This window comes from Typha angustifolia, chromosome 2 (genome assembly GCF_048772165.1).
Source record: "Typha angustifolia cultivar Huaian chromosome 2, ASM4877216v1, whole genome shotgun sequence".
Classification (NCBI taxonomy): Eukaryota; Viridiplantae; Streptophyta; class Magnoliopsida; order Poales; family Typhaceae; genus Typha; species Typha angustifolia.
Genome location: NC_133240.1, coordinates 1,149,119 through 1,283,597, shown reverse-complemented (window position 1 = coordinate 1,283,597; position 134,479 = coordinate 1,149,119). Strand labels below are relative to the sequence as shown.

Below are 134,479 nucleotides of genomic sequence, written 5' to 3'. Positions count from 1 at the left end.
ATTATAAATGCAAAATGATTTTAATACTCCTAAATGAGTTTTTTAGATTAAAGTAAAAATAAATGAAAAATTAAAATTTAAAGTCAAATGAAATGTATTTTAGAAATTATTTTTTTCAGAAGAAAAAAATATTCTCTATTCCATGTAATGATAAAATTAAGTCAAGGATTTTTTTAGTAAAATGCAAGGAGTCAAATAATAAATATTTATATATTAAAATATTTTTTATTTAAAGAGCAAACTCGTGCTTACATTACATTATCCGGGCTAGGATTGATCAAACTTAATAAAATCCAGCAAAGATTAAACAATGGCATTTACAATCTCTCTAATTCTCCAAGGGCCTATATGGAAGTTATTTGATGTTAAATTTTAGTATTGGCAAATATATATAAAATATTCGAGGTATTTATATATATATATATATATATATATATATATATATATATATATATATATATATATATGAGTATATCTATAAGTTTTGATATAAAATATTTAAAATTTAAAAAATTTAAGTTCACGCGTTCGAAATGTGTTTCAAGGCGTTCGAATGCACCGTTTGCACATATAGATAAGTATTTTTGGCCGTTCGAACGCACTCTGCATCATTTGAAAGTGTTCGCACATATAGAGGAGTGTTTTTGATCGTTCGAATGCATTCGAAAACCGTTCAGATTCTCTATCCCTCTACCTTTCATGTTAGTTTCCCAAGTCCTTCCATCCCTACTTAATGTGGCATCTATTAGTCAGATCATTTATAATTTTTCTGTCTAATGGCAGGCGGAGTATCACTCACCTTGATATATTGATTTTTGGCAATGCCTCTAGGAGTTTTTCTATTGACTAATCGGATGATAATTGTGATAAGTATGTGGTTAATTTTACTCCCTCGTTGCCTCCACCTATTCAGGTTAGGATCTATAGGAAGCTTAGGTTGTCGGAAGGTAGCTTCAATTCCCTTTTATTTACCTTTGACACAAAAAATTTCTTTAATTGTATTAAAGTTGATGCCTAGGAAGAGCTGATTAACAGAGTGGAACAAAAGCCAGGCTTCCACAAAGTTGAGTGTTATTCCAACTTTTTGGCTTTCCTTTTCTTGGATTCTTGATTCTGTCCTTGATCACTCTCTAGCCTAGCCATAAGCTTCTATGGGAGAAGAGTGCTTCCAAGCTAGGCTTACACTTGAATAATTAGGAGACTCTCCTTACATGTAAATCTGAGGGGCCCCTAGCTATTAGGGGCTTAAGAAGAATGAGCAAGTTTACTCATATGGGTAAGAATGTATTTAATAGTGAGGACATAACATAGGTGCACATAATGAAATCAAAATATGGTAACCTTGATCCTTGGGTTGCCAAGGCTGGGCCTCACTCTTCATGGGCATGAAGGGTTATTTGAGATATGGCTAGGGCATCAACTCTGTTATTAGCTAAGGGGACTCCATATGAATCATGGAGGATTCCTAGTTTGAGACTACTTCTTTGTGTTGCTAACTTATTCTTTGTTATTCTCAGATGTTGAGCAAATTTTTCTATGATTTTCAAATTTGATTATAGAAGTATGTTGTAACATTAATACTCTCTTGAGCTCATTTCACCATCAACTTGTTTCTTAGATATTGTAGGTGGCAATTTGGGCTAATAGGTTGGGGGTGACTTGTGGTGGGGGCCTGACTTTGATAAGCAGGCCAAAGCTAAAGATTTATGATTTCCTTCATGAGAGTCTACCAAGCCTTTTCTTAGGGGCCTCTTTGGCAGCTGATCAAGGCCCAATTCAGCTCAGCTTGATTACTAGATTTTCTTAGCTCAAGCTCGATTCGAGCTAGAAATGCTTAGCTTAGCTCGGCTCTTCTCCAGCTTAATGAGGCTCGAACTTGACTCAAAAGCTGAATGGGTGAGAGAATCTTGCTCCGGAGTCAAACATCATGAGGATGAGGGAGAAGGGGAAAAAATCACACAGAATGGATGAAGCATGCAACTGAGCCAAACTTCTTGAGGATCTTGCTTTGGCATCTCATTGTAGATCTAATTCACTCCTCCGTCCACACAAACCCATAGTCGTGCTTTGACAAAGAATGAGAAGAAAGAGGTGGGTCGGCGCTGAAATCCTATAAGGATGAGGATGATGCCATCAGAATTCGAGAAAAGGCTAACGGGAGAATTGGGTATAAGGTAGCTTTCATGTGTTATGAAGTCCGTAGACAAGATGAGAGATGATTTGATTGAAGACGAGAATGAAAAGGCTAAAAAAAACCTTTCTAACAATGAAAGAATATATATAAATCTACAATATTGAGCATAATTGAGCGGAGCTCAAGCGAGCTAGCTCCAGCTCGGCTCGATAATATATTACAGATAAAAATATAAACTCGGCTATAGGCTCATTTAGAGCTTGAGTTGAGCTCAAACTGGGCTCTTAACGAGCGCACAGGCTTTTTAATAGACCTACCCTAGAGTCAGATCTTTCTATAGAAATTATTCCATGGCAAGTTCCATACTAACTCTTATTTTTGTCTCTATAAAGTGTGTTTTGATCCTACCAGACCCATATATAGGTTAGAGTATGTTCAATGGGGTTATATGATATGCCAAAAAGTGTGCATTACAGTTAACGAGTTGTTAGGATTTTATTTGCAGAATGTTCTACACATATCCAAATAATATCAAAACTAGTTAGATAAGGTCGCCAACCTCGAGATTTATAACTTTGATATTCATGACTTCTCCATTCGGAATCTATCTGTAGTGAAACGAAGGGTTAATCTGAGAATATAAGGAAGACTAGTTTTGTTGGTTTATTAGGATTTTAACTTAGTTGTTGATTTGTTTGGATTTGTTTGGATTTGTTAGAGTTGTTTAATTTAGTTGATGAATTCTTAAGGTGAGCCTCTATATATATGTGGATAAAACCTTAATTGGAGTACGAGGATGATGATCTTGCTATTGGAATTAATTTTAGCTTTATATCCTTCTCTCCCTTGACTCTAGCTTTATATCTTTGGTCGACCTCTTTTAACTTCTGTCCCTCCTCTTCCACAACAACTTCTCCCTCTTCACACTAAGAACTAACCCTAGCATTCATTTAGCTATTAGATAACTATCAAAAGCTAAGATCTAAGTTTCAGAACCGTTACAGATCGAATTAGAGGTTCATAGCAGAATAATAATTCCTAAATACATTGTACATAATAGGGAAATTTGTATATAGCACCCTACTTTATAACGTAATTATAATTTACACCTTATATTTTCACTATTTATAAATCGAGTCGATTTAGCGAATATGTGCAAAAAATATATCCTGGGTTAGATTTGAACTAACACCATAAGCATATTCCGTTAAATAGAGATATAAAATGACTACATTGCCCTTATTTCTAAAATGACTTAAGTGCCCTTAATATGATTTGGTTGAGGGTATTTTTATAAAATTTTCAGTATAATTAACTTAACTCAGAGATTTGATTAAATTTAACTAACTGATCTAACGACAGGATATTTTTCGTACATATCCAATAAATCACGGGGCTCGACCTACAACAAATTTTGCTAAATAATATCATACTTCCATAATCGAGCTCATAGATGTTTGCCATATAATTTAATACAAACTGAGTCTATTAGAATAGGATTTAGTGAACATAACATGGATAGGTCGGGCCTCAAGCATTCTCATTTGCCCCCCAAACATTCCATATGGTAGAGTATAGATATAAATAAAAATAAAATGTTTAAATTTCATATCTACCAAAGCTGACAGAAAGTTTGTTCAATATGTAAAATTTTCCTTCTTCATAAATATATTTATAGTAGTTACTATCACCCCTTTTTCAAATTTACCTTCCTGCTCCTCATTCTTTCATATTTACAAATAATAACCAACTTCATTTATGAATAAAAAAGAAATTAGTTGAAGGTATTGGGCTCCAACAAATAAATGCTGATAGTAACTGCTATAAATATGTCTGACTATTCCTCAAACTTATACACTATATAAAAACAAGAGATGGGCTCCATTTATTCCTCTACTTTCTCATATAGAAGGCAGTAGATCAGCAGTACACTTGCCCAAAGAACCTTACAGCAAAGAATAATTACAACAGTGTGCACCAATTCTGTCATTCTGTTGCACTGAAAGATGAAACAAGTGTGTGATTGAAAGATAAAAGGATAGAGAAGAATATGTGCATGAATTCATGATTAGATTGCAAGATCACCATGCAGCACAAATCAAACAAAAAGTGATCCTGCCCGCATGATGAACAAACAAGATCAAATAGGCGGCGAAAAGAATCATGCTGAACCTATCAATCCCTGCAAATTCCAAACCATGCATATCATGTAAGATACCTTCATATTTCCTGAACTGTCCTTGTGTCACCGTTTACAACTTGCGACTCCATAGATGACATCTTGATCTTCATTTCAGCCACCACGAGCTTCGTCAATAGAAGCCCTGCCATGAGTGCCGCAGCCATCAGCATGGTGAACACTCCACTCCAGCTCTTAGCTGAGATGTATCCAGTCAAGAGTGGCCCGATGGCTGCACCGACTGATCCTGTACCGTCGATGATTGCTGTCACTGTGGCCAGAGCTCGAGAATTACCATTTAGAGAGCTGTGAGTGCCAAGGTCCGCAGAAACCGCAGTGGTTATTAGAGCATACGGGCCGTTGACGAACATTCCAGTAATGAACATGAGAGAGATGTTCCAGATCAAGGAGATGCTCCCGTATATGCGGTATAAAAAGAGAGCAGGGATCGCACAATACATGAAGCTTGCAGCGGTGACTGCTCGAGCATCTAGGTGATCAGATATGTGACCGGCAAGGATTCCTCCAAGTACTCCTCCAACATCAAAGAATGTTGATAGAGTGCCAGCTGTCGAATCGGATAAATATTGTCCACCAATAGCTGAAAGGTAGGGAATCTATCAGGTACACAATGACAATCAACAACTGATATATGCAATGGAGGAAGGTATACTGAAGGATGCACAGGAAAGTGAATCTGAATCAACATTTAAAGCACCAATTAAGGTTTAAGGATGTGCATTGTCCTTTTAGATATTAACTTAGAGATGAATGAAAAATTAAAAGACTGATCAGTTTCTCCTTTCACGAGGCATTCAAGAGGTGTATGGCAGTGGCAGAACACGAGTATATAAGGAAAGAACACAGATTCAAGCAAGATATCCTATGGTAAGGATTACAAGACATTCTCTAAGGTTACTTGGAAGCTGTAAATATGATTTATGGGGGATGACGAATTAGATGAAAAGGTTCCTGAAAATAAAATGAGCAGTCAAGCACCTGTTCCTTCTAAGGTCTGAACACTATCTATCAGCTGAGTATCTAACTTCTAGTTTCCCTTTTCTCTTTATCTCCAAATATGAACAAAAGTATCCCGAAATACTTAAGAAAGCCCATTATTTTCTATCTTCATCCCAAAATCAATGATGAGATGACATTTTTAGCTTACCTTGTGATCACAATCTCTGGATATCTGAGGTTACATGAGTTATGTTTTAGAATATTCTTATAAGAGATAATCTTACATAAGATAAATGGAGTCTTTCTGCAGGTGAACAAGAGAAAAGTTCCTTGAACTAAAAATTTAAAAGCACCATAAGTATCATAATGACATTGTCTGCTGGATCCACAGTTCGTAAAGGTTGAAAAAAGAAAGTAATTGGCATAGAAGACAGGATAAAAGAGAATGTTACAAATTTTACATCTGATTAGTTTCAAGTGGTACAAATACATGACTCAGTAAAATTGAGTAAGCCGGAACAGAAAAGGAAAACCAGAAGAAATCATATGCTATTATGGTCAGTAGTACATAGATAGATACACAAATTTGTATGTGTGTGTGTGTTACTGCAATTTTTGCCATTGAGTCATGCATATAGGTTGTGACTTAGAAGCAGGAATCGTTATTAATTAGCTGAAGCGAATGGTAGCTTTGCAAGGACAAAAGAGGAAGCGACGAGCTTTTGGTTCAATTGGAAAAATAGATTTATTTGCATAATGGCTGAGGAAAAACTATGTTGAATAATTTAGCAAACCTAGGAGAGAAAAATAACATACAATATGTACAAAAGAGGTGGGAAAATTCTTCAAGAAGAAAAAGATCAAAAGAACTCATAGAACTAATAAGTTTCAGAGAAACTGTAATTGAGACAATATCTGGGTTTCTGTTTTGATAAGTTGCTACGAGTTCTGCGGGCAGCTAGAGATTTTAATTTCTTACATTTATGTCTTACGACTTTGTGTCACATAAAAGAAAAATATGTAAAAGAGGAACTTTCATTAGTTTTTGGTTCAACCAAAATGCCTTTCGCCTTATGATGATGCAAGGAATTTTATCATGTGATAAAAAAGAGCTCAAAATACCATATGATCTTTCAACAAGAGTGGATGAAATTAACCAGAAAATGATAGTACCTGGAAATTTTTTTTTATCTATAAACAGAAAATAAATATAAATAGGGGCTCTTTTATGTCGTACAGTTGAATTTTGGATGTACATTTCTTGTGTCCTTGCTTGACGAAAGGAAAAGATGGAGGATGGTTCTTAGAGTGATGAAGAGCTGAGGAAAATATAAAATTAGAGAGAAAACTGAGAGAAGGATGGAAAAATGATTAAACAAGAAAAAAATCTGACTCTGGTGAGGGATTTCTGAAAAAGGAGAGCTTGGAAACTGATAAAGAAGATCAAACAAAGATATATGGAACAATGTAAACATTCTAATTAGGAGACTTTCATGAGATCATCTTTTATGATAACTTTTGCGGAATATTAAATAAGAATCTTACACAATCTAGATGCAGTTTCAATCAGATAACATGAAAGTATTGCCCCAGGGGACTTACGTGTATGGCTGATGTAGAACGGTAGCCAGTAGAGGAAGGTATAAGCAACCAACTTGGAGAAGAAGAGGCAAAGAGCGAATGGCGCAACACCAGGTATTCTCCACGCCTCCAAGAAGCCGACTGCTTTCTCCCGTACCTCCTTTTCTGATCCTAAAAGAGGCTCTTGCATACCATCTTTGTCTCGCGATTTTGATAGCCCGTCATCTTTCTCTATCCCCATTGTCTCAGGACTAACCGGCAAAAACAAAAAGACTACCAATCCAACTACACTCATAAGAAGGCCAGGGACAACAAAGGACCAGCCCCACCCATATTTCAATAAAATAGAAGCAATTAGAGAACCAGATATGTTTCCAACTGAGGTATGTGCATTCCAGATACCCATAATTAGCCCTCTTTTTCGCTTTCCAAACCAGTTGCCAACAACTGCTACAACTGACGGCCAGCCTGTGGACTGAAACATACCAGCCAACATCTGAACAAGCAAATAGTAGTAAAAGCTGTGAATGTTGAGCCAATATCCCAGACCAAAAAGTGAAGTGAACATTGCAGCGCCCGTCATTCCCACTGTCAAAAGAATTCGCAGATCAAAACGATCGCCCAAATGCCCCGCAAAGTACATCCCGAAAGAGTACACTGAGAGGAAGGCGACATCAATTATCCCGAGCAATGCTGTACCATCTGAGCTATTAAATGGAGCCCATCCGCTTCCGAGTCCTGGTTTGTGGAGCCCGTCATTCATCGTGTTAAGGAAGTATGATCGTGGCCATGGAGAGAATCCCAACGTCGATGTTTGTGGATCAAGAACACTTTTCACAACACTTGTGGTTTTCCTAGTGGCGTGGTAACTCGCATATGCAAAGAACGTGAGGATCAAAACGATATTTTGATATGCTCTGACGGTAAGACGACTGTTGGTTATAGACTCAAGGAAGCGGAAACCAAGAGGTTTCCTGCTTTCTAGTTCACCAAGCAGAGCCATGAGTTATCTACTGAGGTGCTTATTCAATACTACAAATGCATCCAATATGGTAAAGGACTATATACACTGCCATACAAAGAGGGATTGCATCTGAAAGCAACAAAATATATTAGAGAGAACTCTCAATGACCCAATATTCTGCAAGATTTATACAAGCAAACATTATTGTTCTCAGTCCTAACACTTCAAGAAATATGTGATCTGGCACACTGCAGTCATTCATCCAGTAGTCGAAAAATGCAACAATTCAGAAGTAAAAGATTTATCTAATGAAAAGAAGATGACCCACAAAAGCAATTTTCAGATGCACCAAGGGACAGAAGATGCTTAAACCCAATTGTATCAGCTAGAAATGTTACAACTAAAACCAAACAAAAGTAGCAATTTTGACACAAAAGCATCTTTATCTTTTCTTGCTGCATTTCAACATACCTGTATGATTTTTTGTAAGAATTGAGATAGAGAAAAGTGAGAACCAAGATCACAGCTTTAATTTAGTGATAAATTATTGAAATGAAGTAAAATACCATCATGATAATTGATAGAGAAATCTTGGCATCAGTAGCAAAAGGACTTTATCTTTTTCTTTTATCCTGATAAAACCCAATTCACCACGAAAGGAAGCAATAGAACCAGTCAATACAAACTGAAGCAATAAATGACTCTCCAGACAAAATCTAACCCACTTCCTATCTCTCTCTAAAAGGCCGTCTCAAACTCAAAAACACATGAAAACCAGAAGAAATTAATCCAAAAATACATTGAGAAAAATGGCTCTAGACATGCTTGCAGGAGGACTCAGAGAAGGATGAAGACGAAAGCAAAGAAATCTACACGAAGAAAAAGGGAAACAAAACTTGGTCGAATCTATCGTGTCATCACCTGATAAGGGGAGATTGCTGAATTCGAGGGCTTCTGAGCTATGATCTTCGTCTCTCTTTGCCTTCCCCTCTTTGTGGTTGATGGAAACACGCAAAGTTCCAAGGAGTCTTCCAACCGAGAGAGACCGGGAGTTATTTATGAGATGACATGCCACGTTCCTGTACGCAATTCTATAAATTTTTTTTAAATTTACATGAATACCCTTTTGTCTTTTCAACCTTCTAGTTTAGTTTAATCACCATCCTGCCATTATTTTTAAAATATTTTCATATCACATTTTACCCTCTCAATTATTTTTGCTTAAATTTACTTTACTCTCCATAATTTTATTTACGTCACTTCACCCCATTATATAATAGGGTCTAAATTAAAGTGCACCCATATTTGATCAATTTAAAAAGATAAATTTAAAATTCATTTGATACTATTTTAAATGCATTGAAAAGTTTATTCAATCTTCTACAACCTATCTCTATTGAGTATCTTCATACTTAATCTATGGTTTAGTTAAATATGATGGAAAAGATAATGGTTTTAGTTTGGATGTAACTATAAGGAAGATAAATGATACAAATAAAACTATAGATGATGAAATGAATTTAGACCTTACCACAAAGAGGTAAAAGTAACTCTCCATATAGAAATGTAGAGAGAACCTATTTTTCTTAACTCGTAAGAGAAAGACCAATGTGGACATTTATCCTTACAAATATTACTAAATAGATAAGATATCTACCTAAGCGACGAAGAGTTATAGACAATTTGAAATAGGGCTTATGCAAACCTTCTAATTTACACTTTTCGATCTCTATGTCAATTCTACTCTATTTGAGTGTAATCGAGTTGTCACGCTAATCTTGCATTTATAAGTCAAATCCTACTTTTTAAAGTCATTTTTAGCTATCATGTTACTATAACATCTCTATAAAATGATATAAGTTTAATCGCATAACATTGCATTAGAGTACTTTAAGAAAGTGAAAAGAAGCGAAAATTCGTTGCAGAATAAGGTCAATTCTAGAATAAGTATTCTAATTTTTAATACTAGAAGAAGAAAACTAATATCAGTATAAACTATTCGATTATTTAGTTAAATATCAGTATAAACTATTCTAGAATAAAGCTATTCATATTCCATAAATAAACGGGCCATACTATTATTCTCAAAACCCTACATTTTTCTTTATGATGGCCCTTTTTTCGCTTTTATTGCTTCAAAAAGCACCCTAAAGCTAACTCAATCAATAGGCACTTTATTGTATTGTTATTATAGATGACTTAGATTAATGATCCTTGTCACTTATGTAGTCAACTTTTGTTATGGCATATTTTTGATATACTAGACTTTTAGTTTCAAGCGAAATATAATTTTTTAACTCTCGAGTATTTTTATATAATTCTTACCGAAACCTTTTAAAATATTATAATTACTACTACATTCATTAAAATATTATAATTGCCATCGAAATCATTGTTGTCTCTTAAATATATTATTTTAAATCTCAAAACTAATAAAATCAAAGATGTAGATTTTATATAAATTTCTCTATATTCCATATAAAATTATGATAATTACACCTAAATCTCCTCATTTATTTATCATAGCACATCGACTCTCTCGACTATCTAATCATGATCATATTAATAAAAAAAATTAAATAATTATTTTACCTTAAAATAAGGATAAAATAGTTCCTAAAACATCTAATTGATGATAGTTTTTAACCTAAAAATCAAATGGACAACTAAAGAAAGAGACATTTTGAATAAATAAATAAGAAATTATATATAAAAATGGGCAATAAGTTCTGAGAGCTACTTGCTATTATCCTATATTAAAAAAAAAGGACACATCTGTAACTATTGAATACATCTCGAGATCAAAGGTAGAAAAATAAATCCTATGCAAAGATTTGAGCACAAACAGTTGAAAGTATTAAGTATACACAGAATGGCATGAATGTAATAATGAGACGAGTAAAGGGTAAAATGGTAACACGAGCGAATTTACTGTTTCCTGATTCCTCCTCAAGTCGGAGGCCGAATATTCCGATCCCCACGAAGAATTATACCTCGCGTCTCCGGATATTCCTCCGCCGGATCCGCGAATCTACGTGGGGTCCGGTGGACCCGGAAGTACGGTGAACTCGTACATGCGAGGAGCCCATCCTATCGACCGCTCTAGGACAGCGAAGCAGCTCACCAACCGGCAACCGTTGCTCCATCCGAACCGCTTGCTTCCGAGCCCGAGGGATCGCCTGCAAGTGCCGGAATACGAAACATGTGCATATTAATCACGTGGTTGGTTGTTTCCGTTGTGCATGAGTTGTCGACGATGGCTCTGTTCGTACGGTAATAAGAAAGAGTAAATAATTCACTATACATTTAAAATTTTAGCGTATTTTATAATTCATACCCTATATTTTACTTATTCTGTTATTCACACATGTCTCTGATGATTTTATAACCAGACACCCTGACGTTATTTTGACTAACTGATATCGACCAAATTAATAAAATACCCTCATAATTATTTTTCTTTCTCTCTACCCCTCCTTTGATGAAGGCATAGATAATATGGGTATATATAAATTATTTCATATATTATAACGGAGTAGTCCTTTGCTGGTACCGTTTAGATTAACGATGGTTGTTAAATGAGAATTATAAGAAAAAAAAGTAGGGGTCAGGTTATAAAAACTTCAAATATGGAGTATGAATTACAAAATAGATAAAATATAGGATATGATTTATAAAATTTCTAAAAAAAAATAAATAAAAGGGCTTATATTCTTGGTAGGTCAATTGGTTTCTATTTTAGTAACAAAAAAGTAATTTTAATGTGCATTATAATTTTTATAAATTTAATATTACTTATTTTAGAAAGGGTCTATTTAGAATTTTTGCTTGTGCCTCTACAGATATTAAGTAGACCATGTTTGCTTATATGGCTCTCTAGAGTTTATATTTATATGTATATCGCTAAAAATACACAACTTTTTACATGTATACCTTTTAAAATCTCTTTTTTATATGAATACTCATTGGATTAAAGTACTATAAAATTTGAATAATTTAAATATAAAAAAAATAAAAATATTTTATTTTATTTTTTAAGTATTCTCTTATTCGAGGGTATTTTTATTTATTTTTATTAACTTAAAAAAGTTACTATGAGGATATCTATACAAATAAACGTATGTCTGTGGAGTATACATAAATTATTTAGAGCTATCTATATATTATTTAAATATATTTTTTAAAATTAGCGATTTAGTTGAGTGAACCATCAGTTTAACCAATAACACAGTGATTGGATATCTGATTGGGTCAATATCTAATCTCACTAGGAGATTGATATTCACTCTTCGGACTTTTCTTGTGCTCTCTCTAATCGCATTCCTCTTCTTTGGTTCTAAGCAACTCACTCCTAGGAGTGCTAGTGCTACTTTGAACGACATTGTTCTAGGAATGGTATATCTTTTTCTCTCTTATTCTAACATTGATCATACTATATGAATTTGAGAGGTAGCTATTGGGCTCTCTAGTTAAAGTTCAAATCTAGGTACTCCGTTTTGCATTGGGCAATTTTGTAACTGATGCCAATTCTAGAATGAATATTCCTCATTGTTATTTCTAAAATGAGCACTTTACTTTAAAAATAAATATTCTTATGCTCATTTGTATTTTAGTATAAGGATATAATAATTATTTTGATCTGATATAAAGTGAAGAAAAAATAGAAAAAATATGTTTTATTTTTATGAAATTACTATGAATATCCTTTGATTTGATATAAAATAGGTTGATGTGATAGATATCAATGGTAAATTAGTAATTGGGTTAGTGTGTGATATAAGATGTAATCTTAATAAATAATATTTGTATTCTAAAATAGAGTTATTATGATGTTTAGTTATTATTACGAAATAAAGATTGTATTTTAAAATAAGAAAAAAAAATTATTCCTGAAATGAACGGGGCTAAGTGAGATAATAAAGTGGATCAGATTTAACTTCGAGTTGCCTATGTTGCACCTTCGTGGCCATCCTCGCCAATTCTAGATGAATCTGAAGACAGTTCCAGAATCATAAAATGAAAATCTAACTACTAAAAAATTTGTGAGATTGAAGGATTATTTTCTGCAACTTATCTTTAGAGGTCAGTTATTTTGGAATTTTTATCTTTCATCTTGACTAATTAAGATATAAGCTGCATTACTTTAGAAATTAGGAAGTGTTATTAATGGCATAGATTTAGTATAACAATGCGGTTTGCCCCTTCATTTAGTACAGAGGATGTTTTCCTATCTTAAACGACCAGCCAAATGAAAGAGTCAAACTTTTTGTCATACTAAATATATGCCCTTAATAACACTTGCTTATTAATTTTTAAGGGATTTTACAAACTCTACGGTTTATCTATTTTGTGATTCACACTATGTCTTTAAAATTTTTATAACCTGACTCTTACTTTTTCTTTATAATTCTGATTTGACACCCTCCGTTAATTTAACTAGTACCAACAAAGGAATATTTCATCATAATATATAAAATGATTATATATACCTAACATGTCTTTTTCAGAAGAGGGACAAAGAGGAGAAAAAATAATGGTGAGGGTATTTTAGTAATTTGGTCGATATTGATTAGTCAAAATAATATCAGTGTTAAATGAAAATTATAGAGAGAAAAAAAGATCGAGTTACAAAATCGTCAAAAACGAGTGTGAATTATAAAATAGATAAAATATAGGGTATAACTTATAAAATACCCTATTTTTTTAATATGGAAGTAGATGTACATATATAATAAATTATATGTATTTAGAAAATTGGGGCCGTCTTAGCTATTGAGCCAACCCTCCAAGCAAATTTTAAGTGTATATATTCTAAAATAAAAACTAATTTTAAAACATAAATATTTAAATTAAAACGTTTCAAAATTTTAAGACTAAAATATGCTTAGGATAAATAATATAATAATTAAATAATAAAAATAACTAAGTAATTTTGCACAAGTGATTGACTTTAGGGGCACCAATTCACCTGGTCTAATCTTATTCAAATAACATATAAACTAACATGGCCCTTAAACTAAGTATAGAAGGAATACTTACAATTTAATCATCAAAATATTGTCTATTTTCACATTAGACCTTTTCTTTTCTTTTTCTTTTTCTTTTTTTTTTGGCACATTGAACCCTGTAACTCTATAAAATCTGATCCCTTAGATTATTTTTCATTAAAAAGTATAATATAAATATCACATGATCAAGTTTGTGACTATTTTATCATGAATAAAGCATAGTTGTAACAACCGGACAAGATTTCCTAGTCAAAAGCTCAAAGTTAGTTGAACTACTAGTTTATTTAATAATATTTTAAATAATATTTTTGTAGTACTAACTAATTATAAACACAAGAAAAAAAAAATCTATTATTTAGCCATTTTTTCATCTTCTTCGAGTACACAAAAATTCTCATCTTTGCGCACTCTCTCTCTTTTCTTAAAAAAAAAAAAATATTTGGGCACGACGTGGCCGGCCACACTGTGGCCGGCCTCGTGCCCACGCAAGCTGCATGAGCAGCTTGCGTGGTGGGGGCGCCACGGGTCCACTGTCACTGCCGCAGCCAACCGCCTGCGGCCAGCTGGCCGCGGCGGGCCCCGGCGCCGCCGCTACCCCCCCCCCCCCCCACCGCCTTCTCTCTCTTTAAATCTCTCTCTCTCGGTCACTCTCTCACTCTACTCTCTCTCTACTCTCTCGCACTCCTTCCTCTCCTCGTTGCCGACGTCGGCCCGCCGCCACCTTCCCGAAGCCGCCGCCGCCGGTGAGAAGCTCTTCCTCTCTCTCTCTCTCTTTCTCTCTTGCCCGAGCTCGGGCTTGTCGGAGCCGAGCCGCTGGCTGGCCAGAAGCGGCCGGTGCCCTCCCCGCCGGCCCGGGTCCGCACCTCCCTCCTCTTTCTTCCTTCTTCTCTTCTCTTCTTCTTCCTTCTTCCTTCTTTTCTTCTTCTTCTTCCTCAGCTGCTTATTCTCTTCTTATTTTTCTGCAACAGTTCTGGGCTCGGCCCAGCACTGTAGCAGGCCAGCGTTGGGCCAAGCCCAGCACTAGTACCAGTGATCCATTATCCTTTTTAATTTTATTATTTATTTATTTAGGTATTTCTGTCTTAATTAATACAAATAGATTTAGACATTATTTATTTTAATAATAATACATATTCATCATTATGATTATTGTTAATTATAGTTTATTGATGATTAATTAGGTTATAAACTATTACACATAAATATAGGTAATACTTATATTTATTTATTTACTTATATGTATATTAGATTAATAGATAAATTTGTAAATTATAATTATTAGATTTATATTCTAATATTCTTATGATATACATTTTAAGTAATTCTATTAATTTATTATATATTGTTATTTTTGTAACACATAAAATACTAGGCTTATGTATTTATTTATTATTTTATAAAGTAATCTTTAATTAATCAAGATATAATTATAGTTAGGTTTTCATATATTTTTTTTTATTTTTATCTGTAATTAAAAATCTAGCTAGTAATAAAGATAAGTAGAAATTCTAAAACATTCTAAATCATCATATATTACATAAACAGATTTTAATCAGATAACGGCTAACATCATATTACTTAAATAATTTCAGATTCTGACCCCCCTATTTAGGATCCCGTGGGCTTAGCTATCGAGGCTTGATCATTGTTGTAGCAATGTGAACGAGTGGTTGTTTGGTATTTGCAGTGGTAGTGAGTAGTCTTATCTCCTAGACACCTTTCTCAAATTAGGATATATTATATATTATATACATGCATGTTTTGGCCTCCAGCATTACTATATGACTTTATATAGAGATGATTTCAGTCAAGCATATTTTATCATGCATTTGATTAGGCTAATCTGAGATATGAGTACGTTGGTGATATATAGAGATGATTGGAGATGATTATACTGTTATGGTTTTATGTCGGGATGATCTCTATCATAAGTATACATGTGTTAGACTAGCAGGAGTATGCATGTGTTAGATACATGGTTGGAGTCGGCATTGCACCATTTTTCTCTTAGCTTATTCACCACCAAAATTTCTAAGTTGCATGATCTGTTATAGTACTAGATATATGCATATGATCTATCATGTATAGGAAAATCATGACAATAGTTGTGTATGTGATGTGATGTGATGGCTGAAACGGTATTTGGTCCAGACTGGTACTGGACATACTCTTAGCGTATGGCAGAGTATGATGATGGCTGATAGTTATACTCTTAGCGTATGATAGGGTACAACTATCATTGATATACCCTTAGCGTATGGCAGGGTATGATTACTTTCTTCTGAGATACCCTTAGTGTATGGTAGGATATTATTTATCTACAGAGATACTCTTAGCGTATAGCAGGGTATGCTCTAAGCTTATGACATGATGTGTATCGAGTTTGGGGCCGGGTATCGTAGTCTAGCATGGTGGATGATATTCAGAGTTGAGACGGATGATTGTGATAGTGAGAGATATGTGGATTATATCTGGCTCTGACATATACGATTATCTAGTGGTTGGCATGCATCATGCATCATCATTGATGTGACTAGTATTATTGGATCATAATTATTATACATGATATATTGCTATATTCGGTGATGTTATATGGTAATTTCATCATGTGACATATTTTTAGTTGATATATATGCTCATTTATGAGAATTGATTTCATTCATATATATGTCATTGATGATACATATATACATGTTCATACATGACATTATACTACTTTCTGATTCATATTATTCAGTACATGATTTACTCTCTGTTTGGCTTCACTTATTCGGGGTAAGGTCTATTCACTGAGCCTTTTGCTCTTGACTCTTTTTTTATTTCTTTTCTAACCCTCAAATATTATGATACGTGATAGCGACTTGAGATATCCTGATGAGATATTTTAAAGCAAGGATGAGGTGAGCTATAGACGTGAAGTGGTATAGAAGATAGTTTAACCAGACATTAAGTTGTATCGTTATTTGTTATATTTGTACCTTATTGTATCAGATGATAATTTATATAGTATATGTCAGATTATAGAGCACTCGTATATCAGTTGTTTAGTTGTATTTTGATGGTTTGTTGTGGCCTGTGTAGGTCCTACCAGATTAGGTAGTGGTCTCGTGTATATTATTGTGGACTTGGATATTCAGATGTTAACAAGTTTATTTGGTTAATTAATATAATTTATTTGGTGTTGGATTATGTGAATATGCATATATTAGTAGGTATTATTTTTTTGATGTCATGATTACATATGCACAGGAGTGTACCTGTGCGTGTCGGGCCCCGCCCGACCTGTCGCGTGCGCCGCGCGTGCCGTGTGGACACGTGGGCGTGTACGTGCCCATGCCGGGCAAGGGCGTTACAGTTCGGGTGGTATCAGAGCTTAGGTTTAAGGATAATGGGCGTGTACGTGCCCATGCCGGGCAGGGGCGTTACAATTCAGGTGGTATCAGAGCTTAGGTTTAAGGATAATCTGGCAAACCATCAAGTACACTAATTGTCGATTTGTTTTAGGGTTATGTTAGTAGCCGATTTCAATGAGTTTGATATTAATTGGTTGTGATGTTGAGATTATTAAGTTTTGATACTTTGACGATATTGATAGAAATAATTTGTGATGATAGTATATTGAAAATTTATTTGAGCGACTAATGAATAAGAAGAGATATTACTAAATCATGAATTGAGGTTATTGATATTGAGGTGTTATAGTTTGTGGAGCCTAATATTGGATATATAGACTTATTCATATGTTGTGATAAAATGTAGAAATTTGTAAATATGTAGAGATATGTATTTTGTACAGAAGGATTATTATCGGTAGATTTGAGGTTATTCGGAGTAGACATAGCATATTTTTGGATTTTTGATCTTTTATGGATATATTTGATATTAGAAGATTGATGTAAAGAGATATATATGCAGAGAGACTATTCTGATTTTTATGAAAGTTATAATTATGGATTATGGATGGATGAGTAAGACATATGATGATTTTGTATAATGGAAAAAAAATTAAGTGATGTGATATAGATGATTATAGATTGTATATAGAAAAGAATTTTCGGACGACTAGTATGATAAATTATATTTGCAAGATACTTGTGTTAATAGATATGAAATTTTGATTGTATCAATAAAATGAGTGATTTAGCAGGGATATGTGTGTCTGACAATATTGTTAGAGGATTAATGTCTCGCTTAAATCTTTGAGTTGATTACCAAATGAGTAATGGGTATAGGAAATATGATATCGATACAGTTATTGGATTGTGAGTGATGTTAGTAGTTTAGACGTAAGGTATATAGTTTTGGACAACATGATAGTAGGTCTAGTTTAGAAGTTGCTAATTGTGTGAATTTGATTAGATGAAAAGAATGATAATGAACTGAATAATATAGGGTAATGATAGTTGTTAAGTTGATAGCCCCATGACATATTTTGTATGACAGCGAAAATATATGTCAACAATTAGTTTAGTTTTGGGCTTTGATTTAGAGGATAATAATATTATAGCATGACGATCGTGTGTTTTGGGTGATGAAGTCTGGTTGCAAATATGCATAATTGGTTTATTATGATTATTAGGTGATATTAATGTTGTTATAAAATAATTTTTGATGATACTATACGATTAAATTGTGCAGTATATATAGTGGACTTTGTATAGAGGATGTGATAGAATATTAAATTGAGACTCTTGAAGAAATATGAGGTTTAAGTGATTTAATTAGGAATGAGATATATTGGTATAGATGTTAAATTGAGATATTATGTGTTTTGACATGTTAGTTGTTTTGATGATACTAATTGGAGAGATAATTTAATAGAGTTATTCATAGAGCCTATAGACTTGATCATTTGTTATGACTGAGAGATGGTTTGGAAGTTGAACTAATTGCTTCATAGGACGATAATGAAAGGAATATAGAGGACTATGATATTTCGTGATGAACGGATAATGATGTATAGGGAAGTGATTATATTAGCATTTGTTTAACTGTTGGCTTAGCTGTTTGATTATTACTAGAGATTATTGAGCGAGCCTTTTAGAATGATGAGATCAATCTTAATTATTGTAAAGACTTACAGGTATCTATAGCTCATCTCATCATCGCTCTAAATATATTTTCAAGTTATTTTAAGTCGCTATCACATACCACATATTTGAAAGGGCTAGAAAAGAAATAAAGATACTCATGAGCTAAAGACTTAGTGAATAGACCTTACCCCAAATCAGTGATGCCAAATAAAGAATAAATCATGTACTAGATAATATAAATCAGAAAGAGAATTATGTCATGAATGAGTATATAAATGTATCCTCAATAATATATAAATGTAATCAAATATAATTCTCAATAATATATAGACAAATCTCCATATTATATCATCATCATAACTCTCTCAAATATGATATATATGATGCATACCGATCATGACTATGTTATGATATCAAATGCAACCACATATATACGATACATAATGACCACTCGATAATCAAGTATACTAGATAATAATAAAATTATATGCATTTCTCAATATCTCAGTTATCAATATTGACTTTAAGTAACATCATCATATTATACCACTATGCACAGTCAATATCAGATACCCGATCTCATCATCTAGACCATAGGCTAAAAGTATACCCTGCCATACGATAAAAGGTATCTCAATCATAATCATACCCTGCCAATACGCTAAGGGTATATTCAAATCTATCTAGATCGGGTACCCCAGTAATTAATAAAAATCACATGAGGGTAACTCGCCACACGCATGCCTTGGTAAACGGCAAGTGTCTGATTGTTTGTCCGTATAGACTCAACTGACCTCGAACATGGGCCACGAGATATTGCACATCAGTGACCATAATCATTACATCATGCACCTTTAACTCTAGTGCATACTCAGGTACACTCATACTTTTTCTATCAACTTTCTTATCAATGAGATTTATACATTTTCTTCTATATGATAGATTACGTGCATATATCCAGTAGTATAATAAGTCATGCATATAAGAAATTTAGGTGGTAAGAAAGTCAAGAGAAAAATGATATAATGCAGTCTCTCTAATTATATATCTAACACATGCATATCTCTGCTAGTCTATCACATGCATACTCATACTAGAGATTATTTCGACATAAAATCATAACAGTATAATCATCTCCAATCATCTTTATATATCATTAGCATACTTATATCTAAGATCAATCTAATAAATGCATGATAAAATATGCTCGACCGAAATCATCTATAGATAATGTCATATAATATACATAATTATATAATAGATTCTAATTTGAGAAATGCGTCTAGAAGATAAGACTACTCACCTCAGATCAAAAAACCTAACACATATATCCCTCACGTCTACCAATCAACCGTCACTCATCGTTAATAAGATCCACAGGGTCTCAAATAAGAGGTTTGGGATCTGAAAATATTTAAATAACATGAAAGTAGCCGTTTATTTAATTGAAATCCGTTCATATAAAATATAATAATCTATTAGGTTTTAGAATTTTTACTTATCTTTATAACTAGTTAGATTTATAATTATAAATAAAAACATAAATATAGATAAAAATATAATTATAATTATGTTGTGATTCTCACTCTATCTTAAATAATTAGGGACTATGTAGTCTTACTTTATAAAATAATAAATATATAAATAAATAAGCCTGGTATTTTATTTGTTACAAGATAATAATATATAATAATTATTAGAATTACTTAAAATGTATATCATAAAAGTATAAGTATATAAATCTAATAATTATAATTTACAATTCTATCTATTAATCTAATAAAAATATAAATAAAAAAACAAATAAGTATTACCTATATTTATGTGTAATAGTTTATAACCAAATTAATCATTAATTATACTAATTATAATTAATAATAATCATATTGAAGAATATATATTACTATTAAAATAATTAATATTTAAATAATCTATCTGCATTAATTAAGAAAGATATACCTAAATAAATTAAATTAAATTTTTATCATAAAAAAAAAACACCGCCACTAGTGCTGGGCCGAGCCCAGCACTGTTGCAGAAAGAGAAGGAGAAGAAGCTGAGGAAGAAGAAGAGGAAAGGAAGAAGAAAGAAGAAAGAAGAAGAAGAGAAGAAAGGAGGGGAGGGAGGAGAGCTGGGCCGGCGGGGAGGGGCACGGCCGCTGTTGGCTAGCCAGCGGCCGGCCTCTTCCCGGCGGCTCTGTTCTGCGAACCCGAGTGAGAGAGAGAGAGAGAGAGACGGGCTCACCTTGGCCACCGTGGCGACGGCAGCAGTGGCGGGTCGGCAGCGGTAGCAGTGAGAGAGAGAGAGAGAAAGAGAGAAAGGGAGTTTGAGAGAGAGAAGGGAGTGTTGCAAAGTGATCATGTACGTCAAACAAAGAACATGATTTTGGATGAGTTTCTGTTTACTTTCGTTAGATAATTGCCGGGTTGATCCAGAAATGAAAACTGTTAACTAACGGATTAATACTCATACCTTTAAGAGTTTTAAGTTTGCTAGATGGATGTATGATCATTGCACAGGACTAGCATATCAGATCACCAGTACTGCAGATGAATCGATGTTTTATTAGTATATATATGTATGAAGCATTAAGATACCGCTGGTACATTGATACATGAAGCTTTATTCTAATATATATCATGGCCTAGCTTCCCAATACACATAGTTCAAGTAGCTTGATTCATGACTTAATTCATCTGCACTCCTTCTCTAGTTCTTAAAGAAAGTCGATCGGGTAGACGTGCTGCTTGTTGGGGTAAAACAGCCCAAAGTGTTTCTCGACAATGATATTTCCCGTCTGCTTCTGGTTCTCATCGAACATTGCATATATGTATGCCTCTATTGCCTTTCCAGGCCTCCTTGGTGTCCCCCGACCCGCATGGATGTGATTGATCAAATTCTGATTGTAAGTTTGTGCATTACCAAGGGTCGCTGCTTTGCCGCCGTAGGATGGCCACCCGGTCTCCGAGACGACGATGTCCACCTTCTTCCCACCGACCCCGTCGATCGCCGCGTAGAATCCGTCGATAACCGCGTCAAATAAATTCTGATACTCATACTTTCCGTCAGTGAGAACAGTCTCAGGTGAGGTGAACAAGGCATAGTTGATGTCCATATAGGGTGTGTCAATATAAGTGAAGTAGGGGTACACATCTGCTAGCAGTGAACAAGGCATAATTGCACTATTTGTATCATGTACGGTTCTGCCTCAGGAGAGAATGCAGTCATAGAGGGGGGGGAAAGATGGCTTAAGAACAACTCGAGAAACTGCTGTTGAAACCTTGATCTTGTCTTGTAGGCTGACCGACGAGAGCGCGTTATATATGTTCTGCATGGCAGGGAGTATGTACCCCATGCTTTCGCCGGTAACCTCGTTGCCCACGGCGATGTACCGGAAGGAAACACCTGCAGCGTGTTAAGTTTGAATATGTGTATTCACCCACGCAGTGGCGGCAGATTGATTGCCTCCGAGAGACTGGAGATCATCGTTGGCGACGCCGATGATGAGTTCGATGCCGGTGCCTCGTAAGGAGTTGAGAACATCGGCGTTTGGAGTGTAGATCCTCATTGCTTTAACGCCCTTAAATTGGTAGAGTTGTATAACTTCACTAGGTTGAGGAAGGTTGTTGCCAAGCATTCCATAGCAGGCACCAACTGATCAGTGCACATGTCCAAGCAAACATGTCATGGTATATATTAGCTAGTTAACACTCCTAAGAAAATACTTAAATTTTAATTTTTTTAATCCATTAATTTAGTCGTATATGTAAAATGTCTTATATACCCTTTAATCTATCAAAAAAATAAAAATTATTTTTAATAACTAATTGGATAGTATCGAATTTATGCGGAACCGAATAATCTTAAATCTTCGCGAATCTTCACCGTCCATTCCGATCACTCTCTCCCTATAAATAGAGCCCACCACCCTTCTTCGAGTACAAAAAAAAAATATTCGCGTCTTTGCGCGGGCTCTCTTCTTCGTCCATTCCGATCTCTTCTTCGTCTCTCTCTAAGGTACATTTCTCTCTCTACGATCCCATCTAGGGTTTCGTTGATCTAGTAGGTTCCGTCGTGAGGTTTCGATTCATCTAGGGTTTGTGAAAGGACGTGCGACATTGTTCTTGTAGTGTTTCCGTGTTCTATTGATGTAAGATCTTCACTCGATGATTGGATCATCTTCTTGAATGTTTGTTTGATATGATCGAGATTCAATCGGTTTATTTTCTTGTTTGTTTATCTAGGGTTTGCGGAAGGACGAGATTGTTTATCTTCTTTTATTTTAAGAACTTTCTACTGTTTTCTTTATCTGGTCTAGGGTTTCGGATCCATGGTATTTGGATCATGTTGCTGATCTGTAATCCGATTGATTGGGTTTCTTGATTTGATCCATGATTATTGTTTGTTCTCTTTTTCTTTTTTTGATTTGGTACATCTCTTAGTTTCCTTATGGTTGAAGAGCGAGATTCCTTCCTTTTTCTCCCTTTTATGTTTTGAGGACCCTAAATGTTTGTTTGATCTAATCTAGACTTTTGTGCATGTATATTAATCTGTGGCCATGCATTATTATCCTTAGGATCGGATTGATTTTTCTGTTTGCTACTAATCCTTTTTTCCATGAACCTTAGTTGTTTTCTGAATTAAGTTCTATCCTTGTTTTTTAGTTTGATCTGTCTATGGTTTTTACCCTGTAGATTTCCATGGCTCATGGTTGAATGAACTGTTTTCCTTTACTTTTTATTGAAATTAATGGTCTAGTTTCTTTGATCTGAACTATAATATGTTGCTTATTTCTAGCATTTGTCAATTGTGTGATTTCAACATACGTAGGGTTTGTTGATCAACTTATGCATGTCACAGGGAATTTCTTCCTTGTAGACAAAATAATCTACTAGCTTTTCTGATTTCAGCTTATGCTTTTTTCATTCCGATTTCAGTTGTTTGTAGTCTCTACTTATCTCGTAGTCTGTAGAGAAACAAAATACTACTTTATCTTATCTGATCCAGGGTTTTCCATAGTGCTCGCTGGTCCTGGGCCATGATTATTTTGATTGCATTGTTACCCACATGATTTGTGGATCCATGATTTTTTCTTGTGAGATCTGTGGTTCTTCTATATATATTTTTTATAGTTTAATATCTTCAGTAGTTTCTTTGTGTTTTGTGATAAAATGTATGGCATTCGACATCTAGGAATTTTCACTTTGTGGCCTTTCCTTTATACAGAAATTAACTTACTCATTAATCTGACCTAGGTTAATAATGTCTCTGCTTGCACCGGGGTCAATTATGTGATTTTTTTTTTCTTTTGGTACATCTCTTTGCACTAGTCAATTACAAAGTGAAGGACAAGTATTTGCCTTAGATAGAAAAAATTGTTTCAAAATTTTCAATGCTCTGATCAGTGGGACTTATATTGAGCTTTGCTTATTTTTATTGCTTTCACTGATAGAAAATGGTATGCTAGTTAATTCAGTCTGGTCTAATCTTTCCATATCAATGGTTGATGCTGCGCTCCGATGATTAAAATTTTTTAATCTATATTATTTCTGATCTGTATATATCTTATGCCCTACTTTCAGAACATAACCACCCCTTTGTTCTTGTGTATTTTGTCGGTATCAACTTTTGGAGTTTCAGTTCTTGCTGCACATAGAACCTTACCAATAGTTTGATACCTATTTGCTGCCAGTCTATCTGTGGAAACATTTCTACCTGTATTTTTGTGCTGGCATTTTTTCTGGATACATAGTGGCGATTGGTTGACCCAAGACCCAAGTGCCATTTTATTGTGTCTTTGTCATTTATACCTTTATTTTGGATACAGTATATTTACTTGCTAAACCACCTTCTTGATCTACCTTTTTTCTCCAATTTATATTTCCGACACTATTGAGTTTTCCTCTTTTGCTTGTCTCTGTGGATTGAGATTTCTGTTGTTGAAAGGAAGTACGGCCCAATTGGAAACATTGTTAATTATATTCTTCTAGCAATCATCTGATCCGTAATTATCTTTCAGTTTGCTTAATTCCTGTTATTTTCTGCGTTGCTCTGCTAAATTCTGGAGTAATTTCTTCCTTGCTATTCTAAACTGTTTCTCCAATTGATACCCTCCTTTCATGGGGATTTCCTCCTTTTCTTGTTTCCATGTTCACAGTTTCTTTTATTATGAAGAATTCTAGCTGTCCAATTCTTTGCCTTTCCTAACCCTCCTTCAATGACATGATTAAACTTCCAGCTGTCATGTAGTTTGTTTTATTAGTTTTTCCTACTTGTCCTAAATTAGCTTGTTATTAGTCTCAGCTGTATATATGAATGTATCAATGGTTCTCTCTTTATATTACAGATGCAGCTCTTTGTGAAGACTCTCACTGGCAAGACCATCACCATTGAGGTTGAAAGCTCTGACACCATCCAAAATGTTAAGTCCAAGATCCAAGACAAAGAGGGCATTCCCCCAGACCAGCAGAGGCTCATCTTCGCTGGTAAGCAGCTCGAGGATGACCGTACATTAGCTGATTACAACATCCAGAAGGATTCCACACTGCACCTTGTTCTCCGCCTGAGAGGAGGTATGCAGATTTTTGTGAAGACCCTCACTGGAAAGACCATTACTCTCGATGTCGAGAGCTCTGATACTATTGAAAACGTCAAGACTAAGATTCAGGACAAGGAAGGCATCCCCCCAGACCAGCAGAGGCTCATCTTCGCTGGTAAGCAGCTCGAGGATGACCGTACATTAGCTGATTACAACATCCAGAAGGATTCCACATTGCACCTTGTTCTCCGCCTGAGAGGAGGCATGCAGATCTTTGTGAAGACCCTGACTGGAAAGACCATCACCCTTGATGTCGAGAGCTCCGATACTATTGAACATGTCAAGTCCAAGATCCAGGACAAGGACGGCGTCCCCCCAGACCAACAGAGGCTAATCTTCGCTGGTAAGCAGCTCGAGGATGACCGTACTTTAGCTGATTACAACATCCAGAAGGAGTCCACACTGCACCTTGTTCTCCGCCTGAGAGGAGGCATGCAGATCTTTGTCAAGACCCTGACCGGTAAGACCATCACCCTTGAGGTGGATAGTTCGGACACCATACAGAATGTCAAGTCGAAAATTCAGGACAAGGAGGGGATCCCTCCGGATCAGCAGAGGCTGATCTTTGCTGGTAAGCAGCTTGAAGATGACCGTACTTTAGCTGATTACAACATCCAGAAGGAGTCTACCCTTCATCTTGTCCTTCGCCTCCGGGGTGGTGTTGCTGATGAGTGATTAATGGTGTTGCCGTAGTTTGGCCTGAATAGACATTGGTTTTCCTCTAGGGCCTTGTTCCAATAATCCTCTTCTTTTCAATAGCATAGCATCTATTATAGTCTTTCCTTTTTGTTGCTGGTTGATAGCTTTAATCTGTTTTTCGTGTTGTTTCTCCTCTGGTACTAGTAAGTCTTCTTTAAGCAATTTGATCGTCTTACACTTAATGATGAGAGGATACTTAATTGGTAATTCTGTGTACTGAAATAATTGGACATTTTGTCATTTAATTCCTCATGATCTCTGTGAACAAATGAAACAGAGTTTCTATCAATAAAGATATATGGATCTTAGATTATGCCACTTCAAATTCATTCCCTTGTGATGGATCACTTGCACTTGCTAGTAGTTTTTGTTTCTGGTTATATTTCCTACACTGTCACACGCGTGGATTGCAGAATCAGAATCATCGTGTCAAAGCTATTTTTTCCCTCTAATTATAAAATGATATGAGCGCAATTTCATAATATCTTTTAATAATGTCTAACAACTTGTAAAAGTTTACATGGTTATTTGCATTTATACTTTAAGGCATCATTCACTTTTGGGATAATATCAACTAAAGATAAATATTTTAATTTCTGATACAAGAAGAGAGAGTTAATACTGGTATAATTATTTTGTTATTTAGTGAATATTAGTATAATGAGTAATAATTATATTTGATGTGACGTAAAGTTGATATTAAAGTAATAAAAAATAAAAAATAAAAAATATGTATTAGAAATTGGTGATATTTTAAACTAAATGATGAAAATACTATTGAATAGTTAGATGTCTAATCTAGGGGCACAATAATAATTTTGGGTTATTATTAAATTAATTTAAAAAAGTCGTATGAAATAGGAGGAGAAAGAATTATGAATTTGTATAGTAGAAGCTAAATTAATGTTTAGTTATTATACTAGAATAAGAAGACTTATTCCAGAAGAAGACTTGACTATTTATATTCCATAAACGAATGGGGGCAAAGATATAAAATGATACCGAGTCAAAATTGAGCATAGTGTAATTAATCATACTTAATATTTCTCGCAACTATAACTATGTTATAGTGTTTTTTTTTAGAAGAAAACGAGATAGATTATATTAATTAATTGTTGTGATTATAATATGCGTCGCTAATATCGATAGTCAAAAATTGTACTAAGTGTAACGGGGAAAGCCCCTTCCCATGTGCATCCAAAATCTATAGATCTAGCAATATTTGTGAACCAATCAAATGTTTTATTTGTATCATGGTTAGTATGCGAAATAAAATAGTGCTGGATAGCAGAGATGAGGAGTTGACAATCTTTAACCAGTGTGGCCATAGACCAGAGTCACTTATGCATCTCTATTAAGGAGTTGGCCAAAAGTAGTGTCTCCAAAGCAATAATAAGGTGGGTAAAATCATAGTGCCAAATGGCCATGAACACTTCTCATAGGGCAACCGCTTCAGCTATGAGCAAAGAAGAGAAACGGGCAAAATGGTTACTAGCAAGGATATGAATGTATGTCTCCAAGCAAAAAATAAAACCCTTTCCACCCGACTAAAAGGGTCTAGTGAATGAGCAATTCGTATTTAGCTTAAGAGAAGTCTGACAAAAGAGGGTCCCACTTAATAAGGTGACTAACAATAAGATTATAAGATTAAGGTTTTATAGAGAGCTTCATAGTACTCGCAGGGATACGCAATGGATCATTCCCAAAGTATCCGTAGGTTTGACCAAATATTGAGAGTATAGTTACAGCAAAAGAAAAGATGAGAATTAGTCTCATAAAAAACACCACACATAGGGCAAATGTGGTCAAACCTCATTCCTGACCGACCTAGTAACTATGCTATAGTGGTGGAGCACATTTTCCACGATAGTAGGTCACAATAGTCAAATCCCATAAAGTTTGAATGAATTTCTCCTTTAGAAATATTGGTGGATTGCTCTATGTGTGATGAATATGGCACAACATGGCTCGATTATCGAGATAATTAATTTAAATATCTAACCTATGTATCGAAAAAGGTTAATTACATCTACACCCAATGAACTATATTCAGTTTTCACGAGTACCCCTAAACATTATTTGTTACAATCTCATTTAAATTTTTGAGCAAAGTGAAATGGCTAACGTCTAATGACAATAAGGGAAAATGCCTAATGAGAATTGTACTCTTAATAAGTAAATCAGCTTATCAATTTATCTAGCAAAATAAATAAAATTAGTAAATTATAGAAATAGCCTCAATGAACTTATATTCACTATACCTCAACACTCAAACCCTAATTAGAACCCCCGCCCAAGAGAAGACCTATTCACCTCGTCTCCGCTTTCCATTCCCTAATGCACCGCTACCGTCAAGGCGACAACCAACTCCGCCCTCGCCTCTTTCGCCCATAGCTAATCGGAGTCGTGCCATCCTTCTCAGCTGTCGTAGATGGAAGCTCCTCCACAAGACCTGCAGATGGATCTGTCATCAATGCTGCCACTCAATATTTGTGTAGCCATAGATGTTGTCAATGGTGAGTAGGGGTGTAAACGAGCTGAGCCTGAGCGAGCCGGCTGCTGCTCAGGTTCGAGCTTCTTTATTGGGCTCAGGCTCGGCTCGCCTCAGCTCAAGCCGAGCCTGATCAAGCCCGAGCCGAGCCCGAATATGAAACAAGCCTATTATCAAGCCTCACTTCGAGCCGAGCTGGCTCAAGCTGGACCAAGCCCAAGCCGAGCCACAACATATTTAAAGTGAAAAAAAGCTGAAATTGAATAACAAATTTTATCTGTAGATACAATAAAAGCCAACCAAAATGACTATAAAATTTAAAATTAATCAGTGATTAGCAACCACACCCATTTCAAAAATTTTACCGGTAAATATAATAAAAGCCAACTAAATGAACTTAAATTATACAAAACCTTACTAAAGCCAACCAAATTATCATACCAATTGCAAAATATTAACATAGTACCATTCATCAAAATTTGGCTCAAAGCAATCACACCAATTTCAAAAATTTTACTAGTAAATATAACAAAAGCCAACCAAATGAATTTAACTTAAATTATACAAAACTTTACTAAAGCCAACCAAATTATCACACCAATTACAAAATATTAACATATGGTAATTCATCAAAATTTGGCTCAAAACAAATCCAAATTTTGACATGACATCCAAATCATAAGTCTATTACTTGCTAAATATTACAATATAAAGTACTTAACTTATATCTTGCCAAATATTACAATAAAATCTAATAACATGCCAAATATTACAACTAAATTTATTTGGCACTCTCAAGTCTCAATACTAAAAAGAAGCTTCATCCTATAACTGCAAAAAAAAAAAAAAAAGTTAATTGCAGCTTAAACATCATTGCAACTAGTATAAACAAACAATGATAGGAAAATTCAGAAAATTCAGTTGTTAATTGGTATGCCATGATCACTAAACATATAAAAAGAAAAGATCTTAGTTTGGCCTAATGGTTGGCACATATACTTACAATCATTATTTATACACAAGAAACTAAGAAATATGTATAACCTAAATGTTGAGTGATCATGGCATACCAATTAAGTCAAATAATACTTTTTAATATATCCTTGCCTCTTCTATCATCTATGCAAATGAAAATGCTATACAAATGGAAAAGACATACAATATATGATACCTAAAGATCAAACTACATTTGGAATCCTCACAAACACATTACATCGCCAATACTTAAAGAAAATAAGACTATAAAAATGAAGTTAGCAATAGTTAATAAAAGCATAAAATGAGAAAATTTTATTATGAGAAGTATAGTACACATACCCTAGAGGAGCTTATTTGTTTTTTTGATGATTCTCTAATCCAATTTCCTTCACATATCAAAGCCTCCACTGTCTCGGAAGACAAAGAGCTTCGAAAATCATTTAGAACTCTACCGTCGGAGCTAAAAGCTGATTCAGATGCAACAGTGGTAATAGGAACCGAAAGGATATCTCGAGCCATCTTGGAAAGAATAGGAAATTTCAACATGTTTAGTCTCCACCATTCTAGAGCATCAAACTTGTCAATCAAACTTGTAGTCTGCTCCTCTAAGTATATTTCTAATTCAGATTTCAGATGTTCAACTGCATTTGTTGATTCTAAAAAAATTTCAGCTTGATATTCTGATCCTTTAGCACCAATCAAGTCATCACTCTTATCAAGTTGAGATCTATCATTCATTCCATTATTTTCACCTGATGCATTCTCAAGTTCGTATGATTCAAAAATAGTATACAACACTCTATGGATCCTTTGCATGTTTATTTGAGCTTCTGCAAAACAATATATTTTTGGAAAACAAAAGTTAATAAGCTTCATTTTGTATCGGGGATCTAATACTACTGCCACTGCCAATAACATATCACATTCTTTCCAATACTTATCAAATTTCTTTCTCATTTCTATAGCCATATCCTTCAAAAAGTAGAATTCACTTTCACATCCTTTATTTAAAACTTCTTTCACTTTTCATAAATCAATCAAAAATAGATTTGCAGTAAAATATGAACTTCCCGATATAATTTGAGTAACATCATAAAATTTTTTTAAAAATTCACAGACTTTTGCAGCTTTAAACCAATCATCTTCTGAAGGTAGCCATTTGTAATTTGCATCTCTCGTTGCATATTGTTCAAAAACCTTTTGGTACACAAAAGCATGCTCTAACATAACATATATAGAATTCCAACGAGTTGCAACATCCAAAGCTAAACCCTTAGAAGTAGGAACAGAGAGTTGTCTTGCAATTTCACCAAACTTATACATACGCGAAGGACTCTTTTTTAAGTAAGTAACACTGCATCTGATATTTTCAATGACATCTTGAATGACATGGATCCCATCTTGAACAACTAGATTTAAAATGTAAGCACAACATCTAACATGAAAAGTAAGCCTCTTGAAGCATAATTTATCTCTAACTGGAAAGTTATTCATAATAGTCTTAGCAGTAACATCATTGGCGGAGGCATTGTCTAAAGTAATAGTTGGTACTTTATCCTCTATTCCCCAAGCAATTAAACAATCAATAATAGCATCCGAAATAACAACTCCAGTGTGTGAAGGTTCCAATTGACAAAAGTTGATAATGCGTTTTTGTAAAGTCCAATCAGAATCAACAAAATGAGCAGTCAAAGACATATATCTAATATTTTGATTTGAGGTCCACAAATCTGAAGTCAAACTAATTCTATTAATTCCTTTCAAAAGCAATTTCACTTCTTCTTTTGCAGATTCATATATTTTCATGACATCACTTCTGATTGTGTTTCTAGAAATCCGTTCATAACGTGGATTAAGAACCTTCAGAAGAATATTGAACCATGTATGCTCAACCATATTAAAAGGATACTCATGTACCATTATAATTTTTGTCATTATTTCTCTCACCACATTTTGGTTGTATCCTGATGAAATAGTTTTGAGATAGTTTTCTTCTATAGTTGAAGTCCCAGTAACATTAGATGCAGAAGCAAAAGGAATTTTTTTTGTCCTTTGCCTACCAAACTAGTGCAAAAGTTCACATGTCTTTTTATGTGTGAAGTTGTGCCTTGCTTAGGAACATTAAATAATGACGGGCAATTATTACATCGATACTTTTCTACCTCTTCTCCATTTTCTTTCACCTTAACCCGCTTGACATACAACCATACATCAGAAGTTCTTCTTCTCCCTTTCTTTTGACTATTACTTTTTTCTACCTTATTAGTTTCAATATCCTCTTCACCAATATCAATTTCAATAGATTCATTTTCACTAACAGCATCAGAAAGATTATTAGTTACTGACTTTGACATCTACATAAAAAAATAAAAATAAAAACAGAAATACTGCTTAAATTTTTATAATACTTAATTAGTAAAAACAAAAACAGATATGACAGATACAGTTAATCGCCAAGGGAAATAGCATATTAGATCATTTACAAGGACATACTCTTTGTCCAAAAGATGATATCAAATCTAAGAATTCAAAAGAACAATAAGATATAATCTAGAAACCTAGTTTCATTTGGTTTATATTTGGTTTATCTTTGGTAGAGGGATTACTGTTAAATTTTATATATTTAAAGTTAGACCGCCTTAGTAATGCCGTCTAAGTGCTATGTGGTGGGGTGACCGCTTGCAAACCATGAGCCCTTTCAAAATATTGATATTTAATTAAATTTAGTTATACTAACTTTGTATCTACTTTATCATTCTCAAATATAAACATGAAATTATTGTTAGCTGAAACAAAAGTATTAAGTATTCGAACAAGTCTAGAACAAAAAGTTCAGAGTTGCTTTCTATATTTTTTAGTAAAGTAAGCAATCTTGTTTGACCAAAGTTGAAAAGTTATGCTAAAGGAGCAATAGTCTGGTCTGGGGCCAATTTCAGAATCTTATGGACATATTAGATATTAGTAGTTTATTTATAATCATTCAAAGAAACTAAAAAATAGGGTCAGGAAGAGATCCGAAATAAATGTAATGATTAACTCTTAAAAAGGAAATGTATATTATGAAATTCCCACACCCTTTTAACCAAATCTTCTCAGGATCTTATTTTACTCATTTTGTCTACTCTTGTGCAACTTCATACTCAATTATGAATTAATTTTCAATTAGGCAAGAGCTACCAACATGATAAATCTTAGCAATTATAATCCTAACTGCACCAATCACTTTAGGGCAAACTACAATACTTTTAATTAAGGGGCAGTTCATCACCATCTAACAAGTGACCCGTGATTTCTGGAAACCAAAATGCCAATCAATATAAACTATGCCAAACCAAGTGAACATAAGAAAGCAAAGTCAATAAACTTCTGCAATCTTATGAAAGAAGCCACAACAGGTTACCATAATTTATCAAGATAAAACCATTGAATTATGTGCAATCAAAAGATGCATCTTTTTAGCTACTAAAACTGAAGGCATATGCTAATGAGCAGCAAAATATGAATCTGCCATGTAATTTTTTATTATAAAACAGGATGTCAATAAAATTTAAATATCCAACAAGCGAATGTATGCATTTGAATTATAGCAACTTGTAAAAAATATGCATTTCAACACATTTCCTTCCAATAGGCTGACTTTGCTTAACATATTTTTGCCCACTGAGCTCAAAATTAGATCTTTGATACTGTTATCAAATGTGATAACATTTTCTTTCTGAAGTTGTAGGGCGTGGCACAACTGTATGAATAAATTAATCTACCATATTATGAAGAAAATCTCATCATCGTAAGTTATCATCCTGAAGAGGAGAGAGACGGGACTTTGTCAAAGCCTATGATCATACTAATTATTTCTCCTGGCATCATGCAGGACTAATGTAAAGAATCATCACAGCTAAAAATCAAGCATCTGTTTCCTTTTTGGAGCTCACTAAAATAAATTTGAGTAGACAAAAAGAATACCTAATTCTGGTTTTCAGAATCCTTTCAGCCTACGATTCTAGTATGAATATCTTAAGAACCTGGCTCTGTAGCTTAGAGATGCATCCTAAAAAGATGAGCAGAAGTAGAGAAATCATAAATCTATTATGTATGTCACATGATAATTCTCTAAAAAGGTGGTGTATCTAGTATTGATTCATTATGGGGCATGAAAATTACAAAGCTTCATCATGGTGCATACAAAAAATACAGTGTAGTTTGCAAAGTTATCAAAGAGCTTACAGAAGAATATCTTTCATATGATGGCTAGGTGCAGGTCATCTCCAAAGAACTTGAAGAGGCATATTCACTACAACTAGTCGTTTACTAACTGGAGCACTGGAACCTATTAGAATATTTTAACATAATTATTTACACAACGCCAATCTGCCAATAGCACCAATTCCACATGCCTATACTCACGAAAGGAGACCAAACAATAATCCAGTAAATTACTAAGGAAACCTAGCAATTTGATGGCAAGGGAAAAGCGAGCTTCTAAAAGCTAATGCCGAGAACCACAAGGGGTATGCCAAGTTTCCTTTCGCAGCATAAACCTCCTTCCAAACCCTACCTTTCCGATCATACATCAGAATTTTATTCTGCGTTGCCATAAAAATTACATCCTTCGTCTAGCTAACCGGAAATGCACTATATGACTACTATATGACCTCAATATACCACAAAACAATCTTTGAACCTTTTTAGGGCCTAAAGATAAATTTTAGGAATTAAATTGAAGTCTTTTGGCACAAGATATTGGAGGAGGACGATAGAGGATACTTCTTGCCGGCCGATGGAGGAGGATGACGCGGCGGCTTAGAGAAGGAAGGTGGGGCGACGACGCGGCGGCGACGGCTTGGAGAAGGAAGGTGAGGCGATGACGCAGCGGCGACGGCTTGGAGAAGGAAGGTGAGGCGGAGCTTAGAGGAGAACACTATCACGGGAGGAGGATGATGCGGCAGGCGTTTTGGAGAAGGAAGGTGAGAACTTAGATTTGGGGATTAGGGTTTTATAATTTACTTTTATACCGAGCCAATCGAGCCGAGCCAATCGAGCCGAGCCTGAGCGAGCCGGCTTCAGCTCAGGCTCGGTTCGATATTGATTTCGAGCCTCTTTCTGCAGCTCGGGCTCGACTCATCTCTGACCAAGCCAAGCCAGACTCGAGCTCCAGTCGAGTCGAGCCCGAGCTGCTCGACAAGCTTGACACCCCTGATGGTGAGGCGAGGGAAGGGGGATGCACATGCTCACTAAGGTGGGGCAAGGGAGATCCACACGACCATCGACAAATCTATTGGCATTGCCCCTCAAGATCTGTGCAGCCGTCAATGCTGCTAACTGTGAGGCGGCAGAAGGGGAATGTGCGTGCTCACTGAGGCAAAACAAGGGATATTTGCACAGAAACTAATGCCACTAACGATGAGGAGGTGAGGCTAGAGAAGTATGTGAGGGCGATGCGCACGCTCACCAAGGCGATGTCGACATTGCAAGTTTTCGGGGGAGAGGTCGGTGATGGGGAAAAGGAGGAGATGGAGCATTGAGGTTTCTTTGAATGAGAGAAGATGATAATTTTTACTTTTATTAATTTTCTTTTCATTGTTGTTTTGATTGCACAAGGTTCACAAAACGTTTAAATAAAATGTAGAAAATTTAAAATTTATCAATTTGATTAAAATGACAATGAGTGTTGAGGGTTCTAATAAGGGTCTCCCTGTATTTTAATTTGAGGGTTTATGAGAATAAATTGGAGGGAAGGAGGAAAGTGGAAGGGTATTTTCCTCCATTACTGTTGCACCAAAATAAAATTGAGTTCTTTTCCCTCCAACGAGGGCATCTAAGTCATTTTATATTTGATGTAGTCATAACATAACTACCACATAAGCTTACTTGCCCATCAGCGCCTCGATGCCAAAAGCCTGGGGGGATACCTTCATCACCTTGATCCCAAAGAAGGAGCACCCTGTTAAAGTGGAGGACTATCGGCCGATCGCCCTGTGCAATGTCAGTTACAAGGTAATAGCAAAGATCATGGCTAACAGGCTTAAGGCAGTGCTGGCAAAGCTCATTGGACCGGAGCAGGTGGCTTTTGTGGCTGGTCGGAGCATTGCAGATAACATTTTGGCAGCCCAGGAGGTGGCGCACTCCATGGCCGCCGACAAGAGCGGAGAGCCTATCATGATGATCAAAATGGACATGGAAAAGGCGTATGATCGGGTCAGTTGGCCGGCAGTGGTAGAGGCGCTCCGGCGGATGGGTTTTCCTCTTAGGTGGTGCAACTGGGTGCAGGCTTGTATCGCCTCCCCTAGGTTTGCACTGCTGATCAACGGGAGCCCGACCTCCTGGATAACGCCTAGGAGTGGTCTGCGTCAAGGTGACCCGATATCTCCCTACCTCTTCATTATAGTTACGCAAGTGCTATCGGGGCTTATCAACGAGAAGGCAGCCCAAGGCCTTCTGCGAGGATACAGAGTCAGAGAAGTGCAGCTGACTCACCTGCTATACGCGGACGACCTGCTGCTGATGCTGGAAGCCACGCCAACATACGCCCACAGCATCCTGGAGAGCCTGAGCCAATACGAGAGTCTCACTCACCAGCGGGTGAACTACAGCAAGTCGGAGCTGTATCTGCCTAGCAGGGTCGGGGCCGAGGCAAGATCAAACCTCAGTGCCCAGCTCGGGCTGAAGGTGGCCGGCATGCCTTTCAAATACCTCAGGGTGATTATCTCGGGGAGGAGGGTGAAGGTGCAGGAGCAGCAGGAGCTCGTGGAAAGGATCAGCAAGAGACTAGCGGGCTGGAAAGGGACGCTCCTCTCCCAAGCCGGCAAGCTCACCCTTATCAAGGCGGCGCTGCTAGCGATCCCGTCTTACTGGCTAGGTAGCACGTGGGTGCCGAACGGAGTGCTGGAGGAGATAGAGAAAAAAGCCCGTAACTTCCTTTGGAAAAATCCGGAAGGCCATGGCCTACACCTGATGAACTGGGCGCAGGTGACGCTCGCCAAACGGCAGGGAGGTCTTGGGGTCCGTAGGCTGCGGGAGGCCAGAATGGCTCACCTGGGTAAGCTAGTGTTCAAATTCCTAAACAAGGAGCAGGCGCCTTGGATCCATCTCATGCAGGCTAAATACGGGAGTCTTCACCCATGGGAGACTTCGAAGAGCCTGCATCCTTCATGGATGTGGAGGGCGCTAACAAAAACCGCAAACCAAATTAGAATGGGTTGCAGAGTTCTGATAGGAAATGGAGTAGGCACTCGTGCTGCGTTCGACCCGTGGCTGCATGCGACCCCGTGGTCCAGACAGCCTCGGATCCTGGCGCCCGGGCTCATGGACGAAACTCTGAGTGTGGCACATCTCACCAGAGACGGACGATGGACCCCGGAGCAATTGGCCAGGGAGGCAGGATCTGAGCTGGCGTTCGAGATTACCAACTGCACCATGGGAGCCGCCGGCACCGAGGACAGGTGGATCTGGTGGCCACACCCTCGAGGAACGCCCTCGGTCAAGGCGATATACCAGTCCCTGCTCCCTCAAAATGCTCAGCTCTGGGCAGGGTGGAGTAACCTATGGCGTCTCCAGGTATCGCCAAGGATCAGAGTCTTCTGCTGGAAGCTCCTGTGGGGCAGGCTCCCGACGCGCGCCTACCTCCGCTACCTTCAAATCGGCCCAGAGGATCGCTGTGCCATGTGCGGGCTATTCAGTGAGACGAGCGAGCACCTCCTCTTCACGTGTAGATACAGCAGGGAGGTATGGGAGATCCTGGGTACCAGAGAACGGCTGCCGGCGGCGGAGATCGACCTAGACTGGATCACGAAGGAGTGGAGTGTGGGCGCCGAGGAAGACGGACGGGCCAAAGGTTTGATAGCATGCACACTATGGTCCCTGTGGAAGAGCAGGAATGGCGTGGTATTTAGAGAGAAGCGTACGCCGGAGCTGGCCGTGGTCAGGGCTGCGGTTCAAATGGCGGAGGAGTACAGGTGCTTAAGCAAGCGGAAGATCCCGAAGCTTCGCACGACAAGGAAACCCTGGGAGCCGCCGGAGCCGGGATGGATCAAAGCAAACACCGACGGAGCCCTGCGAGTTGGTGCGTACCAAGGCGGAGCAGCGGCCATCTTCCGTAACGCGGAGGGAGAGTTTCTTCAGGCAGGGTGGGAGCCGTGCCCGGGCGCCTCGGCGCTTCAATCCGAACTCTGGGCTATCCGGCTGGCGTTGATGATGGCGGGGGGAGGATCCAGACTACAGGTAGAGACTGACTGCACCGAGGCCATCAGCTGCGTGCAGCAACCAGAGCGCAGTCCATGGCGCGTCCGAAACCTCGCGCGTGAATGCGCGCGTTTAGCTAGTGAGTGTGGTGAGGTCAGGTTAACCCATGTGGGGAGAGAGGCCAATGCGGTCGCAGACTGGGCAGCAGCGAAGGCCAGTTTGGCCTCGGCGTACTGCCACGTGGAGCGTCTACATAACGCTCCACCGGAAATATGTAACCTGTTAGCTGTCGACGCGGACACGTGGCGACAGCAAAATAATCGAAGCTGACCTCAGCTCTTTTGCAGTCAAAAAAAAAAAAAAAGCTTACTTGCCCAATTTATTTGAAGTACACTAAAAAATAGTGACGTTGAAATTTCTCAAATAAAGTCTTATGGAGTGTATACCTAATTAAATTAGAGGGTTTATGAGAATAAATTGGAGAGAAGGAGAAAAGTGGAAGGGTATTTTCCTTCGTTAATGTTGGACCAAAATAAAATTGAGTTCTTTTCCCTCCAACGAGGGTATCTAGGTCATTTTATATCTGATATAGTCATAACATGACTACCATATAAGTTCACTTGCCCAATTTGTCAGATGGTATATTAAAAAATAGTGACGTTGAAGTTTCTCAAATAAAACTCTATCGAAGAATCAGATATAGTTTAAGTTTATAGAGTGTAGACCTAATTTAAGAGACTATCGAAGAATACTACTATTTATAGGTAGTTTATGAATCAATCAATGGGCTCATGGCCTATAAAAAAATAAAATAAATAAAAAATAAAATAAAATAAAATAAAACCCTATCCAATTATAACGTCCCTATCCAAATTATGATCAGTTCAACTGCTAAATGTCAATTATACCCTTCGTTATCACAAAGTGTTAAACGTGTACGAAATCAAGGCTCCAAAAAGAACGCTAATAAAGACCGAGGAGAGACGATTTATCACCGTCCGATGTGATGAATCTAATCCGTCCGATCTAGGTCATATCAGGAACCAACTCCATTTATAGCCCCGCTCTACTTCTCCGCGGAGAGGTTTATAGCCGCCAAGTCTGGGGAGTAGAGAGTAGTAGGAGAAGAAAGCGACGATGGTGCAGCGATTAACCTACCGAAAACGGCACAGTTATGCCACCAAATCCAACCAAACTAGGGTTGTCAAAACCCCAGGTAAAGATCCCATCTTGCCTCTCCTCTCTCTCTCGCTCTCTTCCTCGAGGGTTTATCACATATTCTCGAGCTTTCGGCGCTTGATTGATCGAATTCCATTTCGTTGTGTTTCGTTCGGATCGATCCTTTTCTTGCTTGCATTTTTGTCGAGATGCTTCGGTTGGATTCGTGAAAGTTTGGGTTTTTATCGTTATTTTTATGTGAATCGGTTGTTCTAAACGGGAATGGATTGGGGTTTGCGATGTTTTAGGTGGGAAGCACGTTTACCAGTACACCAAGAAGAGGGCCAGTGGACCCAAATGCCCTGTGACCGGAAAGAGGATCCAAGGAGTACGTCTACTATCTTAAAACTTTCTTTTAATTTATGTAAGTACTTAGGGTGTTATTGTACATATATGTGATTTGCGAAGAGATCTGGCATGACCAAGAGATTTGGATCTTGAAGAAAGACAATTTAGTGAAGGAAGAAGTTTTTTTACATTCTGTGTCATAAATTGGTAAAAATCTTCTTTCATTTGAGGCTGCATTGTTCTTCTAGTGCTTATTTTAGGATTCCTAAGAGGAAATTGTAATGATTTCTTAGTGCTATGAGTTGTTATTTTGCTCAACATGCAGTTCTTTGTGTTTAAATATTGTGCTCATTTAGTGTTCTATTGCTCGTGCACTCTGGTGTTAGTTGTTGCTCACTTGGCAACCTGACTTCTCTTGATCTAATTTTTCAGCCCTTACTTTAGGAAACTGTATTACATACTTACTTTGCTAATTCTTGTTCTATGATTTAACGTTTCGGAAATAATTGAGTATATTTGTGTTGCTTTGTGTTCATACATCAGTTTTTTGTGACCTGTTGGTAATTTCCTATCAGCTATTATTAAATATGCAAGCATATTTCTATGGGGTTGTGTATATTTATTTATTTATGTACGTTTGTTTTGGTGATCAAAGAAAGTAAATTGGTGGGATGCTTAATGATAGTCCGACCTTCTGGAGGAAGTTAGGTAGCTTTCTACTAGTTTTAGAAGTATTTCCTTTCTTTTTGTCCCAACATATTGTAATATGGCGTCAGATTCATTAGCTTGTGAAGGATTCACATGGTTTATACTCATGCCTTCTTGGTGCTATGACTTTGTCTGCATAATATTTCATTCAGAAATATCAGCTCTTTAGCTGAACTAAAAATAAAATAAAAAAAGAAGAAGAAATAAAGTAAACTGGTGGGGTCGTCTTGAGAGAAATCCTTCGTGATTTGACCCACTTATGCAACATGCATGTACTTTTGTGTCTGCTTTAGTACAGGCAGTGTAATGTACTTGCTAGTGTTGGGGTTGTGATAGATCATCAAACATTGTGGATGATTCCCAGATGGCTTCAAGCCGAGAAAGTGCAACAGTATTCTTATAGCGTGTCCTGATATTCTGAAACTTGGTTTTATCATCCCGTTTTGAGTAGGTACCATATTATTATCTTTAAACCAAAATTTAGTGTCATTGGTGGAATTTTTTTTTGACTCTTTAGAATTTCTTCTTGAAAATTTTTAGTGTTTAATAATATCTAAGCACTTTGATATGTCTAGCTTTCCTTATGTATGTTATTCTGTAGCCATTAAATCATTCTTTTTGTCATAGATTTCTGTGAGATCTTGATTATTCTTGCCAGTGAACTTCAATTTTAAATGTTTGCATAGTGAGTCAAAATGTCAAATCATCACTCCGCTTGTATCATGGGTCATTCCAGTAAATAGTGAAGTCAGAACTCAGAAGTGTTTCAATTCTTTATTAATGTTGCCAACTTTTCTTGATAAATGTAATCCTTACAAACTCTGTTCTTGTTCATATATGTTGATTTTGTGTGTATCTATTTTACTGAGAGTTGTTTCTTTTATCTACGTTTTCCTGTATCATTGGTGGTTTTTGGCACCTCCTTTTGATTGCTAGTGTACCCTATTTCCACTAATTTTGTTATCGCTGTTGCCTTAAAGTTCAAAAGTTTATAAATATTACACACTTTTTGGTATGTAGTATTTATGCCAAAGGCTGGACGAGGAGTTTTCCTGTCATAAAGAGTGAGCTGCTCTTTTATGGAAGTAATTAGCGATGCAGGATCTAATTTACTGGGCACATTTTTGTCCTATTATTTTTTTTTCTATCATGATATCATCTTTGACATAAATACTAGATATTAAAAAAATGTAAAATGTACTTTGGGAAGCATATTTTCTCATATTTTATCTATATGCTGCTTCATCTGGCTGTAGTTTCCCATATTTTCCATCTTTTTGAGGCCTACTACACAAGAAACCATATTTTAGTTACAGCTATGTTAGCTGAAGCATGGTTAATATGGGAAAGTAGAATAGGGTATTTTATACAGGGATAGTTATTTAGGCGGACTTAATATTGTATCAATGCTGGAGGTTCAGTGGACAATCATAATATCTATTTTCTACTCAACAAACATGTATCTGTTACTTATTATCATGTGAGACTAAGTCTTTCCATACAAGGCTGGGTCGATTAGTGTAAATGGGTGTATAGTTTGCAGGACATTGACCATCACCATGATTTGCTTTTGTCTACATTGTAAAGGGGCCCTTGCTGTATTTACTACAGGAGAGAAATTTTTATCCCCAGCTTTCGGTGATACCAAAATTACTTACATATTCAGTTTTATTGTTGTTTGATGTTACCTACAAAGTGCAAAAGTGCCTAGGCTTGTAATACTAAATGTGGTTGAGTGGGTATAATATATTTCTACTGCATTAGAATTCTGCATTCATTCAAATGACCTGTTAGGCATCCTTATAATTACAAAATCATATTAATTCCTTTACAGATTCCTCACCTGAGGCCTGCTGAATACAAAAGGTCCAGATTGTCCAGGAGCCGAAGGACCGTAAACCGTGCCTACGGTGGGGTTTTATCTGGAAGTGCCATTAGGGAAAGGTAAATATTAAATAGTCATAGTTGCTGCAGACCTTGTAGTGTGATTTGTATCATTTCTTTCCTTCTCTTTCCTGTTCCAGCGGGCTAAGTCTATTTGTTTGCCCACAGGATTATTCGTGCATTTTTGGTAGAAGAGCAAAAGATCGTAAAGAAGGTGTTAAAGATCCAGAAGTCCAAGGAAAAGCAAGCCTTGAAGAGCTAAGCTGCGAGTTATAATATCAAAAAGCTTTTGAGTTTTGTTAGTCTGAAGAGAATTTTTAGTGATAGAGAAGTTGTAAGGAATTTGGTGAGATGGCACACGTTCCAAGGCATCAAATTCCTTCAGTGTCTTGTTTTTGATTCATTTTGATGTTTGAACTAGCACTTCATTTCTTAGAATTACTGTTGAAAATACTTATTAATATGCCTTTTTTGTTGTTCCAGCTTTGCACTGTTGGAATGTCAATTTTGTTGTTGATGATTTATATTGTGCCCACCTAGATGGGTAGCCTCTGTATGAATCCTTCTGCTTCTCTACTCTTTTTCACTCTTAATCAACTCGTGCTGCTTTACACTTCAGTAAACGTACGAAGCAGGTTGAGAAAACCTTAAAGATTTGCCTGGAGCTATGCTATGCTTTGTTTTGTGTTTTTCTATAACAAAAATGATTCGGCCCCATTTTTGTGAATTTGGTCTTTCAAATTTGCAGAGGGATAGGATAGCTTCTAAGCGCGGACTTTTTGTTTTTAAATTTTCTGAAAGGAATAAGTTCTTCCCTTGTGTTCTCTTCACTGTAGAATATAAGATAAAATGAAAAACTGTTGACCAACAGCTTATTGGTGGTCAGTGGTTAGTATCCATGGGTTTTTTTTAACACAGCCAAAGGATTTTTGTGATTTTTTTCTCTTTTAATTTATGATGTTTGATACTTTAGGAAAATTTTTGGAGGAAAATAAAAATAAAAATAAGATAGATAGGAGAAGGAGAGGAGGTGATGGTGGTGGTGTTGGGTTGAAGAGATGGAGGATAGTGGAGATTCGAAAGGAAGAGAATGTAGGAAAGAAAATATATTCATTTCTGAAACAACGGAATACCTTCTTATCCGTTTAAATTTTCCTAAAGAAAGCTAAATTTTGCTAAAAAGATTTAGGAATTCATCTAAAATGAGTTCGGGTAGCAATCGTGTTTATAAGATTACTAACCAAACTAATAATAAATAAATAAATCATATAATTAAAATAAATCCTCGGCATTCATCCGACGGAGGTATTGCCGGAGTTGACGAAGCAGCGACGGAGATCAAGGTATTGGTGATGGTGATAGAGTCCCAACTCTAGCTCCTATAGTAGCGAGCTCCGGATCTGCTGAGGAAGACAAGGCAAAAGAGGTGGTTGATGCGACCAAAGATGAAGACTGAGACTAAGAGGTCGAGGGCTGGGATGATGTCGGAGAGGAGGTTGCTCCTCTAATGTCCCTTAGATATTGGATCTGTCGAGGAAGATGAGACAAGGAAGGACCCTGTCGGTGCGGCCAGAGAGGCAGTCGGAGGAAAGTGAAAGATAGCGGAGGGAGGAGGGGAGGGTGGAGATGTCGCTAGAGAAGATGGTTTTTTTTTTTTTTTTTTTTAATGAATGAACCACCGAAGATGATTGTGAAAGGTAGCGGAGAAGAAGGGAGTAGGAGATAGCCGAGGGAGGAGGGAGAGCAGGGATGTCGTGGGAGAGGAGAGTGAGAGGTAGTGTTGGGGAAGGGATTGCCGGTTATAGAGAGTAAGAGAAAGATAGACAGTGGAGGGGAAAGGACGAGGGTGGAATGGTGGATTGTGATTTAGTGGAGGTGGTTGGGTGAGAATGAGCATGTGAAAGTGTGAGATAGGGTAGGAAATGTTAGAAATTTTGTTTGTATATATTAACGGGTTGCGGGTTGGTGGGTTGACTCGACCCGACCCGTTACTTAAACGGGTTAAAACGGGCCATTGGTATAAACCCAAACACGACCTAATTATTAATCGGGTTAGGCGGGTTGACCTCTATTTATGACTCAAACCTGATTAAGAGCCGAGTTATCATGTCGAGTCAATATTGTCATCCCTCGTCTTCAGGTATGAATTGGGTGGGCCAATCGTTGGGGAGATTGGAAAGAGAAGAGAATGTAGGAAAGCCTACCTATTAGCTCACTCGTCAGTTCGCAAGAAAGCCTACTCATTCGGCTCAACTGTCAGCCCACACCTAAGCCCGCCCATATTGCTACAGTGAAAACTAATGGGACTTTTGTACTTTACCGTTTAACATTTTCTAGAACCCAACTCTCCCATTAGGTCGAGCCACTAGAGTTGTACAGAATATACTATTAGATATTTTTTTAATATATTAGTTTTTTCTAAAAATAGAAAGGAGTGGGAATTTATTTATTTTTTTAAAAAAGCTAATGGCCAAAAAAATTTTAAAAAAGAATTCTAAGAAATTGCAAAATATGACCTATAATTTTTTACCATCTACCCTTTTAACAGAAATAAACAACTAGTTTAGAGAGTAATTTGGTAATTTTTAACTTTGATTATGCTTATAATTAGATAATAAATCTTCTAAATTTATTACACATTCTCAAATTCCCTAATCTCTCGTGTTCTCTCCAAATTGAAGGCTTCTAAGGTTTTTATTCTTCTAATTAGCAAATTTTCTCCAATATGGATTTATTTGATGCTGATATAGAGCTGCAACCGGAGGAGTACACCCGCATCTCAATGTTAACCTGATTTTAATACTCTTGATTCATCATCAAACGATTCTAGGAGATTAAAGTCCGAGGTTTAAAAGTATTTTAAACAAATTGAAATAAAAGATGACTAAGATAATGTTATAAATTGTAGAGCTAAATATCATTCATTGTGGTCATAATTTTTCTACATTAACTAAGAATAGCACTACTCACATAATGAGGCATATTAATAATAATTAGATATTACAAAAATAAATAATTTTTTTTGAAAGCTTAACGAGAGTCATATGAGAAAATATCTTTCTTATCCTATTATTCAAGAGTTAATAAAATAATATTTTTTTCTCTCAATCTTGATAATACTTCCAATGATGATATCACAATTTTCTAATCTTCGATATTTTCTTCCATTACTTTATAATGGTGAATTATTATCTAATAGATACATACGTTATATTATAAATGTAATTATACAAAGTGGTCTAAAAGAAATTGTTGAGATAATTCATAAAATTAGAGAAATTATACATCATATTATTTTTAATAATAAATAACTAGAATATTTGTAAATATGTATAAAAGGTGTGGACCAAAAGCTAAAAATTTCAATTGAATATACAACATAGATGGAATATTTATGAAATGTTAAAATTGAATATACAACATAGATGGAATATTTATGAAATGTTAAAATTAGTACTCGAATATCAAAAGGTTATAATTTCTTATGTTTCTTTAGATTTTAGTAATGAATTTATAATTATTGGTATGCAACTTGTTAATATTGTTCAACTTTTTATTGTTTCTAAAAATGATTGGTCTTTATATAATATTTTTAAAAAAAATAGAAACTAAATATGCTAAATATTTTGAACATTTTTCTTTATTTGTTTTGACATTTTATTAAAACCTCAACTTAAATGAACAATCTTTTTGATATTTTTAATAGTTTATATAAAGATAAATAAGATGATTATGTTTCTTGTGTTGTAACTATTAAAAGTTATTTTGAAAGATTTTTCAATAATTATTCATATGGTTCTCTTAAACTATACCTTCACTTTCGGTTATTTCTCCTAAAAGTGATAGTACTAAAAAGTTATTGCTTGCTTGACTTAAAATGAAAACTTCTTTGTCAATGTTGGGGGGAATCACCGAGCTTCAAGTATATTATAATCATTTTGTAAGTGATGATAAAATAGATACTTTAGCATGGTGGAAGGCAAATAAGACGAGATTTTTAATTATTGCCGTCGTAACCCATGATATATTAGACATTCCTATATCTACTATACCTTCATAATCTGCTTTCAGTATAATGAGACAATTGATTGATGAACGTAGATCATGTTTGGACAAAAATATAATTGAAGCATTAATATGCCTATAAGATTGGTATACTGTCATATCTAGATCGCAAGCAGATGACCATTTTACAGTAAAAATTATAAAATTTGAGTTTTTAGATCTCGATGACTAATATAATTTTATTCTATTTTTTATAATTAATAGATGGCTTATGATAGATAGGTAGGTAGGTGCCAACCTAGTTGGGATATGCTCATTCTATATAGTGATGCAAAAAAAAAAAAAAAATTGAAGCATTGATGTGCCTACAAGATTGACTGCCTAATCTAAATCATAGGCGGATGACCATTTTGCAATAAAAAATATAAGATTTGAGTTTTTAGATCTAAATGATTAATATAAATTTTGTTTTTTATAATTAACGGATAAATTATGCAAATGATAAATATGTTGGTTAGTGCCAAACTAGTTGGAATATGCCCATTCTATAGTGATGCAAAAAAAAAAAAAAAAAAATCCTCATATTTTTTGTATAACTATTTATTTAATTATGAAAACATCTTTTCATTTACTCATTTATTTAACTATTTATTTTTAAATTTATAAGACACTTATGCTTAACAATAGAAAATATATTATAAGTTTTCTTTGGTTTATTTATCATCATATTTATATTATTCTAAAATTTCATCTTCTCTTACTTTCATAAAATTGAATAATATTTACCATCTATTTTTACTATATTTATTTTTATAATAATTCATGCAGTGTGTGATTTCCATAGAACTTTCTACATATTTGTTAAGAGTATATTTTTATAGACCAACCATAGACATGCTTTCACTTTCTCCATAATATAATAAATTAAGCTCAAAATAGAATTGATGTGTGTGATCCTACCAACCAGGAAAAGTAGCTTACTCTTTTACTTAGTCTATATTTTCTTAAATCTCTATAATAAAAAAGTCAATCCCATATGTGTGGAGTTTTATTATGTAAACTAAGCCCATGCTATTTTATTGGCAACACTTCAAGCTTATAGCTCATTAACTTTATAAATTTTTGTACCTATCCATCAATGCTTTCAAGGTACATTAATGAGTCTTTTATAAACACTTTATTACTACACAACAGTAGAATATAAATTTCAACACAGCAACATTCCTAACATTAGCCTTAAAAAAAAATTATAGTATCATTAGCATACTTGTAAATTAGTTACTCACTTTCTTACAAAATCGCCACTAAGATTATGTTAGTAATTTCATGTATTTGACATGAATTTTTATTAACTTTGAGCTAAGTTTTAAGTGGGGCCCACACATTATTAATGATGGTTTAATGGTGAAATTAATTTAGCTCAAAGTGTACTTTATTGTCAAATATTCACTTAGTCAAATCCATGAAGAGAAGTGAATGAAAATTGGCTCTAAAGTGGGTATTATGGCAATGAAAAATAAAGAAAAGTAAGTTTAGTACCATATTGGATATTTGAGAAATGTTAGTATGGTATATAAGTAACAAACTTTTTATGGGCTTTGGGCCCCAAAAGGGGTACCTATTTTGTGGGTAAAGGTTACTATGCAACTTAACTCACACACACGCGCGCCGCCCGGCTCGGTTCGCACGCACGCACGAGTCAAGTCCAATTTTAATTTTTCGCCTGATACGGGTTCATTCCTTCTAGAGTCGAGTTTTTAAATTTGAGTCTGCATTTGAGAGAGAGTACAGCACTGTTCAGGTTCAATCAAGGCATTAGAAGGCTGCTTCCTTTCCAGTGTAAGGCAGTCGTTGTATCCTGGGAGACCAACGTCCACTGTTCCAGAAGTAATCGGTGGAGGGCGAATTGATCTTAAGGAGATAGTGTCCAACACTAAACTCGACTATTCAGAATTTTATATTCTGTAATCTGTAAGTTATTTATATTATTTTGATCGAATTTATTGTGACTCTTTAGAATCAGATTGTTAAGATTAAGAGAAGTCATTGTCACTTCGCCTTGTTCAGCATTTAATATAAACCATCAGCTATGAGCACAAATAAGAAAGATGTCAAAGAATCTCTTTAACGAAGTCCATTCTTAATTCCAAAATTACTACTCAACTCCCTGCTATAGTTGACATCAATTCAACTAAAAAAAATTTGACTTTACCCTTGCATCTCAACACTTTCTCTAAATAATCCATATACACAGTACAGTACATCTTATTTAAAATCTAATTTTAGCATACAACCTCTATCATTTTTCTGCTTTACATTGGAAAACACTTTATGAGCATTGACCATACAATCTAGGATAAAATGACTTCTAATAAAAACATTCTGAGTACACCATAAACTTATTAATCATAGTATTCAACCTATTAGTTAACATTTTCATAAAAAGTTTGAAACTACAATTAATAACACTAATTGACTTGTAATCACCTACTTTTTTTGCCCTCTACTTCCTAAGGATAAAGCAAATCATCACATAGTTGAGATATTTCTTGTGAAGTTATTCAAGTTCGTACCATGGTTTATTGTATAATCTTTAAGAATAAATTATTTTGTTCTAGCAAAATAAGAATGCATCCCGTTCTGCTTTGCCAATATATTTTACACGTTAAAATAGATTTAATTTAGCTCAAAGTATACTTAATTCTCTGTCAAATATAATGACAAAAGGTTGACTCTTGTCGCCAAGAATACTACTAAATATTTTCAAAGTCCAAATATAGTCTTCTTCTCCATTCTTTTTCAAGAAAAATAAAACATCAATAGAAAAGACTATTGAAGATTGATTCACTAATGATATCAAGTGGTGGCATTTTATATATGTTAGTTTTATAGGTGCAATCAATCACAAAAATATTTGAGAAACTTTTACTTAATATTATTAATATATGATGCACAAAAAATAGGTGTGCCAAATGATCATGTTGATCATGCATGTTTTACATGAACTTATTTTAATCAAGTTTTGCACTTAAACTTATTTTACTCTTATTTTAAACAACCTTATACTTAATAGAGATTATAGAAACTTAAACTAATAAGTAACAAAAAAAAAACAAGTAGTAAGTAAATATACACTAGTAGTAACATGGCTAAAAATATAGCTCTGGAGTAACTAATATTATAAGTCTTGAGATCTTAATGTAGAAATTTGTATTATTTACATTATACATTAACATTTTATATTATTATTTTTGAGCTTAATTTATTCTAAGCTTGATTGAGTGGGCTCCTAATCAAACTCAAGCCACAAAATTAATATTTCAATGAAATTGTGATTTTACACTCTAGATATTCACTATTCGCAAATCGAGCCATATAATCCATTGAATATGTGTAGAAAATATACTGCTGTTAGATCAGTTAATTAAACTTAAGTAAATCTCTGAGTTAAGTTAACTATACTAAAAAAAATTTATGAAAATACTCTCAACTAAGTTATACTAAGGGCATTTAAGTCATTTTAGAAATAAAGATATTTTAGTTATTTTAAAAATAAGAATATTTTAGTTATTTTAGAAATAAAATATTTCTACTTAACGAAATATTTTCCGTGTTACCATGTTAGTTCAAATATAAATGGGGTATTTTTTTTCACATATTCACTAAATCATATGACTTGAATTATAAATAATAAAAATATAGGGTGTAAATTATAATTATATTATAAAACAGGGTGTTATACATTAAAATTTTCTATTATTATTTTTGAGCTTAATTTATTCTAAGCTTGATCAAGTAGGCTCCTAATCAAACTTAAGTCTCAAAATTAATTTTAGAAAAATTTATATATAACACCTTGTCTTTTAATGAAATTGTGATTTACGATCTAGATATTCACTATTTATAAATCGAGCTATATAATTTATCGAATATGTGCAGAAAATATCCTGCCTGAGTTAAGTTAACTATACTAAAAAAATCATTAAAATACTCTCAATCAAGTTATACTAAGGACATTTAAGTTATTTTAAAAATAAAAATATTTTAGTTATTTTAAAAATAAAAATATTTTAATTATTTTAGAAATAAAATATTTCTATTTAACAAAATATTTTCACTCGAGATGTTTTTTTCACACTAAAACATATGACTTAATTTATAAATAATAAAAGTATAGGGTGTAAATTATAATTATATTATAAAGCAGGGTGTTATATATAAATTTCCCTTAATTTTAAGTTTAGTTTAATTAATCAAGCTTGAATCGGCACAATTTTAAAAAGCCTCGGCGAGCTAGATTATTTTGACAACTCGAAATATACCCATAGAAAGGACTCAATCTACAAATATCGAAAATGGAGGAGGCTTTTCGCAAAAAAAACCAAATAATAATAATAATAATAAAAAGACCAAGAGAAATGCCCGTGATATCTTCTTATCTCCGTTGTGGGGACGGCGACATCCACGTAGCCTCATCGGCAGCCGTCAAGCAACCCCTGGTCTAAACTCTTTACTTCTCTCCCTCTCTCTCTCCTCTCTCCCCCCGTTCTACTTAAACCCCTTCTCCTCCTCTCCCCATTCTCCTTCTTTGCTGCGGTCCCCTCCTTATCCCTCGACGGTGAGTTCTCCTAGTCCTCCTCTTCTTCCCGTCGATCCATCGGGTTACGTGGTAGATATACCCGTGAAATGAAATAGTCTTTTTCTCGGGCTTCCTTCCTGCCAAGAAAGTACCTTTTTGTCGATATAAACCCTTTCTGCTCACTTCCGGTGCTAATTAGGATAGTTATAAATTTTGAATATAGAGATTTCCTGAAATTATCAGATAATATGCGTGGTATTATGATGGTATGGTTAAATTTTCGTAGCGTATGTTGTGACAATTAAGACGGGCTGCATTTGATTTAAGTTAATTTTGTAACTTTTTTCAAGTTGAGCTTGGTATTTTAGTCATATAGTAGATCTGAGCAAGTGAAAATTTCCCTTAAATTTAACCCTAGTGGTCTTAATATCTTGAGAAGTGGTGGGTGATCTATGTGAAATATAGAGAAGTTTGTTGCTATAGAAGGTTGATTTAGTAATCCAAATAAGTTGAGGCTATATAATACTGTTTTAGCCTACCTAAGTTATTTCTACAAGAAATAATGCTTTAATGAGTTTTACAAAATTAGCCGCACCGCATATTCACAAAAAAAGCCTACCCCAAGTTAATGGAGGTGACTAGCATGTTGAGGTAAAAGATATATGTGTTTCTTTGTCAAACAAGATATAACTATATGACATCATGTCCTCACAAATTTAGTCTCCTCATTGAAGGCGCTACCTAAGTGTTGTAACTTCTTTTACCAAGTATGGAAGCTTGTCACTTGGGGAGAAATCAAAATCTGTAAATTGTCACATTTTAATATTTTATAACAGAAAGAGCATGATCATGGATCATAAGGTACAGTTAAGTTGAAATGATATCTCATCAAAGGAAGGCATTATAAGTTTGTGATGGTGCAAAATACTGGTTACAATCAGAATGGCAATTTTCTATCTAAGCTGTTGAATTACTAGCATTTTTAAGTTATTATTTAATTTGTTGAAATATAACTATCTGAATATAGAAATTGTGTAATCCTCTCATCAGAACGAAATATGGAACTTGTACCTAGCAACATAGCGAGAGCATTAACTCTAGCAAGCAAGGTTTTGGTCATGCATCATAAAGAATAAAGTTTTCTATGATATCTCTGATGTTCAGCATTTCATGGGGACTAGAAGGTGGCCCTCTATTATTTACCTACGAGGCAAAAAGTATTCGTCAATTGATAGAAACTCTTATTTTTCATATATATATAGCAGTTTGCTTTGTTACCTTATCTTTTATTGTTTTTTTTTTCCTTGTATTTTGATCAGTGTCTCATACATGTTGTACAACTGCCCTTGTGCAAGCGGAAATTTTTTTTTTTTTTTTCTGGGTTAGTTCTGTCTTGAACAGTCTTAGAAAGAAGAATTGATATGGCAATTCTCTTTCTGTACTGCCTGAAAGGTAGTGCAATGATTATGTTAGTTTGTTGACTGTTAATGACTTAATGCATGCCTCATGAGAAAAGATGCTCCCATCTCTTTGGAATTTGTATAAATTTTGATATCTAAAGGGAAAGATCTTGGATGATGGTGGTGTTAATAATGAACTATGAAGAATTGATACTAAATTCAAATACGATTGGAGGAGTTTATAATAAGGTTTCATTTTTATGGTGCCAGAACTAAAGAGGAAATGTAGGTCAGAGAACTTTTTAGCTAGGCCCAGTGACATTATACACCAGTGCACTTCATAGAATTGTGAATCTGAACCCCACAGTGTGGGGCAAGTAATGCATAGAGATTTTTCAAAATTTCAAGGTTGCATCATTGCATGCAATCTTGTTTTACGATCAGCAGATGACTTTCTCTAATTCTTCCATTTTTGTTTTCTTTCTCAGATATTCACATTTAATTTTCTGCTGTTAACAATAGCTACAAAGAGACTCAGATATTCATACATTTGATCTTCGGATATTTGTTTACATAACGATGTCCTTTGAGGTTTTCATGCCTTCATTTTTTCTGGGTTGTTTTTTTAAGTCTGTAAGTACTAGCAGCATAAGTACCCTAGCAGCAAGAACATTTACTGTTAACAGAATAGTTGCGTATCATACAATTCTCTTGGGTGCCTTAGTGACTAACTTCGTGCATATATCTGAAATAGTGATGCTACCTTTTTTTTTTTAACATTTTCTTAGTTTTTGTTTATGTGCAGTTTTAATTTCCTTGCTGAATTGAATCTTCTGTGCTATAGTATGCATTTATACAAATATATTCCATCTATAACTCGTAAATCTGTTTCGATGTTCCTTTCACCTACTTGACATTGTAATTTCAAAACAAATTTTATTAAGCAATGTTATAAAAGTTGTAAATCCTATAGTTTTCCTTTTTAAGTGAGACAAACATGTTTATTCTCATGACTGTTCTACAGTACAAGAATTAGATCCTGCTCATCTTTATTTTGTTACTTTTTTTTGTACAAATGATGTTCTATTTACATCCTCTTCTGAGGACGTTCTACAATTGACATTTTATCCTTATTGTTCAGCGAGCAACATGGCTTCTCCATCAGTATGTGCAACTGCAAATGGGACATCTAGATTCTGTGGTATGCCGAGTTTGACAAAGGAAATCTATGGAAAGCGTATAACTCGGTTGGCAGGGCTTCCTTCATGTAGTATAGTACCCAGGCTAGTTTCTGTGGCTGCTTCTTTAGAGAAGAAGGAGCACAATGACAGAAGAAATTTTCTAAAGCTTTTATTTGGAAATGTTGGACTTGCATTGCCTGCTTTAGTGGGAACAAGAAAGGCTTATGCTGATGAGGAAGGTGTATCTTCTTCAAGAATGTCATATTCAAGATTTCTAGAGTATTTGGACAAGGATAGGGTAACTAGGGTGGATTTGTTTGAAAATGGAACCATTGCTATTGTTGAGGCTATTTCCCCTGAGTTGGGAAATCGTGTCCAGAGAGTACGTGTTCAACTTCCAGGTTTAAGTCAAGAGCTTCTTAAGAAGTTAAGGGAGAAGAATATTGATTTTGCAGCACACAATGCACAGGAAGATTCAGGCTCTCTTTTGTTCAACTTGATCGGAAACTTAGCATTCCCTCTTCTACTTATTGGAGGTTTGTTCCTTTTATCAAGAAGGTCATCTGGTGGTCTTGGTGGTCCTGGAGGCCCTGGTAATCCCCTTGCCTTTGGTCAGTCCAAAGCCAAGTTCCAAATGGAACCCAACACTGGTGTGACATTTGATGATGTTGCTGGTGTAGACGAGGCAAAGCAGGATTTCATGGAAGTGGTGGAGTTTCTGAAGAAACCAGAAAGGTTTACTGCAGTCGGTGCTCGTATTCCTAAAGGTGTTCTTCTTATTGGCCCTCCGGGGACTGGGAAGACTTTGCTAGCTAAGGCAATTGCTGGTGAAGCAGGTGTTCCGTTTTTCTCAATCTCAGGGTCCGAGTTTGTCGAGATGTTTGTTGGTGTTGGTGCTTCCCGGGTGCGTGATCTTTTCAAGAAGGCAAAAGAGAATGCTCCTTGCATAGTTTTTGTCGATGAGATTGATGCTGTAGGGAGGCAAAGAGGGACAGGTATTGGTGGAGGGAATGACGAAAGAGAACAGACGTTGAATCAGCTTTTGACTGAGATGGATGGTTTTGAAGGAAATACTGGTATCATTGTCATTGCTGCCACCAATCGTGCAGACATACTTGATTCTGCTTTGCTAAGGCCTGGGCGCTTTGACAGACAGGTTATTTGCATATTTTTACTTCTAACTGACATTGCTCCTACTGAAATTTTCCTTCCTAAGGCTGGTAATCATTAGAAATGATGATAAAGTTATAGTCATATATTCATGGTAAAGATGAAAATTAGATCCTTAAATAAATAAAAACGATCATCTTTTTCTTCATCTAGACTATTTCCATGTCTGTGAAATATTGGAGGGTTCCTCTTGGTCTGCATGAGCTTGCACCGCAATCATAAGTTAATCATTCTCACCCAAGTGGCCTATATATTTAATGGCAAAATCCTTGCTTTGCTGATCTTAACTTGACTAGAAGTTCAACACTAATTTCAGGAGGGTTGATATCAGGTTGCATGCTGATTGAAAATATTTCAATAGTCTCAAAGTTCTCATTTTCCACTAGTGCTCTAGTTGAACCCTTATTGTTTGTAGAGGATGTGAATGATGATGAATTCATAATGTTATTTCTTATTTTTTGAGATAACTATGATCATTTTCCTTTTTATTGTGACTATTGTCATTTTATCAGATTGAAGCTGCTATATGACAATAAGCTCGTTAATCAAATTTATTGGATTTTGGTTTTTATTGTGACTAATCTTTTTTCCTCTTTTTGCTTCACTTGACAGGTTAGTGTTGATGTTCCAGATGTCCGTGGAAGAACCGATATACTGAAGGTGCATGCAAGCAATAAAAAGTTTGATAATGATGTTTCTCTTGATATCGTAGCAATGAGAACACCGGGTTTTAGTGGAGCCGACCTTGCTAATCTTTTAAATGAGGCAGCCATATTGGCTGGTCGTCGAGGAAAGACAGCAATTTCATCAAAAGAGATAGATGATTCAATTGACAGGATTGTTGCTGGAATGGAAGGAACAGTGATGACTGATGGGAAAAGTAAAAGCTTGGTGGCATATCATGAAGTTGGTCATGCAATTTGTGGGTAAGAGATGATCAGCATTCTTCAATCATCAGTTCTTGGTTTAGTGTTTCATTGTCAATAATGAGATTGAAGTATGATATTATTTTGAAATTGCTATTTAATCTTCTCCACTTCCAGAGTCAAACTAATAATATGGGCTGTCTTCATTTGGACTGGGTTCTTGACATCTTAGTATTGCAGACCAGTGTGAATTGTTCTTTGGCTTGCCCACATAAATATCTAATATATCGAAAATATGTGGTAGGAATCTCCAAAATCCAAATTTCATATTCAAAAGTTAGTAGCTAGTTTAGATCAATGACTACTATTGTCCAATCCACCAAGAAGTACATGTAATACCCTATGAACTAAGGATATGTATTATATAGTCTTCTTAGATGGTTGAGTGATAGAAAATTAGAAATTCAAAGCACTTCTCTGAGGCTTCTTTTACCTGGTGTTTTGCAATCTCCATGAATGGTGGGTTTTCATTCTTCTTTTTTTGTTATCGATCATCATCATTTTCTCAGTCTGGGTTCTATATTTTCATGATACTTTGTTGCCCCTGAAAGTTTTCCAGTTCTCCTTGGTGATGGAAACTTATTGAGTATGATTAGAAATTTCATCATCATTTTCCCAAAATTTTCATATTCTAGAAGTCCTTTCCTAACACTTGGTTCTTCTAAGTGTAATACTTCTGTTTAAATATATGCATGTTATATCATAGAGTTTGATCTGATTACTTGGTCTTTTAGCCTGTCTTTGAACTGAGAAGCCTTTCATTTGGTAGGAAGATGCTTGAGATAGTTAGCTACCATGAAGTTTCATATCTTAGGCATGTGCTTGTTCCAGCTAGGGATAGTTCAGTGAATAATTGAAGTTTGAAAGGTAAAACTCTTTGCAAAATTTAGATCTTTTAGCCATCAAGAGTTCTTTACCTCATAAATTGCAAATATAAATTTAAAGGATGCCATAAGCTGTTTTAACTAAAATTTTGCTGCATATTAGTTACATTGGATCATTTTGTTAATTGTTTGATTAATTCAGAAGTCAGAACAGCCAGACCCTTATCAAAAAAGGCACAAGGATTCATAACACATACTTTTGGTTTGTGAAAATATTAACTAATATGTTCAGATGTTTAAGTGCATTTCATAGAATCCATGGACCTATGGTATGCTCCCAGCATTATTTTTCCTTCAGTTATGTTCTTTCTTTGTTCTTTATCTCTGGTGCTCCTTGTAGTTGACAGTTTTGTACTTCAGTTACATTTCTTCATCTTTTGAACTCCCTTTAGTTGACAGTATTGTTCTTCATTTACATTTTAAGCAGTCTATGTCTGAGCTGATAAGCATATCCTTTCTGCAGAACTTTGACTCCTGGTCATGATGCCGTCCAAAAGGTTACACTAGTCCCACGTGGCCAAGCGCGAGGGCTTACTTGGTTCATTCCTGCTGATGATCCAACTTTGATATCTAAGCAGCAGCTTTTTGCAAGAATTGTTGGTGGTCTCGGAGGCAGAGCTGCTGAGGAGGTTATATTTGGGGAGCCTGAGGTGACTACTGGCGCTGCTGGTGACTTGCAGCAGATCACTGGCTTAGCAAAACAGGTAATTGCACTAACAAAGCTTTCAAGAACCTACCGTGAACGTTTAGTCAGTTTGTAAACATTGTCTTTCCTACTGTAATGCACTTTGCCTTCATTAACTACTATATAATGCTGTAAGGGGCACTTAGTAATTTATTGTGACGGCATGCATCTCGGCGCATACGACTCTCTGTAGTCATTCTAAAATGGAGTGAAGGCACGAGTTACTCATGGTTCATTGAGGATAACCTATGCAACAACCAATTATTGTGGTTTGCACATATCCAACAAACATCACATAATGCACCAATATGAGGAACGTAGTATGTAATTCCTTGAGGGAGAGGAGACAACTTTTGTGATAGTACTAAGAACTTGACTTGACATAGGCCCTTGTTCTAAATAGTAGTATCTGTGAGAAATGACATGACTGACATGAAAATATAACTTGGAATGCAAGTGATAATGCTGTCCTCTGTATTCCTATAAAATTTTAGCCTAGAAGATATTATTATCAGCTACTATGTATTTGCCATGACACAGGAAGATTATACTTGAAAATGCCAACGATTTTATGATTTTATCTGATCCTTATCTTTTTTGCAGATGGTGGTCACGTTTGGTATGTCTGACATTGGCCCATGGTCACTTATGGACTCCTCAGCACAGAGCGCTGATGTTTTCATGAGAATGATGGCAAGGAACTCAATGTCAGAGAAACTCGCTGAAGACATAGATACTGCCGTGAAGCGGATATCGGACAGTGCTTATGAGATTGCACTGGTTCATATTAGAAACAACCGGGAAGCCATGGACAAAATCGTGGAGATACTCCTCGAGAAGGAAACAATGAGCGGTGACGAATTCCGTGCCATTCTTTCTGAATTCACTGAGATTCCTGTTGAGAACAGGGTCCCTCCCACCCCAACCGCAGTTGCTGCTTAACTTCCTTGAAACAATTATTATTGCGAAGCAATACAATGATGTCAATATCTCAATTCTTGCATCCGCAATCTGTTCACAAGAATGTATATTTGATTGATATACAATCTGTGTGTTGTATACTTGTATTAAGCAGCCAATGTAGTTATACTGATCTTTGAAACCCAAATCATAGTTATGTGAGTTTGTGAACTGTAGATCCTGCCTACTTGTGATCACTTTTTCTTTTTTTGAGAAAACAAAATGAATGACATTCCTGCACTTGTGATCACTCTTATATTCTAATGGTTCACTCTTGAACAAAAATGAATGACATTCTTGCACAAGTAATCACACTTCAAATTACCCTGGAGTTATCCAAACATACCAGTAATGGTGAATAAGGAGTAACAATTTCTCTCAATTTTTGTTAGGAATTGCAAGGATGCAGAAGATTAAATGGAAACACAAGAATAACTTGCCATAGGATCTCAAAGCAAGCAATGTCTGAAAGTGTCATCTAATGAAAGCACAAGGTTCAGTAAGAATAGTTAGACCTTTTTGTCAAAAAAAATTAAAAAATTCTCAGGACAATATTACTCGAAACTATGAAGAATTCAGGTGAAGGTCACTTTGATTTCCAATCAAACTCAACTAAATTGAAGACCAAGCAGATTCAAGATAGTCCAGCCAAGTTTCACTTCTTCCAATCAAACTCAACTAACTCTTAGAAGTCCTTCAAAATATTATTGTTTGATGGCCAAAATTTTCTACTAATATCAATCATTTCCTTATATTCCGTTCCTATTCTTAGGTTTAATTATATTTTAACCCTATTGAACTATGACCGAGTATCACAGTACAAGTAAAGTTTCATCTCATTTTTGGATCTAAAACTGAACCATCACATAATATTTATTGCATCCCTCTAAAAAGGGAATGATTTGTGTTATCCCAAATAGTAAATAGTTGATGTAGTTATTATCTCTCAAGTTTTTGACTAAATTAGCCCTGTTCTAATTTATATTTACCGAAGTCGAATGCCCCTCAAACTTATTACCAAATGGGGTATAATTTACTGTAGTCCTAATAAAAACGCTGAATTAATCAATATTTTATCTCTAAGCAAAAACGCTAATTAGTTCAGCATTTTTATCTTGTCCTAAAATGCTGATTAGTTTAACGTTATATATATATATATATATATATATATATAAAATTCTTTTAACTTAGTCTCTTATCAGTTAAGAAAAAAAAAACTGAGGATAAAAAATGCTGAACTGACTAGCGTTTTTAAAAGCGCTAATTAGTTTAGTATTTTTATTATGGCTATAGTAAATTAAACGGGAGATAACCTTTTTTGTTAAAAATAAAAATAAAAATAAAAAAGAGAGCTAGTTTGGTAAAAAAAACTCTTTTATCTCTCTGCAACTAAATTAAGATTGGATACTACCGCAAATAAATGAGTAGCTTGAGCTTAGCTTAAATATAAATAAGTTGAGCCTAAACCAAATTTCAAGGTGCGAGACTGAGTATAAGTCAGAAACTCTAATTATTATTTATTAATATATATATATATATATTATATAATTTAGAATTATTACATCTTTGATAGCTCGACTTGAAACTAAGCTCGGCTCAAAATGGGGGTAAATGTAATTAATTTATTTTTATTTTTATTTTTATGTTTTTAAACATCCGATTGGCTGCCAAGTACGCAGACTGCAGTAAGTTCCTGCATTTTGCTCTGTATACGATCTTCTCCCCCAGCAGAGGCAGGACCTGACCAGCTGTCCACGCGTCAAGAACCCACCAGCGTTTCTCTCTCCTCCTTCCTCCTCTGTTCTCTCTCTCTCTCGCTCTCTCGCTCCTTTTTTTTTCCTCCAAACTCGAAACCGATCGTCTTCGACCACCAACAATGGAATCCACCCACCAACTCCTCGATTCCCTCACCTCCCACATCGCCCTCTACCACTCCTCCTCCTCAAACCCTAACCCTAGCGTTAACACCATCTCCGCTCCCCGCGCCGCGGTGCTCCGGTGGTTCTCCTCCCTCTCCGCCGCCCACCGCCAGTCCTCCCTCACCGTCCTCGACCCCGACTTCGTCTCCCTCCTCCTCCAGATGCTCTCCCGCCTCCGCCGCCTCGGAGCTCACGCCCTCTTCTTCATACTCCCTGACCTTCCTTCCACCTCCTCCTCCTCTTCCCTCCCCTCCCTCCTCTCCCGCCGCTCCAGCGGCCTCCTCTCCCGCACAGCCTCTTCAGATTGCTCCGCCGCTGCTATCTCTGACTCCCTCCTCCTCTTCTCGTCCCGCGATGGCGACCCTGGCGAAGACCCCAAACGCTTGCCCCCTCTTGATGCGGCGACGGTGGCGGAGGAGTTCGTGTCTGACGTGGATCGTTTTGTGGAGGTGATGGATGGAATCTCCGGGGGAAAGTTCTTGAGAGGGGAGGAGGGTGGGATTGGAGCTACGCAATGGCCAGAATTGTCGTGGTTGAAGGATAAGGGATATTATAGCTTAGAGGCATTCGTGGCGAATAGGTTGGAGGTCGCTTTGAGGCTTTCATGGCTTAGTTCTGCGAATGGGGGTAGGAAGGGGAAGGGCGGGAAGGGCGGGAGGGAGAAGCTTGGGGATGCGGGCATTGCGGCGAATGCATTTTGGAGGAAGAAAGGGTGTTTGGATTGGTGGGCTGGATTAGATCCTGGACAGAAAGAGAGGATTTTGGATGCTTTTCTCGGGAAGGCTGCGAAATCCCTGGTACCACTCTTACCGCATTGGATGTTATTTGGCTAGATTCTGTGTATTTTAAATGGAATGCTAGCCTATCTAAGGAGAGTGAGAAGTTCTTTTTTTTTTCTTCCTTTCCACCTTTGGATGGTTACTAGTGCTCACTTAATTTTTGTGATTATTGAAAGTTGTTACTTTTGTTGAGAAATGAAACTATAGCCGGCCTCTAATTGATTATGAATCTGGCTTCATAATGGTGAAGCATGCTTGTATCTTATTGTACTTTATTGAAAGGCCCTCAAGGACACTTATACTTCTAAACTACCAAATTTGTCTCACACTATCTGAATAGCTCCATGATATAAGCATGCAAGTCCTAGTCAAATCTGGAAGACATTGATGAAAGGTGAACATTTTATGAATTTCTTTATGGGATAGTTTCTATATTAAAAAAGAATATAATTGAAGCCATAGATTGCTACTTGGACTGCCATTTTAGAGTGAACTCCATGGTTTATACCATGTTGTGTTCTGAAGCTGATTGGTGATCTAAGATTCTATTTTTTAAGTATGTAGTATAAACTTTTGTTGAGACTGTTTGCTTGTGAGTTGCAACCAGTCAAAGGTGTATACTTTCAATATTTTTCTAACGAATATTAGTACTGTTAATGTAAGTACTATCTTTTAAAGTCTACTTTTATTGTCATGAATTGAATAAATAGATAGAGAAACTTTATTTTTTTACTTATGCTTATTTTGTACTCTTTCCTATATAGTATACATTATATCAAGAACCAGAACTAAATTTGTATCTATCAATTGAGGTTCAGCTGAATTCTAAGTTTCTAACATCCTGGCGAACTGAGAAGAATAAGAGTCGATAATTATTATCATTTATAGAAAAAACTTACCTTTTATGTGTGAAGAAATTGTAATGTATGGGCACCCTCAAATTTTCAGGCAAATGAGATTATGAAGGGACCGGGCATTACTTTGAGGAATGAATTTTATTTTTCAACCCTTGATGTAGAAAAAACTTACCTTTTATGTGAAGAAATTGTAATGTATGGGCACCCTCAAATTTTCAGGCAAATGCGATTATGAAGGGACCGGACATTTCTTTGAGGAATGAATTTTATTTTTCAACCCTTGAAGATGGATTGACACTACAAAGCAATTCTAGTATGTCTTGTCAAGGATCAAAGAAATACTTCAGACGGAACTTGGAATCTCACTTGGATTCTATCAGCATCCCATCTTCTGGAACACATCCAAACTTGCCCAGATATTTGAAAAGATTGCTAGTGATTCAGGAGATTTCTGCTTTTTTGACATGCAACCATGGTCACTATGAAGGCAAGACACTTTTTTTTAGTACACTAGGATCCGCTGAAACAGTATCTGATTATGTACTACGGAAGCTGCGAGGGCTCCTAGTGATTGTTTCAGTAAATTACATAAATCTTGAGCTTATGGGAGATATGGAGTCAAAGATTATTCCTAAGAATGAAGGGAAGTCCTGTGTAGGCTCTCACAAAGGAAAAAACAAATGTCGCAATTCAAGAAAGTTAGATTCTGGCCCTATGTTATCCAAGGTTGATTTTTTCTTGCTGAAGTCACATTCCTTGGGACCATCAACTTTCTTTTTTCTTTTTTCTTTCTTTCGTTATTAGGCAAACTAAATTGTATTTGGACCTTACTTTCCAGGATCGTGGATGTGGAAGAAACAATAAAAAAGGTAGCAGCTCTAGGAAGGGCCCTCAAAATATTCCCTTGTTTGTGGAGGATAATCAGAAGAAAGGCACTGTCGCTCCTGTTACACTGCAAAGAAGTTCTGAAAAGCAGTCGGTATCGGCCAAAAATAAGGTGGTAACTCATTTATTTTATCTTCATATAAATGTGTCTGTATTATCTGTTAAAGTAAAAATACACATTATTATTTGTAGGAGAATGCTGTTGGGCTTAGTGACTGCAAAGGTCGTGTTGCTAAGAAGAAAAACAGAAAGAAAGGAGCTAAAAATAAAACACCCAGTTCCATAAGAGTCAAAAATTCTGAAACTGAAGACTGTAAAAGTGATGTCCCATCTGTTGCTGATGAAAGAATACAGGAAAAGCTGGTCAAAGTTTCTGCTCCAATACCTCTTAACATTGTAACAAGTAATACTGCAGCCAAGTGTAACCTGTCTCCATTTTCAATGTCTGATGAAACATTTAGTGAGCCTAATTTGGTGGATGAAAATCAAATGGTGAAAGAGGCCCAAACAGATGAAGACATTGGCTTTGTTGTGGGAAATGGTTTCACCGGAGCGGAGTGTTTTAACAGTTCAAAGATATCCGATAACCGTAACATGCCTGAGCATGTTTTACCATCTACTACAGTAGGTAAAGGGACCTCACCAACAACTTCAGATTCTCTAATGATAGACGATAGTGATCGTTGCAATAAAACAGTTGTAAATGGTGCTGATTCATTGGTAAGATATTCAGGAAACATAAATAGATCTGAGGTGACAAACCGTATGTTGCCTATGTTTGATATTGGGACTGGTTTAGTTAACAAGGAACAAGAATATCATGGCATTGAGAAAAGTGACACTGCCCCATTGTCTCTGGGTACTTCAAAGTTGCTTCAATGTGACAATACTTCAGTAGTTCAAAATGAGGGTACTGAATGCTATATTTACAACCACAAATATCCTACAGGAGGAACATCATATGAGTGGCCTAGCTTAATGCCACTTAGTTTCACATCTATTAATTCACGACATCTTCCTGCTGCCACGGACAGATTGCATTTGGATGTTGGTGAGAAAGGGCCCACTCAATTCCGTCAGTCTTTCCTTCCTTCAAACAATCATGTGAGAAATTCATCAGTTGAAGGTGGACACAACCAATTGGTACCTTCACTAGTGTTGCCCATGAGTTTCGATTGGCCTCCTATGGTTAGAAATTATACTAGATTATGTCAGAATGTAACTGGAAGCTATGATTTGCACACTCGATGGAAACAATCTTCACTCTTTTCAGGTTTTCCTGCTCATGGAATTCATATCAATGGAACTTCTATTGATAATGATAAGAAGCATCCTGATGATGCTTTTGACATGTATGATTTGAAAAACACATCAGATTTTGCTGATGATACTGAAAGCTATGGGCTCTCTGAAGAAGAATCTGAGCCGCATGCATTTTCTGGTAGGGACTATAATCAGTTTTTCGGTGGCGGAGTAATGTATTGGAGTCCTGCTGAATATGGTGGAACAGGCTTTTCCAGACCACCATCTCATAGTTCTGATGATAGTGCTTGGGCTTGGCATGAAGCAGATATGAATCGAGCTATTGATGACATGGTTGGTGTTCCTGGATTAGCTTCTCCATATGGTACGAATGATCTTGGTGTTCCTGGATTGGCTTCTCCATTTGAGTCTTTGGGAACTGCACAACAGTCTGTTGGATATGCTATCGGCGGAAATGACATTAATGGGAAGGTTTTGAACTCCTTGTCGGCAGTTTCAGATGGTTCAGAAGAGAAAGCATCAATACCTGTAAACAACTCATCAAGTATTGTTGAAGGATTAAAAGGAGATACACTTCCATACTCGATGCTGCGCCCTATAATTGTTCCAAGAATACCAAGGAGGGGATCAAGATCTGAGTTTAAACTTGGTCTTGATCACAAAAGCCCATGTGTACCTTCTACTAGGAGGGACCTTCCTCACATAAAGAGACCTCCATCACCAGTGGTACTTTGTGTCCCTCGCGTGCCTTGTCCTCCTCCACCTTCTCCTGTTGGAGAATATAGAAAGCGAGGTTTTCCAATTGTTAGGTCTGGTAGCTCTAGTCCTAAACATTGGGGTTTGAGAAGTGTGTACTCTGATGAGAAGAATTCCGAGATAACTCAACTCTGTTTGGATGGTCCTGAAGTTGTTTGGCCTTCTTGGGGGAAAAAAGGGCTTTCTACTACTACAATGGTGCAATCAATTCAGAGTTCTTTGCTGCAGGACCACCTGATCACAATTTCCCAGCTATCTCGTGATAAAGAACATGTGAGCGCATTGTCTATTAACTTCCTAATTTTTATTTTAAATTTCAATAGGTGTTGATTTTCTATTTAACAACTGCTTTTGCAGCCAGATGTTGCATTACCTTTGCAGCCTCCTGATTCTTTGAATTGTCCTTCTCATAATACATCTCTCTCTTTGATGCACAATCTTCTTCATGAAGAAATTGATCTTTTTTGCAAGAAGGTATGCTGCTTTTGAATATTTTTTCCTGTGTTTTTTCTTTATTATTTGGTAAATCCAAGATGGAGGGAAACCCTAATTTTTCTGTTACCCATATTAAACTTCACTTAACCGCGTTTTCCTTATTATTAAACTATTGATCTTCTTAGATTGTTAAAGTTGACATGATGTCTTTGCTTTATATTTTTTTAAGAAATTTAGAACACTAAAGCGAAAGGATTACACAGTGGCTTGTTAATCAGATCCAAAGCTTCGTACATATGTACTAGTTTCAAGTTTTCAATACCTTAGGTCATCTTTGAGTTTGTCTCGTTTATTATGGACTCCAAGATAATTGGTTGTTTATCATTGATGGAAAATTTAAGGTCGCTGCCGAGAATTTGATCAGGAAGCCCTATTTTACTTGGGCTATCAAGAGAGTCACTCGATCTCTTCAGGTCCTTTGGCCTCGTTCTCGAACAAATATTTTTGGATCCAATGCAACTGGTTTAGCACTTCCAACTAGCGATGTAGATCTTGTGGTATCTCTTCCACCAGTACGAAATCTGGTGAGAACCAATGATGATTTGTTATTTCTCTTTTTCATTGCTGTGATCAGTTAGTTTCTTCATTTGTGCTAATATTCACAGATGGAATTGTTTGTCAGGAACCAATCAAAGAAGCTGGAATCTTGGAAGGTCGTAATGGTATTAAAGAGACATGCCTTCAGGTAATTTAGTTTGTTGTGCTTTCTGCTTACAAGTTCATTCTTGCATGCCATCTAAATCTCAGTGGCCAGTCAAGTCATTCTATCTATCCATTTATTGGCAATTCACTTGGAAAGAGAAGAACATAAGCTGCTGAACACACAATGTATCAAACTAGCTGATGGGTGTTTCTGTTGATTTGCGTTTTTATTAGAAAGTTATGTTTAATATGCGCTTTCGTCTTTGCTTTGCATTGCCAATCTAATTAGTGAAGATGGGAAACACTTTCAACTCCTGGTATGTAACTATATAAATTGTTTTAGCATTTCCTTTTGTCTCCATGTCTCTCCCCTTCTATTACTGGAAAAAAAAACATCTTTCATTGATCCAGTCATATTCTTGATTGACTATTGTCTACATTTGCTGAAACCTTTTTGAGGACTTCATTTCGACTGTAAGTCTACTCAACATTATGTCTCATTTGACACCTTATGATATCTGCAAATCCCTGGTCCACACCCTTCTTTTCTTACCAAAACGCTGTGAGATGAAGAAACATTAATATGGAGTCAAAGTTGTATCCAATCATCATTCATCCAAGTGGATTACTTTGGTTGGTTCTACACCAACACTAGTGTATACACCAGAGTCATTCAGATGTCTATCCATCTAAATTGGTACCATCAGTTGGTTCTTCTTTCAATGGGTTGTGTATACTGATTCTTCTTCTAAAAAGTAGGATATACTAGTTTAATTATTGACAAATAAAAAGGAAGCTACTGTATTTTTGTCTTATCCTGAATGCTTGAAACTTCTCTTATTCTCTTCCCAGAACAAGATGGGATTTTAGACCTACCTGCTTTTGGTCCATCGCTCCTTGGATCAAAGTGTAAATGACATGTTAAAGAAATGTTATTAATATAATAGCTTTTACATTGTTTCTCCTCAAAGTGATGCTACCTTCTTAAAAATATTCTGTGAGGACTGAGTCTGAGATTTCAGTGGTTTTTGTTCCAGCACGCAGCAAGGTATCTTGCTAACCAGGAATGGGTTCGAAGTGACTCACTTAAAACAATTGAGAACACTGCAGTAAGCCTTTTCTTATCTTCTACTTTTTTCTCTTATTCTCTATTGTCATTCTTCTGTATATGTTTTTAATGAAAAGATTTTTCCAGATACCTGTCATCATGCTTGTGGCAGAAGTTCCTTGTGACATTAATTTCTCGAGTGAGAACTCTTCTATAATGGATACCTTGCAAGTGCCTTCAACCAATATGCCTGGGGAACAAAGCAATCTTTCCAATCCTGTTTTCTCTAGTTCCGAGTGTAGCTCTTTACCTATGTGTTCAAGGATGAAAGATGCGGCGGAGGTGAAGTCAATACGGCTTGACATAAGCTTCAAGTCACCATCACACACAGGACTTCAGACATCAGAGCTGGTAATTTATAATCTTTATCTATGTAAAAAATTTCTACAGGTATGCAAAGTATATGCGGATGGATGTTTTTTTTTCTTTTCTAAATATGAGGATTGAAAGTCTTCAAATATGCTCAGTGGTAGAGCACTTTATTCCCTTATACTTCTTGTTCTAGGGAATAGTTAGCAGATCAATGGTTTTCTTTTGTTTAATGCAATATTACTTTAGAAATTTAGTACCATTAAGATGAGTGAATTTTAGTTTTACAAATTTATGTTATATGGTTGTCATGCTTCGTGAAACTAATGTTTCTTACTCCCACACTAATATTATTTTGTGGCCATAAGAAATGAAACTTTCTCTGAGGGATACATCTATTTTAGTCTTGCCTATTATTAGTCTCATCCATGTAGGATTATAGGGATATAGTAGTGGTGCAAAATTTTACTGGTTGTTTTATTAACTCCAATCTTATTCGTCTTTTATCTTTATTTGTGTAATCGCACAGGTTAGGGAGCTCACTCAGCAATTTCCGGCTTCTATACCCCTTGCATTGGTGCTTAAGAAGTTCTTATCTGATCGTAGTTTGGACCACTCATACTCAGGTGGTTTAAGTTCTTATTGTATGGTGAGTACTGCTTCACCTTTGTGGCCATTGCACCTAGAAATTATTTTCCAAAGAAAAATGGAAGAATTTAATAGAGTTGTCACAATTTCTGCTATCAAATTTTTTTTTTCATTGAATGGCTATTCTGTAGTGTTATGGCTTATATTCCTTAGTGGAATAAGAAATGTGTTAACTTCTAACATAATTCTGTTTCCTCAGTTATATTGTTCTTGGTTTCTTATAGAAAGGCGAGAGAAACTTTTAGGTTGTTGGTGATAATTTCTTATTAATTTGGTTGTCTGTATATGAATCTACAATTAACACTATGTGGGCTCATAAACTGAATGCATCTTTTACTCCCTAAGTGCATTGCTGAATGAGTCAACAGGTAAAGGATTTTTATGTCTTTCAAGTTGTATAGAATATTAATGTCTTGCATGTCAGAAAGGGTATTGAGGTTCTTGGCTTATCTCAAATGTCCAGCTTAGTCCAGCCTTCTAACTAGAGGTCAATTGCACAACATCCATAGCTTAATTATCTTTTACAATTGATATATTAGAAACCTGTTAAGAATTATAAGTATAACTACTATTAGAGTAGTATGTGAAATTCACATCACGACTTTGAATAAAGGTTCAGCATTAAAAAGTTGTAGAGAGAAACTTTGATGGATATTAGGCTTAGTACTGGTTCTCAACTTGATTGACTAAATTGCATAAAGTTCAAGTATCAAATTAAATTTTAAATCTTGAGAAACAGTGCAGAGAGCAAGTGCCAAGAACTTTGAATTATCTAGGAGCATTCAATTTTATGTTTTCAAGATCTTGAAGCGTTATTGGACATTTAGATATCCTGTGATATTTAGTCTTGTAGCAATAAGCTGCTATCATCATATACTATCTGAACTTGGGTTTTTGCACTTTACTTTCTAGATTGAAACTTCTAATTCCCTTGATGAGACAAAAATTGCTCTAGGACATAGTATGAAGACCTTTCATCTGAAGAAAATGGTTTCATGGGTGGTAACCAATATACAATGATATGTCCTCACCTATAGGTTAGAATGAGTTCCCTCAAGATTCTACTAGACTAATCTCCAAGTATGTGATCATGGACTCCCTTAGAGGTGTGAAGTGGTTTGTAGGTCCTTTAGTGGCAAACAACTTTTAATATGTAGAAATGCCTGAGCTCAAAAAATGGCCTTATGCTTGCCTAACCGTTGCTTCTAGAATCATGTCAAATAGTTTCTCAATATTAAACCCAGCACTTTGACTCTAAATACCTACCTTAGGTAATTTAGGTAATTAGGTCTCCTAGACCAAGTTGAGAAGTAGGACAAACTAGTAGGGTACCGAACAGGATTAGTTCAAGGAGTTGCAAGAAGATTGTAGAAGAGAGTTTATACCAATTTAAGCTATTATGATGTTTAATTATTAGTCAGTATAGTGGTATAATTGTTAAACTTGATGTGACATAAAAAATAATATTTGAACAAATGACTAAAATACCATTTATAATGGATGAATGAGAAGAGAGAATGATTGGAATTATAGCTGATTGTAGTGATGCCTTTTTATTTTACTTACTATACTAATATAAAGAGGCTTATATAGAAGTAAGCTTATGCTTATTCCACAAGTGAATTAGGCCTTAGGGTCTAACTGAGCAGGTCCCGCATGTAGGGCATGAATCATAATGAACATAAAATATGAGGCATTAAATATATTTTCCCTAGATTTGAATTTTTGTTTTTTTATGACTGCAGGTTTTGTTGATTACACGTTTTCTTCAACATGAACACCATGTTGGGCGGCCTATCAGTCAAGTAAGTCTTGATGTTTGTCATTTGAAATAGTAACAAGTGTTTTTGTCAACTATACTTTTACTTCAAAGTTTTGTTTGTTTATTTTATCAATATGTATTGATTAGTTTTTGTGTACAAAAACCAAAGATAGTTGTGCCGAAGGCATGTGCCATGCCATTCGGTAAGGGTGTCCCAACCATTGCACTCTTAGCATGCCCCAGCGTGCCTATGGATGCCTTTAAGATATTTTAAGTCTTAAACATGTCAATCTTTAGGTTTTGGTTTAAATATATGTATTAAAACTTACACTATAGTATTTTACTTTTAGTTATTTTTGTAAATGACCTATTTTATTAAAGGTATAGCAATAGTTAATTATTTAGCACATAATATGATTGAATACATCTATTAAAACTAATATTAATAAATGAACATTCCATAATATAATTAAACGTATAATAATATTCAAAACATATTATTAATTAATTATAATTTAATAATTAAAATTAATATCTAGTTGAATGTAGAATGATAGGAAGGATTAAAGACTTCATTTGTCGACATAAAAATAACACAAGAATATTGTGTTAAAGACTATTAATAATATTCAAAGCTTATTCATTATATTATTCATTGTAACATCTCACATAGTCTTTATGCAAATATAAATTTTACAATTCTTCTATGATATGATATGTATGTTGAATATATAGAGAAACGATCGACATCGTATTAACACACCATAAGTATATGCCGATTGTGGATATGGAGTATAATAAAATTATTGTGGCTCCGATAAATGTGATTGATATAATGATAATGATGAACTTATATTATTCTGTGAGCACACATTTCTTGATATCTTATTATCTATAGACTCAAGTCCTTCTATCATTTGACTGTAACCATGTTGAGCTTGAGTCCTTTTTTTTTTCTCTCTGATAAATTCTATTTTGTGATTGATTGTTAAATAAAGTTGTTATTCTGATAAGAATATACGTAATAAGAAAATGATTAAAGTTGATTGATGAAAACAAGAAAAAAAAAATTTCTAAAAAAAGGCTCCACATTGACACGGGTCTCGTGCCAGGTGCCTTGCCCCATCGATATAGCAAGTGCTGGATGGCCGTGCTGGACGACCATCAATGATAGGAACTATTTGGCTAATTGTGAACTATTCTTTGAGCAAATATAACACATATTGAAGTCTACTATTACATCTAATCATTAAGTCTATTGCATTGATTTTTATCTGTTATCTGGACTAAGTTTATGTTGAATTTTTGACTTTGTATTTTAACTATTTCAATAGCGGTAGAAACTTAATGATCATTAATTATTGTTTCAACTTTCACATATGTGTTTAAATGCTCACATCACCAATTTAATAATAATAAGAGAAACTTGATGAAGATCATTAATTATTGTTTCGACTTTTACATATGAGTTTAAATGCTCACTTTACTAATTTATTATTAATAATAATAATGATAAAAGGTATTATTATTATTATTATTACAATTATTATTATTATTATTATTATTTTTTGTGACATCGTGGCAACAAAGCTTTTCTGCTGGAAGTCTGGAACTCAAGAATGACCATTAAATTGAAGATACAAGACCATTCACTGTGACCATGAGATGATCATCTTAGGGCGATCAATGTTTAAACATTTAACCTAAAATATTTAGATCTTTATATTGCAAATTATTTTCTCCTCTAGCTACAATTCTAGTCCTTATCTTGGGAAAAATAAGCAGTAAGCTACTGAAGTCCTCGCTTGCTGAAACTTATTTTTCTTGCATCTTTTCTCTGTTGCCAATGAAATATCTGGAAGCATTATGAAGCAATGGGAAATGGCTATAGATAGAGCTAAAAGATGTTCATGTAATTGACTTCAGATGGTAAGAAAATGAGGTTTTTTTGATGTTTTTCTTCAAAGTTCTTTACTGTAATTTAAACATACTCAGAAATATGTGAAAATGAAACAGTGAAAGCTGCCATTCCGACATAATCAAGAGATAAATGATATATACTTTTGCTTTCTTGTATCACACGGAGCTTTGTTGCTTAAATATCTAGGCAAACACCTTAGTTATCTAACAATTTACATTATTCCATCACACCTAAATGCAGAGGGTGAGATTGGTTGCTCAATTGTCCATATGTATGCCCATCTACTATCCTTGTTTGTCATTTTTACTTGACTGGAATTCTGCTAATGCTGACAACAATATGTCGTTTCATGGAATGCTTTTAGCACTGAATCCAGCATCTTCTCTAAAAGTTATTAACTTTTTCTTTTTGCTTTGGGCAGAATCTGGGTAGCCTTTTGATGGATTTTCTTTACTTCTTTGGGTGAGGATATATTTTATTTAATTAAAATTAGTGATGTGTCTTCAATCTCTTGTTACATGGCAAGATATCTATGTTTAGTGGTAGGAAATCTTAAGGTAAGAGTTGGTTTGGTAATCAGTAAGTGTAAGTCATGATTCTATTCTTAATATTAATTTCAGGAATGTTTTTGACCCACGCCATATGCGTGTATCTATTCAAGGTAGTGGGGTTTATATGAACCGAGAAAGAGGGCACAGGTGAGAGGGATACTGTACTCGTGCCATAGAGTATTTGTCCATTTTGATGGGCTTTCCTGATCATTCCACTGTTTAAAATTTGCAGCATTGACCCAATTCATATTGATGATCCTCTTTATCCAGCTAATAATGTTGGTAGGAACTGCTTTCGTATTCATCAGTGTATCAAGGTAAGTTGCAACTTTTCATTCAGCATTTTTGTCCTATTCGCCAGCTTTGTTATATATAGTACATGATCGTGGGCTTAATTTTCTGGGATAATTTTCTAGAGATCATTACATTATTGTTCAGCTCTAAGCAGTGTTGCTGCAAGCATTTTGCAAGAATCTGGTGTTATTTAGTGAGCTCCTGCATATACGGATTACATGGATGAATGACAACTAGATTTTTCTTCTCCATCGTCTTATCTGTACTCTCCTTTGTTTGCTAAAACTATGTCTGAAATGCTTGCCTGTTTATATCTATTATATCATTCAGCTACATCAGTGCAATTAATTTCTTATTTTTGGAAGCTGAAAACCATTGTTGTAGATTTTCATCCAACATCTATATACCCCTTTTGCTGCTAAGTCTGAAAGTTCTAGTTTGCTTTGGCTTAGTTAATTCATAGGCTCCCTCTGTGATATTAGTTATAAACTTGTAATTGGCCAACTGCCTAACCCTGCATTGTTCTATTTCAAAAGGGGTCATGTGTTGTAGTCTTCCAGAAATGGTAAGTTAAGATGTTTGTAAATCATCTAAGTAGATAATTCACTTGCGTAATGATGATTTAATGCATAAATGTTGATTATAGTTGGAACACTTAGTTATGCCTCACACTGTCTATGAAACATGGATACGACAGGCTTTTGCTGATGCCTACTCTGTGCTGGAAAATGAGCTACCACAGTTTTCTGGAGATTGTGTACCAACTTCAGCACCAACTTTCAGGTTGCTTCGGAAAATAATTACCAGCATTGACTGTGAAGACTGAAGAGTAAACTTTGATCATGATTAATGCCCCCGGAGGTACAGGTGTTGTACTTTTTAAATTCAATTGCAAATAAAATATGGATATTGCCTTATCAACATATTCTATGTTTTGGTGGACTTCAGTTATTTATAATAGGAAGTCGCCCTCAGACAGCCTCTTTTTTTATTATTTTTTATAGGGAGTTGTTATGCTCTTCAAACATGCAATATCTCTCATTCATCTGCCTTTATTTTGGATTTTGCCATCTTATTTGTTTCTCCGCGATAGCTGGTGATTATGTTCTTGTACATCTGTTCATATTTGCAGTTCTTATTTTGGAAAATAACCTGCAGGAGCGAACTGGAGTTGAAGATTTAACTGCTATTTCATTTACCTGGATGGTACTTGAGTTCATTATTGCAGGTGATTTCACACATGACATCTACCACCTCTTGATTTCCCTAAATTTTGTTTTTGGATAACTAAAGAGAAGATCAAGTCTTAATGCAGGAAACAGCATAGTAAACCATATATATGGGCTGGCAGGCTATTATGAATTAAGATATGTGCACATGGGACATGTATGGCTACTGTTCCTAGTATGCTTATTTGCTCATGAAGTTTCTGACCAACCTTCCTATAACTTTCCTAGTAAGTACAGGCCCACCAAATTTTATATTGAGTTTATTGAGCGAATTATTATTTTAGGAACTTGAGAACTAAATTTCTGATGGTGCTATGTTCCTGTTTATTGAATAATAGCTGTTGCATAGGTTTATTTCATTTTCAATTATGTGGTCCCATTGGGTTTGCTATCAGGTTAGAGTTTTTAGTCATTTGAATGTGATGATGATTTGAAATTAAGTTTATACTTCTCCATGTCAGCATTCCGTGTTAATCCCACCTAAAGGCTTCGTCCGTCCAGTCATATTTTTGCCAAACTTGTTTGATTACACTTAATAGAGTTACAAATTAGTTTGTGACCTGCTTGAAGATTTTTTAAGACTGTTGTCTTGAAGGAATTGAGTGGACCAACATAGTCCAGATGATTGATAGTTGCATTGTCTCCACGTACATGAGGATCTTGCTGGTTGGGATCTTGGGATGGCAGCATTTGGAAGTATGCAACCTTGCAGTTGTTACTCATGTGACTTGGCTCAAAACTTATTATCAGCATGCACAGGGCAAGCCTAAAGTAAGTGTCACACTCTGTTTCTGATAATTTATGCAAGATATAAAGCCATCTTTTGTCCTTGTAGGAGTGAATTATTATATTTGTCCTTCCAATGATATGTTCCTGAAAGAGCATCTGTAGACGGCAAAAGTTACAACCAGCAGTATGCACATTCAAGTGATAAATTCTTATATTTGTCCTTCCACTGACTTCCGCAGCATGCACATTCAAAGTGATAGATATGGTTATCTTCAGGTCAGTAGACTTCCCCATGCATGCTTGTTTGTCCTTTATTTTTATTTTTATTTTTATTTTTGGTGTCCGTACTCATTTGCTTGTGTTGATGCATATTATTATATGTGCGAAAGAAGGCAAGTAGAATACAATGTTTCATGCAATATTATACTGATGTTCATTTTCTGATTCATTGATTGTTATTAATGATGCAGAATTCCAGAATCTGTAAATGCAATGAGTTCTCGGAAAAGGATCATGCTCTGTTCAGCTGAAATTTTGCTTGCAGCACTTCCATACCATGTGTATTGGAAGCTGAATTCTATGAGATTGCAGAGAGACTTAAAAGTGTTTCTATTAGAACTTGTCTCTTTCCCCGGTGATGCTCTTTGGTTCCACAAAATTTGGAGTACCTATGTGATGCTCATGAAGCCCCCTCTACCCTTTTTGGTATTGCTTCGAGAAGATCTATACTGTTGTGTAGTGCATAATAACATTATATCAATCCATTGTTCTCATGAAGTTTCTTCCCAGACTTCCATCTGTTGCGTAATATCACTGTTTCATTAAACAATGTTTGCGGCTTGTTGACATTTATAACATTTATATCATATTTTATAGTGCCCATATTCTTTTTATGCTGGTGGATTTTAGGAAGTGATGCTTTTGCATTATTATCCTTTACGCCTCTCTTATCTTTGTCATATATAAACTACTGGTTTTGGTGTTCTGTAACACCCAAAAAATAAAAAATAAAAAAATCCGACGCACGTGTCGTGCGTCACAGACCCCTTGCTGTTCGGCCCGCCCTTCCTTTCTTCTTCTCTTGCTGTGCACACCACCCTCACAACCTTCCCTTATTTCCTCTCTCCATTGCACCATCTCGATGCGGGAGCCGACGAAGCCAATGGCACGACCCCCCCCCCCGATAAGCCTCTATCTCGTTGTTAATTTTGGTAATTTACCTTTCCCTCTCGCCATCGTCAAAATCCTCGGGCCTTAGTGTTGGTAGGAGGGACTTCCATGACTGATGGCCATGGAACGCGCTTCGCTGCCCCGTTGGCCACCCCGGCCGTGGGGCGAGCTACTCCCGCTCCCCTGTAGGCGGAGAGGACGGGCAATGACTCCTCTGCGGCGTGGGTTACGCCCGCCGTCGTCGAGCCAAGCTGAGCCCTCCTCCTTCCCTTCCCTTCCCAACGACCAGCATGAGCCGCTGACCTCGAGGGCGGGCTATCGGTAGCGCCCACCAACCCGAATTCTAGGTGGGCTGCGGTCAGACCCCCAACCCACCTTAGCCAACCTTGTGAGTTACAGTTGGACTACAGCCCACCAAGGCCTCTTTTGCCCTATTGGGTTAGGTTGAGCTCAACCCAACACCCCAGCCTAGCCCATTTGGGGCTATTTGGACCCTATAGCCCCATTTCTTTATTTCACCTGATTAATTATCTAACCACTCTACTGTGAATTTTAGGATAACATAGAACTCACCCTAGGGGTATCTTAACTCATATATATGCCCAAACCTAAATTCTCTAATAAGGTAATTAATTCTATTAATTTGCTAATATTAAAATTAGAGTATTGCGGAGATCCCCCAAGCGAGTAGAGTTTATACAAATCTAAAATAATGTAGTTATAGCTATTATATCTTCCATGACACTATAGGAATGTTAGTATTAGTACATGCATCTAGTGTATTATGATATATCTTGACATGTGCAATTATTGATAGTATACTAGGGGCTGAAAACAGGTCGAATTAACTCCTACCTGCTATACCGGATTCTAATCGGATTCTGCTAAAAAATTTCTATCCGATTCGGATAGAATTTTTGAAAAAAAAATCAGATACGGATTCGGATACGAGTCAGATATATTTTTCGAATTCGAATACGGATATCGGATATCCGTTTACCCACATATTTTTTTAAATGATTTATCGTTTCTAGTTTGCTTATTTAAATAGTAAATATTAATATTGTTACTAATAATACGTTATATATTATTTATAGAGATTAATTTCTCTAATTTTATATATTTGGCATACAAAAAAATTATTTGTTATAAAACTCTTAATAATTTTGTGTTAATTATATCTAAATAAAATATTATAATTATTTTAAATTCAATCAATATCTGTTTAAGATCCAATCTTTTATCCGAAAATTATCCGTATCCGAACTAAAAACATGGATCCGGATATGGGTTGAACACTATCCGATTCGTATCTGATCCGTTTTCACCCGTATAGTTTACTCATGATATTATACATTAGTGTAACGATGCTTTACATGTATCGTGTATGATAAACTCTTTCATAAATATCTGTTGTGAATATAGAATAGAACGGTGATTATGGCATGCTTTGTACACTCATAGACACTACACCACTTCCACCTATCATTAGTATTCGGGTTCTGACTGGGCAATGCCCCTATTCACTCAGCCCGGGGTTAAAGGTAAAGTGTATCATATATGACTATACTATTAGCGACCTACACCTGATTATACTGTATAGTCACCCAACGACGCAGGGTTAAGGCGTCCATTGATGAGCTGAGGGCTCCCGATTCTCCTACTAAAGGCGGTGATGATTTAGAAAGAGTAAGATATGGGGTCATGATCGGGTCCTTAGTTTGATGGCCACAGACAACTGGTCACATGCAGTGTCTGTCATGCATGCGTGAGTGGCATTACCACTAGATGTGTATATATCCCTCCTCGATGTATGAGATGATGGATGGTTGTGTGATTTGATGATTTTTTTTTAGAATATCCACATGTGTGGTGAATGGCTCGGTGAGCTATGATAAAACATGATTAATGCCTTGGTGAGCATGAAATAACTAAACTTTTTTTTATTGCTATGTATAATGAATAAAAGATTGTATCAAGCTTTATATCTGTGTGGACTTATCCTGATATAATTAGGAATTGGTATGTTCTAGGATAGTGACGTGTAGTTTTTATTGATTACATTGATTTAGTAACTCATAATAAGTCATTTAAACAAGCGTATTGTTATTGCTAGTAACTACAGGCATGCATTGGATATACAAAGGAGTAGTTTTATTTTTATTTCAGTTATGTCTATGCCTATTAGTTGTATTGAGCCCCTACGAGGGCGTTATAATTGACGTTGTATTTTAGACAATATATATAAACATATATTGCTACGTGCCTTGTGAAAACCTATTACTACAGTTTAACAGTTTACACGTGATGTACCGCATTAATCGTGTGGCCCAGATACATCCGTTGAATGAAATATCTCCACTTTTGATCTCCAAGTGTTATTAATCATAACAGATGAGTTGCATTATTATTATCATCTCAGCGATTAATGCAGAATAATAATAATATTCCGGATGACAATCTTATCAACAATTTCTCTGACAAAAAAAATCTACTAATTTGAGAGAATAAGACATCTGTTATTACACAATGTGAAGTAACGTATGAACCTATTACGCACAGGACTGCTGACCACAAGCATAGAGAGAACACAGAAGATCGCAGAGTTGAGGAGCGAAAATAGCTTAATAAAAATAACATTTCAAGATTTTTCTCATAAAAAAAGGAAGGAAGGAAGAAAAAAAAAACATTTCAAAAAAGAAATTAAAAAAAAAAAAATACGGGAACCAGTAACCACTGCCACTCTGTTAGTTTGCAACTTCGACATTCCAAGAGATGAATACTTTCTATTGTTACTGCTTTAATATAATTACCATACAAGCAAGCACTACTATAGGAGTAATCGCAGTAGGCAAAATATGAAAATAATTCAGAGAAGCTAAGTGCCAATTAATGATGGATATGGTAAATTCCAGAGTTCCTGTATACCCTTTTTAAAAATCAATATGGGACATTTGCCTTCAATAAATCAACAAATTATCTGTACAACGGCATCCACATGATTTTTCATGTAAATGGATACCAGCTTTGAGATTGGAACTTAAGCCTCCTGGACTGTGACACAGGAATCAACTTGAATTAGTGCATTTTATCAAACAAAATTTCTTCATAACAGTGCTGACGTACCCAACTCCTGTTTTACCCACTAGATTTCTTTTGAGAGGATGGTTTGATCCCGGATGCAATTGTAACATAAGACGAAACCAATTTTCAGAGCTCTACCTCATGAAGGTCATCCCCTGTAGAGCCACCAAGGACCTGCAGAGATGAGCTACTGCTTGATCGTGTCCGCGAGGGGTAATTGGGCATAAATGGCGATAGGACTGCTTGTCCATCACCCACAGGTTTCGTTCCGCTCCAGGATGCAGCTCGTGTTCGTGATAGTGGAGCATTTCCACTTGGTAATGCCGGCCCTGGTGTCTTGCTTCCATAAGGAATAGTGTTGCCCATGTTCGGGAAGCATTCGATGGAAGATGAAGGTGACATGGATGGTGAGGTAGATGGTGTTTCTTTTTGCAGTGATATAGAAGGATTTTCTGCAGTGATCTCATGATGGCTTTCACCTGATTGATCAGACTTCAGCTCCTCACCACCAGAAGGTGCAGTGGGAACAAAGAACTTAGCACCTGCTGCCAGCTTCACAGATGGAGCAGCAGCAGGAGACTGGAATAAGCTTGGCGAAGATCCACCTCCTTTATTAAATGTATCAACATATCTGAGAAGAAAGAAATCATTGCTATGTGATCAATCCAGTCTGGCAATATAACAAGTTAACCCTTTGAGCTACTATAAACTCAAAATCAGGATTCAGGAAGGGCAAGCTGATAATCACCTTGATCGGACTCCCATTCTTCCGCGAGCTGAGAATTGGTTCTGGCTGGGTGGAATTGGTGGGATCCCTGAACTATGCTCTGAATGATTTGGTGGTTTTGCTTCTGGTACTCCATTAGAGGTAAGGCTTTCATTGACAAAGGCACTGTTTATGTTGTGCTCTAGAGTACCATTCTGGAATGATGTTGTCGGAGGCGGTGGTAGGGCAGGTTCCTCTGCTGGAATCTCAGCACCTTCCTCCACCCATCTCTTTAGTTTCTCATCATAGTAAAACTTGTTTTGTTCACCCAACTTTGCCTTCAGCCATGAATAAGCAGGTGTACTATTTAACTAGACAGGAGGGAAAAAAAAAATATATGTATAAGCACTAGACAAGCCAATACTGCAAGAGAAGTACCTGACGATGGGATCTTGACACCCAGCCCATGGTCTTTTGAAGAAACTGAGACCCTAACCGTCCAAACCGTGAACCTCCTGATGCTGCTTTGGTTTGTGCACCGTCTGAGCCTGCATCCTTTGAGGAAATGGACGTAAAGTCAGCAAAGAGCAAGAAGTTTCTTTTGCTTTTCTTAAAAAGGACTTGGGAGACATAGAGAATAACATTGGACTGTATTCAACTGAAACAGAAAGAAGCACCTGTTTTGGGCTTCTCCCAAAATCTGGCTCTGAAATACTTCTATTATGCATGATCTTCTTGCTGCTATCGCCTGTCCACTCACTTATAGACTCCACTGAAGCTGATGGAATTAAAGTTGACATGGCCATAGTCGATTGGCTATTCACAACTTTTGGGGCGACAAAATTGTTATCATTGCTATTTAAACTTCCCTGTGGTAATGGGGGCAGAGGTGCCGGTGGCGCACCAATCATGCGGTGGATAGATCGATCAATTGAGGTGAATAACTTTCCTACAAATTTAGATGGGGCGAGATTTGTACCGTATCCACCCTGGAGAATTAACAGCAAAGAAAATCTGAGATAAGACTAACTACAGAAAGGACGAAAAAAAAAAGAAACATGCCTGCTGGTGGGCACGCAACCGCTCCTCCAGGGATGAAAACAATGATTTCCAAGTTTCTACTTCAGGAGCACGACCAGAGGATTTCAACAACTTTAAAGATGCTTGGCAGTACCTATACCAAATAAGTTACCATGAGTTAAAAGGATACAATAAGAAAAAGGAAAATAAAAATATCTAAACCGACCTAAGTGAATCTGGAACTTTCCCCACTTCAGCCAGCATGTGAGCATAAATTAGCTTGTATGGCTGTAATGGAAGCAATATATACTGAGAATTACCTAGCACCTTTGAATATTCATACAACTCTGTCCTCTGTAGCAATGTTTCAAATGAAGAGTCAGTTCATGATGGAACATAACACAAAAAGAATTAAAAAATTATAGGAAGAAAACTATGCATCATTACACAATGAAAAATAGAACCATATCACAGCTCCAATAAGAGATAAATTATAGTTAACAGATTCCTGAGGATGAAGTGAATTTAGGCATTTCCCTTACCCCGTCATACAGCTATGTTTAAACCTCATTGTACAGATCTCATATCAATTAAGTTCAAAAATGTTTCACAATGAGTTCTCAAAGTCATCAATGCACTACATAATAGATTCCATTCATATCAACCGTGAGCTAGATAGAAGACCATTAAGAAGCATGGAAAGCCACTCTGGATAAAAGAACTATAGTTCAAGCTTATGAAATCAGGAGAACTCAAGAGGCAAACTTGATCAAGAGAACCATATCCCTTTTGGAACAATATAAAAAGGCGAGTATGATAACATCCCTTACTTTTGTCAAAGCAACCATCCTCTATTGGCCTCTTCATATGCCTCAAAGAAACAAGCCAAGTAGATGATGCATATTATATATGACAAATTAAAAAATAATGCCTGTTATAGAAAATTAGCTTCTTCAACTTAGATACTCCTTTTTTGTATGGGGCATCAGCATAAAGTAACACAGATAGCTAAATTATCATTCTCATGCAATTTCCTTTAGAATTAGAGTAACAGCTCGGTTCTTGTTTTTTCATAATATTGCACCCTCGTATAGGTATATCTCTGATCCGCATAAGAAAAGGAAAGAATCCCAGGCAAATCCTTGTCTGGATTTGTGTAATTTTGAGCCGTGTCAACTTATTTGAGGGTGTCTACCAAACATTAATCTTTTAAAATCTTGCTTACAGTTTCCAGTTTAAATTTAAACTTTACATGGATACAAACAAAAAAAGAAATCTTATTTTCAACACTAGTGCAACTGCAACAACAAAGTGGACAAGAAACAATTTTACATTGAGAATAAAGACAACAAATGAAAGAAAAGGGGATAGGACCTGAATAGCTTCAGGGCTGGCATATGTTCGAGGATATTTCCAGTGATCTGCACCAATGAGACAGAGTCTTGCACTATCAGAGTATGATTCAAAATTTGCTTCAGCAACCAAGTAGCAGGTGTGTGCAGCAGTTACCTGTATCAAATTGAATAAGGACCATTAAATTAGCTTCTTCAGTATAAGATAATAAGTAAAAGGGCAACAAAAAAACAAACAAACCTCCCCTCTCTCTCGCCAAAGGCAATCTCCAAGATGTATCATTACTAATTCATCATCCTTCGTTCTATTTGCAGTTATGATAGCTAAATTCTCTTCCCAGTCATCTAACATGCCATTAGCTTTTACCTACTTGCCACAAAAATATCAAATGAGTTCACCGCACAAGATATTGAAAAGCTTTATAAACTGATTCCAGATAAACCAGAACCTAAGAAATAAGTAATAGATTTATCAAGGAAGTGAAAAGAACAAACTAATGCAAGATAGATCATTAACACTTTGTCTAGAAAATAAAACTTTGGTAGATCTATCACCTCAGTGGGTTGATGTGATGCATTTGCAGCACCATATAAGCTGTTGGTGGAGCTGTCAGAAAATACATCTGCAGGTTGCCCAGCAATAAGAAGGCATAGTGTTCTTAAAGGTGATCCAGATATGAATTGGTGATGAGCCATTTTCTTCACGGTCTCAACATAAAACTGCATCAAAGTTAATCAGCGACAAAATTATAGCTTCAAAATTTGAATAAATAAATAAATAAATAAAAAGCAATTTTGTCCATATATGATAATGTACATTAAGCGCTGGTTTGACGAGAAATAAGACAGTGGTGAGCATTATCATAAAAGCATGCCCACAATGCAGGTAAGTCATAAAAGTGGATGAACCTTGTCACCAAGCTGTGCTGCAAGAATAAGGGCAGGTCCCCACAGCTGACCTTCCTGTGCATATTGGAGAGCCTCCTTCCTTCTACCCGAGACTAGAAGGTTTTGCACCTCAGCGGCAGTTGCCTAAACATGTTTTGCACATTTAAACTACCAACTCAAAGACTAATGAAATATTTCAGCTGAACTATAAATAGAACAAGACTTACCCGGATTTGTCCTTCAGAAGGAAGATTTTGCATACAATGAGTGAAAGAATCATACTCTCTCAGACGAGCACTGCTTTTCTTAGCAGATGCAAAGAGCTTAGTTACTGCCATCTCTGGACCGTCAGTTTCCTATTAATGGGGAAGATAAATCAAGGTTGAAATGGTACCAAAATACCAGATAAAGAAGCAAGAATAAGGGAAAATTCATACATGAAAGATACTTCAGAACTTGATGACTAAGAAAAAGGTTTATTAAAATGTCTTGAAAAATCCAGAAAGATGACAGTTAAATGTAACATATTTATTCAATACAACATCTTACAATTGTATCTCAATCCATTCCTTAGAAATGTCACATAAAGCATGTCTTTGAGCAATATGGTGAAATAAAATCCAAACTTGCATCTTAAAAAGAAGGATAATTTTCAAATAACACCCTAAAATTTATAACTTTGTGATTAGCACACCATCTTTGTGGTTTTTGTCACCTGGTCGCTCTATCTTTCCTACAATTTTCATATGAATCTCTTGATTTGATTTAAACCAAACCTCTAACCGAACTGTATCAAAACAGGAAAATTTTGTGAGGATAAAAAGATTGACTACTAAACTACCTAAAATACCCTCGTCTGCGCTTCTCACTTTTCCTTGACTTCTAAAAGAAAATACCATACAAAAGTCAAACTTCTTCAAGAAGCTTCAAGATACTTTTGTACCTTCAAGATAATTTATATTCCTACTTCTACATAATTGTTTAACATAAGAACTATATCACCAAAAACTGCAGGTGGTTTCCACTAATGGTGTTTGGTGAGTTAAACATTGATAGCAAAGATCTCACTATAGCAATGCAAAGGGCAAAATATCATAGGTCAACAAATTATACACATCTTGGGTTGTAAGGATTCTTTTCTCATGCAATATTTACTGTTATTGGGCCAAATTTGAACCATCTATCAATATTCCCCATTTATTCATATCTATTATATGTAGAATTGAAAGATGAAGTTTAGCTTTTCTCCATGAAATAAACTGAAAATTCAAGATTTGAGGTTTGGTAATATTAGCCAATAGTAGTGGAACCACCAAAACCAGTGACAAAAACTATCAAAACGTGCAGCTGAAGCCACTGATAACAGTTAGGGGATGGGTTCCAAATCTTTCATGGACAAAGGAGATTTTAGCATTCACAATCTCTTTAAAACTGTCTACTATTGACACCAACGGTCCGTTTTACTGAAAATCGTATCTGTAAACCTAGGTTGCTTCTTTAACTCATGTCATGTAGGAGCCTCTTTCACTCCTTAAGACTGATCTCTAGAGGTTTCCTTGTTAAAACAGTTATCTTCTACTTATTTTAATGTGTATTGGTTTTAGTTCATTAATTAGAGATGCAAGTTATTATTGGTTTTCTTCTGATTACTCAGTTTGACTTCAAAAGCTCCATAGATTTTGCAGTCTCAAGATGTAATGCAGTTTCCATCATAGGATAAATAGTTGCCCTCTTTTTTCTGTGCATTCATCTTAGGGTATTAATAGGAAAAGTGTACTTGCAAGTGGGGAAGGGGTCTTAGCAATGTCATGCCATGCCCTAACTTAAGTGTTAACTCAACTTTCCCTGGAAAATAAGCTTACAATTTGAGGCTATATTCATTCAGTATCATACTTAAAATCCAATCCACGCAACCCAACTCAGAGAAAGGTCTGATTCATGGAATCAAACTATAAGGAACTTGAATAGTAAAATCTGAAAGTGGAGCAACCAAATGAAGATCATTTTAGAGAAACAATCATTATCTAGCTTTCTTATGATTGAGACTTTGATGTTCCTAGAAATATACAATTCCAACATCTGATTGAAAGCTTTATAATGCATAATCAAGAGGCATGGAAGTCCTCATTAGTTGGTTTAATTGCAAGAAAGGTTCTATTTGCCATCAACATCAAATTACAGGTGATCATATCATCATACAAGGTGGAAATTTGAGACAAGATTCGCACAACAGGAGAGAATGATGAATAGAGTTTTACATTTTTAAAGACTTCCTTTTTAATATTTGATGAATCCTTGTATATATACTAGGATATCTATAAGGATTAAAGCATAAATACGTAAGAATACAAATAAATAAGAGCTCTTGCAATACTAAAAAATAGAGAGAGAACAATACCTCTTGCAACAAATCAGACCCAAAAGGAGATCTGAGTTTTCCATAATGCTGACATGATATTTTGAGCAATGAAAGAAGAAGCTTCAGAAGTTCTCCTTTACGAAAGTCTGTACTGGGCGATTCACAGTTCATGATCCTCTCATCAACCCATTTGTTTACATCCTTCGTTGCAGCATTGCCACCAACAAGTGGGCCAGGGAATGGTTGTTGACATAATGCATGGAAGTAACTGACAGCACAGCCACTAACAACGCTAGACCCATCAGCTTTATCCATCATAATGTCTGACAAGCTAAGAATTGAGATTGTACCACCAGACATGCCCTTCAAATGTACATACCGGGAAAAATAATCAGTTTCCAAAATGCTAATCGCTAAAAGAAAATTGAAATTAGAAAGGAAACCTTCAGAATTTCATTTTTATTCAAAATGACGGTGAATGAATTTAGAGCTTACTTGGTTACCAAATTCAAACTGACTGGCGGTAGAAGTTGCATCTTTCATGACAATGACCTTACCACCAAATCCAAAAGTAACTAAAGCATGTGCAGGACGTCCATCTGATGACCTCCCTTCATGAGAAGCATAAGAGAACTGAGAAAAAGAGGGATTTGAACTCTGAAACAGATTCTGTGAATTCATAGAGTTCTGATTTTCATAGTAGTTGCTTGAAGAATGTATTTGTGGACTCTTCCCGACATTAGGCTGATTGTATTGATACACACTTTCAGCAGGAACAAACCCTTGAGACCTCACGACACCATTAGCAATGCCATAATTTTGACTTGTAACAGGTTCAAAGGCCTTGTAACCTATCTGTTGTTCTGTGTGGCTCCCTGAATGCCCCATGGAACTGTATAAGTTCCCTGTCTGCTGATTTTCCAAAGAACTTCCAATATTTCTATTATTATCTACTGGTTCCGGCTGCCAAATGTTCTGCTGACCATAGTTACCAGTTGAAGCATTCCACCTTTCTGCAAATTCTTGGCCTCCATGACCTTGAATAGTATATGTTTGATCTTGGCTTCCTTCGTTATAGATACTGTTCTGTTGCGAGACTCCAGCTGAAGCAGTCATAACTTGACTAGCCTGGTCTTCAACTGTACTTGATGCCATCTGTATTGACTGCATGTAAGACTCAAGAGTATACCACTGCTGGCTGTTTGTATCATAGTACCATCCTGGGTATTGAGAATCAAATACCATATTAGGTGGATACTCTGTGCTACCTTGATTCCAGTTAGAAACACTACTAATGGTACTCTCCTCTGTTATGGTCTTCAACACAGACTGAGCTGTCTGTTGCAGATAAGAAACATCTGATTTCATAGCAAAGGATTCGTCCACAGCAGGATGAACCTTTTCTTCATAGTTCTTCTGAAAATTTAAATTTGCAACATTTCTGCTGTTGTCCCATTGAGCATTCTCAGTAGCATCAGGACTGTCCAATTGATACCACTGACCAGTGCTTGCGTCGTACTTCCAACCTGGGTACAGATTCTCCCAGTAGTGGGCATCATTTGCATCAGGAACTTGCTCAGTTGCAAAGCCGTAAAATTGGGTGTCTTGTTGATCAGAGGACCCCATGTCTGTAATCTGATTATTGTTTTCCTCATAACCTAAATTGGGATCGGTATCATTCATCACAAATTCAGCTGATTTATCAGCCGTCAAGAAATCTGAATAGGAACCAAACCCGCCATGGTTGGATTGCTGAGAGTTGTCACTGAAAGCAGTCCACTGGACCTCCTTGACACTGGTCCCCTTTGATCCGCTTCCCTTTGCCATTGACGAACCTGGAGATCCAACATCCATAGCATTTTCTGTGGAACCAACCGATTGAATTGTTGTGGTATCAGAAGCTGCTGCTGATAGGAGAGAATCCTCTGCGGCCAAAGCATCATTTGGCATAGTCTCCGAGGTAATCAAGCTGCTTGTTTCCTGCTTGGGTTCAAGTTCTGAGGCAAACTCAGCATCCCCGGAGTCCTCCAAAGAGGTGGAAACATCACCAAGGCTAAGATTGGAGAGATCCTCCACTATTTCCTTCGATACAGAACTAGATCCCTCTATGCCCAACTCATCATTCACAAGCTTGTCAAAGAAATCCTCGTCGGTCTGGTCCTCAATCTGGAATGGAAGAGGAGACGCCATCGTAGCGAAATCAAAGTTCAGTTCCTCTCCAACCGATAAAACTTCCCCCAAATTTAGAGAAAATTAGATCTGCCCATCAAAATCGGCGCCAACTCGAGCAAATCTCCTGCGATTCCACCCAGATCCCATCAAGCCCTAGGAGATCCCACTCAAATCTAAGAAAAAGAAAAAAGTTGTTCTTGAAGGACTGGGAAACCCTAATACAAGCGAGATCTAAGGTTTCGAACGTCGGGTATAATCCTAGCCAAAACCGGCAGCCAAAAAGACCCAAAAAAAAAAACAACGTGCAAATTTCGCAGTGAATCGAGCGGAGAAAAGATCTACTCGACCGAATCCGAGACTTACCGAGGGAACGCGTCGGATTGGAAGGGGGGATCGGAGGAGGTATCGATCGATCGTAGAGGGAAGTCGAGACGCGAGGAAGCGGAAACCCTTGCTCTCAAAACACCGACAACAACTCACAATTCATCCAAGTCGCAAGAAATTTCGTGTGTTTCTCCGGTCTTCCTTTTTATTTCAAATTACTACCTGCGTTAATATTTTATTACGGAAAGCAACCTCGAGATAAAATATTTGCAAATTACCACCTCTCAAATAAAGGGGTGTGCGTTGCGTGTGCGTGCTTGGATTAGATTAGATAATAGCATTTGAGTCGCGATCTAGGATAATCTAATTTAAATCCAATTTAATTGACATCTAGACCCATGATCTATTGTATATTTCATATTAGATCCCCTCATTAATTTTCACAACACGTATAAATATACTACATAATTTACGTATAATTATCTTTTCTATTAATAATTGAATCATTCCAGAATAAAGACTAGATGAATTTTAATAGGATATTATACAATGTACCATCATATTAATTTGATGTTAAATAGTCTTATTATATTGTCTAATTTATTACTATTTTTTTTCAAATATATTATTTATTAATAAATAAATTGGATAATCCGCATGTGGATCCGATCTGCTAAAGATTTTTCCTATAAATAGGAGTATATAAATAGGAGTAGACGTGTGCTGATAATAATGATGAAATTGAATGAAATGAATCAGAGTTTAGTCAAATTATTATTTTCGTTATTATCTTCTATTATAGCCGTTAGATTGCTTTATCTTTTTAGGAGTAGATCATAGCCGTAAAAGCTCCAACGCTTTCAAACTCTAGCCACCTTCCTCCTCCAATAGCCACCCTACCCTATGGCCGTCCACCACTCCGACGGCCGCGGCAACGTCAGATAATTACTCGATTTAGATAAATTCGAGGCCATTAGAACCCTAACTCACGGGGCTACCTCCACCTAAATTTTTATAATTTCTTACATCTGGATCGATCCAAATCTGGTTCGTAACAATATAAGTATAATTATCCCTTCCGTTAATAATCGGATCATTTCGGGTAAAGACTAAATTATTAATTTGATATTAAATAGTCTTATAAAAATATTGTCCAAATTAGTGCTATTTTTTTTACATATATTATTTATCAACATATACTCTATAGTTATGGGGATGAGTATGATAAAATAATTTAAAATATATATAAAAAATCATAATAGTTCAGAAGTCTAAGTAAAATTATTTATAAATTAAAATACTAAGTCTTTATGGGACCTCTATTTGGATATTTATTTATAAGCAAATACTTCGCTACTCTCTTTAAATTTTTAAATAACCTGCAGTTATGATAAACCTCTAATCTTTAAATATTTGAAGGTAATGGATAGATAAAGATCGAACTTAATATTATGTTCGAATTGATAAAAAGAACTTAGAGTATTTGAATTAAATGACAAAAATGAATTAATCACTGATTGAATAGTTAATTAATCTTACAATGTTTCTATTTTTTAGTCCTAATTTAGGTATCTTGAATTAGGTTAAAATAATATGGTGTTTAGTTCCGAATTAGATTAAGAGTGTATTTATTATTTGTGATGTAATGTGAAATAATAATAAAAATACCGGCGTTGGAGAAAAATAGATGACGGCAAAACAAGATTCAAGGCTATTTCTTTCACACCGTTACTAAATTCAACCATTTCTCCGGCTTGAATCTCGATCAATTCGTTTTACTTTTAGGATAGTATTCATTATTATAATAAATGGTATCTATAATAACATTTTGCGGCATCAGACTTTACGAGATTAGCTAATAGGTTTGAGGGCTTTAAGCCCACAAGCGACAGAATTAAATCTTTCCTGAACACTATAAACCTATCCGTAAAAAAAATTATCTAATAATTTCAAAGAAAATGTGATCTGTACAAGTTTTTTGCATATTTTTTTTCACATATTTGGTGAAGTATAACCTCCTTTATAATAAAAAAATAATAAAGAATAATTTGCAAGAGAGAGAGAGAGAGAAAGAACATTCAAAATTGATAGATTTAAATAGTACCAAGGATAAAATTAGTATCAACTTGAATTCATATTATATTTATTTTCTTTTCTTATATTTTTAGTTATTGAGGAGTTAATTTGGTTAGATAAAAAAGAAAAATAAAATCTTTGGTAGGGATTTGACCAAGTTCAAAGACACCTCCTGAACTCAAAGCAAATGATAGCTCAGTTTTGAGTTTTTAAAGTAATAAAGTTGCCTTGTTTAATAAAGAAAAAAAAAAGCCACAGTTCATGTATTCAGGATAACATGTCATCAAATGCAATAAGAGAAGAGTAAAAGATGAAGGGCTCAACTTGCTTCTTTCATATAACTCTTTACATCACCTTATTATCAATTCAGACGGTTCCTACATAAGACCACTAGACCTAGGTGAAACGGGTTTTGTTGCCCAACAAGCTAATGGTGGAGCCAATTCTTGCAAGAAATCAATATGGTAAATACGTCTCTCCTCTTGCTATTGAAGTCTCAACAATGCTAGTATGTTCTTCATGTTATTACTCAAATTGCTGCTGATAGAGTCTAGATCGAGACGAATTCTCTCCTTTTGGTCGACATATTGATTGGACTAACTCCTCACCCCTGGACCATCAAGTCCATTACCGATGACATCTCTATTATGCTACAAAATTACCTTCAAATTAAAATTTCTTATATCTTTCGTGAAGCAAATCGGGTGTCTGACTGGTTAGCTAATTTGGATAGAACCCAAGGATTTTGGTGTATTTAGACTAGATCCTTTTTCCTCTTACAATTTTGTACCTCTGACCTGAATTGAGCATTTTGTACCAACCAAGAGTTGGTAAGTACCTTCCCTATGATTATGGGTTTGACTCTAACCCCAAACAATATTGTAAAGAATATTATTCAATAGTTTGGTGGTTTAGCTCAACAGCTCGACTCAATTGATAGTTTGGCAATACGGTTGGCTTAAAGAAGCAACTTAGTAGCGCAACGACTTGGAGCATGTCTCCACAATGTTTGGTTTAGAGCAATTGTTCAGCGACGCACATGGCTTGAAGTCTAAACTAGACAGTTTACTATATTAGTTAAAAGCTCGGTGAAACCTAAGTGTCTTTGTATCTATAAAGAATTTATCATTTGTACAGCCCATATCTAACCTTTGGACTCATAAATAATAAAAAAAGGGACATTTTGTAACCTTGGAAGTTAACCATCTTAATGAATTCTTTTTTTTAACAAAAAAAAGACGTTTTTATTTCAAATTACAACCTACCGTTAATATTTTATTACAGAAAACAACCTCACGATAAAATATTTGCAAATTACCACCTCTCAAATAAGTGTGCGCGCGCTTGGACTGGAGTAGGTATTAACGTTTTGAGTCTGGATCTTTAATTCTAAAAAATTTTGGATCCAAATGGGATTAATCTAATCGCAATCCAATTCTGTGATCTATCATTGGTTCCATTAAAGGTTATTTACATCCAGACCCATGATTTATTGTATATTTCATATTAGATCCCTTCTGTTAATAATCGAATCATTTCGGATAAAGACGTAGATGAATTCCAATAGGATATTTTACAATTTACCATCATATATATTTGATATTTAAAAACTCTTATACACATTCTTTGAATCTTTTTATTACCTATACTAAGATATATATATATATATATAGGTAATAAAATACCAAATATTTATGGCAGCTCTATTTGGATATTTATTTATAAGCAAATACTTTGCTACTCTCTTTAAATTTTAAATCACCTGCAGTCATGATAAACCTTTAATCAATTGAAGGTAATGGATAGATAAGATTGAACTTAATATTCTATTCGAATTGATAAGATATTTTTCTGAAACCAAAAGTCAATTTAGGTCCCCTGGGTTTATGTATTTTTTTCTTCATTGTTATAGATATTCGCCGCATAGGGCTGTCAATCTAGCTCATTGCTCATGAACAATTCATGTTCGGTTTGAAATTTTGTTAAAATTCAATTTGCTCGTCTTATAAATAACTCGAATATGAGTTAAAATTTGAGCTTAGAATATAAACAAGTTGAATATATATATATATATAATTTAATGGTTAAAATTTGATAACTAATTCATAAGTAATCTAACTCTTAGATTGCTATTGGTTCTCAAATTTGCTCTTATTTTATATTTCTGTGTGATATGATAATGTTATGACTTTGACTTCTATAGCATCTAACTCATTTGATTACTTGCTAAGTGAATAAAGCTAGTTGAACTCTAATTGAATTGTGTCCTGAACAAGCTAAACTAAGCCTTTTTTTCAGCTTGGCTCATGTATGAGTTCGATAAATTTAACTTCGAGCCGAACACGAGCAAATATAGAAGTCGAATGATAATAATCGAGTTAAATTGTAGGATGTTTTTTGATAGATTTTCTTGGAGAAAATGAAAGTATCATCAGGGTATTTTTTAAAAAGTTGTTATGATGCTGAAACTTGAAGAAGCCACAGTCAATTAGCACTTCATGTGTTCACCTTGTTTTAAAGCTTCTTTCATAGAACTCTTTACATGCTCATTGAGATAAGTGGTGTAACTTGTGGAGCAAAGAACTCCTATCAGTGAAATCTACATGCTTTTCAGAATATTTATGATATATATATAGATATAAACAACATTCTTAAACTCTTTCTCAAAAAATAAGTCTGTCTTCAAAAGATTGAAGGAGATATAGTTTTCGCGAGATCTTCGGTTTGCTTGCTCTCCTCCATCTTTCAATGCTCAGGGGCATAAAACAGAGAACTATACTCACTGTAACAATGAAATCAGGCATCGAAATCTCGTCAAATACTAAAGCATTTAGAGAAAAATTTCTTTTCGACAACAAGTTTATGATTTAGAAGAAGTTATACCGTATAGCATTAGTAAATTAGGTCAATGATTAATGCAAGAGGGGCTTCTCGATGTCAGTGTTGTCGGCTTCAAGCAGATCAAATCCTTCTTTGTTCTTCGCCCATAGAACGATATAAAGACCGGAAAACATGAGGAGAATTCCTGCTGAACTGCATGATAGCAAAACATTTGAGTTTAGGACTATAGGACTGTAATGTGATCTTATAATGCACAACTAGATGTTCCTAGGGATATACTCATAAAATTGCTATTATATTTTATAAACTTCTGCACATATTAACATAAAAATGTTTGAGTACATAATTCTCAACTAAAGCAGAAGTCTCATCTGAGGCTTGAGATTGTCATATAGCATGAGTCAGAAGTTCTGAAAGCAACTCATGAAGTCTGAACTTGATCTAACCTTAGATAATCAATAATTTTCAATAGTGAAGTTACAAACTTTCTCTGCTACCTAAGTACTATTTAAATAGCACAGAAATGCCACTGCAAAAAGTTGTGATTTAATGTTAGAGGCATTGGTATTCAATATTAATTCAGCATATAAGTTTCTTAGTTTAAAAGGAATTTCTAACCTTAATTGGAGAATGTGGACTAAGTAAAACAATGTATGAGTTTACAAAATCATGCATACCTTCCTAGACCAATCATTTGTTTGAGAAGAACAGCTGAAATGATGACTGAGAAGACGGTCTGAATTGGGTTGAAGATGGAGACGAGTACCGGTCCCTTCTTACCAACACACCATGCTTGAAATGCAACACATCCCCCTACCGCTGCTCCTCCCTGCAAATTATAACAGCAAAAGAAAAGATCAATAGAGATTATTTGAAACAAACTTTTACTGCATAACAATTCAAATAGATCACCAAAAGAACAGGCGTAAATAGTTGCGGTCTTACAATGATCACAATTTCCACGATTTGTCTATTGCTGATATCATGTGATCCAGCATCTAACTTGCCATTCACTATAATTTGCAGAATTGCAGTAAAAAGCGCAGCCATCATAGAGGTTATGACACACAAAGATAATGGTGCTGGAAAGTGGACCAATGTTGCGGCCTATGATATCGAAACAAATCATAATAAGCTGATTATATTCAAAGTTTAGCTGATTAATGTTCAGTTTTGCTGTTACCTGCAATACTGTGCTGCAGGAGAGAACAACTACCCCAGCTAGAAGATAGAAGCAGCCCAGGATCCATTCACTGTAGCTGCTCTTATTCAAGTTGCCATTCAAAAAGGAGTTCATCCTAGGAGATGTGGGAGGACTTTGTAAGAAGCTCATGGCTATGGCCCCACTCAAGCAAACAAAAGTTCCCAGAATCTTGGCTCTAGTGTACTTGCATTTCCTCTCAAATTTCTCTAGCCTGCAAGGGTGAACAAATAAATAACAGTTACTCCATCTGTGCACTATGAGTGAGAAAGACTTAGAGACACACATACAAATATTAGTCATAATTTTAGTACCTAAATCAATTTTCTTATGATGGTTCCTTTAAAAGCATTTCTGTAATGGATGAGGCTCATATATAATAGCTAAGCTGAGACCTTCATAAATCTTTCAGCCAAACCTTTTCTTTACTGATTGCTGAATTGAACTCTATAGTCAGCGGTTAAGTCAGTCATCAAAATTACCAAAAAATTGGCAAAATAGTTGGTCATCTTGTTGAGTAAAACTCGAAGAATTGATCGTTCAAGGTGAGTCAGGTAGAATTTTGGTTGAATTTATTTGCTTAGATTTCATATACTATTGAGGCTCTGATTCCATATTGTTGACTTTTTACTCTCAAACTCAATACTTTCGGTAGCTGTATTCAGTTAGTCTCTAGAAAAAATGGTCATTTCTGCGTATGTATTGTTTACTTTTGTATAATATAAGTCATTATAGTTTCAGGTTAATTTCAGTTTTCCAGTCATTTTCAAGTCTTTTACACAAAGAAGTTGATTGCTGTCAGAACTTGATCTTGAGCCTAGAATGTCCAAGATGACCAAATAAATGGAATTGAAAGTCTTGTCTTCTTTTGACTGAGGAACTAAAAGAGCATGGATGCCAATCTTTTTCAACAACCATCCATAGTTAAAGAAGATGATAAAAGACTATTTATCCTTAAATCTTAAATGACCACCAACCCCTTCTCTGAAAGGATAGATGCTCTCATTAAAGTTGAACATGATCAGGTTCAATTAATCTCTATAGAAGTAGTATCAATATGTGAGCATTGACACTTCTCCCTTGGTAAAACTTAGCATCCAAGGCCTTCTATTTTGTTTTTGTTTTAAAAAAATTATATGGGTATAGATTATAGAATCAACTCCTAGTGATAGAAGAAGAGCAAGACTATGTCTTGATCACCACAATGAACTCTGCAATAAGTACCTGACGCAAGCTGCGACGATAAAGATAAGGCCAGGAGCAAGATTTGGCATAGCAGAGGCAACAGCAGGAGAAGTCCTTTCAATTCCAAGAAACATAAGAACTTGAAACATAGCCCTGTGCATCAATAGAGACATTTAGTATGAATCAAAGGATGATTCATTGATACACAAAAGTATTTTAAGCTTGTCAATATTGGACTCTGCTGGAGAAAAGAAGAAAAAATATCCTGATTACATAGTCTAACATAACTACTACTAAAGAAAATCTGCAACTCTGTTATAGAATTCAGAGATCTGCTTTCTAACTCTCCTAGAAGCAAATTTATGCTTGTTTTATGGTTTATTTTGACTTGCACTCAAAAGGAGTGCATCTTAGAAACATAACTAAATTATCCAGAACTCTTTTATTCTCTCTAAACTATGTAAGCATTATCTAACAGAAAAGGTTTTATAAAATACAACCAGCCAAGCAATACTTCTCTAAACACAGCATCTATAAATACATACACTTCTTAATACATATGCCTCTATAAAGATCCAATTAGTTAGTTATATTTTATTGTCAATATAAACCAAGTGTCTCCTTAAAAGCTAGTCCTTTTTTCCTCCTTACTCTTTTGTTCCATATTTTTTTTTTCTAATCTTGCTTCCAATGGGCATCATCATCTACCTCTAAAGCAACAAAGCATAATCCCACTAAACATGAACAAATCTTTGTGTGATGCCACTGAAGAAGATTTGCTTGCACACCCAAGAGGACCTCTTTCTCTCACTGCCCATCTTTGTCAACTTTGCTACCAGTAGGTGTGAAATACCTTTTTTCTACTATTCAAGAACTGTATATATAGTTAGACTGACAAAAATGAGATGATGTAGGATATAAATAATTCAAGTACTTTATCTGCCTATTGTGAAAGAGACTAGCACCAACTTCCCAATCCTGGCTATATTTTTAAAACCTATGACTCCACTTCCTCTGTCATTCCATGGTTGGTTTGATTATTCTCATATCTAGAGCTATATCATGCCAAGTCCAATTCAAGCTTTTTCTTGAACTAAACTTCAGATTTGGATTCAGATAGAAAACCTGATGTAGAACCTCTTTGGATCTAATTCCTTTTTTCTTTTTCTTTTCCCCTCTATGGATTTATCAATGAATCTTCATGAAGATTACAACACTATTCCTTTGTGCTGACACATTTATAGTGCACATTAAGCTATTTGATGCTTTCAAGACAAGGAAGACATCTAAGTACACAATAGAAAGCAATCATAGATATCATATAATGCTTGTTGAGTAAAGAAACCCCTTCTTCCTTGTCTATGTGCTAAATTGCTATTGATGACTATGATTTTCTATGTTCTAGAAATAAATACAGCTAAACAACATTTATAGTTTTACGCCTATTATATCGAAATCCGAAGAATTATTCCTATATATATATATATATTTGTCATAAATATCAAACCATGAGTTCTAACTTTTAAGAAAAAAAAAGAAAAAAGAAAGATAAATGCCCATTTAACTAAGGAGATGTCTTACCCTCCCAAAGCTAGCAACACAAGCTGAGCCATCATAAGGGGACTCAACCTTGCAGGCCATTTCTTCCTGCATGAATGAAACATATACTACTATCATGATATCAAAACATTATAACAAGATATATCAAAAGAAGAAGAAGAAGAAGAAGAAGAAGAAGAAGAAGAAGAAGAAGAAGAAGAAGAAGAAGAAGAAGAAGAAGAAGAAGAAGAAGAAGAAGAATTACTTCTCGAAAACGAGGGCGAAAGGGAGGAGGATGACAGCGGAGGCCAAGCTCCCGAATACGATGATGAACAACGAGTTAACTCCCCGAGAGAGGATTTGATTCAAGGCAAGAACATAGACCCCAAAGATGCATTGCACTGCAAAGAGTCCAGAGATGATAAGGAGTTCCTCCATGAACCTACCTCTAGATTGGCCCAACATATTGATATGAGACTTGTTATAGTAGTAGCATGCAGTGCAAGTATATAGGTAATATTGTAACAAAGATATCAAAAAACTAGATCTCTACGCAAATTGGATACAATAATTCCACTCTATCTTAAAACTTCTTTATGAGGGAATAAATTGAGACGAGAGGTAGTAAAAGATACCATTCCCCACTACTATATATATATATATATATATATATAGGATCCTTTGCTTCGCCTCAAAGAATAAACTAAAGGGGGCGGTGAATCCACCATCCGGTGACTATAAAGCGAGTGTGCGCTGAAGTCACGAGGACGCTTGGAGAGGGTTGCGGTGACGACACCGCCTGATGAGGAAAGGTGATCGCCGGGCAGCCGAAGGATGTAGGAATTTAGTTACATCAGAAACTTGGCAGCTTTTAATTGGCTACGATATTAATTCTCACACATGAGGGAATGTAGAAGATCTGGAGAAAGAAAGCATCAGTTGGAATGAATGCTACATGAATTCAGGAGGAGTTTAAGGAAGGGGACTAAATAGGAATTTTGGCTGTTTTCGTGGAGTTCAACGGATAAGTCCAGAGTAAGTTTTTTTTACATGTATACCCCTCCGAAGTTCCTTATTTATACATATACCATTCTAAATTTTATATTTGCAAGTATGTATTCCTTAAAAATTCATACCTTAGAATTTCACTTTTTTTTTAAAGAAGGATTTTATAAATTAACTTCCACGATAATAAAAAGCTCCCTTAGAGTCGAGGCCGAAAACCACCATCCCAGGTACAACTATAGCCATTGGTTCTACCAAAATTAGCAAGCCAGTCAACAAGATGATTGACCTCTCTAAATATGTGAATTTTGGTAATTGCAAGTTAGGAATTTAATGTCAGACACTATAGCCTCTATTGACCACATAGACTTAGTTGCATCATTCAAAATGTTGATTAGAAGGAGAGAGTCTGATTCGATGATGATTCTTTAACAGTTTTTGTCCCTTCGGAATAGAAGCACCTCCCTAATGGCTACTGGCTCTGCTATCAGGACTGACGAGTATAATCCACAACGAATACGTCGTTCACTTGTGAAATAAGGCCAATACTAGTATAGTTATTCTAATTTTTTATATTAGCCTAATAGAGCTTATACCGGTATATATTATTCTAGTATTTAGGCTAATAATTATAGTTGATATAATATAGAGTTAAAATAATAGTCCGGCAAATAATTAAATGAGCAGAAAAAGAGGAAAGTGAGAGCGATTGAAATAATAGTTAAATAAAATGATTTTTTAGGGTAAAGTAATAATTATCAAATATAAAAATTTAGATGAAATCTAGTTAATTCAATAGGAAAAAAAAGACATAAATACTCTTAACTAAAAGAAATATATGCAAATAAAAGATAAAGATATTTCTATCCTCTGTTAGTAATATATCAAGGGTATTCATGTAAAAGAGAAGGATTCTAAGGGTTATGTCTATAGCATCTATAACTAAGTTGGTGGAATATTAATGAGGAGTTTGGACTTTGCAGATGAGAATAATGTTGACTTGAAGGCAGGCCTTTAAATAATTTAATGTAGAGATTTTAAAAAAGAAAGAGACATTAAGATCAAGTTTAGGCTTCACAGTAGAGTGAGTAACAGATGAGATGAACTTATTAGCATTTTTATCTAAAAGTAAAATACTAAATGTTACAGTAAAATAAATCTCTTTTAGTATTGAGCTTGGAGGTAATCTATTTCGGTAAATAAAATATCGAGACAAAGCTATTTTGATCGAAAACTCAAAAAAAGTGTAGTATATCTAAACCCTAGATCCGGTCCGATTAATTATTTTCACAAATGGGATACTGAATGCCCTAGTTAGGTTCGACGAACTTCCTAATCCCTAAACACATGGCATAAGCGCATTATGTTATTCGTCGAGAATACAAGAACTTCTTACAGACTAAGCTGTACATAATCAAAGCCCAAAATATACCTTAAATAAGTGAACAAACTTTGTTGCTTGTGGGAATGGATATCACTCTATCAGACCATCCTATTCCTCCTCTCACTCTCTCTCTCTCTCTCTATCTTTCTCTCTAGCTAAGGTCAATGCCATTGTGTTCCTTTCTCTCTAAGGTCAATGCCATTGTGTTCAAGCAAACGTAAGAGTTTAGAATATTCCCAGGTTGCTTGCACTGCTTGTGGTTAAATCCAAGCTCAATTAATATGCTATGCTATGCTATCACAGATTGCTCAATGAGCTAGCTACACGCAAGCAGTAATTGGCCACCACTCCAAGCAACTCCTAGATTGAGTAACTCCTTGTTCAATCCCATATCAATTCTTGTTTATATACTTATACAGTTGATTTTTAATGACTCTTTCATAATTGAGATTATGATTGATTTTTAAAAGAAATGTTAATAGATTATTAATTTGTTACGGATCAGATCTGGAACGATTTATCTGTAGGATGATTATGAAAATTTAGATGGAGTTAACCTCGTAAGTTAGAGTTCTAATGGCTCTGGTTTCACCTAAATCGGAGGAGGATGAAAAGATAAAAATAAAATAGTGAAGATAAGTCAGGAAGGGCAGAACGGTAGTTTTTGATGTTGTGGCGGTCCCTTCTACGGTTATAATCTACTTCTATAAAGATAAAGACAATCCAACGATTAATGTAAAAAAATAAGGACGAGAATAATAATTGGCTAAACTCAGATTTCTCTCAATTCAATTCTATAAAATTATCTATACATGTCTACTCCTATTTATAGAAGTAAAAATCTATAGCGGATCGGATCCACATGCGGATTATCCGATTTATTTGAAATTCAAACAACAAGATAAAGCTAGCTAACTAACTAAATCAGTCTTTTTTATCTTTCACGGATTAATCCTTCGTTTAGCGATAGAGAGATTTCGAATCTAGAGAAGTCATCAATACCAAAGTTGTAGATATGGAGGTTGGTGATCTTATCCAGCTAATTTGATATTATTCTGACATATATAGAATATTTTGTAAATATTTTTCCAAAACTGTACAAATAATTAAATAAAATACTAACATGTTAACTAAACTAAATAAGCAAATAAGATAATTAGACTCAATCAATTGAGTCTAATCTTCTCTTGATGTGATCCAATCTGATTCGGTTCACATCATAATTCCTAACATGCACGTCATTAGACTATTGGGCTCATCTTGTATGAGTATTCTTAGAACACCGCTAATTTTTCACTTCTCTCCACCCAAAAAACATGTAGATAATACAGTAAATTTAGATGAACTTTTCGGACTATGATATCGAATAACACTAGATAGATAGTTTTTATTTCAAATAATTTATACAAGAGGACTTCAGATAATTTACATTTTTAAAACTAGCAATAGAGCATGGTTAACAGTATAAAACAATGATTGTTATTTCATGAAGTGATAATTATCTATCATAAAGATCCTAAAAGATCTTTCAATCCCAGTTTCCTGGCTTAATTTTATCATATAGATTGATTCATATGAGAGTGACTTCCAAATAGTAAAATGGAATCATGAACCATAAGAATCTCAATGGTAGAAATATAAAGATGTAAATCATAAGGAATTACTTAAAATATTACTTGATAAATCCAAAGGTCAACAAAGATGCTTGTTCACATATAAGATGTATGTCATGAGTTGTGGGGAATAACAACACAAAAGGAAGGGAAAAGTTCATATTAATGTATGTAAAAGGGTCCTTAATAAGTTGCATAAAATTCTTTCAAGAAGGTAATGAATTATGTATTTAATTTGATTACTCTTTAGATTAAAAACCTTAAACACCACAGAAGTACTACATATCTAACTATTATTTATCCTTTCTTTTTATTTCTTATTCTATAATTCTTATGCTTTCATTGCACATGTTATAATATATCACACCAGCTATATAGTTGTTGAGATATTAAAACTTTCTTTAGACCCACTTGGAGAAAACTTAAACCTTTTATTTACTAGTAGAATTATTTTTTAGAACATTTGGTTTAGGTTAGATTGAAGAGAAATATGTAAAAAAAAAAAAAAAAAGAGATTGATCATATGTCAAATTTAGACCTTTTTTTTTGGATTTAGTATTATATAATAAAATAATAATATTTTTAATATTGAGTTTAAAGTATTTATAAATTTAGATTATCCTCTCCTAAGATAGAACCGATACTAATTAAACACGTTAAAAACATTTAATATTTTTATTTTTAGTATGTTTTTTTTAAATTATTTATAAAGTTTGAGTGTTTTCGTACGGAGATAAGCCTGAAAACAAATGCTGAAAGTTTCAGCGTCTTTACCTTGGACCGCATGAAATTTGTTATTTTCATTTGCAAGAAAGATAAAACTTAGATATAGAAATATTTGAACCCATTATTAAAAATATTTTTTTAATAAAAATAATATTAAATGAAAGAGTTCTTGTTGTGGATGTTTAATAATTGTAAGACACAACCAAGTTAGTATTGATTTGACTAACTAGACCTAAAAATGAGCTAAATATGGCTCTACATATGTAATCTTCATTCTCATATAAATAATTCAAACTCAAACCTCATTTTTAGCTTATCTTATAATAAATCAAACAGCAAAATTCAAACATGCAAAGCTTGATTAGGGCTAGCTGCTTTAAAAAGCCCATGGGCTCGAAGCTTGCCCATGTCCAATCCGGTCGGCCCTAACCCAATCAAACCTATTTGTCTATTAGACGGGCTCGAGTCGGGAGCAATATTTTTAAATATCATGGCAAATTTTAGAAATATTTAAAACATTTCGCAACAAGAGGGCTACAATAGCTAGATCTCGGCTTTCACAAGCTCGGCCCTTAAAAGACCTAATAAAGTTAACCTTAGTGATTTCTTTATGTTTTCTTTCAATAAGTTCATAAGAAAATATCGAAAATTTTAGCATATTTAATTGAGACCGTCATCATCCGGTGCCACGCCGATTATAACCTAAAGGGCGGATCGTTACTCTCCTGCTTCGCTTCCCCTCCTCTCCTATCTGCGAACAGGGAGGAATGGTGGCAGTAATAGTAGTAATTAATAGGAAGGTGGTTTTTATGAGTGGTGGGTGGTGGTGGTGGAGGTGGTGGTGGTGGTGGTGCAGAGCTGGGGCATAAGGGCTGGTACGGCAGGATACACAGGGAAAAGAGATGAAGACAAAAGGATGTCATGAGGGGGATTGATGTGGCCATGCATGTCCCCAAGAAAGCAAATTATGACCCATGCCATGCATGTGGACCCAAGTAGATCCCTCCCTTCCTTCCTCCCCACTGCATGCATGCATGTGATTTCCATCCCCATGCAAGGACCAGCAAAAACCAAACACCATGCATGCACATCCATCCATCCATCCTTCCTAGCATATATTGCTTTCTTTGAGTATTTTATAAGCAAATAATAATAATAATAATAATAATAATAATAATAATAATAATAATAATAATAATAATAATAATAATAATAATAATAATATCTTGAGAATAATTCTCCAAAAAGAAATATAAAGAAGTTTATCAAATTAAGGGTTTTTTTTTTCTACAAAATAATCTCATCTACTGTAAAGCCAACTATTTTGGCTGCTGATATTAATGGAATAGTTTTGGAATTTGTAGTGATTAATTAATGCAGATTTTATTTTTCATTAAGAAAAACAAATTCATCTGTAATATTAACTCATGCTGTCATGCACCTACTAGCTTTTAGTCAATTTAACCTACTAATTTTCTTTGTTGATTGTTTTGTTACCAAATGTCAATTTAACCTACTAATTAATCAATTCTATTAAAGAAAATCTGATATCATTATCATGATAATGGCATTTCATTTTGAAGAATCTTGATATTATTTGGCCACTAACTTTTTTTTTATAATAAAGTTACAAATAACACTTTCATTTTGACTATATTACACATGAAAGCCTCTTTTATTATTAGTATTGTTATTATTATTATTATTATTATACAAATATAATTATCTATTTGTTAAAAATTATACCAAGCAATGCACTGCCATTTGAGATAACTAATTCAACTATCAAGTTAACTTAATTATAAAACTAAATTAAGCAGGAGACAAAGTAAAACAATTATGAAATCAAATAGAATCTCATAAGATCAGCATATCCAAAATTATTGCAATTTAATCTCAAAGATCATATTGGATGAGTGAAATAAGAGTAATTTAGAAAAATATAAAAATATAATTTAAAAATGACTAAAATATTATACTTTTAATTATATTCCATTAGGTGCTGGATAAATTAAATTTAGCAAATAGGATGTTGTACTTGTAAATATAGTCAAAAAATTGTAGGTTGTTATTGGTAATGTTCTCAATTTTTATTGACTATTCTTAAAAAATTTATTTGTCATCATAATTTATGATATGATCCAACCATAAGAGTCGAGTCAGTTAGATTGAAATGAGTCAAGTCTAGTTAAATAATTTTATTTATTATCTTCAAATTTAAATTAAAGCAGTTAATCCATTTATATAAGTCCAATAGGGCGATGGATCCGATCCAATCCGCTATGACTCTACTCCTATAAACAGTGGTCGTAGATTATTTATCATCATAGAATGAACCTTAGTTTAAATTAATTTTTTATCTTGTTTTACTTTTATCGCTTAATCATAGTTATTATTTTTTAAGGAATAAATATAATCTAAAAACTCTAACTCTACCTTCAAACTCTACCCATTGTTTATCTCCATGAGTCACCTACTCTCACGGCCATCCACCACTAGCCGACAATCGCCACAATATCAGTATTTTTATTTTTATCCAATTTTGACATTTCTCTACTATTTCAATCATATCTTTTTAGATCTAACAATCGTATTAGATCTATCACTCGCCAGGCTACCGACTCATCAAAATTTAGAGCTTTTTTTGTAAATATATCAATCTAGTTTGTAACAATCTTATTGATAGGATGGTCCCCCCTACTTCAATCTTCTAAGGAGTTCTCTTAGGCCCTCTAGATATAAGTTACTTTTAGTTGAATTGAGTTTTTTATTTTAATCATTTTAAACTTCAATAAAGAAAGAGTCATTTCTATACATATGACTAAAATTTTAAATTCTAAACTTCAAAAGAAAAAAAAAAGAATATTCTATAATCAAACATTTGATATTTCTCGTCACATTATTAAATAAAAATTCTTCGAGAAAAAGAAGCTTCTCGCAAATACCCATGAATTGTTCTTTCTCTATCAACTTAATAGAGATTAGAGAAACTAGTGATCCAAGCAAAGTAAAACTCTAATCTCATCATCTCAATTCCAACTCCTGATGATTATAAAAGATGAATGTGAACTCTACTCTAAATCTTAGTCCATGTTTCAAGAGGTTTCTTGAAAGGGATAGGGAAGGGGGAGGTTTTACTCTGAAAGCAAATTTAAGGGCCATCACCACAACCACCATGGATGAAGTTGATAGGATTGTTTCCTCTCTCCAAACACCAACTTCCTCTGGTTGTGGAGACTGACCTTTCTTCATAATTCGATCCATGCAAAGTCTTGTGATAAGAACAAGTGGTGGAAAAGAAATATGTCTCATTGCTAAGACTAAGGATCTTTGTGATTCCACATATATCACATCTCCTTTATTCAAGCTTGATAACTAGATATAAATATGCATATATCTTTTGGAATGATATGAGTTGAAGGAGATGGAAAGAGTGTGAGAGTCGTGTCTCTTTGATTCACCTCACAAAGTTTCATTAGGTAGTCATATGGAAGTCTGCTTCTTGGCCTTCAAATTGCCATGTGTATGCCTTGGATTAGGCCTATATATTCTTTGATTGAATAGAGACAAATAAATGTCTTAATTTAGATGTTATAGGTGGCTTACATTTAGTAGATTATGACTATGCATTGCCATCTCATTAATATGTCAGAAGAAATATCTTTGTCTTTTCTAAGAATCAAAAGCTTCTTATGAAGGAAGGTGTGAGGAGAGAGAGAGAGAGAGAGAGAGGTCTGGATGGAATGAGAAATAAGAGAACAAAAAAACTTATGCCTTAGTTCATTTGTGAAATAAGAATAGATTTTCTTTTTCTAGAATAAGTCTACTTATTCTGGTGTAGTAATTAAAAAACAACTTTACTTCTTCTAGTATACTAATTCATCGTTCTCTCTCCTCTTATTCCATACAACTTTTTAAATTTATTTTAATAATAACTCAAAATTCGGACAACATCTAATTACTACTACTATCTTATATCCGATCAATGGTATTTTTATTATTTGGTTTCAATTATCACCAATTCTCAATATAAGTTCACTATTCTTCGTTACTTTAATATTAACTTTATGTCATATCAAATATATTATTACTCCTTATATTAGTATTCAGTTAAACAATTAAGTAGCTTATACTAATATTATCTCTCTTCTTCTGGTATTAAAAAATTCGAATATCTATTCTAGAATTAGTTTTATTCCGTAATTAGTTTTTTGCCTTTTGCTAACTTTCTTTCTCTCCACTTTTGAAAAGGAAAAAATAATTATCAAATGTTTTTTTTTCTCGCCATTCTCTTTGTTTCTCCTCATTCTATTATAAAATTTTAAGAATTTTACAAATCACACCCTACATTTTACATATTATATGATTCACACCTCGTCTTCGAGTATTTTGTAATCCTACTTTTCCTTTTTCATATAATTTTTATTGAAAACCCTGTGTTAATGTGAACAAAAACAGCAAATAAATATTCAATTATAACATACTAAATATCTTATAAAATATCTAACTTACCTCAGTCTCCATCTTCTAAGTGGAGGAGGGGAAAGAAGAAGAATAGAAACTCACCAAGGAGTAGTTAGATTTTATTGATAAATATAAAATATAGATGGAAGAGAAAAGGAGAGAGAAATAAGTATTGATAAACTAGTATAGAGATAAACTATTATTTGATACTATATTAATATAAATCTCACTATATTAGAATAAGCTTTTACATATCCAACAAGTAATTAGGGTTACCGTTTTATTCCCTCGGTTTGGCGAGATTTGATCAAAGTGTAGCCATACTTCGAAAAACAATTTTTAGACGACACATAAGAACTTATTTCAATTAGGTAGGCAAAATATATAAACAAAAATGGTAAAAATAATAACCATAAGCGGTAGAAATAAAAATAAAAGGATTAGAGTTTTAACATAATTGTGACTAAAATTTTCAAAATATTATAATTGTTATGATATTCTTTTTTAAAAGAAATATCATAATTGCTACTAAAATCTCCTGGCTATTTTAGAATTCTCACTATAGTTAGTTTTAAAAGGAATATTTCTAACATATTTTTGTTAAAGTGCCTTTTTCTATTGAAGTTTGGAGTGTACTAAAATAATCAATAATTTTTGTCTTATATAAAAGAAGATATTTTTCCTTGTACTATGATATTAAAATAATGGATAGCTTTTGAACTATTTAAACAAGTTATATAAGAGTAAAGTAGTTTCTTTTAATTAAAATTTTAAGTATGATTAGTTAGATTTAATTAACCGAAGGTATATTTGAAATAATGTAGTTTTAATTATGATGTTTTACAATTTTCTAGTAAAAAAACCCTAAAATGGAATGGGTTACCCAAAACAATGCATTCACCCATCTGGAGATGGATCTCATACATGCATTCCATTTGTTCTCATGAGACCAAAGGGATGCTTTATTCGATTTATTCTATTGGACAAGCAATTAGTATATGATTTGTCTCCGTTTTTATTTTTTATTTTCTACTTTTAAGAAAAGGAGCAGATAAACCCACCGGCCTTAGCAGTAGCAGACAAAGAAGAGAGAAAATACATAGGATTTAGCAAGACTTGTTAGCAACAAATCACATAATACTCGATCACCGAATTGAGATATTATCCCTAACACCGGCTTATGGTTAATTTTGCTATAAAGAAGGAGGGGATAGTTGTAACTAATCCTATCTTTCTTGGTATCAGAGTGTTCTTTTTGGTAATAATTATCTTGTTTGGGTCTCAATTTCTTCATATTCTTCGATCTCATGAACTTCTTGGTATTCTCGATAGCTTTGAACTATGTCCTAGGCAATACCTTTCACATAGTGAAAGTTTTAAAGTTGTAGAAAAGGCCACTACATGTTATGGCAAAAGAAAGATCAGTATATTCTTAGCTAGTTAATTGCCACACTGTCGGAGAAGATTATATCTACCATATATGGTTTGACTATTTCACGACAGGTCTGGAACGCTTTGGCCACTCATTTTGCTCCACCTTTGAGATCTCGGATCACTCGTCTTTGTTGCCAATTACAAGAAACTAGTCAAGAATCAATGATACAAACTAGGTCAAATTGAATCTTTTCATAAGAACATTGGGCTCGATGAATCAAGTCTATTTATTTTTTAATTAATTCATATTTATTTCTTGTGTATGCCTTTAAGACAAGTCTAGTTAAGTCATTTAAGCTACTAAGATAAGTTTAATTAAGTCATCTAAGCTTCTAAGGCACGTTCAATTAAGTTATGCAAGTCCTAATTCGAGTAATATAAGCCTTTAGAATTAAATTTGAATATGACTCGTTATATCCGACTTCTATATATAAAGGGACTGGGTTTGAAGCATCTAAGCATCCAAACATTGAGAATTAATTGAATTTAGCTATTTTCGTATTATCACATTGCCATTTTTATTGTAGTCATTAGATCGTCTTTATCTTCGTAGAACTATATTATAACGTAGAATCCTTCTAAGCATCCAAACCGTAGTCACCACCTTCCTCCAACAGCCACCCTAGGGTCGTCCACCACCACCCTTGGCCATCCGCCACTATCCAACGACCGACGCAACGTCGGATATTTACCATTTTGCCATGTTCTAACTTTGCTCAATTATTTTAATTATATCTTTTCATTGAGATATTCATTGACGTGAAATTAAAGCCATTAAAACCATATCTTGTGAAGCTACCACCGTTTAAACTTTTATAATTTTTTTACGTCCGGATCAATCCAGATCTGGTTCATAACATTTGGTATCAGAACTAACCCTCTAACCTTCATCCACTTTTCTGAATATATATTCTAATCTATCCATCCAATCTATGTGAAGGAAGTTCTTTTGCTATGGTTTCTCATGAGACTAATTCTTACAACAATAGGAAACCAAAGTTTTCAAATAATTAGCTAAGATATTCTAACCTTCTAAGGCTTCACAAACAAGTTTCAAAAAGCTAGAGAATAGGTGGTCCATTTAAGCACAAGGTAAAACAAACCATCAAGTTCCATGCCAGATTTGTGAAGAAAACAAACCATCAAGCTCTCGATTGCTTTCATCATACAGACTATACTTATCAAGGTCAACAACCTCTAAGTAAGCTAGCTGCAATGGTTGCTCATTCAAATAACTTGATTAAAAATCAAACTTGGATCACTGATAGTGATGCAAATAACCATATTATGGCAAAGCTTGAAAATCTCACCATTCAACAGCCTTATAATGGACCTGACACCGTGGGAATATGTAATGGTGATAATTTGTCAATCTCTCACATTGGATTAGCTTCTTTTTCTACTCCTACTTCTTCTTTAACTTTGAAAAATATATTGCATTGTCCTCTTGCTTTAGAAAATTTACTCTCTATACAAATTTTGTCAAGACAATAATTGTTGTTTTGTTCTTAGTTCCTCTTATTGTTGGGAAGTACTTGACAATGGGAACGATCCTTGTGTAAGGACCTAGTGAGTCTGGTCTTTATCCAAGTTTTATTAGAAATGAACATTACTGGCTCTTTACTTAATAAATCTCTCTTTATGTTTCACAGTTCATAGGTTCATATTTTTATCTTAATCTACGTGGATGATATCATTGTAACTGGGAATTCCTTGGGAGCTATAAATAACTTGGTTGATAAATTAAAAGTGGAGTTTGCTATTGGAGCTTTCTCATATTTTCTTGGAATTCATGTTTATAGAGACTCTAATGGTCTTCATTTGAACCAATCAACGTACATCGTCGATCGTCGAAAGAGAAAGTATTACAGTAGATTAAAATGTCATCCGCGAAACGTAAAACCCACTTAACCCTAGTGCTAAGAGCTTCCTCATCAAATAGGAAGGACAAAGCCAGATAGCAAATGATGAACATGTAGAGCAAAAGAGGATCTCCCTATCGAATGCTAAGCGTGGAGATTGATCCAAACAAAAGGCTTCCTATTAACCAAAATAGAGTACTTAATTGAATTAATGATGTTTAAGAGCTTAAATTGTTCCAAACATTGAAGCAATCTTCTATACCTTTCCCCCCTAAAGAGGATGTTCTTGAACCTAAGACCTACACTCGTCTAAGATCTCAAGCCTCACAATAATGCAAATCTTTCTTTTGCAACTTAACTCATTCTAGAACATCTTCATGTATAAGTTTAGCTCACAAGCTCTTTATAATCAGCAGCGCAACAACTTAGAGCTGATCTTAGCAGCGTTTAGCAACACATACGGTATAAAACCTAGACTAGACAACTTATTATATTGGCTAAAGCTTGGTGAGATCTAAGTGTCTCTGTATCTAAGGAGAATTAACCTTTTATTCAACCCATATTGAATAATAATAATAATAATAATAAACTAATGCCCATATTCTTAGCTCCACTTGATGCACCTCCCGACTCTGTAGCCATTTTTATATCTTGTCTCAATTTAGGTATTACAAAAGGACATGGTATTTTAGTAATTTGTAGATGAAAACAATGATTCCACATTAGATGTAAAAAAAAACAAGAAAACTAGTGTCCTAAGTTAAAACTACAAGTCAAAGTTGTGAATCCTCACCTACTAATACCCATTGGACTCAGAGAATTTAATACTATTGTATTTTCTCATTCTATGGTTTGGTGAGATTTGATTACATTCCAAACATACTTCAATTATCGACATAGAGAAATTCTTTTTTAAAAATGCTCTGTCCATATATACCGAAGAAAACCGTTTGAGAATAATAAAAGACAATAGGGAATACAAAAACAAAACAATGCACCCATGAGATCTCTCTCTCTCTCTCTCTCTCTCTCTCTCTCTCTCATGCATGCATTCCATTCCATTTATCCCCGTGAGAAACAAAACATAAAACAAAGCCAAGGGGAGGCGGATTCGGTTTGTTTTATTGGACCAAAACCCGGGTACGTACATATCGATATGCTTTTAAATCATTACTCCTCTCCTCCCCTCTCTTCTCTCTCGTTTTTAATATCTATCTTTCCCTTTGCTGCAGGAAAGAAAGAAAGAAAGAAGGAAGGAAATTAATAAGGCGAGGGTGGCGACGAGGGAACATTTATAAGGTCCAGTCCATTTAATACACCACCCTCCCATGCCGTACACTGCTGCGCTGGACGCCTCAAAAAAGGAGAGCGAGAAAGAAGCAGAGGAGAGAGAGAGAAAGACAAAAGTTATTTAAACAAATAGATCTTGGCCCTTCTCCTTCTCCTCCTCCTCCTCCTCCTCCTCCTAGAGAGAGAAAGACAGAGAGAGAGAGAGAGAGAGAGAGAGAGAGAGAGAGAGTGTGTGTGTGTGTGTATGAGAGAGTATGAGAGGAAAAAAAAAATATACTTTTTGTCCTCGTGCATGAGCAATGCCGTGCTCCATTCAATCACTGACGTCACCCTTTTTGTTCTCCAGTGCTCCATGTCCAACTATCAATTATACCTTCACACATACTAACAAACTGGATCACAAACCCTCACAATCCCACCGCCACCCTCGCCTTCCTTAAAACAAGGTCTCTCTTCTATCTATTATAAGATGCAGTTTGAATACGTTTTTAATTTAATATAAAAATAAGATCATTACGACGATGTTTAGCTGTTATTCTGGATTAATGAGAAGGATGGAGACTTAATTTATCTATATGTAGTATAATATAGTACTAAACTGCCTACCATTTTGATGTTTAGTACCTGCATATTAAAGAAGAGGATGGGAAGAAATCTTAATAAGAGGAATTATTATGACTATGATTAAAAATAAAGTACAGCTTAACAAATAGACATAATTAAGTAATGAACCATGGGATGATGGATTGATGGATCTGTGTGCTCCGATGGTTCTTTTATTTAGCTACACCAACTACTACTACTACTACTACTACTACTACTGGATACAAATATCCAAATAAGCATGCTTGAACTAATAATTAATTAATTAATTAATTAACCATGAAGCAGCTACTACTACTACTGCTACTACTACTACTGCTACTACCAGCATCACTGGAGGTGTTGGAAGAAGAGCGTGGTGGACTCGTTTCTATGATCTTCATGGTCGTGGTCGTGGCTCTCTCCTTCTCCTTCCTCTCCATCTCCTCCTCCGCCGCCAATGTTGTCCTGCTCGTCGTCTTCAATCTCTTCGTCGTTGTCGTTGTCATTGTCATTGTTGTCGTCGTTGGATGCGAAGCCGAACACGGAGGCGCCGTTGTGCTGGTTGTCGGCGGTGGCGACGACGATGGCGTCGAGTAGCTCGGAGTTGTCCTTGATGGGATGCTCGCCGCCGCCGCTGTTGGAAGAGGATGAGGGTGGGAGTTTGGAGTAGAGCTGATCGAGCTGGTGGAAGTAGGGGCAAGTCTTGGAATGCTGCGGTCGTTTCTTGCCGCTGTCTTTGGTTTTCCTGAAGTACTTGTTGATGTTCTCCCACTTCTCCTTGCATCTCTTGGCGCTCCGGTGGAATCCCACCGCCGCCATTCTCGAGCTCACCTCCTCCCACAGCGGGCCCTTCAGCCCGGGCTCTTGGAATCTCGAATCCAGCCCGCTCCGCACTCGGATCAAAGCCTGCACCTCCGCCTTCGGCCACCTGCTCGTGCTGAACTGCTGCTGCTGCTGCTCATGAGCCGATACGCTCGCGATTATTTCGGTGTTATTATTGTTAATGCCGTCGTTGAGACCCATCTCGGCGGCGGCGGCGGAAGGAGTGTCTTTGTTTTGTAATGAGTCGGTCGGGAATGGGCTGGGGTTGGAAGGGAGGTGGATTTTCTCGCCGGTGAATTTCTCGAGGAAGGCGACGATGGCGGCCTCGCGGGCGGAGGCGATCTCGCGGTCGTGCGCCCGCGCGGCGGCTTCGCGGGTGGACTTCGCGGCCTCCTGCCGCCGCCACGACTCCTCGCGGCTCGACCGCTCGGCGTCGCGCCGCTCCATCGCGTCGAGGAACTGCCGGTGGAGGCTTTCTTGGTGGTCCATCAACTGCTTGACGAGGGTCTCGAAGAAGGCAGCGATCGAGCCGAGCTGCTTCTGCTGCCGCCGCCTCTTCCGCTTCCTCCGCTCACCACCCTTGGAAGATTTGTTCACCGGGGCGTCCTCCCCGGCCGAAGTCTCCGATCCGACCCCGATATGTCGGTCGCCAATTGGGCCCAATTCAACCGCTGCTGCTGCGGCGGCGGGGATGAGAGGGTTGTCGTCGCCGGTGAGTGCGGAGCCCGAGCCAGTCTGATTGGCTCCGCCGCCGCCGCAACTAGCACTGCCGCCCGGCTTATAAATCGCCTCCAGCTCACTGAAGAGCTTGTAGTTGCTGCTGCCTCCGGCGGTCGTAGTATTATGAACATGGTCAGAGACGGCGGCGGCGTCTTTGGTCTTCTTGCAGTATTTGCCGATGGCTGCGGGCTCCTTATCTTTGCACCTCTTGTTGTTCCTATTGATGTAATCTATATCCAAAGGCCTCCTGCAATAATGTTTTATATATATACATATCTTGGTAAAATTAACTAATTAATTACCCTATATAGAAGCAAAACGGAAGCTCCTAAAGAAATCGTAGATGTTACTAAATTCTTGTTAATTTCCGCTACTACATGCGATGAACAGCAGTAGCCAGCCTTAGTAGCTATATAGCTAGAAGGGAAAAAAATATAGATAAAAATAAATTAGATCTTGATTCAAAAATATACCATGGAGGCTCCTTAATGGCGGCTTCCTCCTCGCGGTGCCAGCCGCCCCGGTGGAGGCGGCTCTCCGACGCCTCGTCGTCGCCATGCAAGATGGCGTTATCATCGTCGCCTCCGCCGCCGCTGTTGTCATTCACGCCGAGCTTAAAATTGGCGGCGGCGGCCAAGAACGAAGGCCCACCCCCGCCGCCGCCGCCGCCTCCACTACCGCCTCCGCTGGAATTCTCGGGGCCGGATTCGTGGTCGAGGCCGAGCTGGTGGTGGAAGAGCTGGAATTGGTGGTGGTGGCCGTGCTGGAAGAGCTGCTGCGTTATGGGAATGGAGTGGAAATGGGCGAAGTGGTGGGGAGGGAAAGGCGGCGGCTGCTGTTGCTGCTGCGGCGGCGGCGGATGGTGGTGGTGGTGGTGGTGGGGGAGAGGGTGGTGGTACTTGTTGGGGTGGGAGGACATGTCATTAGGAGGAGGAGGATTCGGAGTGGAAGAGATGGAGAAGAGAGAGGAGGGTCCGCAATTGTCCACCATGAATTGCTGGAGCTCCGAAACGCCGCCGTAGCCTGACTGCATCTTTCTTTCCTCTCTGCGGGTCGTCGGACTTTGAATTGATTCTTGATGGTTTTTGGTTTTTGGGGAGGAGAAAGTTTTGTCTCAGATCTGCATTGGAAAATAGAGGTGGAGAGAGATAGAAAGGGAGGAAAGGAACCCAATTGAGATCTGGTGGATTTGGAGGTGTGACACAACACAACACAACACAACACAGCACAACACTACACAACACAACACAACACAACACTACTGCATGCCCATGTGTTTGCTACCTATTCACTTGGGTTTTGAAAGGTGTAGACAGTGCTTGTACTAATATTAGCTACTGTGTGGGCTTCAACTCTCTACCATCTCATCTCATCTCATCTCATCTTATCTCTCTCTCTCTCTCCTTGCATGGACTTGGCTGACTCTTGTATAAGAAGAGCTAGAGTAGTATATATCTATCTATCTATCTCTACTATACTCTCTTTCTCTCTCTAGAGATGGATATACAGAGAGGTAGAGAGAGAGAGGGTGGTGGTGTGGGTGGTAGATGGAAGGGGTTAAAGGGATGGTCCAGTGGGGGGTGATGACGTCAGCTGGGGGAGGAGGAGAGGGGGGGAGAGAGAGGGGGGGATGAGCATCTACTCCCATGGGGCGGCATTAAGCTTGTCTGGCACGTGCGGTGCACGTGCTGATAATCTTACGTCCTGTTCATCGAATTGAAGCGTCGCTCCTCCCCCCCCCGGTGAGATTATCTGTGGATGCGGGCGGTGTGTGGAAACGGGGAATGGCGGATGTTTGTTTATCAAATTAAGGAAGGGCGAGCACTTGAAATTAATTGTGTAATTAAGATGGGGAGGGGCTTCTTTTTTGCAGATTACCACCTGTCTATTGATCTTATTGCAGAAAAACTACTACTTTTTTCATACATTCATGAACTTTCCTCTTTCTCGGCAGAGATAAAGATGGAGAATTTTGTAAATAACACCCTATATTTTTCTTTATTAAGACTCTATTTTTAAGAATTTTGTAACTCTTTTTCTTTTCTCCTATATTTTAGGAATGCGTAATTTAGTCAATTTAGAAATTAGTGTCTGTATTCTGAGAAAATATTTTTTGCTTGATATTGTTTTAACTCACGAGATGGGGTGTTTATCGAAAAATGATCAAAATATAGGAGGTAATTTATATGAAGCTTTGCAAAAAGAAATAATACAGGGGGTGATGTGCAAAAAGACGACGAAGTTGTTTCGTGGTCACAGGAAAGATGTGCGATGGACAGATGGATGGAAGGATACGACTGATAGGATGATTGGGCACTCGATTACGATTTCAAATGCCCACATTCGGATGCACTGCAACCAACGGAGGCACGAAAAGACGGTACATACGAACCGAGGAAGGAACGCGTGGGGAGAATCGAACGCGTGGCTCCTGAGATATGCACTGGGAGTTGCTGCCTGGTGTTGGGAGGTGGGTAGCGGGAAAGGAGCGCAGCAGCTACGTGAGTCATGTCGTGATGGGTTTGCTGTTAAGGGGGAGGAGTCGGCGACGACAGCGACGAGTCTGTTGGCTTTGGAATTGCGTGATAACCTTTTTTCTTTTTTCTTTTTTCCTTTTTTTTAATTACTTTTAAATTCCATTTTCTTTTTCTTTTTATTATTTTAAATAAAAATTCCTTTCTTTTTTTCTCCCTGGGTGTGAGTTTAAAGTGGGGCCCACGTGGCCTGGATAGTTTGCGCAGGGTGGCAGGGGGGACACGTGCCGGTGGTCCTGGGGGGCACGACCGGTGGCTGCTAAATTGGCAGAGAGGAGAGAGAGATAGAGAGATAGAGAGAGAGGGAGAGAGGGGCAGGGTTAGGGTTAGGGTTTTTTTTTAGGGTTATCTCCTCAGACTATAGCTCTTAGCTCCTTCTGAGTGCATCTGCATCTCCTCCTCTCCTCCTCCTCTTCTTTTTTTTTTTCTTTTTTTTTCCAACATTTATTTTTAATTTTTCTTTTTGCACATCCATGGTTATCTCTCTGCTAGCATTTTATCAGATGCCTTGTAATCTTATAAGAAATAAATTATTTATCATATACATCAGTTTATGGGGGTTTTTTTTTTTTCTTTTACAGATTATGAGCCCATAGGCGGGATAAAAGGGCAAGTCGTTTTCGACACGTAGATTAAACATAGGCTAAATCCAACGCACGCGGCACAAACGATTATTTTCTCGGTAGGAGAATTCTTTTATACAATTCGCTGGATTATTTCTAGCTTTTCTTTTTTTATCTTTAGAAAAGAGAGGTATGCTTAATTTAGAAGTTTAATAGTACTAGCAAATCAAGAGTTTCTAAGCTAAGATATTCTGCAAACTAAGATGTTCATGTGGTCATGTTAGTAGAGAGTGATCAATAGTTTAAGCATCTTATCTTTCAAATAATTATGCATAAGGCTTATTAGGTCAATGAGATCATTAAGAGTTTCTGCCAGGATTCTAGGAAATTAAGCACTGAAGGCTTTGAGCTCCTTTTAGGAAACCTAGTTTGCAGGGTTTTGGACAGCTACTTAGTTCTTCAGGATTGCTAGATAACAGAGAATCATTGTAGACCAACAGTTTTCTCTGGTAATAAGTGATTGAAATGTACTTTAAGAGAGAAAAAAAAAGTTATTCTGACATCATTCCACATAGGAAACCTAGCAAGAAGAAAGAAAGCCTACTGGTGGTATTGGTAGAGTCTAACCTAAAATATCAAGCTTAAATTTATTAGATTTCAATTCAAGCTTATTTCAAGCTCGAGGCGAAGGTAGGGCACTCGATAAGCATATTCCATTCAAGAATCTATCTTAAACTTAGTTTGAATCGAATCTTGAGTGGTTTACACTTTATAAAATCAAATCAATCATATAACTAGGCGTTGTCGATCTAAGTTTTGTTTTAAGTTTAGCTTGAAATTAGTGTTTAGTCTAACATAAAGCTTGAATTGATTAGACTTAAATCGAGTTTATTTCAACCTCGAGTCAATGTCAAGCCACGTGATAAACAGATTTATTTGAGTTTGAATCAAATTCAATTTGAGTTTGACTTTAAATATATCTTGACTTAAGTTTGAATTAAATCTCAGGTGGTTTACCCTTTACAAAATCAAATCAATCATATAATCATATATAAAAGTCAAATATAAGTAGCAAGACATTATTTCAGATATTAGACCCAACCACTAGCATAGAGGTCATGAGTTATACCCTTAACTAAAAGGTGGTATGAAAAAAATTCAAACATCACTCTGCTCTATGGCATATGAATTTATTCCAGTTGTCACTATTGGAGGTATGATTAGCAATGAGTTTAAATATTTGTTTTTGAAGTGTGTTCTTTTTTCTTAATTGAAAGAAGGTCAGGTCCATTCCATTGCTTTACAAAGAATAAACAAGAAGATATATATATATATATTAATATGATATCTTGAAACTTTTGTTATGGTAATTTTAGAAGAAAAAATACACACACAATATAGAGTTTGTATGATTTGAATCCTATTATTTTTCTTCTGAAGAAAACCCCAGCCTTTTAAAAAAAAATTAATATCCAATTAACACCTACTGTTACTAATTAGTAACTGATATTACCAAATCAAAAACTCAATAACCAAAGTTCTGAAATTATCAGAACAGTTTTGAGTACCCATTGACATAAAAATTAATTTAGATATTTTAAAAATATTGGCTTAAATAAAATCTCATATTTCTTTTTTAGATTCTTATACTTTGAGGTAAAGTGAGTCAATTTAATCTAAAGTGTTAGGTAAATATTTTCTATAAGAAGTTGGGAAGGATTTGAACCATAATAAACCTACAATATAGGGAGTCTTTTGCAAATTTCCTTTTTCTTTTTGAGAATATTTACTTCAATAAAATGGCTTTCTTTTTTCCAAGAAAAGATGTCAAAAAGAAATTTTTAATAAGCAAGAAAACTATTTCTTTAATTTATTCTTTACAATCAAGCATTAATTTCTTAAAATTGAGTTCCTTCCTTTCCTCACATTATAGCAAACAAAACACCCTCTACATGAAAGTGGGTAATCCACGACACATTCAAGTTTAACATAGAAATGAAAGTCATTTACAAGAGAGTATAATCCACATCAGATAGTCAGAAGAGCTATATATAACTCGAAGTAACTATTATTATGCAGCTTGATCTCACTACTATCTAACATACAAAAGTTTGAAGCAACTAAAAGTACATGGGCATACATATATACATATACACACTACTCGTCAAACTTCTCTCTTGACCGACCACCTAAAATTTTACAAAGAAATCTCAAAACCGACTGTGAACAAGATCAGGGCTAGTCAGTAGCGATACAGATGATGGGTAACGGCGGTACAAAGAACCACCTAATAATCCACTCTCAAACACTGCCACAAAGGTTTTAACCTCAAGAGAAATGACGAGCGCAATGCCGCTAATCTGACTGCTGATTAGTGTTTTATGACAGGAAAAGAGTGCTCTGCAGGACAGCTAGTTTATAGATGAAACCCGGTTGCAGTTGCGGTTGCAATTTATTCACCTTTCACCCTGGAAATTCTAAGATGTAAGCAAGGATATTTGCGATAAGAAAGATAAAGGAACAATGTTTTTGAGCATGCAGAAGAAATATTACATGAATGGTGCGTTGAGAGTATCAGTATCTTGAAGCATATCATTGGTGCTGTCAGATTTAACTTTCTCTGGGCCAGAACTGTATGTAGATAGCAACTGTCTCTGGAAATATTACAAATATTAGCCAACCAATATTTATAAATTTAAGAAAAGGTAGACATATGAACAGGCAAATTGAATAACAAGATAGGCACTGGCACACCCATGGGCTGAATAACAAGATACTAACCATACTGGGCTGAAACCATGAGAAACCAGTTTCGGCCCCAGTTTTGGATTGGTAATTGACTGATATTGATACTTTGAACCATAGATGTACTTTTTTTAAATTCTATTTCTTTGAGTCCCTTTAAATTCTCTAAATTAATATTTCACCCTCCTACAAGATGAGCTCCCCAAAAGCCCAATCGATGCTTAGGTAGAAATGTGCCAACCTTTTCCCAACTACCAAGATACAGAAACTATGATTATGTTGTACAAGCAATAAACCAAGTTGTCATCCAGACTGTCAATATAAAAACGTAATGCATCAAGTCCTATTTTATAGATGTCTCGATAAGCTCTATAGTATGTTTTGTCAGAATGTTATGATTCAAAGGAAGTAGGTAATCAAAATGGACAAAATAAAACAGATCCTTCCGTTGGAACCTATGCTGATCCAATCTCGTTCCATATCCGAGTTTTATTGGACATGATTTGAGATTTCTTTACCCGCCTTTATCATGGTATTGAGAAGAGGATTTGTAGGGGCAGCACACCAGCCGCCCACCCAAGGCCAATTGGCACCAATGCAAGGTGGCCCAGGCAGCCCGATAATAGGTCAGATTTGATCCATTAAAATTAGCCATAAAACTTATATAAAACAAAATCTCTAAAAGCCTAAAACAGTACAACCCTAACACCTCTTTGATCGTCCTCTCCGTCTCCAGCTCTCTCTTCTATAGCCGGTGGCAGCGAGTGGCAATTAGCGACCAAGCAGGTAAGGCGGCGGCATGCGGCAACAGCAACAAAGGGGATGACAGTTGGCTACGTAGGTATGGTCCTTCTTCCCTTTCTCTCACTCACACTTTCTCACTCCCTCTCCCTTTCTCACTCTCCCTCTCTGTCTCACTCTGTCACACTGAAATATTTTCTTATTTTCAATTTTTTGTCTTAATTGTTAATTCTTATTAAAATGTAATGCTAGGCAGTTAGAAAAATCAGAAATTAATTACAGTAATTATCGATTGTGTTTTCAGTTTTCACTGTTAATCAATAATCAGTTAATTCGTTGAATTACTTTTTACATTCTTGTTAACTTGTTAATCACTTAAACTATTGATTTGTTATTTCTTATGAATACTATGGTTGTAAATTGTGATTATGTTATTTAGTATTTTGATGTAGTGTACTATTAAATATTTGTATATACTATATTAGTTACAACTTACATATATAAGTGTAAAATGTATATTATATATCTCTATTTTATATGTTTATTTATTGGGTTTATATTAAAAATGCTAGATTACCTTGTCACCCACCTTGTCACTTGCCTTCTGTTTAGGCTCTAGGCAGTTTGGTGAAAGTCTGCCACCCACAACCGCCTTTCAAAATATTGGTCGTGATATTTAAATATACATCTGTATCTAGATAATCTATACGAAGACGGATATAGGTTGAAGAAAAGTATTTGAATAAATATCCATATATTTATATAATTTGAAATATTATGATTTTTTATAAAGATCCTTTTGTATCTTTATCAAGGTTTTCGATTCCAGATGATCCTAATCTAAATAAGCCAAAATAGATCGAGTATCAACAGATCGATTGAGTTTTAGCCGCTTCAACTGGAACTATGTATTTTGAGTTAAATAGGTCAAATTCGTAAGGAATCCAACTTGTATTCAAACCAAGGCATTAAAGTATTTAATGTCTGTGAAACCCACTCTTATCCCATCTCTTTTTCCTCTCTTTCTCTCTCTTCACACAAGTTGCTTCAACATTGATCCAACCTCTATTGACTTTTGGTGAACTCTTCCAACGCAACTGGCTCCGTTAACCTTAGATGAACTCAAGTATGCAATTTTTTCTCTCTTCTATTTTTTTCTTTCTTCTCTCTTATATCAGACCAGCTCCCACGGCTCTCTCATCTCCTCTCTACAGCAATCTCTCACTCTCCTCCCTCTCTCCCTTTCTTCTCTTTATTCTATAACAATCTTTTGCTGCAATACTAGAGTGGGAAGAAGAGACAAAAACGAAGAGAGAGGGAGAGGCTAAAGAGGAAGAGTAGAGATAGAGAGAACTCAATCTCTTTTCTCCATCAATTTGTTAACCGCAGTAATAAAGAGAGATAGAGAGAGAGGGAGAGGGAGAGGGAGAAAGAGACTAAGAGATTAATTTGGGCTTTTTCTGAACTTAAAATTTGTCTTTCATTTTTTTTGAATTTGATCTACGTTTATGTTTGGTTCATGGATGGCCGTGCCGACCGGCACGGGGCGTGCCGATCGGCACTTGCCATGCCGACAGCGTACCAGCACATGGCACGAGGGGTGCCGCACGGCACCCCTCCTAATAGTTCTGCCGCTCGCCGTCAAGTTACCCGTTGCCGATCGCCGTCGCCCGAACGCGTCGACGCCCTAGCCCGAGGGAGAAATGAGATCTCATCCGGATCCGCAACTTAGGTTTTAACCAATAACCTTATCTCTCTCTCTCTCTCTCTCTCTCTCTCTCTCTCTCTCTCTCTCTCTCAGGCTAGGACACTGACGCGCTCGGGCGACGACGACGGCGAGCAGCGGTCAGCGACGACGAAGGTGAGTTTCTCTTCTTTTTTTTTCTTCTCCTCTTACAGCACTGCCGGCAAGTGCCGCGGCACTTGCCATGCCGTGCCTATGGCACGGCCATCGTTGGTTTGGTTTATGCTAAAAATGGGAATGACTTCAAGCTACAAGATACCGACATTATATGACATCATTGCAATATTATTGGACAAAATAAAAAGCATATCAAATGCAACTAGTATGAAAAAGAAATAAGTGGTGATGCTAACCATATAAAAGAATGTTTCGTTAAAAGACAAGAAAATGCAGCAATTCCATTCAAGTATGTTTGGAAATCTAAAAGCAAATATTAGCTTATCTAATAAGTAAACAAAAGGATAAATAATCTACAAAACAAAGAGGATTAATAGTTATCGAGAATAATGCATGACCTTGAAATAAAAAAGATTAATGATAATAGCAGTAGGCACATTGAGGAAGATGATGAAAATAGCAATGAAAGAGAGAAAACATATGTATAAGTAGGAGATGAGAAGAATGGGTGGTGGTAATTTTAATAGATCTAAATTAGTTTACATATGAAGATAAAATATGGGAGCAATAATTCTAGGACTCCTAGTGTCACTAGAGAGTCTAGAAATATTCAATCAATGAAAACATATCTTCACAAAAAAAGAGGTCAGATACTGATTACTATCAAGATAGCTTTCAAAGCAAATTGATAAGGTTATCTTTAAATTTTTCTTCTACACTTATATTTTTTTCAATGTAGCCGATAGTCATTATTATCACATTCTGGTAATACTGATTATTATCTCCGTCGGCATGGCACGCCTTATGCACAACCTTATGTGCCACTAGCACGAATTTAACATAATTTAAAAAAAATATTAGAATGTTTAAAGATGTTTTTGGGTCTTCGACACATCAATCTTTAGTTTTTTATTTGAATATATTTATTAAAACCTAGATTACAATCTTTTATCTTTATATTATTTTTGTGAATGACCTATTTTATTAAAGAAATAGTAATAAATAAAGAAATAGTAATAGTCAAATATAAATATTATTCAACACATAATATAATTGAATACATTCATTAAAATTTGTATTGATAGTTGAACACGTAATAACATTCAACATATAATATTAATTGATAATAGTTCAATAATTAAAACTAACATCTAGTTGAACGCGAAATGACGAGAAGAATCAAAAACTTCATTTGCTGACAAAGGACTAACATGAGAATGTTGCGTTAAATACTGTTGATAATCTTCAATCATATTGATGATGGTGACTTCATTTGCCGATACAAAAATAACACTAAACTTGTTCAATAATGATTGATAGAAATAAGAAAAAGTTAAAAAAATGAGCTCTACATTAGCACAGGTCGGCACGCACTCTTGCCGGACTGACATGGCTCAGCACAAGAGTGTGCCACTAGCACATCCCATGCTAGGTGTTGTGCCACAACCAGCATAACAAGTGCTGGTCGTCACGCCCTGTGCCAACTGGCATGGCCATCATTGTGCTAAACAATTGTAAGGTCTAGTGTTCAGACTCTTAGTTTAAAAAATAATGTCATAAAATATCTTGAGTCAAAAGTACATAAGTTTTATAGCTATATTGAAAAGCTATTGGGATAAATTTGTTTTTATGTTAATGTATGATGGGTGGACTACACAAAATAGAGAAATATAATTAGTTTCTTAGTGTACTCATACATATAAATAATATTTTAAAGATTGTGAATGTGCTCATTTCAAAAATAAAGATTATATTTTTTAGCTGATAGATGATGTGATGAAAAAAAATAGGTGAAAAAGGGTAGTCAAGTAGTTACTAATAATAGAGCAAATTATAAGTAACTATTGGACAATTACTTATATTGAAAAGACAATATTTTTATTGGACATCATATGTTACACATTATTTTGATCTCATATTAGGATATTATATAAAGACTTGTTTGTTTTGAGTTCAGGGTTGGTCCCTAAACTTGGTTAGAGACCCATAGCCTAGTTTAGTAACCAAATACCTTTTTAACTTCTTTTTTCTTAGTCAAGTTCAATCTCCAACAAATAATAATATATAAATTCTAATATTCTTTCAAATTGATTCCAATTTTACCCATGACATGATTTAAATTTATCAATTTTATATCTAGTCAATCTTCTCTCTTCTCTCCCTCTTCTCCTTTCTTCCAAAAAATATAATTTTTTATTATAAGAGAGCTCTTTTACCGTGGCTTAAAAAAATAACACTGAAAAAAAAATTTCATATACAGATTAAAAAAAAATATCTACAAATAAGATGATGCACCAAATTTGATAACAATAGTAAAAAAGATCTTAACTCAAACTGTCTTCATCATAGTGTTTTCTAGATTACTTTCTCCTTGATTCATACCAAAACACATAATAGATTGGCAATGAAGAGATTGGACAAGTTAGTGCCATACCATTATAATATGAGATTATGGGAGAGAAATTTAAGAAAATAGATAATGATCAATTGATTGATTGATTTAAATGATTTTTTATTTAAAAACTAACTCCATAAATCAAGAAGTGAGGGATAGAATATTAGATGATAGAGACAACCCTTAGTTGAATAAGATATTACAAGAAGAGACCACAACCAGGATAGAAACCGGTATGACTCGTTTGGCAACAAGATAGTAGAGCTATCAGTACTAGTGATAATTTTGATGGTCCTAATGATACACCTTGTGCTGAAATCATCTATTCCATATTTACTAAGGGAAGTCAAGGAGATCAACACATAGGAATTGAAGCTAAAGAAACTAAGGATATATATACATATCAATGACGTTGTTATGAGAATGTAACTTCCTATGATAATGATTCATCGAGTATTGATTATTTGAAATCATCACAAAATTCAAATGTTAGTTATTATCTTCCTCAAACACAACAAGAAGGGCAATCATTTGATCTTACTAGTTTAAGGCAATCACTTATTGGAGTATAAGGCCTTAAACATCAGTACTTACGAATTTATGGTAACAATGATAATAACTATAGAAATTTATTAGATCCGACTTAGAATTCATATGTGAGTCATTATTATTTTCTTATATTTCTATCCTTCTCTCTAATTTTTTTTAAAAAATCTACATTTTTATAGAAAATTTAGAATTTTACATTATTAAAAAAATTAGCCTGATACTATATTGATCGGTATGTATTTTTTTTTCAAACAATTGATCCCGATACTTAGAACCTTGATCTATGTATAAATATCTAATATTATTTTAAAATATATTTAGTTATTTACTAATTATTCTATAGATTTCAATAATTATATCACAAGTTTTTACAAATTCAGAAGATGAATACAGAAATATTTGATATTCGATCTGTATCCGTAACTATACATAATGGATATGGCAATTAAATTCAATATCTGTTCACTATCTGTATTTAGATCCATATCCAAAGAAAAAGTATGGATATAGATATGATTTTTCCTATCGAATTTGAATCCAATCCATTAATAAAATCATATCCGTATCCAATCCATTTTCACCCCTACTTGGATCACAAGAGCAATTATATGATTATATCAAAGAGCTTGTTGTATTTTGGGAATCAAGATGCAGTTTTGGCGTATATGCCACTTTTGGGAATGAAGGAATCATGCATATCTCCGCTACAATCACATCAGAACTAAACCTAATCTAACCAAAAGTAAAAATATTAAAGGAAGAAATATGATGAAATCTGATGAAGATACTTACATGTGCCTCAAAGTCAGGGCTAGTCAGATTGATAGATAAATTCCTCATCAGCAACAATACCTGGACAATATAAGAAATCAATCTGAGGTAAATTTGTAGCACCTTACCAGATATCTATATATTAGAACTAGAAGAGGTTGATTATCAAGTAGGAAAGTCTTTTCCAGCACACAAAGAACAAGAAAATACACTACCTACCAGATGAAAATTTTAAAATCAGAAACCAATAATTCCTACATTGACCAAGGTACACAAAAAAGCTGCATCAATGTGCAATGAAAGATAAAGAGTGTCGCATATCATTTTCTGTAACAAATATATTGAATCTAATCTAGACATCATGTAACACTAAATGATGCATCAAAGAATAACTTTGAAAGCATAAAATTTTCTCTTGTGAAAGCATTCATTTTTCTCCCAAACCAAATCACCACCCAAGCTATTCATCATCAGGGCGAGGTTTATAAGTGCTTGCCATTAAAAATAATGAGAAGAATACCAAGACCTTTTGATGATGTAGTTCTGGAACTTCGAAATTGGATCAAAAGTTCAAAACAATGAAAGTAATACAGGAAAACTTCATTCTGTACATAAACCAAGCTTAATCAAGCTTATTGAAAATTTATTCTTATTAACATATAACCAACGGCATGATTTAACTGTAAACCACTTTCTCCATATGGCTATTAAAAAAGCAAATATTATTAACCTATTGCCATTATCATGATTTAAATGTAAACCACTTTCTCCACATGGCTACTAAACACTCATTTACTAGCCTTGCCTTGAAACAATAGGGAAAGAACCACAAATATTATACACTCAAGTACCCCTCTGGGCAGTAACCAAGGATGTGCAACATTTTACTTCCAAATATCTGATTCAAAAAGATACAATTTTCATAAACTAGTGTGCACTGGAAAGCCAAATTAACTACTGTACACTACTTTTGCATTTTAAGAAAAAAATGTCTCTCAGTTAACCGGAACATGTACAGTACTTTGGTATTTTTTAAGAAATATTTATATCTGAAAACACTAGCAAGATATTATTGTCCAGTTGTATTCACAAAGTTCCTTATGTTATACATATCATTACAACATTGAAGGATCCGGTGATAAAAACAATTTCTTGCCGCATCCTGCAATAACCACATTCTCAACCCTACAGTAGCACTTTTTATTAACAGAAAACTTCATAACAAGATGGAGTCAGCAATGTCATTTTAAACTTATTTAAATAATAATACTTTGGCATTAAAGATCAACCTCATTTCCTACTCATCTACTTTTCAGCATTCTTTTATATAAAACTATCAAAGGAACTGTCATCAGAAGTTCAGAGAATGTTTTATTACATAGCGACATTTATATGCATCAACCAATTTACATGATAAGCATATGAACCCCATGCACCATTTAACTGCATGCCACTACTGTTTGCCAGAAAACAGTAATGCATTCAGCAATATATAAGTAATTGATACTGCTAGATAGATGGCATACTGTTTCAACATCAATCGGATCCATCTCTTTTAGCTTCTGCAAATGCCCAGTTGTGTTTGGATCAAACACGCTGCCAAGAAAGCTGTATACCTGAGCGAAGTCTGGCATAACTACATGAAATACCAGATAAAAGAGAGGAAAAAGTAAGCCAGGTTACATAATGAATGAAAATGAGAAATCAAACAGTGCTTTTTAGGGCACACATAAGCTTTCTCACCTCTGTGTGGATTGATAAAAAGGTACCATGACAATTGCATCAATAATTGGTAATCAAGCAATAAAACAAATGGCAATCACAGAAGATATACAAAAAGAGTACGCGCATTGAATGTACTCCACAGTCCACATCTCCATCTTTGTGGCAATATGGAACAAGTATGGGAACTCCTCTGTTGTCATACTAGTGTATGGCCTATATAACTGTGGACTGCCATAGATGTACATATTATTTAAGTATTTATCATTATAGACTTCTGCCAATTTAGTTAGGGCATTCTAAAAGAAGATATGCGCCACTTGTACTGAATACTATGCATAAAAAGCATCTTGAATAAGATTTAGATTAGCCTCAGCCACTCAGAATATATCAAATATCTTCAACACAATATTGAATATGTTAAATATTTTGTGTGTAAAATATTGTGAATTTCCATTTCCCCTGCCCAACATTTTACTCAAATCTTCATGCAAAATTCACCCATGTAAATAGCCTATGAGCTCAGAAATTGATTTGTAAGCTCATAAGCTGATCTCGACTTAATAAACTTCTTGTACTGGTTGATATGGGAAAACAGGGCCTGATTGTGGATACCCTCCCACAGTGACAGATAGAGATTTGCACCGCATTGAGCCCCCCATTCCAAGCAGCGCAACAATCATTATTTTAGATTATCATGGCACACCAGAACATACACCAACTAGAAATGGAGTAAGCTATAACAGCTCAACAATATAAAACTGAAATAGCCCAAAATTTTCTGCTAGGCAACTATGCTTCCCCAATATCCTAACCATGGCCAAAAGCAATATGCACGAGCATTCTAAAATATGGTGCGTCATACATGCAATCAAAGTAAATATTTTAAGAAGTGAAACTGATATTCACCATGAAGTGACGGGACTTGATTTTCTTGCTCAGTCGTATCAGAAGTCAACCAAGTTCTAGAAGGGCTTTCAGCACTGCTACAACAGTTATTTCCCACAATAGCTCCAGTAGGCACTGTATCATCTGTAGAACATGTTAACCTTCTACAAAAATGACACTATCTATAAAAGGTGAAGAATGATAAATTTAAGAAATGATTCTTTTGAGTATATGATTAAACCTTTCGTCATATTAGATGCACTAACAGGCGGAAGAGAAGAATTGGTCCATGATGAAACTGTCGCAGCACTTGTCGTAGAGTTCCTAATGACAGCAGAGGCATCTGTAGATAAAAGATAGCCTGGTTCTAGCTGGTGAGAAGAAGCCTGAAGTGGTGTGGCAGCTTGAGATAATTGGGAAGCTGCAAAGTTTTCAAAGAAACCCATTAGATGCACTAATCTAAAACACAAAGGTCACAATTTTGTCAAACATTTCATACCACTTTTAGGGGCTTTTTGCGGATATGGATGTGCCGCTTTCCTCTTTGGACGAGGAGGTGGCACATGTTCACTCGTGCCACTTTTTTGAACCTTCAAAAAGTACTTCTGCGCGTGACTCCTTATCTGAAAGACTGCTTTTAGATTTTTGCATGAAGGGTCCCGATGTATATTTTAACTTTTAAGGTTACATATGTATCTCCAGGCTAACAGCATGAAATTAACTTCAGAAAAACATTCCCTTTCTTGAGATTTACAAAATTATATGCAGACAACACAATTCAAGAAGTTTATGTATGAAACATACGAAAAAAAAAAAGTTACTCCTCAATGCATCTTTTAGTCTGTGCTCTTGTTACCTTGTTCCAGAATTAATATCCAAAATAGGTGTTGTTCCCTCTAGACAAATGTGCAACACTCATGACTAAGGAGATTGTTTCTGTGACTTGATCTATGATCTGGATTGAGTTTAACTGTCACAGCAAGTTACACGGTCATATCTCCAATAGAGATCAACAGTCCTGGTGTTCAATCCAAAGATTGAATAAAGGATTCTCAGAGTACCAATGAAATACAGAAATAGAAACTAGTTCAACAGAACAGTTATGAACCATAGAAACAGAAGAGTGCACAAAATCAGGAAGCATCAAAACTTGCACATTGTGTTGCTTAATTGTCTGCTTTTACAATACAGTAGGCTATATTGGTTTTCATGTCAAAATTTGAAGAAAATGATTGCGCTGTAGAAGCCAGAGACTGTATTTCCACTACCATTAATGATTTTTAATAAGAATGCTACATTCAGGGACTCACAACTCCTTATTCTGCATCATTTATGTCCTACAACTAAATTTCCCGCTAAAAGGACTTTCCACAAATTGAAATATGACTAAGAAAGAATGTATTATGGTTCAGAAGCTCTTCATGGTTGTACACACATCATATATAACAAATGAGATGGCCCTCCACCAGTAGTATAGGTAGCATAACTATTACTACAATGACATAGGTAACCAAAGTTCCAAGTATTGGAATCAGGATCGAGATTGGCCGTCCAAAAGAATAATATGTATCGGTGGTATCGGCCGTTCATATCAGTCTGTATTTTAAAATAATTTTTAAAACATAAAAAAATTCTAAGTTTTTTAGAAAAATAATAACAAGATATAAATATAAATTATTTATATATAAAGTCTAGAAACTAAAAAAATAAATATTATTTTCTCAATCTCTATCTCTTCCCCTTTCTATCACTCACATACTCTCTTCCTCTCCCACACAATTAAAAAAAATTCTTACCTTCTCTCCAACTAATTATTTCTCTTATCAAACTCTCTCTCTCTAACTCTCTCTTATCAAACTCTCTTCCTCACTAATTTTCTCTCCCACTAACTCTCTCTTAAGTCTTATCAAACTCTCTCCCCCAAACTTTCTCTCCCACTATCTCTCTCCCCCAGTAACTCTCTCTTATTATCTCTCTCCCTCACCCTCACCAACTATCACCTCTCTTCAACATATTTTTTTATTTTTTATTTGTTCTCCACTTCTCTCTCTCTCCTCTTCCCCTCTCTCTCCTTCCCTCTACGTCTTACTGCCGCAACTCACAAATTCCCTCTCTTTCTTTCTCTTTCCTTTTCTCTTCTCCCCTCTCTTTCTCTCTCTTTCCCTTTCTCTTCTCCCCTCTTTCTCTCTTACCCACACTCATCTCGAGTAGGATCGGCAAAAACTAGGAACCATATAGGTAGCAACTGTCTTGGCATTAGTGGCCAAAAGTTGTCTTATCAAATCCCCAGAAAACATTATTAAAACTTACTTATGTCAAAAGATACAGCACAAGGCAACGAATGGCAATGACCTTGTAAACCAAGTAAATTAAGATATCACAATGAAGGAGCATATCAAGGTGGGGGCACTTACATAACCATTGATCTATCAATCAGGGTATCCAAGTATATCTTAACATAATTCAAATAACTACAAGACCAAAGACCTATGCCTTGGGCCCAGCAGAAGGCAAATAAAATCACAAATTAGTAGACACATAGCAAAGGTAACTGTTATGAACAACTAACAAGATACCTGTATTACTGTCTTTGAGCCAACAAATGCTTCTATCTTCTTCCAGTCACGATCAAATCTGCAAGAACCAAAATGGAAAAATAAAGATAATTCGATGTTCCAAAAGTCAAGATCTTTTTGGTACTTCTACAATACACTGTAAAAAAAAAGTTGCTACTTGCTAGGTTACATACCATTGTAATTGCACAACCAAATTACAAGAGATCATAATTAAAGATAATATTCTGCAAGTGCAATCTCCTTATCCGATTTAAAAAATTATTGCACATTTTGTAGATTATATTCAGCATGAATATAAAAACATCAAAAACCATCTTGGAGTCTTCTCGGGAGATAATATAACCATGTTCTTTTGGAGAAGATATATGTTCAAAGATGGCCATGCCAATTGGCACCCCGTGTCGGCTGCCATTTACAATGAAAATGGAGTATCAGCACCCAGCATGTGCCAGTGGCACAACATCGTGACAGGGTCTGCTGACTTGTGTCGACCAACCTGCTAACCAGTTGCCAATCGGCACAGATTTTCTATATATTTTGTTTTACAATTTAAAACTAATTTAAGGGGTATAAATGATAGATCTAGCTTAATTTTACTAGATATATCATTTGAAATGGCTTTTCTATGAAAACTACTCTTAAAAAAGTAGGAATCAAAGGAAAATTTTGATTCACCCCGAAATTTCCTATATTTAAAAAAATTGAAATTTAATATGTCAAATTCATTCAAATTGGGTCAAAATTGATATAGAAAATATTAGATTAACTCCATATAATTTGATTTGAACAAAAATTTTATAAATTTTAGCTAAAATTTCAGCATAATTAAATTTCCCCCAAATTTCAAAAATAAAATAAAATTAATGTCAAATTCACTCAAATTCGATCAAATTGATATTAAAAAAATGTCATATTAACTACGTTCAATTATGTATTAGTTTTAATTATTGAAATATTGTCAACTAATGAATGTATTCAATCACATCATGTGTTGAATAATGTTTCTATTCAACTATTATATTTTTAATAAAATAGGTCATTTACAAAAAACCTAAGGATAGAGACACAAATGTAGGCTTTAATACATATATTCAAACTAAAAACTAAGTGTTGATATGCCAAAGATACCAAAACATCTCTAAATACCATATAATATTTATTAGAAATGTGCCAAAAATGTGCCAATGCGTGCCAGTGACACGAAAGGGCATGTCGACCAAAGATTGGCACGAGACAACCATCCTTGATATGTATTCTTCATTTGGTCAACCTTTTCATCTTCATCGCAACATAGACCAAGGATTCAATATGAGAAAGAATGATAGATCAAAGCTAATCTGCTTCTCATGCCATTCTAACTCCCAAAAGAATAGCATCAGTGCATCAATTAAAAAACTAAAAAAAGTCTTCAATCAAAATTTTCCTCCAAACAACTACACTCTTTCTTCTTAAATCCAATAGAATTAAGAAAAGAAATTAAAAGAAAACACCAATGAAGGCCAAAAAAGTTATAATTTAATGGCCGGAAAATAAAAGAACAACCCTGCAGAAAGAAACCATGAAAACCAATACGGAAAATATACTTCGTTCAATCATCAAAGTTAACAACTTTATGCTAATAAATCACCACTCAAAAATGCAATTAATAGGAATATTCAAATCCCAGCTGAATCCATCACTAATAACTTATCACAGAAACCAAAAGATCTGATCTAGAACTCTAAACCTAGTTGGCCCGAGGTCCAGTTTTTCGCAGTGAATCTTTCTCTCGTTTGACGGTTCTTTGTCTGAATCGCGCGAAAGCCAAAACCTTCGGTGCCTTATTACTTTTCATCGGCGAAGCCAATTACGATCAATTGATGACCCAAAGCACAAACAGCAAATGAATCTGCTCGAAAAATAAAAGAGCAATTTGCAGACAGAAACCGCAAAAGCAAATGAGCATAGTTCGCTCGATCATCGAAATCCAACTTTGAAAGAACATTTCGATTCAAGTTAACAACCTTACCCCAACAAACCCTACCCAAGATGCAATCAATCCTAATTAACCATGGAAATCCCAGATACTCAAATCGCATAATTCTACTTAAAACCCAGAACCCAAATCGAATCGATGACTCCAAATCTCAATCACAGAGAGAGAGAGAGAGAGAGAGAGAGAGAGAGAGAGAGAGAGAGAGGCGATTCTTACAGTTGGAGAGCCTCGAGGAACTTGTCGTGCTCCTGTTCCGTCCAGCTCTCCCTCGACTTGGTGATGGTGTAGGGCTTCCGGATCTTCTTGCTGGGGTCCTCGGACGACGAAGTGGCGGCCGCGGCGGCACTGAAGGAGGCGCTTACCGCGGGAAGAGCCATGGGAGGAGGTGGCGGCGGCGGTGGTGGTGGTGGTGGAGGAGGAGGCGAGAAGAAGACGACAGCACCGCCGCCTCCTATTCCGCCTTCCGTTGATGAGTTGGGATTCAAGGCTAACATGTAAAGAAGAATTCACAGAGCGATGGAGATGGATTTCGTAGCTTCTTAGTTTTCTTCTTCCTCTTTGTCGATTTGGGGAGAGAGAGAGAGAGAGAGAGAGAGAGAGAGTGGTGGTGGTGGACTTAGAAGGATGGGGTTTAACTATTCCAAACCGACTCCTCCTACTTGGGGACCATTTTCCTTTTTCCTTTTCACAATTTTACAAATAAAACCTACATTTTAACTATATTACACAATAAACCCTCTCTTCCCATATTTTACAAATAGAACCCCTACTTGCTGACAAATACTAAGCTACTACACCCCACCCACCATCCAATGGATAGAAATAGTTTAACCCAATAATTAGCTTAGACACAAATCCTACCATTTAACTTAATCATACATCCAAATCCAATTAAATTATTATTATTTAATCTCAAAAATTCATATTTAGAGAGGTGATAGGAGAGTAATTTAGACATATAAATATCACTTAAAATAAATGAATATGTGTCTTAAATTAACTCATCTTCAAGTTTAAAAAAAATTTAAAAATTTAAATAAAAAAATTTAAAAAAATTTAAAAAAAAATAGCTCTATCTCATCTATAACCTGAAACATAATTAATCAATAAAAGAAATTGGAATGGGATTTCTAATAAACAATAGAAGAGAATTAAAAATAATTGATATAGAGGAAGATTTATGGCCAAAGATAAGAATAAGAAGGTTGCACCATGTCTTAGAGGAAGAAGAAGATAACAGTATAATTAGGTATTTTTATAGAGGGTGTTAATATTAACTATAACATAGGGTGTGCTATTCAAATAATAAATTTTATAATGTAAGTTGCAATTTAAATATATTATAATTACAGGGTGTACAAACCACAAATAAGTGAAAATGTAGGGAGTCAGATGTAATTTTTCCTTCTTTTTTAACGAGTAATGCAATGATAAGTTTTTTAACTAACTAGTCATATTTTAAATTAATTTTATTAAAATAGATTACCCTTCAAACTTAGTTGCTAGTAAAATATTAATAAGATCTATGTAGTTTTAGATAGAAACACTAAGTTCAATGTTTTTATTTTATATGTAAGTTAATAAAATAAAACGTTAATTTTATCGACGGTTTATATATATAAATTTTCAGATGATAAGCTGATAAATATAACACATCAACATGTATAAAATATTGATCAAATCACCGTCTTATATATAAGAAGAGATGTTGAACTTATTTGTATTTTCTCTTCTTAGATAAAACATCGATAAGTTCGGTGCTGCACCGACTTGAGTGAAATAGATCTATTTTGATATTAAATTTGATGCGTCCTCTGCTTCATTAAATAAAAAATTTGAAAGAGGACTAATTTGATCAAAAGTACATACAATGTGTACTTGAAAAAGAGTTTTGATAGTGCTTGATGTATATGATTATACACATAAAGATGATTAGGTTATATTATTTTGTTACAATCTTAAGAAGTAGAAAATCTAACACATCATCAACATTATGATAAACTTAATGAAGTACTCCAATTGTTTTCTTTTGTTAACTAAAATATCCTTATTTTTTTTTCCTTCCACTTTTCCAATACAACCACCTAAAAGAGGTTTCAACAAAAAGATCAATTATATTATGAGTGCAAGGCAGTCGTTGTATCCTGGGAGACCGATATTCACTGTTCCAAAAATAATCGGTGAAGGGTGAATTGGTCTTAAGGAGATAGTCTTCAACACTAGATTCGACTATTCAAAATTTTATATTCTGTAATCTATAAGTTTATTTAATTAATTTATTTATTTTTGATCGGATTTTTTATGACTCTTTGGAATCAAATTGTTACCGCCAACTGTTAAAAAGTTAAATTTTTAACTTCTTATTAAAAGTGATCATAATGAAATTAGATGGCATTTATCATTATAGTTTTCTTCATCAAAGAATGTACAATCCTATTATACAATTCATTCATTATAGTAGTTAAAAATTCCATCCTCCTACTGCTTGACTAGTGGAACAGAACCCCAGTAGAAGCTTTGCTTGAAGGGTAAATATACATAGTAAGCAATGTTTAATTTAAATTCTATTTAGCTGTTTGGGCAAATTAGACTTTACTCCCCAGTGGTTTAGTCCGATTTTAACTTGCCTCTACTTACTTTAAAATTAAGCACTATATTCTTCTTATAGTCTAAGATCAAATTTCAATTGTTAGATTTTTTTTTATCAGAAACTAATAATGTTTCATTAGCGCGAATATTTTCCGTCATAAATAAGTTGCAAAATGATTAAGCTACCCATACTGTATTAAAACAGATAATATTTTTGTATAGGTAATTAAGTCTCATTATGTTATAATTAATGGTTGATTAATAGTTATAATTTAGTTTAGACGACATGGGGTTAATTACTGAAGAAAGTTCAAAGTAACTATTATAGCCATTAATCAACCATATGTAGATGACTATTAATCAACCATAAATAACTATAACTTCTTTATTGTAGTGGATGAAACAGTTGCTACGACTAATAATAATAATAGTAGTAGTAGTAGTAGTAGTAGTAATAAACTAGCTCGTTCTTTGCCTAAATGCTGCATGTCTTCTCTTATAATAGTTCATCCAACTAGAGAACATGTACACTTGCCCAGAAAAATACTATCAAGGAAAAAAGATAAATGAAGCCAATGTCATGCCAAATAGAATAGAATGGAATGACGAGAAAGAAGATCAAGTCTTGATTCATGAATGATTCAGTCTATATGCCCTTATTTAAGTGTTTGCAAAAAGGTTAGCAGAAATTTAGGAAAATTCTTCAAGCCTGATTCCAGGTTCTTTAACTGGGAAAGACGACTAGATCTGCATCAGGATCAAACAGTAGTGCATAATGACTGATTCATGAACTCGACTCATCAATGAAGCAATGCATCTCAATGTGTACAAGAAGCGAGAATATAAGAGCTACTCTCAAGAGTCAAGACAACATCTATAAGATATTAGATACCCAAAGCTTAAATAAGAA

At 35.5% G+C, this 134,479-nt stretch overlaps 10 protein-coding genes and 1 pseudogene across 18 annotated transcripts; 4 read left to right on the top strand and 7 right to left on the bottom strand.

The window, feature by feature from the left end:
- Nucleotides 1-3,997: 3,997 nt before the first annotated feature.
- Nucleotides 3,998-8,867, bottom strand: LOC140776206 (putative glycerol-3-phosphate transporter 1). Its single transcript, XM_073119834.1, has 3 exons — nucleotides 8,740-8,867; nucleotides 6,876-7,947; nucleotides 3,998-4,914 (listed from the first exon to the last, which is right to left on the bottom strand). Exons 2-3 carry the CDS (start codon nucleotides 7,855-7,857, stop codon nucleotides 4,355-4,357), a joined length of 1,542 nt encoding a protein of 513 aa, XP_072975935.1. The 5' UTR covers nucleotides 7,858-7,947; nucleotides 8,740-8,867; the 3' UTR covers nucleotides 3,998-4,354.
- Nucleotides 8,868-21,575: 12,708 nt separating this feature from the next.
- LOC140772817 (glucan endo-1,3-beta-glucosidase-like) lies at nucleotides 21,576-22,751 on the bottom strand (annotated as a pseudogene).
- A 12-nt stretch (nucleotides 22,752-22,763) lies between these two features.
- LOC140774478 (polyubiquitin) lies at nucleotides 22,764-26,459 on the top strand. Its single transcript, XM_073117491.1, has 2 exons — nucleotides 22,764-22,876; nucleotides 25,206-26,459. Exon 2 carries the CDS (start codon nucleotides 25,206-25,208, stop codon nucleotides 26,130-26,132), a length of 927 nt encoding a protein of 308 aa, XP_072973592.1. The 5' UTR covers nucleotides 22,764-22,876; the 3' UTR covers nucleotides 26,133-26,459.
- Nucleotides 26,460-29,472: 3,013 nt separating this feature from the next.
- Nucleotides 29,473-31,323, bottom strand: LOC140772810 (zinc finger BED domain-containing protein RICESLEEPER 2-like). Its single transcript, XM_073115007.1, has 3 exons — nucleotides 30,745-31,323; nucleotides 29,965-30,597; nucleotides 29,473-29,478 (listed from the first exon to the last, which is right to left on the bottom strand). Exons 1-3 carry the CDS (start codon nucleotides 31,321-31,323, stop codon nucleotides 29,473-29,475), a joined length of 1,218 nt encoding a protein of 405 aa, XP_072971108.1.
- Nucleotides 31,324-38,861: 7,538 nt separating this feature from the next.
- On the top strand, nucleotides 38,862-42,364 carry LOC140775893 (large ribosomal subunit protein eL34-like). Its single transcript, XM_073119382.1, has 4 exons — nucleotides 38,862-39,019; nucleotides 39,270-39,349; nucleotides 41,852-41,961; nucleotides 42,070-42,364. The coding sequence occupies exons 1-4, from the start codon at nucleotides 38,941-38,943 to the stop codon at nucleotides 42,161-42,163; spliced, it is 363 nt and encodes a 120-aa protein (XP_072975483.1). The 5' UTR covers nucleotides 38,862-38,940; the 3' UTR covers nucleotides 42,164-42,364.
- An 8,001-nt stretch (nucleotides 42,365-50,365) lies between these two features.
- LOC140769330 (ATP-dependent zinc metalloprotease FTSH 2, chloroplastic) lies at nucleotides 50,366-57,867 on the top strand. The gene is made up of 5 exons (XM_073110006.1): nucleotides 50,366-50,524; nucleotides 53,027-54,222; nucleotides 54,849-55,162; nucleotides 56,510-56,750; nucleotides 57,335-57,867. The coding sequence occupies exons 2-5, from the start codon at nucleotides 53,035-53,037 to the stop codon at nucleotides 57,671-57,673; spliced, it is 2,082 nt and encodes a 693-aa protein (XP_072966107.1). The 5' UTR covers nucleotides 50,366-50,524; nucleotides 53,027-53,034; the 3' UTR covers nucleotides 57,674-57,867.
- A 1,608-nt stretch (nucleotides 57,868-59,475) lies between these two features.
- Nucleotides 59,476-74,718, top strand: LOC140777284 (uncharacterized). Of its 5 annotated transcripts, none has more exons than XM_073121312.1 (20): nucleotides 59,477-60,407; nucleotides 61,466-61,972; nucleotides 62,085-62,243; nucleotides 62,324-64,423; nucleotides 64,508-64,624; nucleotides 64,987-65,169; nucleotides 65,268-65,330; nucleotides 66,325-66,396; nucleotides 66,483-66,746; nucleotides 67,234-67,353; nucleotides 69,098-69,157; nucleotides 71,457-71,497; nucleotides 71,656-71,733; nucleotides 71,819-71,903; nucleotides 72,578-72,741; nucleotides 73,039-73,108; nucleotides 73,196-73,336; nucleotides 73,705-73,880; nucleotides 73,945-74,114; nucleotides 74,309-74,718. In XM_073121312.1, exons 1-15 carry the CDS (start codon nucleotides 59,568-59,570, stop codon nucleotides 72,704-72,706), a joined length of 4,818 nt encoding a protein of 1,605 aa, XP_072977413.1. In that variant the 5' UTR covers nucleotides 59,477-59,567; the 3' UTR covers nucleotides 72,707-72,741; nucleotides 73,039-73,108; nucleotides 73,196-73,336; nucleotides 73,705-73,880; nucleotides 73,945-74,114; nucleotides 74,309-74,718. The 5 variants fall into 5 exon arrangements, with proteins under 5 accessions (XP_072977438.1, XP_072977413.1, XP_072977429.1 ...); XM_073121328.1 differs by having other exon boundaries at nucleotides 73,690-73,880; XM_073121320.1 differs by having other exon boundaries at nucleotides 73,571-73,880.
- A 3,140-nt stretch (nucleotides 74,719-77,858) lies between these two features.
- LOC140769034 (protein transport protein SEC16A homolog) lies at nucleotides 77,859-87,097 on the bottom strand. 3 transcript variants are annotated; one of them, XM_073109558.1, is made up of 14 exons: nucleotides 86,953-87,097; nucleotides 84,913-86,713; nucleotides 84,457-84,780; nucleotides 82,286-82,414; nucleotides 82,080-82,202; nucleotides 81,726-81,890; nucleotides 81,412-81,537; nucleotides 81,193-81,327; nucleotides 80,045-80,172; nucleotides 79,861-79,972; nucleotides 79,476-79,787; nucleotides 79,237-79,353; nucleotides 78,841-79,136; nucleotides 77,859-78,723 (listed from the first exon to the last, which is right to left on the bottom strand). In XM_073109558.1, the coding sequence occupies exons 2-14, from the start codon at nucleotides 86,605-86,607 to the stop codon at nucleotides 78,219-78,221; spliced, it is 4,167 nt and encodes a 1,388-aa protein (XP_072965659.1). In that variant the 5' UTR covers nucleotides 86,608-86,713; nucleotides 86,953-87,097; the 3' UTR covers nucleotides 77,859-78,218. The 3 variants fall into 3 exon arrangements, with proteins under 3 accessions (XP_072965659.1, XP_072965677.1, XP_072965669.1); XM_073109576.1 differs by having other exon boundaries at nucleotides 84,913-86,742; nucleotides 86,953-87,087; XM_073109568.1 differs by having other exon boundaries at nucleotides 84,913-86,762; nucleotides 86,953-87,086.
- Nucleotides 87,098-91,596: 4,499 nt separating this feature from the next.
- Nucleotides 91,597-96,392, bottom strand: LOC140772628 (WAT1-related protein At5g47470-like). The gene is made up of 8 exons (XM_073114790.1): nucleotides 96,021-96,392; nucleotides 95,798-95,863; nucleotides 94,256-94,369; nucleotides 93,014-93,245; nucleotides 92,776-92,937; nucleotides 92,508-92,659; nucleotides 91,873-92,022; nucleotides 91,597-91,771 (listed from the first exon to the last, which is right to left on the bottom strand). Exons 1-7 carry the CDS (start codon nucleotides 96,218-96,220, stop codon nucleotides 91,902-91,904), a joined length of 1,047 nt encoding a protein of 348 aa, XP_072970891.1. The 5' UTR covers nucleotides 96,221-96,392; the 3' UTR covers nucleotides 91,597-91,771; nucleotides 91,873-91,901.
- A 13,787-nt stretch (nucleotides 96,393-110,179) lies between these two features.
- LOC140774880 (uncharacterized) lies at nucleotides 110,180-113,272 on the bottom strand. The gene is made up of 2 exons (XM_073118057.1): nucleotides 112,134-113,272; nucleotides 110,180-111,907 (listed from the first exon to the last, which is right to left on the bottom strand). Exons 1-2 carry the CDS (start codon nucleotides 112,691-112,693, stop codon nucleotides 110,467-110,469), a joined length of 2,001 nt encoding a protein of 666 aa, XP_072974158.1. The 5' UTR covers nucleotides 112,694-113,272; the 3' UTR covers nucleotides 110,180-110,466.
- A 3,434-nt stretch (nucleotides 113,273-116,706) lies between these two features.
- Nucleotides 116,707-131,614, bottom strand: LOC140770637 (protein REVEILLE 5-like). Of its 3 annotated transcripts, none has more exons than XM_073111893.1 (9): nucleotides 131,197-131,614; nucleotides 129,006-129,063; nucleotides 126,929-127,052; nucleotides 126,671-126,850; nucleotides 126,451-126,573; nucleotides 125,346-125,455; nucleotides 123,841-123,900; nucleotides 117,311-117,411; nucleotides 116,707-117,225 (listed from the first exon to the last, which is right to left on the bottom strand). In XM_073111893.1, the coding sequence occupies exons 1-9, from the start codon at nucleotides 131,472-131,474 to the stop codon at nucleotides 117,210-117,212; spliced, it is 1,050 nt and encodes a 349-aa protein (XP_072967994.1). In that variant the 5' UTR covers nucleotides 131,475-131,614; the 3' UTR covers nucleotides 116,707-117,209. The 3 variants fall into 3 exon arrangements, with proteins under 3 accessions (XP_072967994.1, XP_072968002.1, XP_072968008.1); XM_073111901.1 differs by having other exon boundaries at nucleotides 117,311-117,405; XM_073111907.1 differs by having other exon boundaries at nucleotides 126,451-126,564.
- Between the last annotated feature and the right edge of the window lie 2,865 nt (nucleotides 131,615-134,479).

Coding starts and splice junctions, on each gene's coding strand:
- LOC140776206 (XM_073119834.1), bottom strand. CDS start 7,857: ATGGCTCTGCTTGGTGAACTAGAAAGCAGGAAACCTCTTGGTTTCCGC. Junction 4,915..6,875: donor GTTCTACATCAGCCATACAC/GTAAGTCCCCTG, acceptor CCTACCTTTCAG/CTATTGGTGGACAATATTTA.
- LOC140774478 (XM_073117491.1), top strand. CDS start 25,206: ATGCAGCTCTTTGTGAAGACTCTCACTGGCAAGACCATCACCATTGAG.
- LOC140772810 (XM_073115007.1), bottom strand. CDS start 31,323: ATGTCTTTGACTGCTCATTTTGTTGATTCTGATTGGACTTTACAAAAA. Junction 30,598..30,744: donor ATTGGTTTAAAGCTGCAAAA/GTCTGTGAATTT, acceptor TACTTTTTGAAG/GATATGGCTATAGAAATGAG.
- LOC140775893 (XM_073119382.1), top strand. CDS start 38,941: ATGGTGCAGCGATTAACCTACCGAAAACGGCACAGTTATGCCACCAAA. Junction 39,020..39,269: donor TAGGGTTGTCAAAACCCCAG/GTAAAGATCCCA, acceptor GCGATGTTTTAG/GTGGGAAGCACGTTTACCAG. Junction 41,962..42,069: donor GGAAGTGCCATTAGGGAAAG/GTAAATATTAAA, acceptor GTTTGCCCACAG/GATTATTCGTGCATTTTTGG.
- LOC140769330 (XM_073110006.1), top strand. CDS start 53,035: ATGGCTTCTCCATCAGTATGTGCAACTGCAAATGGGACATCTAGATTC. Junction 55,163..56,509: donor GTTGGTCATGCAATTTGTGG/GTAAGAGATGAT, acceptor TCCTTTCTGCAG/AACTTTGACTCCTGGTCATG. Junction 56,751..57,334: donor TCACTGGCTTAGCAAAACAG/GTAATTGCACTA, acceptor TCTTTTTTGCAG/ATGGTGGTCACGTTTGGTAT.
- LOC140777284 (XM_073121312.1), top strand. CDS start 59,568: ATGGAATCCACCCACCAACTCCTCGATTCCCTCACCTCCCACATCGCC. Junction 66,397..66,482: donor AAACAATTGAGAACACTGCA/GTAAGCCTTTTC, acceptor AGATTTTTCCAG/ATACCTGTCATCATGCTTGT. Junction 71,498..71,655: donor GATTTTCTTTACTTCTTTGG/GTGAGGATATAT, acceptor TATTAATTTCAG/GAATGTTTTTGACCCACGCC.
- LOC140769034 (XM_073109558.1), bottom strand. CDS start 86,607: ATGGCGTCTCCTCTTCCATTCCAGATTGAGGACCAGACCGACGAGGAT. Junction 80,173..81,192: donor CCAGCCCTGAAGCTATTCAG/GTCCTATCCCCT, acceptor ACATTGCTACAG/AGGACAGAGTTGTATGAATA. Junction 78,724..78,840: donor AGAATGGGAGTCCGATCAAG/GTGATTATCAGC, acceptor CTTTCTTCTCAG/ATATGTTGATACATTTAATA.
- LOC140772628 (XM_073114790.1), bottom strand. CDS start 96,220: ATGTTGGGCCAATCTAGAGGTAGGTTCATGGAGGAACTCCTTATCATC. Junction 94,370..95,797: donor GTGTTGCTAGCTTTGGGAGG/GTAAGACATCTC, acceptor ATTGATGCACAG/GGCTATGTTTCAAGTTCTTA. Junction 92,023..92,507: donor CAAATGATTGGTCTAGGAAG/GTATGCATGATT, acceptor GCTATCATGCAG/TTCAGCAGGAATTCTCCTCA.
- LOC140774880 (XM_073118057.1), bottom strand. CDS start 112,693: ATGCAGTCAGGCTACGGCGGCGTTTCGGAGCTCCAGCAATTCATGGTG. Junction 111,908..112,133: donor GCCATTAAGGAGCCTCCATG/GTATATTTTTGA, acceptor ACATTATTGCAG/GAGGCCTTTGGATATAGATT.
- LOC140770637 (XM_073111893.1), bottom strand. CDS start 131,474: ATGTTAGCCTTGAATCCCAACTCATCAACGGAAGGCGGAATAGGAGGC. Junction 129,064..131,196: donor TTCCTCGAGGCTCTCCAACT/GTAAGAATCGCC, acceptor TGGTTCTTGCAG/ATTTGATCGTGACTGGAAGA. Junction 123,901..125,345: donor ATCCGATTGATGTTGAAACA/GTATGCCATCTA, acceptor TATATTGTCCAG/GTATTGTTGCTGATGAGGAA.